At 43.0% G+C, this 134,497-nt stretch overlaps 2 protein-coding genes across 2 annotated transcripts; both read left to right on the top strand.

Moving 5' to 3' along the window:
• Positions 1–25,974: 25,974 nt before the first annotated feature.
• Positions 25,975–51,110, top strand: LOC306971975 (cytosolic phospholipase A2 delta-like; the record flags this gene model as incomplete). Its single annotated transcript, XM_079568418.1, has 20 exons — positions 25,975–25,988; positions 28,282–28,318; positions 28,617–28,689; positions 28,925–29,061; positions 29,668–29,811; positions 30,075–30,115; positions 35,442–35,484; positions 36,701–36,752; positions 38,606–38,736; positions 40,426–40,460; positions 40,943–41,081; positions 41,152–41,288; positions 43,717–43,936; positions 44,103–44,220; positions 44,756–44,893; positions 44,974–45,066; positions 45,690–45,869; positions 46,140–46,312; positions 46,388–46,574; positions 50,911–51,110. 20 exons carry the CDS (start codon positions 25,975–25,977, stop codon positions 51,108–51,110), a joined length of 2,292 nt encoding a protein of 763 aa, XP_079424544.1.
• A 7,860-nt stretch (positions 51,111–58,970) lies between these two features.
• On the top strand, positions 58,971–117,792 carry slc18a2 (solute carrier family 18 member 2). Its single transcript, XM_079567117.1, has 15 exons — positions 58,971–59,102; positions 65,568–65,889; positions 75,921–75,979; positions 76,196–76,279; positions 80,231–80,323; positions 80,395–80,484; positions 82,072–82,115; positions 87,688–87,748; positions 88,775–88,870; positions 106,982–107,060; positions 109,303–109,354; positions 112,770–112,833; positions 114,222–114,341; positions 114,430–114,563; positions 117,661–117,792. Exons 1-15 carry the CDS (start codon positions 58,979–58,981, stop codon positions 117,772–117,774), a joined length of 1,536 nt encoding a protein of 511 aa, XP_079423243.1. The 5' UTR covers positions 58,971–58,978; the 3' UTR covers positions 117,775–117,792.
• Positions 117,793–134,497: the final 16,705 nt, after the last annotated feature.

The following is a 134,497-nucleotide window of genomic DNA, read 5'->3' as shown; positions in this document are numbered from 1 at the left end:
TCTTTGCGAACGATCACACAATGTGACAGAAGTTGGTGGGGACAACTTGGCCATCCTGAAATCTTGATGGGGACATGTCCACGCCAGTCCTTCAGGAAGTTACGCCCTTGCGTCCAGGGAAACCGCAGAGTCCGGTATGTTCCCGTTCTAAAGCACCTGAGTCCGCAGTCCCGATGAGCCCTCTGATGGGGGTCAGTGCGGCCAGCTCCTCGCCCTGGAGCGCACATTACCCAGGATGAGCTGCTCACGTGAATAAACAAAGGGACCCGACGCGGATCCCAAAAGTGCCGAAGGCATCGTAAATAAAAGGGAAAGCGCAGCAGTTTCCCATGTGCACAAATGCCCAAAGTATAGACTACTTGAAAGAAAATTAAAATAAACACGTCTATAAGTAAGATAAGAGCAAAAAGTAGGAAAGAGGAGCCGAAGTAACAGCTCAGCAGGGCTTTGAAAGTCTCATAACGCACCTTTAAAATGTTGCCTTTAATTTGTGGTGTTCAAAGAAAATGATATTTTCTTACCCGAACAGATCCATGTCGCTGTGAAGAGTCTCTCCTGAGTCTGGACCGCTTCAGGAGCCGCCGGGAGTCTTGTAGCCAGGGGGCGTCAGGGGGGGTCAGGGGGGGTCAGGGGGGTCAGGGGGGCAGGGCCACTTCACAGGGATCCACTCGCCTTCATCACAAGACGACAAACGGACACAGAGGCCGTTTCCCAATGGTTAGTGCTAGATCGTCTGCTGTGATTTTGTATAGATCTATGTGTTGGTTTGTCTAAAAATACAAATAATCCTAATCCTTAAGGTTAACCCCTTAACTCCCACCTGAACCGAGCACAGTTTCTCCAATCCAAAAGCTTCTGGAAAAAAGCTGTGAAAATAGCAACAAAACTGAGACGAAAACAATGATGGAAATGTGACAAAAAAGTGACGAAAAATTGATGAAAAAGTGGCAAAAAATGTCACAAAAATGGATAAATAATTGACCAAAAAATGACCAAAAAAAATGATTAAAAAATTTCAAAATGTGACAAAAAAATGACAAAAATGTGACAAAAATGTGACAAAAAATTGATTCAAAATTGACGAAAAATTGACAAATATGTGACAAATTGTGACAAAAAAAATGACAAAAATGAGTTGAATAGCCAACAAAAATGTGATGACGTGAGGAAAAAGATCCTCTCGGTTCAGTCGGGAGTTAAGAGGTTAACCATTTCCCTGGCCCTCACCTTCATTTGTGTCATGATATCTCACGTTTTCACAGCAGACCGTCCCTCCGGAGCAGACGATCCAGCACTAACCTTTCCCAATTGCGAGGATCCTCGGCGTCTCGACCACATCACGGCGCGCCAAGTGGTGTTTCCATTTCCCCTGGACCCCTCGCCCCCCCGCAGCTCGAAGGACGCACCTGTGGATCCTCCGCTGCCTCGGGAGCATAAAAAGCTCCCACAATGCACCGCAATCAAACCCACGGAAAAAAACAGCAACATGACAACACACGGAAAAGAGCGCGGAGCGGAGGGCGGCCAAACCACAAAGTGCGCGATATCACCACTCAGTTTTGATATGTTTCAATAAAGTTCCAGTCTTCGTCTAAAAAACACTTTAGCCTCTGTTGAAGGACAGTTATAATGTATATGATTATTAGGCGGTGAATATAACTTATATGAGGCCAAACTCCAAACTTTGAACATTGAAAGTTCTTATGTAAGTAGCCCCTTCCTGTCAGTGATTGAAGTTAGTCGCGCACACGAGCACTTGGACATTTATTATTAGACATAACTCAATAAAATCATTACTTATACTAAATTATAACTAAATATTTAAATCAAAAACATGAACTCATCACCACTCCTCGCATATCCATCACAACACCTTGAAAACAATACAACATTGGACCATCAGCACTGTTAATCACAGTGCAACATATATACAGGTCTGACATCCAAACTTCAAATCCAAAATTGTCCATATCAATACGGCACACTCATGAAACACATATTAATTATTAACACAAATATACAAATAAGCACATATACCATATACCAGTGCAGTTAAGTAGGCTCTGTAGTACTGTTATGGAAATTATGGAAATCCAACTGTATATTATTATATGTTTATTGTAATCACATTACTTATGTTTTATGAGCGACTGACAAGTATGCATTGTAACCTGTTTACAGCTAAAGGACACCTGCTCGGACACCTGCTCGGACACCTGCTCGGACACCTGCTCGGACACCTGCTCGGCCGGGGTCAGGACATCTTATCTAGAATTGGAGACGGGGTGTTTGTGTTCTTGTGTGGCGACGTTTGTCTTATACATGTCGTCAGTGTCTCTGAATGTCTTAGGTCAATCTGACCCATTACACCATTGGGGAATTCCATAATCGTGTGATCATTGTGCTCTTTGTGTATAAATACTGTGAGCTGGGAACTGTGCTTCAGAGCATCTTGTATCTCGGTACTTGATGTGTCTCCATGTGCACATGTCCAATAAACCTGCACGCTTGATTCAGGACAACTTCTCTCCGGTTTTTATTTAATATGGTCTCAATATTTACCATAACAGTACTCTGCACATATTTTACATTTACAACTATTGTCTCTCGCTGCAGGGAGCCACTCACAGACTGAGGCCTTCATAAAGCTGAGGAGCTCATCGAAGGCGTTCACAGGGTGCAGGGACTCTGGCACCAAGAGCTACAGGTAAACCACAGTCATGGAAATGCAGGTCATGTTGACAAAAAGTCTGCCTTTTATCCCTCACAATCAGCTTTGTAGCACATATCACAGGGCCGTACTGGGGACGATGGGCCTGGGGGCCAGTGTAACGCCCGACCAGGCCAAAGAAAATGGGACAATCTCAAAAGAAAGTACAAGGTTAGTAACTTATAGAAATGGCACAACTTTGACACCACTAAATGGATTATTAGCCAATAAACAAACCAATCAGCAGAACAAATATTACATCACGTATAATAGGCACCGATGCCACTTTACTACCACAATACTACTTGGATTGAAGTACTCGCCGATCCCGAATACCGACACGAGTACAAGGCATTTTCTTCAACGTTCTTACTTTTTTCACAGCAGATTGTTTTGTAATTAGTTAATTTACTCATGTACATTTCCTGAGTTCGTCGACTAAAATATTTAGTCTTAATTTTAGTCAAAGTGATATTTTTGTGACTAAAATTGGACTAAAACTAAATTATAAGTTTCTCATGAGACTAAAACTGTAACTAAAATGTCCAGATGTTTGAGTCGACTAAAATCAGACTAAATAAAAATGAAAAGGAGAGACTGAAATCATCCAAACTTGTATTGAGCGTCTGAAAGAGCCTCAGATCATGTAAAGTCTCTGTTAAAGGATCAGCTCTGAGCTTTGTTCATGAGGAGCAGAAACATGAAGCAGAAGAGCTTTACTAAATATGATTGTAATACATATTATAAAAGCAAAAAAGTCTTAATTTTAATCGACTAAAACTAGACTAAAATTGAAAAGATTTATTTGACTAAATCTCGACTAAAATTAAAGTACATTTTAGTCAAAAGACTAAAACTAAAGCACTGGTTGCTGTTGTAGATGCCTGTTCTGTTGTTCTCTTTGGGGCATGGGGGGGGCACAGTGGGACTATGTTTGTGGTGTGAAGAAACAGTGCAGGACTGCATTCCTTCTGACAAATACTTTCATTGCATTTCACTAGTTTGTGTTTGCTGAGTCGGTGTCATGTGAGGACGGGCTCCTCAGTGGTGAGAGGGATTGTTCATTATAGTAACATATGTTTTTGTTTCTTGTTTACATGTGCTACAGTTGGACATCTTCCTCATGATGCGATGTGTCTGAGTGGTTGTGCAGAATAACACATGCGCACTGTGGCTCTGTGAGGGTTTATTATGGGCTAAGTGGAGTGTGTAGTTTAGCGCAATGTTACTGATTTTATTGATATGTGCTAAACAGTTCCTGCGTAGCCGCTCCCGTCCACAGCGCAGTAGAATGGCCAACCAGCGCTGTCCTCTGCGGCCTGGGGCGGCGGCCCAGCCTGGTCCAGCCGAGCACAGCTGCTCGCGCTGCCACCGTCCGGTAATGTAGGAAACAGAAGGAAAACTGGTGTGCTTATTGTTTTTGCAAAAATCGTGATTCAATTATACGCTTCTGATAATGCTAAAATATTGAATTCATCACACTGTGCTAAGGCGCAAGCTTTAGAGAATGGACAAGTCTGGTTTATATAGGATGTGGTCAATTAGTGGATAATGTACATGTAACCCGGGTTAAAAATCTGTCAGTATACAAAACAATTGTGTATACTGGTTCTGCCCCCTTTAAATTTTCCGTGCGTAGTGCGTGCCCTTCGACCTCACGTAGCCAATCACGTGACGGTGCTCAGCCAATAGCGCAGTGGAGCACTAGTGTTTAACCTGGTTGCGGCGTCTTCCTCATTCAGAGGTGTGGGGAAGCCGACCGACAGCTGCGGACAGGTTCGTGTCTTACAAACTATTCACTCGTGTGCTCGATTCGATTCATGCCTGTTAAGTTAAGCTTATTATTGTAACTTATAGAACAACCTACTGGGCTGCAGGGTATCCGTCGCCGCCATCGTGTTGCGTTGCATAGAGGAACTGGTGAGTAAGTTGAATGAATGAATGAGCTACATGCTACATGCTAAATGCTAAGCTAGCGGCGCCGAGCGTTAGCATTGGCAGTGGCATTGGCTGTTTAAAGTGTATTTAATACATGTCACGAAAGTAATTTTCTGTGAACAAATTGTGCACACAGATCTAAGTGTGTTTACATGCATTGAGATAATTGGATTATGCAGTACTGTTGGATTTCTATGAGCTTTGTGCAGCTAATGCAAAGCTAGTATGGCACTTTTTGATTGTTTTGTCAATCTCTTCATGTTGTTGTTTATACATTTGTTTATTTTGTGTACACTTTGACATTGATATGAACATTAGCTACAGTTAGATCAACTTAGTAACCTTAGCCCTATTATTTATTGGTCTGTTGTGGTGTTACAGGCCAGGTTCTCTCAGTCTCTTGGGAGACAATTGATGGCGAGCTGAACTAAGGCTGGGAGCCGACCATCTGAGCTGCATCCACTGAACAGCCACCCTGCTGGTCTGGTAGGAGGGTTGTTCGCAGCCTGTCCTCCACACACTCTCAATCAACCGACGTTTCACCTCACTTGCACATCCCCTTTCCCCACGATAAAACATGGACTTGCAACTTTGAACTCTCACAAACCCTCGTGGGTTGTTGCGTTGGTTGTTTTGAACGAAACCAATTGTTTTTGGACAATTCTTTTTGTTTGGTTTGTGTGTGTGTATATTTGCTAAGCTTTATTGTCATATTCCTCCAGCTAATAATAATACAGTGCACTTAACTATCAATTACCGGTTCAACTGCAGTGTGTAAATATTCGGGGGTTTTTCTATTTTTTTCCCTTGGTTCTGTTATGTAAATATTTTGTTTCCCAATCACTATTCAATATATGGTGCCTGCACCAAATTGAAATGAAATGTGTCGTGTTGTTCCTGACCATTAGCTCCTGTAGACGGACTTAGTCTTTTGTGACTCAACTAGCCTATATATTATTCTTTAACTAGTAGTATTAATAATACTTTAATATTCATCAGTGAAAGCAAATACCCGCTACATCTTGGCGAGCTAGCCAGGAGCTAGTTTGTACAGTGAGCAACACGATATAATAACAAACAATTCATTCATACTCACCAGTCCGGTTTTTGCAATGGAAGTTTTTGACACCCTGGGGATAAAAATTCCTAATGCCGTCTTAGTGGATGGGCCGGTTAAAGAGAGTTCTGCCAAAGTTATAGATTTTCTCGATCAGTACGGCGACATTAATCGCGATGTCATTATCGATGATAGCGAGTCCGAATTTCATCATATGCTCGTGGTCGAATTTGTGTCCGGAGCGTCAGTCGCAAAACTGTCTCCACGACTGCCGTATTTATTTATTTCTGACGAAAGTAACGAATTTAATATTAGGAATCTATCCCAAATTTACACCTCAAAGTTGGGTGGTTCAAAGACTGACACTTATTTAGCAGACCTGAAGGACATTGCTAAATTGTCCGGAAAAGAGTACTCAATTGTTCTTGGTGAAATGATGTCCCAGATCCAACAAGCAATAGCACAACTGCATCCTACTGCGGGAAATGTCCCTAAAATAGAACAAAAGCAAGCTGACCAATCAAGAAAGCTGACAGAGCCACCTGTACCTCCTCCAGTGCCAAGTAGAACCTTTGGACAAGTGTATGCTCCTTTACAATCCTCTTTCACCCCACCTGTTTCTGCTCCTAACAGTGCCAGTATAAACAGCACGGGAAGACGATCGATTGCACCTGGTGATCTCAACCCTCCTGAGGTGCAGCGCTACGTTGTGGAGCATGTGGTCCGGAGCAGTGATACGTCCATGCATGCCACCCACCGGCTGAGACCGTTCTCTGGTAAAGTGTCCAGGCCGAACAATGAAATGGACTATGACACCTGGCGGTCTGGCGTCGAGTTGGTGCTGCGGGATCCAGCCATCTCGGATCTCCAACGCACCAGACTAATTCGAGACAGCCTGCTGCCCCCTGCCTGTGACATGGTGAAACATCTAAGCCATGATGCGCCGCCTGATGTGTATCTGCAGCAGCTGGAGTCGGCGTACGGTACTGTCCAGGACGGAGAAGAACTTTACGCTGCATTCATGGACACTTACCAAAATCACGGGGAGAAGCCGTCTGAGTACCTGCAGAGACTCCAGGTGGCACTGCAACGTGCTGTGAGGAGAGGCGGAGTATCCGAGAGGGATATGGACAAACGCTTATTGGCTCAATTCTGCCGAGGATGTTGGGACAATGGATTAATTTCAGAACTTCAGCTTAAACAAAGGAAATCAAGTCCCCCGTCTTTTGCTGAACTTTTACTACTTCTACGAACAGAGGAGGACCGAGAAGCCGCAAAGGAGCAAAGAATGAAGCAGCACTTGGGAGCAACTAAACACAAAGTAACTACGCATGCTCAACTTGTTAACAGTGCGGACGATGAAACAAATTTGTGTACTGTAATAACAAATTTCACCAAGGAGCTTTCGCAACAGATGACCGCCATTCAACAACAGCTTTCCGCTCTCAACGCCGGGCAGACCAGTGGACATCAGGCCACAGCTACATACTCTGCCTCAAAGCAGTTTGAAACCGGAAAGACAGGAAGAAACGCCAAACCAACTTCTTCCAATCCGAAACCTGGATATTGCTTCCGCTGTGGGGAGGATGGTCATATTAAGCCTCAATGTGACTCTGAGCCGAACCCAGCGCTGGTCAGTGCCAAGCGGAAGCAGTTTGAAGACAAGCAGCAGAAGGGGAAGGGACAAAATCGATCTGGAACGAAGCATTTAAACTAGCTCCAGTTCCTGGTGTGGGACACCCAGGGGCTGAGCAGGACCAACTTTGTCCCGCCCGGAGTAAGCTTCCTGTGACCTGTTCTGAGCTGCTGTCCACATCAAGGAGAGTGCCAAAAGGACTTATAGGATCCAGATGTACGGCCGATGTCAAAGTCGCTGGTCAACAAGGGTCCTGTCTGCTGGATACCGGGTCCCAGGTTACGACCATTCCAGTTTCCTTCTACAACGAGCATCTCTCCGATCAACCAGTTCAATCCCGGAACGAGCTACTCCACGTCGAAGGAGCAGCAGGCCAAAATGTTCCATATCTTGGCTACATCGAAACCACAGTGACTTTTCCCAAAGACTTTGTTGGAAGTATCATTACCGTTCCAACTCTTGCACTCATCGTTCCTGATGTCAGACCAGGGTTTCCCACCTCAATCCTGATTGGCATGAACACTCTCGAAACACTCTACGATCAGTTTCGGCAAAGCGACCATTTCTCCTTCCAACCAAATGCATCTGGATACCGAGCTGTACTGCAAACTCTCCAAGTGACTTACCAACAAAGCTGCAGTGACCACCTTGGAGTTGTTACGCTGCTCAGTAAATCCGCTGTGCTCGTTCCTGCTGGCCACACCGTGCTGCTGAAGGGCTCCGCTAAAATCTCTGCTCCAGCAAGTCAGTATGCTGTCGTCCAACACCCGGATTCAGGCCTGCCGGGTGGTCTGTGCGTTAGTAGCTGTCTTGTCGCTATGCCAACGCGTTCACCTCACCAAGTACCTGTCATGGTGAGAAATGAATCGGAGCAAGACATTTACGTACCACCTTCGACCATCATAGCAGAGCTGGGAGCGGATGAATGCATCGTCTCAGAGCAGCATGTGACCAGTGCCTCAGCACAGGGGCCCAACGGCACCCCAGTAGTTTTCAACTTTGGGGAATCGCCAGTGCCCCCGGAATGGAAGGAAAGGATTTCCACCAAGTTGAATGCAATGTCCAACGTCTTCTCCCATCATGACATGGATGTTGGTTGCGCTAGTCATGTGAAACATCATATTAATCTCCACGACAACACTCCGTTCAAACACCGAGCAAGACCAATTCATCCTCAGGATATAGAAGCTGTTCGCAAACATCTGAGAGAGCTTCTGGAGGCCGGTGTTATCAGAGAATCCGAGTCACCATTCTCGTCACCTATAGTAGTTGTCAAGAAGAAAAATGGAGATATTCGACTATGTATTGACTATCGCAAGCTCAATCTACAGACTGTAAAGGACGCATATGCATTGCCAAACTTGGAGGAATCGTTTTCTGCGCTCACTGGATCTAAGTGGTTCTCTGTGCTAGACCTCAAGTCTGGTTATTACCAAATTGAAATGAATGAAGCAGACAAACCAAAAACAGCCTTCGTTACGCCTCTTGGATTCTGGGAATTTAACAGAATGCCCCAGGGAGTAACTAACGCACCCTCAACCTTCCAAAGGTTAATGGAAAAGTGTATGGGTGATCTCCACCTGAAAGAGGTTCTGGTGTTTTTGGATGACCTGATCATTTTTTCCAACACACTTGAGGAACACGAGAGTCGTCTGCTTGGAGTGCTGAGCCGTCTACGAGAGTACGGATTGAAACTATCGCCTGAAAAGTGCAAATTCTTTCAGACATCAGTCAAATATCTAGGACACATCGTTTCTGAAAATGGTGTTGAGACCGACCCAGGGAAGGTATCTGCACTAAAATCCTGGCCAGTTCCCACTAATCTCAAGACCTTAAGATCCTTCCTGGGATTCGCAGGCTATTACCGCCGTTTCATTAAGGGGTATTCAGCCATTGCAAAGCCTCTCAACGACCTGACCCGTGGATATTCTCCCACAAGAAAGAACTCGAACCCTATTGACTCAAAGGTCCACCAGTTCGATCCAAAGCAACCCTTCGGTTCCCGGTGGAGTCCTCAATGTCAACTCGCTTTCATGACCTTGATTGAGAAACTTACCAGTGCACCAGTCCTGGGGTTCGCTGATCCAAAACGCCCTTACATTCTACACACGGATGCCAGCACCGTTGGACTGGGTGCAGCGCTCTATCAAGAGCAGGACGGAAATCTGCGGGCGATTGCTTTTGCAAGCCGAGGACTCTCATCAAGCGAAAGTCGTTATCCAGCTCATAAACTTGAGTTTTTAGCGCTAAAGTGGAAGCAAAACAGAAAACAAAATGGAAAGATTTCGTCAAACCCTTGGTACACGCCTACAATTGTACAAGGAATGAGACCACAGGATACACACCGTACGAACTGATGTTTGGACGTTCCCCTCGTCTTCCGGTCGACCTGGCTTTTGGGTTACCGCTGAGTGGGGAGACACACCAACCTCATTCGCAGTATGTCCAAAGTCTGAAGTCCCGATTGAAAGAAAGCTACGACATTGCCTCAAAGAACGCCACCAAAGCATCTGAGAAGAACAAGGTCCGCTTTGATCAAAGAGTCGTTCCGTCAAAGTTGGAGCCTGGAGACAGAGTGCTTGTGCGCAGTGTTCGGTTGAGAGGTAAACACAAGCTCAGTGACAAGTGGGAGCAGGACATTTACGTTGTGGTGGATCAAGCTGGAGACCTACCAGTCTATACAGTGAAACCAGAGCGTCATAATGGTCCTAAACGTACTCTTCACAGAGATTTACTCTTACCGTGTGGGTTCCTCCCTGCTGTTGAAGAGCCATCCATTGAGGCCAGTCCAGTCTCAAGGCCAAGAACTCGGCGGCAGTGCGAGATTCCTCCTGACTCTGAGGTCTCTGAAGAGGATGATCCTCCACCTGAATCAACAGCTCTGGGCCTGGATCCAAGTCCAATGAAGTTCACTGTGGAGAAGGTTTACAGAAAGGCTTCATCCCCTAGTGTTGCCAATGACTATCTTCCTCCACCAATGTCACCTGTGAGTGAACCAGCTGTTGCCGATGAAGGATCGGAGAGAGAGTACTTACCTGAAGAGACTTTACCTGTAACACCTAACCACTTACCTGAAGCTGAAGAATCTGTAGCACCTGCTGAAATCGATTTACCTGAACACCTACCTGAGTCTGATGCCGAGGAAGAAGAATCTGTCGAACTACCTGTGAAAAGAAACTTACCTGACTACTCAGTTCTTCCAATCAGTCCTGAATTCGTTGAAATTCCACTCACTGAAGATGCTGAAGAGTCTGTCGATCCTGAGACGTCAGTCCCTGGTGTCTCTGAGCCCTTAAACTTTGATTTAACCCCTGATTCAGTAGAACCAGAACTCGTTCCAAAACGTTCTGTGCGTCAACGATTACCGCCTAAAAGGTTACAGTACAGTTCGCTTGGTAATCCCCTGATATCTGTGGTTCAAACGTTATTACACAGTATATCAGACGCTTTAACCCCTGCGTCTACCACCAGTTCAGTTATTCACGTGGTTTAACATGCAACGGGACGTGCATGGGTTTAAGGGGGGAGGGTGTAACCCGGGTTAAAAATCTGTCAGTATACAAAACAATTGTGTATACTGGTTCTGCCCCTTTAAATTTTCCGTGCGTAGTGTGTGCCCTTCGACCTCACGTAGCCAATCACGTGACGGTGCTCAGCCAATAGCGCAGTGGAGCACTAGTGTTTAACCTGGTTGCGGCGTCTTCCTCATTCAGAGGTGTGGGGAAGCCGACCGACAGCTGCGGACAGGTTCGTGTCTTACAAACTATTCACTCGTGTGCTCGATTCGATTCATGCCTGTTAAGTTAAGCTTATTATTGTAACTTATAGAACAACCTACTGGGCTGCAGGGTATCCGTCGCCGCCATCGTGTTGCGTTGCATAGAGGAACTGGTGAGTAAGTTGAATGAATGAATGAGCTACATGCTACATGCTAAATGCTAAGCTAGCGGCGCCGAGCGTTAGCATTGGCAGTGGCATTGGCTGTTTAAAGTGTATTTAATACATGTCACGAAAGTAATTTTCTGTGAACAAATTGTGCACACAGATCTAAGTGTGTTTACATGCATTGAGATAATTGGATTATGCAGTACTGTTGGATTTCTATGAGCTTTGTGCAGCTAATGCAAAGCTAGTATGGCACTTTTTGATTGTTTTGTCAATCTCTTCATGTTGTTGTTTATACATTTGTTTATTTTGTGTACACTTTGACATTGATATGAACATTAGCTACAGTTAGATCAACTTAGTAACCTTAGCCCTATTATTTATTGGTCTGTTGTGGTGTTACAGGCCAGGTTCTCTCAGTCTCTTGGGAGACAATTGATGGCGAGCTGAACTAAGGCTGGGAGCCGACCATCTGAGCTGCATCCACTGAACAGCCACCCTGCTGGTCTGGTAGGAGGGTTGTTCGCAGCCTGTCCTCCACACACTCTCAATCAACCGACGTTTCACCTCACTTGCACATCCCCTTTCCCCACGATAAAACATGGACTTGCAACTTTGAACTCTCACAAACCCTCGTGGGTTGTTGCGTTGGTTGTTTTGAACGAAACCAATTGTTTTTGGACAATTCTTTTTGTTTGGTTTGTGTGTGTGTATATTTGCTAAGCTTTATTGTCATATTCCTCCAGCTAATAATAATACAGTGCACTTAACTATCAATTACCGGTTCAACTGCAGTGTGTAAATATTCGGGGGTTTTTCTATTTTTTTCCCTTGGTTCTGTTATGTAAATATTTTGTTTCCCAATCACTATTCAATATATGGTGCCTGCACCAAATTGAAATGAAATGTGTCGTGTTGTTCCTGACCATTAGCTCCTGTAGACGGACTTAGTCTTTTGTGACTCAACTAGCCTATATATTATTCTTTAACTAGTAGTATTAATAATACTTTAATATTCATCAGTGAAAGCAAATACCCGCTACATACAGTAGTAACTTTTGACATGTGTATGAAATGTTACAAGGCAATGTCAGTTTGTATGATTTAGCGTTTGAGAAGGTGCAGGCCACACCGAGCTCAGCCGCTCAACTTTTTAAAGCCACTATTTTTGTTTTGCCCAGGTGTGACCGTTAGTTTCATTTTCGCTTTTCTTTTGTTTTGGGCTTAGTTGTGGGATTTTTTGGCCATTAGTTTGGCTGGCACATCTGGGCCATCTTTAATTTGATACTTTGTTACTATTTTTCTTTTCACTTTTTTGACCATGGGAAATTTGTATTGAATTTTTATGCTAAACTATTGGTTACTAATTACATGTAAGATCTAAAAAGAAGAAGAAGAAATTAGTACTAATGAATAAGAAACTTTTTGATCTTTTAATTTGGAAAATCCCACTGAAATGAAACATGTTGCTCATGTTTTGACATAAGCCTAAATAGTCGCATAAACATAGACTGTGTTGTTATATTGATTCACCTGATAATTGTGTCGTGCATTAACCTCTGTTTATTTTTGAGTTCAGTAACTGTCCGACTCAACTGGATGAGATGAAGAGAAAAAACTAACCAAATGCATTTTAGATAAACTGCAGGACGAACGACAACAATGTCCCAATTCACCATTAAAACATAGAAGAGAGTTTTTGTAGAAAGTCTGTACCTGCACCTCAAGAAAGAATGGAAGAAAAACATGGACTATCACTAAGGGCAGGTCATGTATAAAACCTCTGTTTTGACTGCCTGGAAGAAAACAAAAACTATCATAAATAATTGGAGAATGTGAACATGTCCGGTGTACTAGTTGCACAGTTGCTTGAAAGGAACCATATGCAAATGACAAAGCCTTGATGACATCCCTGACAAATCTCCTTAACACCAGGGAGTTCCTGTCTTACCCCCTGGATCTTGAGTATCCTCTCCTAGACCATCCTCAGGTGACACCCAGAGCGGCAGTAACAACAATAAAGTCACACTCCAAGATGGGGGAGGGTAAGAGCAACAAGGACTAGGCACTGCATCTGGCATTCCAGCCATTCACTCTTGAGGAAGTGGAGTTCTTGGGGAGTCTCACTATTACAACAGAAGACTGAAACTAAATGTGAGAACAGACTTGCTGACGACGCTTTTTACAGATCCAGATATGACTTTATTCTGTGACGGCTGCTCTTACTGAGCACAGGATGGAGATACCATCTGGTCCAGCCTCTCCTTCATGAGGAGCACAGTTGCTCGCGTTGCCACCGTCCGGTCCACGTCCATTATTTCATAGGAACCGGCAACCCGAAAGTGGCGGAGTTTTTATACGTAGTCGGACTGTTGTGGATTTTCTTACTTAATAAAGCTTAAGAGAAGTTTGTCTAGTCAACATGTGAAGTTTATTACGCATGCGCAGATTTACGCACAGCAGAATCTGGTTTCGTCGCTGGTTTTATACGGACACATCAGAAGGCGGTTCACAGAACAAAGACATGGGGACGAAATCCGGCGGGGGTGGAGGGAGAGAGAGAGCTTTTGTCATGCTTTACAAGATCGTCTATTGTCGTTTAGGTTCGAAACGACCATGTCCAGGAGCTTTTGTGATGCTGAAAAAAATGTGTGTGGGAGGAATTCGAAAAAAATCAGGGGGAAATGAGGAAAAAGAAAAGGGGAAAACATGTGTCAGTTCAGGTGTTTTGTATCTGTCGACTCTGCAGTAAAAGTCTCAGGGGGACGTCGTTATTTTCAGAGATATTTAGATTTAAAACCGTGTCATTCATTTAAAAACTTTCCACATGACGCTGACTCTGAGGGAACAATAAGAGTCAAATTAAAAAGTAAGAGGAGATGAAATACTGTGATCCCAGTGAGGAGCTGATTATATGTAACTCAACACTGCCCCCGTCTGGCCGCGCACAGACACCACACGGAGAAACAGAACTCATTATTTATATCCAACAGTTCAAGACTTGATGCTGTGACTTTGAGATGATTATTTAGACCAGTGGTTCTCAACCTTTTAGAGCCGCGACCCCCATTATAACAGTTAATTAGGATCGTGACCCCAACCCGGGCCAGACCATGGGAAAAACAGGGACGTTAACCCCTTAACTCCCACCTGAACCGAGCACATTTTCTCCAGTTTGGCTTTACCCCAATCCAAAAGCTTCTGGAAAAAAGGTGTGAAAATAGCAACAGAACTGAGACGAAAACAGTGATGGAAATGTGACAAAAAAGTGAGAAAACATTGACGAAAAAGTGACGACAAATGGATGAAAAAGTGGCAAAAATGTCACAAGAAAATGACAAAAATGTGATAAAAAAAAATGACAAAAATGTCATAAAAAATGATAAAAATGTGACTTTTTTTTTTTACAAAAATGTGAAAATTTACAAAAATGTGACAAAAATGTGATAAAAAATGACAAAAATGTGACAAAAAAATGACAAAAATGTGACAAAAAAATGACAAAAATGTGACAAAAAAATGACAAAAATGTGACTAAAAAATGACAAAAATGTGACAAAAAATGCGTGGCAGCCATTTTAAACATAAAAGGACAATTTACATCTTTGTTCTGAGCCAAAACAGTCCACAGGAGCAGGGGATTGAACAAAGCCATATCATTCTGGTTTACTTTTAAACTTTGTTTATGTATTTAACTTCTCATTAACCTCTTAACTCCCGCCTGAACCGAGAGGATCTTTTTCTCACGTCATCAGATTTTTTTTCCATCACTTTTTTTGTTGGGTATTCAACTCATTTTGTAACTTTTTTGTCATTTTTTTGTATTTTTTTCGTCCATTTTTTCTTCAATTTTGTATCAATTTTTTTGTCTTTTTTGTCACATTTTTGACTTTTTTTTTCTTCATTTTGTTGTCACATTTTTGACTTTTTTTTTCTTCATTTTTTCTTCAATTTTGTATCAATTTTTTGTCATTTTTTTGTCACATTTTTGTCAGTTTCTTGTAACATTTTTGTGATATTTTTGCCACTTTTTCATAAATTTTTCGTCACTTTTTCGTCAATGTTTTCTCGCTTTTTTTGTCACATTTCCATCATTGTTTTCGTCTCAGTTTTGTCGCTATTTTCTCACTTTTTTTCCAGAAGCTTTTGGATTGGGGTAAAGCCAAACTGGAGAAAATGTGCTCGGTTCAGGCGGGAGTTAAGGGGTTAACATAATGGACCAGTTAAAGTAATACCATTTTAATGTACCTATTAATTATATAAAATAACCAGTTATAGAAATGTATATTGATTGAAATACATTCATTCACATAAAAATGATCGGTATCGGTATCGGTATCGAGAAAAATGGCCCCAAAAGCATCGGTGTCGTATCGGTTCCAAAAAATGTGGTATCGCCCATCAACGGCCCTGGACTCTGGCCCACGCCTGGCCCCAGTGAGTGTGAATGCAGCACATTTTAACCTCTCACCTCCCGTCTTAACGGAGCGCCTTTTCTCGAGTTCAGCTTTACCCAAATCTAAAAGCTTCTCAACTGGAAAGCAACGGTGTAACGCTTAATTTGAAAGCTAAGCCTACAAAAGTGATCGCTGCATTTTTGTCACATTTTATGTTGCTTTTTATTCCTTTTCCATCGCTTTTTTTCATTGCTATGTCGTCATGTTTTCGTCACTATTTCAATGCTTCTCTTTTAAGCTTTTAGATTTGGGTAAAGCTCGGTTAAGGTGGGGGGTAAGAGGTTAAGGAGAAAATTGAGAGGCCAGAGCGGTGGCCCGAGAGCCAGTGGCCCCTCTGTGCTCTTCCAGAATGGACATATGGCCTGTTCTTCCCACAGGTTGAAGACGTCCTGTAGGTGTTGAGGATCTCTGCTTTACTCGAGTAGTTTTTGCGTCGAGATAAATATAAAGATACATAAATATACGCCTTCGGGTTGGGGACAGGTCTCTCACCGTTGTCTCGGCCTACGGGCCCAACATCGGTGCAGAGTACCCGGCCTTCTTGGAGTCCCTGGGAGGGGTACTAGATAGTGCTCCGACTGGGGACTCCATGGTTCTGCTGGGGGACTTCAACGCCCACGTGGGTAACGACAGTGAGACCTGGGAGGGGGTGATTGGGAGGAACGGCCTCCCCGATCTGAACCCGAGTGGTGTTCTGTTATTGGACTTCTGTGCTAGTCACAGTTTGCCCATAACGAACACCATGTTCGAGCACAAGGGTGTCCATAAGTGCACGTGGCACCAGGACACCCTAGGCAGGAGGTCGATGATCGACTTTGTAGTTGTGTCGTCTGACCTCCGGCCGCGTGTCTCGGACACTCGGGTGAAGAGGGGGCTGAGCTGGTGGTGAGCTGGATCCGCTGGCAGGGGAGGAAGCCGGTCAGACCTGGCAGGCCCAAGCGTGTTGTGAGGGTCTGCTGGGAACGTCTGGCGGATCCCTCTGTCAGTGGGGTCTTCAACTCCCACCTCCGGAAGAGCTTCACCCAGATTCCGAGGGAGGCGGGGGACATGGAGTCCGAGTGCACTCTCTTGTGCCTGTCGCGGCGGCAATACCCGAACCCGGTGGTGGCGCCCGGAAGTAAGGGATGCCGTCAAGCTGAAGAACAGTACGTGAAACTAAAGTATAGATACTCACAAACTGAAGTACAGATACTCACAAACTGAGGTACAGATACTCACAAACTGAAGTACAGATACTCACAAACTGAGGTACAGATACTCACAAACTGAAGTACAGATACTCACAAACTGAAGTACAGATACTCACAAACTAAAGTACAGATACTCACAAACTGAAGTACTGGAGTGGATTTACTTTATTACTGACACACAAAACAAAACAGGAAACTTATCACAGTCTGGATAAACTTACAGCTCCAGAGTTTCTCTCAAGAAAAAGAAGAAACAAAACTGTAAAAGAGGAAAATAAAAGCATAAACAAAGAGTTTTAACCTCTTGACCCCCACCTGAACCCGGGGCATTTTCTCCACTTCAGCTTTACCCAAATCTAAAACCTTTCATTAAAAGAAGCTGCATTTAAAGATTCAGTTTAAAGTTTTTTAACGTCCACGTCCAAGTCCACGTCTACGTCTACATCTACGTCTACGTCTACGTCCAGTGTTGGGAAAGTTCATTTTCTACATGAACTAGTTCAAAGTTCAGTTCACAAATTTCAAAAGGAACTAGTTCGTTCATATGCTCTGGCGACCCCCCAAATTTGTCTCGCGACCCCTAGTGGGTCCCGACTTCCAGGTTGAGAAGCCCTGCTCTAAAGTCTGGTTTATTATTAGGTCCATGGTCAATGGTCTATCAGTGCCCTTTTGTCTTGGTTGAGCACCTGCCCCTCACAATGTCTGTGCACGCCACTGGGGTCCTCGCACCTCCACATTTGAGCCCAGTTGGGACACGCTACGTCCTCCGCCACTACGTCCTGTCACGTGGTCCTATTGTGACAAGTTTAGTTAAAGTTAAGCTGGTATCCAGGCCTGCGGCATTCGGCCTAGCTCCCTGCCGTGTGGTCAGACCGGTCCTTCCTGTTCCCCGGACGGACAATGGACAAGGTGGACCATCTCCTTCAGTATCACAAAAGATCCTGGACATGGTCGTTTCCAACCTAAAAGACAATAGACGATCTTATAAAGCATGATGTGGATGTTGTGGCTAACAAAAATGCTAAGAAAAATTCTAAAAGCAAAGTAGTTCTTAGAGCCTTTATTAGCACAAGATGGCAGAGTGAGGACAGTCGCAGAGAGTCTGCAGGTTTAACAAAACACCGAGCTTATATACCAAAGGGGCTGATCTATAAGATCTACATCAAAGCATTTTTACTAAACTGATAACAAATGGGCATCCTGCTTTACGACAAGTTCACGACCTCAATTTCCCCAAAAGCGATGGTCAACACAGGGCAGCAAGTAGGTCGCATACCTAATTTTATAGCTTTGTAAACCATACAGTTACTCTCACACTTTAAGCTAAGAACATATTATATTATTTAGAAAACAAGAAGACACATATTTCCACAATTCCTCCCTTTGATCACATTTAAACACATGTGATCACACAAAGCAAAACATTGTCAAAAACACAAAACTACTTATATAGGGACAAAGATCAATACAATACATTGAATATGACACCATTGTGACACCATTGAACACCTTTTGAAATCCAACACTGAACACAGAACAAGCTAAAGCCACAATATTCAGATGAGTGATATTCATGTCTTAGACCTAAATCACACCACTCAACTTTTATAACTTCTACAGAGAAAAAATGAACTCTCATTTTTGGCCTCTCCTTTTCAACAATTGCAACCGATTCCGTGTGCACCCAGAATGGCAGCAAATGTGGAAAATTGGGCAATATAAATGTATTTGCATCTGTACAAGTGGGCAAGTTTAACCATTAATTGGTGTATGTTGAAAATTATATCTGTTCCACTGTACGATACACCTGAAAATGGCAGTGTGTAATAACTTTGGACTTAATTTTTAGGGAGTGTCTTAAATTCCACTCAAGGAGTTTCATGTGAATTAGTCAAATTTAAGTGTCATTATCATAATATTTTTAGATTTTCTAGAGTATTCATTACAGAGTCACAACTATGACTTGAGGTCTGTTTAACAATGATGATAAATAATCAAATTTACTTTATTACAGTAGGTATTTTGTTTCTCAGATGAGTACAAACCTATATGCTTCTTCTTGCTCTGTGTTCCAAACCTGTTAAATTATTTGAGCTTAAAGAAAAGCAAGGACAGTAGCATTTTGTGAGCTTTGTTCGGAGTCCTTTCTTGTTAGTTAATGGTGTCCAATGGGTCCAATGAATTTCAAAATTCCATAGGGCTAAAAACACAAAAATAGAACACATCGTGAGTACATATACACTTAACCAAAATTTGAAAAAATAATTGACCAAAATTAACATTACACCCCCTTTTTCTTTTGGGTCCTCCCTTCGAGTCACAGATGTGGGTTGTGTTGACCAGCCTCCTTCTCAGAGTGAGGGTGGGATAGAGGCATGTGAGTTAGGTCAGGGAGTTCAGCTTCCCTATGGCCTTGTGTATGAAACTGTTCTTCAGACGGCTGGACCTGGCACGTAGATTCCTTCGCCTCCTCCCTGAAGGCATTACCTTTAAGAGACTGCATGATGGTTGCCTATGGTCCCTGACAATTTTTACAGCTGTACGGGTGAGACACGTGGAGTACATGTCCTAATTATCGGGGCGAGGGGCTCTACAGATCTTCTTTGCTGCTTTTGCGATGCACTTGAGGCTCCTTCGGCAAGAGGTAGTACTGGTGCCGTTAGTTCTTTGTTTCAATGTGAGTGAGGGCTGTATGAAGAGCAGTGTAAGACTGAAAATGCTATATCTTCAGTTGAGCGATTGGACAGATAAGCAAACTGGTCTGGGTCCAGTGTGTCAGGAAGATCAGACTTAATGTGGTCCATGACGAGCCACTCAAAGCACTTCATAAGCACTGGAGTGAGTGCTACTGTGCGGTAGTCCTTAAGGCAGGAGGGTGGTGACTTCTTTGGCACTGGAATCATGGTCGTTGCTTTAAGACCCCTTGGGACCACAACCTGCTGCAGAGATGTGTTAAGAATGTCTGTGAAGACTTCAGTGAGTTTGTTGACTACTCACATAGGCATGGTTATCATGGTGCCATTTCTGAGTCTCCATCTACAAAGTAATTCCTTTGAGACACAGAATTGAACTTCTTGACAGCTGACCTAGATGACAGGACAACCTCAATAAGTTGTCTGCTCAGTTCTTCATGCTTGATTGAAGATCTATCTCCAAGTTTAAAGTCATTTCTCATCCAGCCGGCGATGACCAGTATAACAGTAGTACACTGAATCAGAGTGGCTTCATAAAGTTGTAAAGCAGCTGTTATTGCAGCAAACTGAGCCGATACATGAGTCAGTTGTTGAGCTTCCAGCACTTGAAGTTGATCAAGAAATAACTGTTGAACCACTGCATATAAGGATATTATGGTATCTCCAATAAAGTCATATCTGGATCTGTAAAAAGCGTTGTCTGCAAGTCTGTTCTCACATTTAGTTTCAGTCTTCTGTTGTAATAGTAAGACTCCCCAAGAACTCCACTTCCTCAAGAGTGAATGGCTGGTATGCCAGATGTAGTGCTTAGTCCTTGTTGCTCTTGCCCTCCCCTATCTTGGAGTGTGACTTTATTGTTGTTACTGCTGCTCTGGGTGTCACCTGAGGATGGTCTAGGAGAGGAAACTCAAGATCCAGGGGGTAAGACAGGAACTCCCTGATGTTAAGGAGATTTGTCAGGGCTGTCATCAAGGCTTTGTCATTTGCTTATGGTTCCTTTCAAGCAACTGTGCAACTAGTACACCGGACATGTTCACATTCTCCAATTATTTATGATAGTTTTAATTTTCTTCCAGTCAGTCAAAACAGAGGTTTTATACATGACCTGCCCTTAGTGATAGTCCATGTTTTTCTTCCATTCTTTCTTGAGGTGTAGGTACAGACTTTCTACAAAAACTCTCTTCTATGTTTTAATGGTGAACTGGGACATTGTTGTCGTTCGTCCTGCAGTTTATCTAAAATGCATTTGGTTAGTTTTTTCTCTTCATCTCATCCAGTTGAGTCGGACAGTTACTGAACTCAAAAATAAACAGAGGTTAATGCACGACACAATTATCAGGTGAATCAATATAACAACACAGTCTATGTTTATGCGACTATTTAGGCTTATGTCAAAACATGAGCAACATGTTTCATTTCAGTGGGATTTTCCAAATTAAAAGATCAAAAAGTTTCTTATTCATTAGTACTAATTTCTTCTTCTTCTTTTTAGATCTTACATGTAATTAGTAACCAATAGTTTAGCATAAAAATTCAATACAAATTTCCCATGGTCAAAAAAGTGAAAAGAAAAATAGTAACAAAGTATCAAATTAAAGATGGCCCAGATGTGCCAGCCAAACTAATGGCCAACAAATCCCACAACTAAACCCAAAACAAAAGAAAAGCGAAAATGAAACTAACGGTCACACCTGGGCAAAACAAAAATAGTGGCTTTAAAAAGTCGAGCGGCTGAGCTCGGTGTGGCCTGCACCTTCTCAAACGCTAAATCATACAAACTGACATGGCCTTGTAACATTTCATACACATGTCAAAAGTTACTACTGTACATTATCCACTAATTGACCACATCCTATATAAACCAGACTTGTCAATTCTCTAAAGCTTGTGCCTTAGCACAGTGTGATGAATTCAATATTTTAGCATTATCAGAAGCGTATCATTTAATCACGATTTTTGCAAAAACAATAAGCACACCAGTTTTCCTTCTGTTTCCTACATTACCGGACGGTGGCAGCGCGAGCAGCTGTGCTCGGCTGGACCAGGCTGGGCCGCCGCCCCAGGCCGCAGAGGACAGCGATGGTTGGCCATTCTACTGCGCTGTGGACGGGAGCGGGTAACGCAGGAACGGTTTAGCTCATATCAATATAATCAGTAACATTGCGCTAAACGACACACTCCACTTAGCCCATAATAAACCCTCACAGAGCCACAGTGCACATGTGTTATTCTGCACAACCACTCAGACACATCGCATCATGAGGAAGATGTCCAACTGTAGCACATGTAAACAAGAAACAAAAACATATGTTACTATGATGAACAATTACAATCCCTCTCACCACTGAGGAGCCCGTCCTCACATGACACCGACTCAGCAAACACAAACTAGTGAAATGCAATGAAAGTATTTGTCAGAAGGAATGCAGTCCTGCACTGTTTCTTCACACCACACATATAGTCCCACTGTGCCCCTCCATGCCCCAAAGAGAACAACAGAACAGGCATCTACAACAGCAACCAGTGCTTTAGTTTTAGTCTTTTGACTAAAATGTACTTTAATTTTAGTCGAGATTTAGTCAAATAAATCTTTTCAATTTTAGTCTAGTTTTAGTCGACTAAAATTAAGACTTTTTTGCTTTTATAATATGTATTACAATCATATTTAGTAAAGCTCTTCTGCTTCATGTTTCTGCTCCTCATGAACAAAGCTCAGAGCTGATCCTTTAACAGATAATTTACCTGATCTGAGGCTCTTTCAGACGCTCAATACAAGTTTGGATGATTTTAGTCTCTCCTTTTCATTTTTATTTAGTCTGATTTTAGTCGACTCAAACATCTGGACATTTTAGTCACAGTTTTAGTCTCATGAGAAACTTTTAATTTAGTTTTAGTCCAATTTTAGTCACAAAAATATCACTTTGACTAAAATTAAGACTAAATATTTTAGTCGACGAATTAAGGAAATGTACATGAGTAAATTAACTAATTACAAACCAATCTGCTGTGAAAAAAGTAAGAACGTTGAAGAAAATGCCTTGTACTCGTGTCGGTATTCGGGATCGGCGAGTACTTAAATCCAAGTAGTATTGTGGTAGTAAAGTGGTATCGGTGCCTATTATACGTGATGTAATATTTGTTCTGCTGATTGGTTTGTTTATTGGCTAATAATCCATTTAGTGGTGTCAAAGTTGTGCCATTTCTATAAGTTACTAACCTTGTACTTTCTTTTGAGATTGTCCCATTTTCTTTGGCCTGGTCGGGCGTTACACTGGCCCCGGGGCCCATCGTCCCCAGTACGGCTCTGTGATATGTGCTACAAAGCTGATTGTGAGGGATAAAAGGCAGACTTTCTGTCAACATGACTTGCAATTCCATGACTGTGGTTTACCTGTAGCTCTTGGTGCCAGAGTCCCTGCACCCTGTGAACGCCTTTGATGAGCTCCTCAGCTTTATGAAGGCCTCAGTCTGTGAGTGACTCCCTGCAGCAAGAGACAATATATGTGCAGAGTACTACAGAGCCTACTTAACTGCACTGGTATATGGTATATGTGCTTATTTGTATATTTGTGTTAATAATTAATATGTGTTTCATGAGTGTGCCGTATTGATATGGACAATTTTGGATTTGAAGTTTGGATGTCAGACCTGTATATATGTTGCACTGTGATTAACAGTGCTGATGGTCCAATGTTGTATTGTTTTCAAGGTGTTGTGATGGATATGCGAGGAGTGGTGATGAGTTCATGTTTTTGATTTAAATATTTAGTTATAATTGTTCCCGGTGCGTGTGGGTCTCCGCCAGGGCTGCCCTTTGTCACCGGTTCTGTTCATTACTTTTATGGACAGAATTTCTAGGCGCAGCCAGGGGCCGGAGGGTGTCCGGTTTGGGAGCCTCAGAGTCTCATCTCTGCTGTTTGCAGATGATGTTGTTCTGATGGCTCCAACGAACCGGGACCTTCAGCTGCTCTGGGGCGGTTTGCAGCCAAGTGTGTAGCGGTCGGGATGAGGATCAGCACCTCCAAATCTGAGGCCATGGTTCTCCTTCCCCTCTTCAGGTCGGTGGGGAGTCCTTGCCTCAAGTGGAGGAGTTCAAGTATCTCGGGGTCTTGTTCTCAGTGAGGGGCGGATGGAGCGTGAGATGGACAGACGGATCGGTGCGGCGTCAGCAGTGATGCGGTCGCTGTATCGGTCTGTCGTGGTGAAGAGGGAGCTGAGTCGGGGCAAAGCTCTCGATTTACCGATCGATCTACGTTCCCACCCTCACCTATGGTCATGAGATTTGGGTCATGACCGAAAGGACAAGATCGTGAATACAAGCGTGTCTGGGCGCACCCTCCGAGATCGGGTGAGGAGCTCAGTTACCCGGGAGGAGCTCGGAGTAGAGTCGCTGCTCCTTCACGTCGAAAGGAGCAGCTGAGGTGGCTCGGGCATCTGTTCCGGATGCCTCCTGGTCGCCTCCGGCGGGAGGGGCTCCAGGCGTGTCCTAGTGGGACAAGGCCTCGTGGACCCAGGACACGGTGGTGGGACTATGTCTCCGAGCTGGCCTGGTGTGGCCTCGGGGTCAGAACAGCTGGAGGAGGTGTGGCCTCGGGGTCAGAACAGCTGGAGGAGGTGTGGCCTCGGGGTCAGAACAGCTGGAGGAGGTGTGGCCTCGGGGTCAGAACAGCTGGAGGAGGTGTGTGTGGATCGGGAAGTTTGGGCATCTCTGCTGAGACTGCTGCCCCCGCGACCCAGCCCCGGATAAAGAGGAAGAAAATGGATGGATGGGAGGAGTTATAATTTAGTATAAGTAATGATTTTATTGAGTTATGTCTAATAATAAATGTCCAAGTGCTCGTGTGCACGACTAACTTCAATCACTGACAGGAAGGGGCTACTTACATAAGAACTTTCAATGTTCAAAGTTTGGAGTTTGGCCTCATATAAGTTATATTCACCGCCTAATAATCATATACATTTTAACTGTCCTTCAACAGAGGCTAAAGTGTTTTTTAGACGAAGACTGGAACTTTATTGAAACATATCAAAACTGAGTGGTGATATCGCGCACACATGATGGTTACAGCAGTTTGTCTGGAGGGCGAGAGTCTGGAGGGCGGCCAAACCACAAAGTGTCAGTTCAGATGTGAGTCTGGAGGGCGGCCAGTCTGCAATCCAGACTCACATCTGAACTGGCACTTTGTGGTTTGGCCGCCCTCCGCTCCGCGCTCTTTTCCGTGTGTTGTCATGTTGCTGTTTTTTTTGTGGGTTTGATTGCGGTGCATTGTGGGAGCTTTTTATGCTCCCGAGGCAGCGGAGGATCCACAGGTGCGTCCTTCGAGCTGCGGGGGGGCGAGGGGTCCAGGGGAAATGGAAACACCACTTGGCGGCGCCGTGATGTGGTCGAGACGCCGAGGATCCTCACAATTGGGAAAGGTTAGGGCTAGATCGTCTGCTCCGGAGGGACGGTCTGCTGTGAAAACGTGAGATATCATGACACAAATTAAGGTGAGGGCCAGGGAAATGGTTAACCTCTTAACTCCCGCCTGAACCCAGAGGATCTTTTTCCTCACGTCATCACATTTTTTTTCCAACATTTTTTGTTGGGTGTTCAACTCATTTTTGTCATTTTTTTTGTCACATTTTGTCACATATTTGTCAATTTTTCGTCAATTTTGAATCATTTTTTGGTCACATTTTTGTCACTTTTTTCGTCAATTTTGAATCAATTTTTTTGACATTTTTTTGTCACATTTTTGACATTTTTTAATTTTTATTTTTTTGTCAATTATTTATCAATTTTTTGTGACATTTTTGCCACATTTTCATAAATTTTTCGTCACTTTTTTGTCACATTTTTGTCACATTTTTGTCACTTTTTTATCACATTTTTTTTCATTTTTTCGTCAATTTTGAATCAATTTTTTGTCACATTTTTTTTCATTTTTTTTTTCATTTTTTTTTTCATTTTTTTTCATTTTTTAATCATTTTTTCATCAATTTTTCGTCACTTTTTTGTCACATTTCCATCATTGTTTTCGTCTCAGTTTTGTTGCTATTTTCACAGCTTTTTTCCAGAAGCTTTTGGATTGGAGAAACTGTGCTCGGTTCAGGTGGGAGTTAAGGGGTTAACCTTAAGGATTAGGATTATTTGTATTTTTAGACAAACCAGCTCATAGATCTATACAAACTCACAGCAGACCGTCCCTCCGGAGCAAACGATCTAGCACTAACCATTGGGAAACGGCCTCTGTGTCTGTTTGTCGTCTTGTGATGACGGCGAGTGGATCCCTGTAAAGTGGCACCGCCCCCTGACCCCCCCTGACCTCCCCTGACCTCCCCTGACGCCCCCTGACGCCCCCTGACTACAAGACTCCCGGCGGCTCCTGAAGCGTTCCAGACTCAGGAGAGACTCTTCACAGCGACATGGATCTGTTCGGGTAAGAAAATATTTAATATTTAAACATATTTCATTTTCTTTGAACACCACAAATTAAAGGCAACATTTTAAAGGTGCGTTATGAGACTTTCAAAGCCCCGCTGAGCTGTTACTTCGGCTCCTCTTTCCTACTTTTTGCTCTTATCTTACTTATAGACGTGTTTATTTTATTTTTCTTTCAAGTAGACTATACTTTGTGCATTGTGGGCTCATCGGGACTGCGGACTCAGGTGCTTTAGAACGAATCGGACTCTGGGGTTTCCCTGGACGGAATTAAACTCCCGCGCGCAGACCGGTGTGGGGAGGGGCGTGGAAAGAAGAAAGGCGGGGGAGCAGACTTGTGTGAAGTTAGGCCCCCCCACAGTGTCTGATTCACTCCAAACTAGTGTCATTGTTCAGCTCCTCGTTTGTGCACAGAAAAATGCACAGAAAACGCTCATTTTATGCGCACAAACGAAGCACATACAATGAGTACGGCCTGTTTCACACCGCACGCCGAGCTCAGGGCCTGGTGGCGAGCGGCGTGTTCAGACCATGGGAGCGGGGGCGAAGCGCCAGAGAAGGACTCAAAACAACGCCTCGTGGTTCTTTCTAAAGCAACACTATAATAATCATAAGACAGGAATACAGCTGATATGTCTCCTTAACGTGCACAATGTGTTTTAAGCTCAATGAAAAAGTAATTAAAAAAAAAAAGTAGGCCTGGAAAGTTATGTTATTAATACGCCTAAAGTTATATTTAAGTGTATTTCCTTATGTATTCCAAGTATACGATTGGATAGACGTGAAATTGCTTCATAAAAGTCTATTTTGCTCATTTTGGTGTTGAAAGCCGCTTCGCCGCGCGGCCCACACGCAAAAGAAATGCGCTCAGTTCCATGTTTGGTTTTGGGAGCGGAGGCGGCAGCGCCCGAGCCGCTTCCCTCGGCGCCGCCGCCGCGTGCTGTGTGAACACAAGAGCGTTCCCATCTGAACAACAGGGCGCGGCTTGAAGCGCGGCTTGAAGCGCGGCTCGCGAATGCTGGCGCTGGCTGGTTCGCTCGTTAATTTATTGACGAAACCGCGTGCGTTGTGAGGCCAATGTTACTTTTTCACGCATTTTGTTTAAACTGATGAAATAACGCGTAGCAAGAAATAATTGGATTTTTTAAGCACACATTTTTCTTATGGAAATGTTTGCAGCTTTTACATCAGACATTCCCAAAGTCTGGGGCATTACGGCCCCTTGATCAATCACAAAGTCTATTTGTGATTATTTTAATTACATACATCGCAACATCCAGCTATGAGACAAGGAACTATAATGGTTTTAACAGGTTGATTTGTCTAAATAAATACAATATGTTTCATTTCAAAGTGAATATTTTTATTTGATATACTTGGGAAACACTGACACATGGCTAGCTTGCAAATACATTATAAACACAGGCTCTGATTACGTCGCAGTAATAAAAATGATGATGATGATATATATATATATATATATATATATATATATAAATGGAGAAATGCGATCTAAAGTGTAAATCGATGGATGAGACCACCTTCTACACAGAACTGTTTGCACACCAGTGTCATGGGTTTGAGTCCTGGCTTTGAAGATTTGACCTAAAATTGGCACAAAATGACACATTTAAAATTGTATTAAGAAATACTCAAGAAGGTTGTGCAAGATCTTTCACTGCTGTCTGGCCTCAGTGCTGCCCCCTATCCACCTGCAACAGGCCAGCCACTTTCACTGCAGAAATCTGGAGTAAATTGAGTTCAAACAGGGTCATAATGGACATAAAAGGCCAATATGGACATTCTATTAAAATACGGTTTATATTTATGTCACTTTTTCGGTCACCTTTTTGTCCTTTTTGCAACTTTCTTGTCCTTTTTTGCCACTTTTTCATAATTTTTTGTCACTTTTTTGTCTATTTTTGTCACATTTTTTTTGTGTCACTTTTTGCACTTTTGTCCTTTTTGTCTTTTTTTGTCTTTTTTGTCACTTGTTTGTCACTTTTTTGTCACTTTTTTGTCTTTTTTTTTGTCTTTTTTTGTCTTTTTTGTCACTTTTTTGTCACTTTTTTGTGTTTTTTGCACTTTTGTCCTTTTTTGTCACTTTTTTGTTGTATTTTCGTCACATTCTTGTCTCATTTTTGTCACTATTTTGACGCACAGATCAAGAAGCTTTTCGATTTGGGTAAAGCCGAACCCCGATCATGGCTTATCTGCCATGTCTTGTTTTTTCTCGTGAGAGTTTGACCTTCGCCTCCTGCTCAAACATCAAACCCCTCTGTGTTTTCCAGGTTGAAAAAGAAGACTCAGCCGCCGCCTCGTTTCCAGGTGAGTCCAGTCCTGGTCCTGGTCCAGGTCCTGGTCCAGGTCCTGGTCCTGGTCCTGGTCCTGGTCCTGGTCCTGGTCCAGGTCTAGGTCCTGGTCCAGGTCCTGGTCCAGGTCCTGGTCCTGGTCCTGGTCCTGGTCCAGGTCCAGGTCCAGGTCCTGGTCCAGGTCCTGGTCCAGGACCTGGTCCAGGTCCAGGTCCTGGTCCAGGTCCTGTTTGCTTTAGGGCTGAGGCCGGGACTCGCTGAGTGATCGGTTCTCGTTTGTCAAACATATTATTGTGTTGTTTGTGGAGTTTCAGGTGGAGAACGTCACTTACTGGACTCTGAACGTCAAAGTCCTCAGAGCCAAGGTCCAAAAGAGCAAAGACCCGAGTAAGTCCAGAGAGAGAGAGATAGATACATATATAGATAGATAGATACATAGATAGATAGATACATAGATAGATAGATAGATAGATAGATAGATAGATAGATAGATAGATAGATAGATAGATAGATAGATAGATAGATAGATAGATAGATAGATAGATAGATAGATAGATAGATAGAATGGATAGAACATAAGGTGTTAATGATCGAGAAACCACAAGTTATGTCACTTCCTCAGTTTCAAAGTCGGACTTGTACGTGGCCCTGACGTTGCCGACGGCGACCGCCATCACTTGGAGAACCAAGACCGTCGACAACAACCAGAACCCGGAGTGGAACGAGACCTTCACCTTCAGAGTCCCCACCCAGACCAAGGTGAGGCCGGTCCAGGGTCCAGAGTCTCCTCTCTCTCAGCACAGATGAACTAAGGTCACATGACTGTCCCATAAAGGCGGCGTTCACAACGATGAATCCCCAAAAAGAAAACGGTTGAAACTAACATAAGTAATATGCAGCCTATATATATATATACATATATATATATAGTGGCCCCACGACGGTCTGTGTCTTGTTCAATAAAAACATTTGGTAAATACAATATTTTCTAAGATATATGACAAATTACAGTTTTACTTGGTACTAAAGTGGTCTCTGAGCCGGACCACTTGCACAAAATGGTTCTTTCTTTAGGCTACAAAGGTGAGGTTCGGCCCTCAGTGTTTTGGCCATGATGAAAATCGCGAACTTGCCGACCCCTGACATGAATAAACATGAAGTCTGAAATGGAAGAGGTGCAGTGTTGATTCAAATTAATAGAATCCTCTTTATCCTTTGAATGGATGGAAATAAACCTACGTGTTTTTACTCGTTACTAAACACCTTGTAGGGCCGAGAAACAAGAACATGTGAATGAATCGATTTCAACAAATGTCAGATAGAATTAAAAAAATCAAAGTTCTGAGCTGTGCGTGTCTCCTGCAGAACGTCCTGGAGATCAAGGTGTTTGACGAGGACCCTCTCAATAGTGATGACCTGGTCTCCACCGTCCTGCTGGACCTGGCCACTCTGGACCTGGCCCCTCTGGACCTGGACTTCCCATCGAGAAAAGCCTTCAACCTGAATGAGGTCAGACCTTCTCATATCCACAGCAAAAAAAGAGGAAAACATGTCTTAAAATCACTCGGGGATTGGTTTGGAGCAAGACGTCTCATGGAACATCCAGTTTAATCCTAATTCAGACTTATTGGAAGAGAAAATGTGTTTTCTTTGCTGTGAAAGTTCTTGTTCCATTGTCTTACCTTGAACCAAACTCACTCACAGTGTTCATGAACTCTTCCTTTTGTTCCTTTTGTTGCCGCTGCTGCTGTAACAGGATGTTTGTGTTTCAGACGGAGGACGTTCTGGAGATGGCGTTTGAGCTGAAGAACAGGTGACGTTCACCACGATGTAATGGAGTAAAAAGTAGGGATGTCCCGATCCGATCTCCATGGTTACAGACTCGATCGGAATCGGACAACACCTCCCGATCAGGACTGGGATAATTATGCGTGTCCATTCTCCTTACTTTTGATCAGATGTCGAGCTACCGCGACCCACTTTCTGTCCTCTACCCCCGGCCCAGCGCCTCTGTCACTCACCTGGCCCAGCGCCTCTGTCACTCACCTGGCCCAGCGCCTCTGTCACTCACCTGGCCCAGCGCCTCTGTGACTCACCCAGCCCAGCGCCTCTGTCACTCACCTGGCCCAGCGCCTCTGTGACTCACCCAGCTCCTCTGTCACTCACCTGGCCCAGCGCCTCTGTCACTCACCTGGCCCAGCGCCTCTGTCACCCACCTGGCCCAGCGCCTCTGTCACTCACCTGGCCCGTCGCCTCTGTCACTCACCTGGCCCAGCGCATCTGTCACTCACCCAGCGCCTCTGTCACTCCCCTGGCCCAGCGCCTCTGTCACTCACCTGGCCCAGCGCCTCTGTCACTCACCTGGCCCAGCGCCTCTGTCACTCACCTGGCCCAGCGCCTCTGTCACTCACCTGGCCCAGCGCCTCTGTGACTCACCCAGCCCAGCGCCTCTGTCACTCACCTGGCCCAGCGCCTCTGTGACTCACCCAGCTCCTCTGTCACTCACCTGGCCCAGCGCCTCTGTCACTCACCTGGCCCAGCGCCTCTGTCCCTCACCTGGCCCAGCGCATCTGTCACTCACCTGGCCCAGCGCCTCTGTCACTCACCTGGCCCAGCGCCTCTGTCACTCACCTGGCCCAGCGCCTCAGTCACTCACCCAGCGCCTCTGTCACTCACCCAGCGCCTCTGTCACTCACCTGGCCCAGCGCCTCTGTCACTCACCTGGCCCAGCGCCTCTGTCACTCACCTGGCCCAGCGCCTCTGTCACCCACCTGGCCCAGCGCCTCTGTCACTCACCTGGCCCGTCGCCTCTGTCACTCACCTGGCCCAGCGCATCTGTCACTCACCCAGCGCCTCTGTCACTCCCCTGGCCCAGCGCCTCTGTCACTCACCTGTCCCTCACCTGGCCCAGCGCCTCTGTCACTCACCTGGCCCAGCGCCTCTGTCACTCACCCAGCGCCTCTGTCACTCACCTGGCCCAGCGCCTCTGTCACTCACCTGGCCCAGTGCCTCTGTCACTCACCTGGCCCAGTGCCTCTGTCACTCACCCAGCGCCTCTGTCCCTCACCTGGCCCAGTGCCTCTGTCACTCACCTGGCCCAGCGCCTCTGTCACTCACCCAGCGCCTCTGTCACTCACCTGGCCCAGCGCCTCTGTCACTCACCTGGCCCAGCGCCTCTGACACTCACCTGGCCCAGCGCCTCTGTCACTCACCTGGCCCAGTGCCTCTGTCACTCACCTGGCCCAGTGCCTCTGTCACTCACCCAGCGCCTCTGTCCCTCACCTGGCCCAGAGCCTCTGTCACTCACCCAGCGCCTCTGTCACTCACCTGGCCCAGCGCCTCTGTCACTCACCTGGCCCAGCGCCTCTGTCACTCACCTGGCCCAGCGCCTCTGTCACTCACCTGGCCCAGCGCCTCTGTCACTCACCCAGCGCCTCTGTCACTCACCTGGCCCAGCGCCTCTGTCACTCACCTGGCCCAGCGCATCTGTCACTCACCTGGCCCAGCGCCTCTGTCACTCACCCAGCGCCTCTGTCACTCACCTGGCCCAGCGCATCTGTCACTCACCCAGCGCCTCTGTCACTCACCTGGCCCAGCGCCTCTGTCACTCACCTGGCCCAGCGCCTCTGTCACTCACCTGGCCCAGCGCCTCTGTCACTCACCTGGCCCAGCGCCTCTGTCACTCACCTGGCCCAGCGCCTCTGTCACTCACCCAGCGCCTCTGTCACTCACCTGGCCCAGCGCCTCTGTCACTCACCCAGCGCCTCAGTCACTCACCTGGCCCAGCGCCTCTGTCACTCACCTGGCCCAGCGTCTCTGTCACTCACCTGGCCCAGCGCCTCTGTCACTCACCTGGCCCAGCGCCTCTGTCACTCACCCAGCGCCTCTGTCACTCACCTGGCCCAGCGCCTCTGTTACTCACCTGGCCCAGCGCCTCTGTCACTCACCTGGCCCAGCGTCTCTGTCACTCCCCTGGCCCAGCGTCTCTGTCACTCCCCTGGCCCAGCGCCTCTGTCACTCACCCAGCGCCTCAGTCACTCACCTGGCCCAGCGCCTCTGTCACTCACCTGGCCCAGCGCCTCTGTCACTCACCCAGCGCCTCTGTCACTCACCTGGCCCAGCGTCTCTGTCACTCCCCTGGCCCAGCGCATCTGTCACTCACCTGGTCCAGCGCCTCTGTCACTCACCCAGCGCCTCTGTCACTCACCCAGCGCCTCTGTCACTCACCTGGCCCAGCGCCTCTGTCACTCACCCAGCGCATCTGTCACTCACCTGGCCCAGCGCATCTGTCACTCACCTGGCCCAGCTCCTCTGTCACTCACCTGGCCCAGCGTCTCTGTCACTCACCTGGCCCAGCGCCTCTGTCACTCACCTGGCCCAGCGCCTCTGTCACTCACCCAGCGCCTCTGTCACTCACCTGGCCCAGCGCCTCTGTTACTCACCTGGCCCAGCGCCTCTGTCACTCACCTGGCCCAGCGCCTCTGTCACTCACCTGGCCCAGCGCCTCTGTTACTCACCTGACCCAGCGCCTCTGTTACTCACCTGACCCAGCGCCTCTGTTACTCACCTGGCCCAGCGCCTCTGTTACTCACCTGGCCCAGCGCCTCTGTCACTCACCTGGCCCAGCTCCTCTGTCACTCCCCTGGCCCAGCGCCTCTGTCACTCCCCTGGCCCAGCGCCTCTGTCACTCCCCTGGCCCAGCGCCTCTGTCACTCACCTGGCCCAGCTCCTCTGTCACTCACCTGACCCAGCGCCTCTGTTACTCACCTGACCCAGCGCCTCTGTTACTCACCTGGCCCAGCGCCTCTGTCACTCACCTGGCCCAGCGCCTCTGTCACTCACCTGGCCCAGCGCCTCTGTCACTCACCTGGCCCAGCGCCTCTGTTACTCACCTGGCCCAGCGCCTCTGTTACTCACCTGGCCCAGCGCCTCTGTTACTCACCTGACCCAGCGCCTCTGTTACTCACCTGGCCCAGCGCCTCTGTCACTCACCTGGCCCAGCGCCTCTGTCACTCACCTGGCCCAGCGCCTCTGTTACTCACCTGACCCAGCGCCTCTGTTACTCACCTGGCCCAGCGCCTCTGTTACTCACCTGACCCAGCGCCTCTGTTACTCACCTGGCCCAGCGCCTCTGTTACTCACCTGGCCTCAGCTCCTCTGTCACTCACCTGGCCTCAGCTCCTCTGTCACTCCCCTGGCCCAGCGCCTCTGTCCCTCACCTGGCCCAGCGCCTCTGTCACTCACCTGGCCCAGCGCCTCTGTCACTCACCCAGCGCCTCTGTCACTCACCTGGCCCAGCGCCTCTGTCACTCCCCTGGCCCAGCGCCTCTGTCACTCACCTGGCCCAGCGCCTCTGTCACTCACCTGGCCCAGCGCCTCTGTCACTCACCTGGCCCAGCGCCTCTGTCACTCACCTGGCCCAGCGCCTCTGTCACTCACCTGGCCCAGCGCCTCTGTCACTCACCTGGCCCAGCGCCTCTGTCACTCACCTGGCCCAGCGTCTCTGTCACTCACCTGGCCCAGCGCCTCTGTCACTCACCTGGCCCAGCGTCTCTGTTACTCACCTGGCCCAGCGCCTCTGTCACTCACCTGGCCCAGCGCCTCTGTCCCTCACCTGGCCCAGCGCCTCTGTCACTCACCTGGCCCAGCGCCTCTGTCCCTCACCTGGCCCAGCGCCTCTGTCACTCACCTGGCCCAGCGTCTCTGTCACTCACCTGGCCCAGCGCCTCTGTCACTCACCTGGCCCAGCGTCTCTGTTACTCACCTGGCCCAGCGCCTCTGTCACTCACCTGGCCCAGCGCCTCTGTCACTCACCTGGCCCAGCGCCTCTGTCACTCACCTGGCCCAGCGCCTCTGTCCCTCACCTGGCCCAGCGTCTCTGTCACTCACCTGGCCCAGCGCCTCTGTCACTCACCTGGCCCAGCGCCTCTGTCACTCACCTGGCCCAGCGCCTCTGTCACTCACCTGGCCCAGCGCCTCTGTCACTCACCCAGCGCCTCTGTCACTCCCCTGGCCCAGCGCCTCTGTCACTCACCCAGCGCCTCTGTCCCTCACCTGGCCCAGCGCCTCTGTCACTCACCCAGCGCCTCTGTCACTCACCTGGCCCAGCGCCTCTGTCACTCACCTGGCCCAGCGCCTCTGTCACTCACCTGGCCCAGCGCCTCTGTGACTCACCCAGCGCCTCTGTCACTCACCTGGCCCAGCGCCTCTGTCACTCACCTGGCCCAGCGCCTCTGTCACTCACCTGGCCCAGCGCCTCTGTCACTCACCTGGCCCAGCGCCTCTGTCACCCACCTGGCCCAGCGCCTCTGTCACTCACCTGGCCCAGCGCCTCTGTCACTCACCCAGCGCCTCTGTCACTCACCTGGCCCAGCGCCTCTGTCACTCATAAAATATATATTTTAATATTATTATGATGGTGTCGTAGCAAACATGCTGTTTTACCAGGGGGCCATTATTTGTTCTAAATTTGATTCATTTTTGTTTCAGCCATTGTTTTTTCTTTGTTTTTTAAGAGTTGTATAGTTTAACCTCTTAACTCCCGCCTGAACCGAGAGGATCTTTTTCCTCACGTCATCACATTTTTTTTCCATAATTTTTTTGTGCAGTATTCAACTCATTTTTGTAACTTTTTCATCATTTTTTGTCACATTTTTTGTCACATTTTTTGTAATTTTTTAGTCAATTTTTTGTCACTTTTTGTCATTTTTTTATCAGATAATTTTTCATTTTTTCGTTAATTTTTTATCATTTTTTCATCAATGTTTTCGTCACTTTTTTGTCACATTTCCATCATTGTTTTCGTCTCATTTCTGTTGCTATTTTCACACCTTTTTTCCAGGAGCTTTTGGATTGGGGTAAAGCCAAACTGGAGAAAATGTGCTCGGTTCAGGTGGGAGTTAAGGGGTTAATGTCCCTGTTTTTCCCATGGTCTGACCCGGGTGGGGGTCACGATCCTAATCAACTGTTATAATTGGAGTCGCGGCTCCAAAAGGTTGAGAACCACTGGATTAGGCGTCGGATCGGGACTCGGTATCGGGCAATTCTCAAAATCAAATGACTCGGACTCGGGGGCAAAAAAACCTGATCGGGACATCCCCAGTAAAAAGTCAAACAAAAGACTCTTGTTTTTGTTGCAGGAAGGACAAACCTCAGGAGTACCGGACCAACGGGATCCTGATGGTGAGATGTTCTGCGAGTTTCCTCCCGTAAACATTTTAGTTTTCATGTCAAAGAGACAAAACATATAATATAGAAACTGCAGTTACGCGTGAGACCTGAGGTGACAGTAGAGAGCATAAAAATGACAACTTCCCTTTAGTGATGAACTTATCCAAAAACTAGACAAGATCCAAGAGCCTATAGGCCAGTGTAACACCTCATTTGAAAGCTAAGACCGGATTCAAACAGATCTTTTTCCTCGTTGTTGTCATCACTTTTTAAACATTTTTTTTCTTTCATCATTTTTGTCACATTTGTCACTTTTTTGTCACATTTTGTCAATTTTTTGTCCACTTTTTTCCCCACATTTTTGTTACTTTTTTGTCACTGTTTTGTTGCATTTTTTGTTTTTTTTGCCACTTTTTTGCCACTTTTTGGTCACTTTTCTGTCTTTTTTGTCACTTTTTTGTTTGTTAATTTTCCTAATTTTTTGGTCATTTTTTGTCTTTTTTTTTTCCATTTTTGTTGCATTTTTGTTGCATTTTTTGTTATTTTTGGTCACTTTTTTGTCAATGTTTTTCCTAATGTTTTGGTCATTTTTTGTCACTTTTTTGTCGTATTTTTATCACTTTTTGCAATTTTTTCATAATTTTTTGTCGCATTTTTGTAACTTTTTTGTAACTTTTTTGTCCTTTTTGTCACTTTTTCGTCTTTTTTTTCTCGCATTTTTGTCACTTCTTTGTTACTTTTTTGTCACCGGTGATTAGGATCTACTATATGCGTGTGTGTGACAATAGTCTGTTACCTTTTGATTCAGATTCAGATTTTATTTATTCAGACATTTTATTCAAAATTCCTCTGAAAATAATCTTTACATACAACACATTTGGGTCTATCTGAAATTGGCAGAGTCTCGCCTTCAGATGAAAGAGATAAAACCTGGAATATTTTCTTCAATTGCAAAAGTAAAATGTTTGGATCTACAACTGCAGGACTCTTAAAGATCCTCCGTGTGAAGAGAGAGTTTTATAATCTGTCACTGTCGGATTTTACGGCTCAAACACCTAAAAAAAAATGTGAATAAAAGTGGGCCTATGCAGCAGCCTTGTTGTGTCCCTCTAAAAAAAGACTTTGGGACAAGAATAAACCATTTCTACACAAAACTGACTCTGGACAATAAACAAAATCAATGAAAATGTGCTTTGTAAAAGTAATGACAGAACTTTGTGTTTTCCAGGCACCTCCTATGTCCGTCATAAACGTCTGCGTCAAGGATCTGCATCAAAAAAGTAAGTGGCAGAGTTAAGACCAGACGCTGAACGTCGATCCTCTATCATCCTTTTTAGTTTTAATGTCAGAGTAGCGACCAAACTCTCGTTTACGATGTTTATTTTATGACTTTTTCTCAACTCGGCCACCGTAGGTTTTCAGGAAATCACTTCAGCATCGCGGCGCTTTCATAAATTAAACCACTGGATCCATTATTTAGATTTTGTCGCTACAAATATAGGCAATTTTGGCCGAAAGCTTTATGCTGCGTCCACACCAAACGCGCCTCAAGCCCGTAGTTGGACGCTTGTGCTTTACTAAAGTCAGACGCTCTGGCTGCACGTCAGCTCAGAGTCTGTTCGTAGCATCTTGGAAGTATCTCTTGCCTGAAATACACTTGCTACATCTCATTGTTGATTAAAAGTCTGCAATAAACCACAGATGTGTGAAGGCGGCTCAGTGTGTGAGCGTCATAAAGCTGCTCTATATCGTTAGTGCATAATGCTGGTTTTCATGGGAGAAAACCGGAGCTCAATGCAAGCTAACTGAGCTAACTGAGCTAACTGAGCTAACTGAGCTAACTGAGCTAACTGGGCTAACTTAGCTAACTGAGTTAACTGAGCTAACTGGGCTAACTGGGCTAACTGAGCTAACTGAGCTAACTGAGCTAGCTGAGCTAACTGAGCTAACTGAGCTAACTGAGCTAACCGAGCTAACCGAGCTAACCGGGCTAACCGGGCTAACCGAGCTAACAGAGCTAACTGAGCTAGCTGAGCTAACTGAGCTAACTGAGCTAACTGAGCTAACCGAGCTAACCGAGCTAACCGGGCTAACCGGGCTAACTGAGCTAACAGAGCTAACTGGGCTAACTTAGCTAACTGAGCTAACTTAGCTAACTGAGCTAACTTAGCTAACTGAGCTAACTGTGCTAACTGAGCTAACTGGGCTAACTGAGCTAACTGAGCTAACTGAGCTAACTGGGCTAACTTAGCTAACTGAGCTAACTGAGCTAACTGGGCTAACTGAGCTAACTGGGCTAACTGAGCTAACTGAGCTAACTGAGCTAGCTGGGCTAACTGAGCTAACTGGGCTAACTGAGCTAACTGAGCTAACTGGGCTAACTTAGCTAACTGAGCTAACTGGGCTAACTTAGCTAACTGAGCTAACAAGCTGTGGTTTTCTCCCGGAGCTAGTTCTAGATGATGTGAGTAATAAACTACAACATCAGCTCAGCTCAGTGTGTTATAATTGTTCTTTATTGACTTTATTTGTGCATATTTCTCATTTTCACGTGAGGACCGGAGGTTTAGCTTAGCATTAGCTTTCTCCGGTGCTAATGCTACATCAGGCATCCTCGAGGCCCAAACACATTCCCAGCGCAGATTCAGCCTCTGAAATAACCTTTCTTGTCGCCGCCTTTAATCCTGGTGTTTAGATAAAGAAACACTGAAGTGTCTTTGTAAAAGTCCCAGAGCTGCTGTAGCTCCGGTTCACAATGAAGCTAAACCTCCGTGACTTGTGACTTGTTTACATCTGTGGGGCCGGCGTAGAATCTGCCCCGGTGGCTCAGCTACAACGTACGTCACTGTGCGAATTTCTCCAAAAAGTTCAACATTTCCCAACTCGAGCGTCGGCCGCGCTCAACGCCCTGGAGGCGTCAAAGGCGAGGCGCTGCGGGACCTCTTGACGCCCCCTCGAGGCGCGTCCTCCATGTATTTTAAATGTAAACCTGACGCTTTGGAGACGCCGGCCACGATTGTTGTGGACGCAGGATTAGTCTTTCTTTGAGGGACACGGCAAGGCTGCTGCATAGGCCCGCTTTTATTTGCAGTTTTCTAGGATTTAATGTTTTTGCATGTTTTTAATGTGGCAGATTTACTGAGCTCGACTATGAAGCTGAAGCTGCCCGGAGCGTACGAGGGAACCGTCAGCCTGCAGTCCGAACAGCAGGGGGCGCTGCAGTTCCACGTCAACCGAGAGCTGGAGACGGAGCTGAAGCTGACTGTGAGGGCCGACACTTAGAACGACTGCACAGGCGCTTTGTCTGCATTTAGGGAAGTTTCCTCTGATGAGACAAAGGCAATTTTTAAGGAAAACCTTTACTAAAACCAAAGAAAAAATGTAGTTAAACTTGGTTACTCAAATATTTGTCGTCTAGAGCCAGAAAATAGAAGAATAACGTGTGGGAAGATCTGCAAAGTAGAACACTGGGAGAAATTCTGGCTACAATCGGGAAAAAAATGGGCAGAAAATGGGGCAAAAAAGGGAAAAACATGGGGAATAAATTTGGTTTAAAAAAAATGAAGGGAAATGGGAGGAATGGGAGGTATAGAAATAACAGTAGTTAAAAAAAAATAGCAAAACTGAGGGGGAAAATTTGGAAAATGAGAAACAACTGGGGTAAAAATCATTAATTTCAGCTGAAATAACAAGTTTCTTCTTTAAATCCTGTCCCTGGACCAACAGCATCAAAGCTTCGTCCGAAACCAGTAGATAAGTAACAGGTCTTCCCCCAAACCGGATGTGCGTCAGCGTCCGCCATGATAAGAAGCGTCCGAATTGGTCTGTCAGTTAGGGAAGAGTTAGGGGGAGGAGCCTCAGTGCTAACTAGCATAGCCACTTTAGCATAGGGACGTCTGGTGCTAACTCACCGGTGATTAGGAGCTACAGTATGTGCCATCCCATAACCCAGGGGTTCTCAACCTGGGGGTCGGGACCCACTAGGGGGTCGCAAGACAAATTTGGGGGGTCGCCAGAGCATATAGATAAAATGTATATTTTAATATTATTAACCTTTATTGTTAACCTCTTAACTCCCGCCTGAACCGAGAGGATCTTTTTTCCATCGTTTTTTTTGTTGGGCATTCAACTCATTTTTGTAACTTTTTCATAATTTTTTTGTCATTTTTTGTCCAATTTTTGTCTTTTTTTTGGTCAAATTTTATCACATTTTTGTAATTTTTGTGTCACATTTTTGTCATTTTTGTGTCACATTTTTGTCATTTTTTATCACATTTTTTCGTAAATTATTTATCAAATTTTTGTAATTTTTTTAATCAGATTTTTGTCATTTTTTCGTCCATTTTTTTTAAATCAATTTTTTGTCCTTTTTTAGTCAATTTTTTATCACATTTTTGTCATTTTTTAATCCATTTTTTGTCATTTTTTCGTCAATTTTTTGTCACTTTTGTGTCATTTTTTTGGTCACATTTTTGTCAATTTCTTGTGACATTTTTGCCACTTTTTCATCCATTTTTCGTCACTTTTTTGTCAATGTTTTATCACTTTATTGTCACATTTCCATCATTGTTTTAGTTTTTTCCAGTTTTGTCGCTATTTTTTTTTCCAGAAGCTTTTGGATTGGGGTAAAGCCAAACTGGAGAAAACGTGCTCGGTTCAGGCGGGAGTTAAGGGGTTAATGTCCCTGTTTTTCCCATGGTCTGACCCGGGTGGGGGTCACAGAACCAAAAATGGCAGAATCATCAGGATTGTTTTTCAGGAGCTGGAAGAGGAAGGTGAAACTGTGGAGAAACAGGAAGTGCTTCTGTCGTCTGTTGAGCTGGGGCCCCTCCCCCCTCAGCACTCTGCAAATGTCTCTCTCACCGTGAAGAAGGTACAGCTGCAGGAACACGGGCTTCGAGCTCAGAAATGTTGGAGATGGTGGTTCGTAAATGCTCCGATGTGTGATTTCAGGCTTCGGTGAATCTGCGGCTGGATTCACGAGAGAAGTGAGAGTCCAACCTGTGACTGTGGCAGAGTGGTTATCCTCCTGTGGCAGAGTGGTTATCCTCCTGTGGCAGAGTGGTTATCCTCCTGTGGCAGAGTGGTTATCCTCCTGTGGCAGAGTGGTTATCCTCCTGTGGCAGAGTGGTTATCCTCCTGTAGCAGAGTGGTTATCCTCCTGTGACTGTAGCAGAGTGGTTATCCTCCTGTGGCAGAGTGGTTATCCTCCTGTGGCAGAGTGGTTATCCTCCTGTGGCAGAGTGGTTATCCTCCTGTGGAAGAGTGGTTATCCTCCTGTAGCAGAGTGGTTATCCTCCTGTGACTGTAGCAGAGTGGTTATCCTCCTGTGGCAGAGTGGTTATCCTCCTGTGGCAGAGTGGTTATCCTCCTGTGGCAGAGTGGTTATCCTCCTGTGGCAGAGTGGTTATCCTCCTGTGGCAGAGTGGTCATCCTCTCTCTCCTCTCTCTCCTCTCTCTCCTCTGTCAGGGCGAAGGAGGACCTGGCTGTGCGTCTGGACCTGGATGTTCCTGCTCAGGAGAAGGAGTTCCTGCAGAAGAGGAGGAGGGTCGTGGCCAAAGCTCTTCAGACTCTGCTGGGTCTGACGTCTCCGCTCTCGGATGAACAGGTCCGGAACACACACCAGTTAGTTCTGCTTCCACTGGAGGAACCTTTAACCTTCACCTTGGTGCCGGCAGGTGCCGACCATCGCGCTGGTGGCGTCCGGAGGCGGGGCCAGAGCCTGCACGGGGTTCCTGGGCTCTCTGAAGGGGCTGAAGGAGATGGGAGTCCTGGACGCCGTGACCTACATGACCGGAGTGTCGGGGTCCACATGGTACGGTCCTGTTCTCCCTGTGCCTGGAAGGAGACGCTCAATCCGGTTTGGACGTTCAGTGTTGTTTTTACAGCACATGTTAGTCATAGGACTCGAACTTTCTAAATGCAGACGATAGCGTAGCATTTTGGGCTTGGTAGGAGCGCACTGCACCAGACCGAGCACATTTAAGTGGGAAGTATGTTGGTGGAGAAACAATGGCCAATGGTGATGTTGTGTAGAACAGCTTTTCTCCTCCAACCAGACTCCATGGCCGGGAGGGAGAGGGGTTGTGGAGGAGTCGAGGGGAACATGGGAGGCTGAGGAGCGTGATCCCGACCCTCCGATCCCCCTTCTTAAAGAGAGGGACCACCACCCCGGTCTGCCAATCCAGGGGCACTGTCCCGACCGCCACACGATGCTGCAGACACGTGTCAGCCAAGACAGTCCTACAACATCCAGAGACTTAAGGTCCTCAGGACGGGTCTCATCCACCCCCGGAGCCACTGAGGAGCTTTCTCACCACCTCGGTGACTTCAGCCCGGGTGATGGGCGAGTCCCCCTCCTAGTCCCCAGCCTCTGCTTCCTCATCAGAAGACGTGACGGTGGGATTGAGGAGGTCCTCGAAGTTCTCCTTCCACTGCCCGACAACATCCCCAGTCGAGTGCTTCCCCCTCCGGAGGCGCCGGACGGTTTGCCAGAATCCGACCGATACTGAATCCATGAATGAATGAATAAAATAATAATGCATTGGTTTTATATAGCGCTTTTCTGGACACTCAAAGACGCTTTACATTGCATTATTCGTTCACTCCATACTCGGTGGTGGTAAGCTACTATTGTAGCCACAGCTGCCCTGGGGTAGACTGACGGAAGCGAAGCAACCAGTCTGCGCCATCGGCCCCTCCGACCCCCACTCACTCACTCACTCACTCACTCACTACATTCGCAAGGCTTTGGTGTTACCAAACGGTCTCCCATCCAAGTCCCGACCAGGCCCTTCCCTGCTGAGCTTCAAAGGTCTGACGGGATCGGGCAGAGCAAAGACGGTGTGGCCATGAATGAATTAATGAATGATTGATTGATTGATTGATTGAATGAATGAATGAATGAATGAATGAATGAATGGTTTATTTTGGTTGATTGATACACTTAAATCAATACAATTTCCAAACAGGAACAATAACAAAATATTCAACCAAAAAAAGGAATAGGCTGAGGCTTATTTATGCCTCCCCTTGTTCATACCACAAAACTGATGCTGAAACAGCTGCGTATCACATTAATAATACACGTTATCAAATAAAAATATAATCAACTATTTGGTGACTTACAGACAGAATAATGAATGATACATATCTCCATTTTATACACGCTTAAGGTAATCACTCTATGGGCCAGATGTTGTGGCGGCGCACGGGGCGGCGCAGGCTCTTGGCGGCGCTATATGTGCCATTCACCTCCGCCACCTGCAGGGGGCGTCACAAGAGGAGGCGACTGCACTGATGGAAACACGGCTGACATTCACTTCCTGGTTTACATTGCGCTGTCTTGCGTTCTTTCTTAAGCCTTAGGCTCTCACAGGTCAAACTGAAAACTTTATTTACCCCATCGTGAGCTAAACCATCGTGAGCTAAACCATCGTGAGCTAAACCATCGTGAGCTAAACCATGTTCACGTCTCAGAGAAAAAGAGCGTGAGCGTCCGCTGTGGCGCGGATCGGCCGCGCTTGGCGTGAACGCGAAGCAAAACAAAAGCACATGTTCCCCCCCCACTCCCACACAACCACTCTCCTGGAGGCGGAGTCGATCTGGTTGGAGGAAAATGTGTGTCTCCACCCACTTAAATGTGCTAAGTCTGGAGTGAGATCACAAAGTGCTGCTACTGAGGCAAAATGTCACGCTATCGTCTCCGTTTTGATGCACAAGATCAGGCCCAATATCTTCTGCTTAATCATTCTTCTAAATCCAATGAAAGAAGTTCACCATTTAAATTCATCTTTTAGTCCATTCCATCGCTTAACACCCTCAACTGAAACACATCTGGACTTCACATTGGAGCTCACTTTAGCATTTTCAAAAATAAAAAGACCAACTTTCCCTTAATTTAAAGAACTGGCTTCTCAGAACTCCTCCCAGACCCGAGTTTTTCCCTCTGTGAGCGCCCGAGCTGCAGCACGCTTAGCCTGTCGGTTCCTCTCAGCTGCCTCCGGAGTCCCACAAGCCAACCAGGCCAGGTAGGACTCCTTCAGCTTGACGCCACCACCGGGTTCGGGGATTGTCGCCGCGACACCGGAGACTTTACGGCCACAACTACGAGCGCATCAACAATGGAAAACACCCTGCAGGGCTGAGATGTCGACCTCAATATCAATCTGATAAAAGTCAATAGAGCAGCCCTACTTTTAATCCAGCGAGTCTGAAACATCTGACCACTGATGTGTCCTCAGGGCGATGACCACGCTGTGTCAGGACGAACTCTGGTCCCAGAACCTGGAGGCCATCATCCTCCAGAACAAGGAGCAGATGACGAAGAAAGTCAGCAGCGTCTTCACCCTGGAGAAGCTCAAGTACTACCACAAAGAGATGGAGGAGAAGGAGAAACAGGGCCACCTGGTGTCCTACATCGACATGCTCGGACTCATGCTGGAGGAGCTGGTGTTTGGAGAGGTCTCGCTCTCATCACATGCTTCGTCTGCTCCGTCTGACCTTCTCCTTCTCTGCTCCGTCTGACCTTCCCCTCTGCTCTGTCTGACCTCCTCCTCTGTCTGACCTTCCCCTCTCCTCTGCCTGACCTCCTCCTCTGCTCCCGCGCTGACGGTTTCTATGTTTACAGAAGAACACCAGCTCTCTGTCGGATCAGCAGAAGACGGTGAAGGACGGGCAGAACCCTCTCCCCATCTACACCACGATCAACAGGAAGGAGGCCATCGACGGACGCCAGCCTGAGGATGGTTTGTTCCTCGCTGTCAAACTGTCAAAGCTGTGGCTCCTCTTGTTCATGTTCTGATGTCTTCTCCTCACCTTAAGCTGTGGCTCCTCTTGTTCATGTTCAGACGTCTTCTCCTCACCTTAAGCTGTGGCTCCTCTTGTTCATGTTCAGACGTCTTCTCCTCACCTTAAGCTGTGGCTCCTCTTGTTCATGTTCAGACGTCTTCTCCTCACCTAAAGCTGTGGCTCCTCTTGTTCATGTTCAGACGTCTTCTCCTCACCTTAAGCTGTGGCTCCTCTTGTTCATGTTCAGACGTCTTCTCCTCACCTAAAGCTGTGGCTCCTCTTGTTCATGTTCAGATGTCTTCTCCTCACCTTAAGCTGTGGCTCCTCTTGTTCATGCTCAGATGTCTTCTCCTCACCTAAAGCTGTGGCTCCTCTTGTTCATGTTCAGACGTCTTCTCCTCACCTAAAGCTGTGGCTCCTCTTGTTCATGTTCAGATGTCTTCTCCTCACCTTAAGCTGTGGCTCCTCTTGTTCATGTTGTCTCCTCCTCAGAGTGGGTGGAGTTCACGCCGTTCGAGGTGGGTCTGCAGAAGTACGGCGCGTACGTCCGGGCGGAGGACTTCGGCTCCGAGTTCTTCCTGGGACATTTGATCAAGAAGCTCCCGGAGATCAGGGTGCCCTTCCTCTTCGGTGAGAGCTGCTTCTGCTGCAAACCGTGTGTGGCTGCAGGCGATGGAGGTGACGGTTTCTCTGATGTTTTGTCCGAGCAGGAATCTGGGGCAGCATCATCTCTGTTAGAATCAAAGACGTGTGGAAGCTTCTGACCGGAGTGGCTCAAGAGGAGGACAACGTGGACACCATCGGTAACGGACACTGGGTCTGAGTTAAACCTCTTATAGGCCAGTGGAACACCTCATTTGAAAGCTAAGACCTGATTCAAACAGATCTTTTTCCTCGTTGTTGTCATCGCTTTTTAAACTTTTTTTCATCATTTTTGTCACTTTTGTCATTTTTATGTCACTTTTTAATTTTTTTGTCTCTTTTTTGTTATTTTTTTGTCAAGTTTTTGTCATTTTCTGGCCAAATTGTGGTACATCTTTAGTCACATTTTTGTCGTATTTTGGTTGCATTTTTGTCACTTTTTGTTTGTTTTTCTTTCACTTTGTCTTTCACTTTTTTGTAATTTTTTGTCATATTTTGGTAAAATTTTTGTCACGTTTTTGTTTTTTTTTGTCACTTTATTTTATTTTATTATTTTTTTTGCCAAATTTTTGTCAAGTTTTTGTCACTTTTTTGGTCAAATTGTGGTAAAATTTTTTGTGAGTTTTTTGTTATTTTTGTCACTTTTTTGTCGCATCTTTGTTTTTAGATTCTTTGTTTTCCAGAAGCTTTAACATTTGGCAGAAAATGTGCTCAGCTCAGGTGGGGGTTGAGAGGTTAAAACTGCTTTAATGAGACCCGGGCCTGTGGGTTTGTGTTTCTTCAGAGGAGGACAGCCATGCGTCCACTCTGGACACGCTCCTCCTCAGCCCGGAGTCCGGCCTCAGCTCCATGTTCAGCGGATTCTTCCAAAACCGACCGATCATCAACCAGACGTTCAACTTCATCCGTGGCCTCTCAATGCACCAGAACTACAGCAGCTTCAGCCACTTCCTGTCCGGGAACGGTACGACACGCCGCCTCCAAAAGTGTCTCTGAAGTGTTTCCTAAGTGTCTCCTAAGTGTCTCCTAAGTGTCTCCTAAGTGTCTCCTAAGTGTCTCCTAAGTGTCTCTTAAGTGTCTCCAAAGTGTCTCTTAAGTGTCTCCAAAGTGTCTCCTAAGTGTCTCTAAACTGTCTCTAAAGTGTGTCCAAAGTGTCTCCAAAGTTTCTCCAAAGTGTCTCCACAGTGTCTCCAAACCGTCGCCGAAGTGTCTCCAAACCGTCTGTGTGTTGCAGATTCTCACCCGGACGCCTTCCCGAACCAGCTGACCCCATCAGACCCCACTCTCCACCTCATCGACGCCGGACACTTCATAAACATCGGCTGTCCCCCGGTGCTGCGCCCGGAGAGACGTGTGGACATCATCATCGTCCTCAGCTACTCCTGGGACCCTGAGGACGTCTTCTCAGTGAGTGACCGGGGGGGGTTTGGAGTCGTCGTCTTCACCTGTTTTCCCTGAACGTGTTTCTCGTCTCCTCGTCAGGTCCTGAGGAAGACGGCGGAGTTCTGTGAGGAGCGTAAAGTCCCGTTCCCCAGAGCCGACTACGCCCAGCTCCAGCAGCAGCCGCTCAGAGAGGTCTACGTGCTGGAGGACCCCGAGACGCCCGGGGCCCCCATCGTCTTGCACCTGCCCCTGGTCAACGCCTCCTACAGGGAGCACAAGGCCCCAGGTGAGGATGATGATAATTATCCAGTCTAATCAATACAGTGTGAAAAAGCAGGAGGGAATATGTTTCTTTGGATTCATTTAAGTTTTCTACAGTGAGTGAAGAGGTGAAGATTCATAATAGACGTTTATTAAGGAAAACGTTTGAAACTCTTCCCGCTAATTGTGGGGCCGGTGTAAGATATTATGGGCCTTATTTCGGTGTGATAGGCCCATCCGGCCCAAAAGTCGGTCGGCCCACCGGGAAAACTCCCGAATCTCCCGATGGCCAGTCCAGCCCTGCGTAGACGTAGACGTGGACGCGTACGTAGACGTGAACGTAGACGTAGACGTAGACGTAGACTTGGATGTAGACGTGGACGTAGACGTAGACGTGAACGTAGACATAGACGTAGACGTGAACGTAGACGTAGACGTAGACTTGGACGTGGACGTGGACGTGGACGTGGACTTGGACGTTGACGTGGACGTGGACGTAGACGTGGACGTGGACGTAGACGTGAACGTAGACGTAGACTTGGACGTAGACGTGGACGTAGACTTGGATGTAGACGTGGACGTAGACGTAGACGTAGACGTGGACGTAGACGTAGACGTGGACGTGGACGTGGATGTGGACGTAGACGTGGACGTGGACGTGGACGTAGACGTAGACGTGGACGTGGACGTGGACTTGGACGTGGACGTGGACGTGGACGTGGACGTAGACGTAGACGTAGACGTGGACTTGGACGTAGACGTGGACGTGGACGTGGACGTGGACGTGGACTTGGACGTGGACGTAGACTTGGACGTAGACGTGGACTTGGACGTGGACCTGGACGTGGACGTGGACGTAGACGTGGACGTGGACGTGGACTTGGACGTGGACGTAGACGTGGACGTGGACGTGGACGTGGACCTGGACTTGGACGTGGACGTAGACTTGGACGTAGACGTGGACGTGGACGTGGACGTGGACGTGGACGTGGACGTGGACGTGGACCTGGACGTAGACGTAGACGTGGACGTGGACGTGGACGTGGACGTGGACCTGGACGTAGACGTAGACGTGGACGTAGACGTGGACGTGGACGTGGACGTGGACGTGGACGTAGACCTGGACGTAGACGTAGACGTAGACTTGGACGTGGACGTAGACTTGGACGTAGACGTGGACGTGGACGTGGACGTGGACGTGGACGTAGACGTAGACGTAGACGTAGACGTGGACGTGGACGTGGACGTGGACGTAGACCTGGACGTAGACGTGGACGTAGACGTAGACGTGGACGTGGACGTAGACGTAGACGTGGACGTGGACTTGGACTTGGACGTAGACGTGGACGTGGACGTGGACTTGGACGTAGACGTGGACGTGGACTTGGACGTGGACGTGGACGTAGACGTGGACTTGGACGTGGACGTGGACGTGGACGTGGACGTGGACGTGGACGTGGACGTAGACGTAGACGTGGACGTGGACGTGGACGTGGACGTGGACGTAGACCTGGACGTAGACGTAGACGTAGACGTAGACGTGGACGTAGACTTGGACGTAGACGTGGACGTGGACGTGGACGTGGACGTAGACGTAGACGTAGACGTAGACGTAGACGTGGACGTGGACGTGGACGTGGACGTGGACGTAGACGTAGACGTAGACTTGGACGTAGACGTAGACTTGGACGTGGACGTAGACGTGGACGTAGACTTAGACGTAGACGTAGACGTAGACTTGGACGTAGACGTAGACTTGGACGTGGACGTAGACGTGGACGTAGACTTAGACGTGGACGTAGACGTAGACTTGGACGTAGACGTGGACGTGGACGTGGACGTAGACGTGGACGTGGACGTAGACCTGGACGTAGACGTAGACGTAGACGTAGACGTGGACGTAGACTTGGACGTAGACGTGGACGTGGACGTGGACGTGGACGTAGACGTAGACGTAGACGTAGACGTAGACGTGGACGTGGACGTGGACGTGGACGTGGACGTAGACGTAGACGTAGACTTGGACGTAGACGTAGACTTGGACGTGGACGTAGACGTGGACGTAGACTTAGACGTAGACGTAGACGTAGACTTGGACGTAGACGTAGACTTGGACGTGGACGTAGACGTGGACGTAGACTTAGACGTGGACGTAGACGTAGACTTGGACGTAGACGTAGACTTGGACGTGGACGTAGACGTGGACGTAGACTTAGACGTGGACGTAGACGCAGACGCGGACGTAGACGTAGACGTAGACTTGGACGTGGACGTGGACGTAGACTTAGACGTGGACGTAGACGCAGACGCGGACGTAGACGTAGACCTAGACTTGGACGTAGACGTAGACGTAGACGTAGACGTAGACTTGGACGTGGACGTGGACGTAGACTTGGACGTGGACGTAGACTTGGACGTGGACGTAGACGTGGACGTAGACTTAGACGTGGACGTGGACGCGGACGCGGACGTAGACTTAGACGTAGACTTGGACGTAGACGTGGACGTAGACGTAGACTTAGACGTGGACGTAGACGCAGACGCGGACGTAGACGTAGACCTAGACTTGGACGTAGACGTAGACGTAGACGTAGACTTGGACGTGGACGTGGACGTAGACTTGGACGTGGACGTAGACTTGGACGTGGACGTAGACGTGGACGTAGACTTAGACGTGGACGTAGACGCAGACGCGGACGTAGACGCGGACGCGGACGTAGACGTAGACCTAGACTTGGACGTAGACGTAGACGTAGACGTAGACTTGGACGTGGACGTGGACGTAGACTTGGACGTGGACGTAGACTTGGACGTGGACGTAGACGTGGACGTAGACGTGGACGTAGACTTAGACGTGGACGTAGACGCGGACGCGGACGTAGACTTAGACGTAGACTTGGACGTGGACGTAGACTTAGACGTAGACGTGGACGTGGACGCGGACTTGGACGTGGACGTAGACTTGGACGTGGACGTAGACGTGGACGTAGACTTAGACGTGGACGTAGACGCGGACGCGGACGTAGACTTAGACGTAGACTTGGACGTGGACGTAGACTTAGACGTAGACGTGGACGTGGACGTGGACTTGGACGTAGACGTAGACGTAGACGTGGACGTGGACGTGGACGTAGACGTAGACGTGGACGTGGACGTGGACGTGGACGTGGACGCGACTTGGACGTGGACGTAGACGTGGACGTAGACTTAGACGTGGACGTAGACGCAGACGCGGACGCGGACGTAGACGTAGACGTAGACTTGGACGTGGACGTGGACGTAGACTTAGACGTGGACGTAGACGCAGACGCGGACGTAGACGTAGACCTAGACTTGGACGTAGACGTAGACGTAGACGTAGACTTGGACGTGGACGTGGACGTGGACGTAGACTTGGACGTGGACGTAGACTTGGACGTGGACGTAGACGTGGACGTAGACTTAGACGTGGACGTAGACGCAGACGCGGACGTAGACGTAGACGTAGACTTGGACGTGGACGTGGACGTAGACTTAGACGTGGACGTAGACGCAGACGCGGACGTAGACGTAGACGTAGACTTGGACGTAGACGTAGACGTAGACGTAGACTTGGACGTGGACGTGGACGTAGACTTGGACGTGGACGTAGACTTGGACGTGGACGTAGACGTGGACGTAGACTTAGACGTGGACGTAGACGCGGACGCGGACGTAGACTTAGACGTAGACTTGGACGTAGACGTGGACGTAGACGTAGACTTAGACGTGGACGTAGACGCAGACGCGGACGTAGACGTAGACCTAGACTTGGACGTAGACGTAGACGTAGACGTAGACTTGGACGTGGACGTGGACGTAGACTTGGACGTGGACGTAGACTTGGACGTGGACGTAGACGTGGACGTAGACTTAGACGTGGACGTAGACGCAGACGCGGACGTAGACGTAGACGTAGACTTGGACGTGGACGTAGACTTAGACGTGGACGTAGACGCAGACGCGGACGTAGACGTAGACCTAGACTTGGACGTAGACGTAGACGTAGACGTAGACTTGGACGTGGACGTGGACGTAGACTTGGACGTGGACGTAGACTTGGACGTGGACGTAGACGTGGACGTAGACTTAGACGTGGACGTAGACGCGGACGCGGACGTAGACTTAGACGTAGACTTGGACGTGGACGTAGACTTAGACGTAGACGTGGACGTGGACGCGGACTTGGACTTGGACGTGGACTTGGACGTAGACGTAGACGTAGACGTGGACGTGGACGTGGACGTTGACGTAGACGTGGACGTGGACGTGGACGTGGACGTGGACGTGGACGCGACTTGGACGTGGACGTGCTGTGATGTGATCGTGTGTCTTGGTTCCAGGCGTGCGGCGGGAGACCCCAGAGGAGCAGGCGGAGGGCGAGGTGGACGTGAGCTCTGCAGACTCGCCCTACACCACCATCCATGCCACGTACTCTCCTGAAAACTACGACGCTCTGGTCGACCTCACCTCCTACAACGCCCTGACCAGCCGGGACGCCGTCCTGAACGCCATCCGCCGCGTCCTGCACCTGAAGGACTGAGCATTAAACTTAGACTTATGTGTGGTGAAGGGTCTACGTCCAACTGTAAACCATGTTCTTGTGTTTGATCCTCGTCCCAAACACAAATCCAAAATTAAACACCTTAAATGTCGTTAGAATCCTGTTTAAACGGAACATTCTTTCCCCACACAAAAGCACGGAGAAGCCGGGCCCTATATTAACGTATGGCGAGGTATGACTTGACCTTTTCATGGTGTTTATATCATTTCTGTGGCGACTGTGTTCAAGCTGCTTCATTCAGAAAACCACAAAAGGAGAAAAGGTTTCTTCAGCCTTTGTGGAGCTCTGTATCGCCTCCTAGTGTTCAGAAGCTCAAACTGAGGGTTCAGAGGGTCGGCCTGGGTTTAATTCATCCATGAATCCATTTTCCTTTGAATTGTCCGATATTGATTAAAAAAAACCTTAAATTGAATCTTTAAATGCAGCTTCTTTTAATCAAAGCTTTTAGATTTGGGTAAAGCTGAAGTGGAGAAAATGCCCCGGGTTCAGGTGGGGGTTAAGAGGTCAAAACTCTTTGTTTATGCTTTTATTTTCCTCTTTTACAGTTTCTTCTTTTTCTTGAGAGAAACTCTGGAGCTTTAAGTTTATCCAGACTGTGATAAGTTTCCTGTTTTGTTTTGTGCGTCAGTAATAAAGTAAATCTACTCCAGTACTTCAGTTTGTGAGTATCTGTACTTCAGTTTGTGAGTATCTGTACTTCAGTTTGTGAGTATCGGTACTTCAGTTTGTGAGTATCGGTACTTCAGTTTGTGAGTATCTGTACCTCAGTTTGTGAGTATCTGTACTTTAGTTTGTGAGTATCTGTACCTCAGTTTGTGAGTATCTGTACTTCAGTTTGTGAGTATCTGTACTTCAGTTTGTGAGTATCTGTACTTTAGTTTGTGAGTATCTGTACCTCAGTTTGTGAGTATCTGTACCTCAGTTTGTGAGTATCGGTACTTCAGTTTGTGAGTATCTGTACTTCACTTTGTGAGTATCTGTACCTCAGTTTGTGAGTATCTGTACCTAAGTTTGTGAGTATCTGTACTTCAGTTTGTGAGTATCTGCACCTCAGTTTGTGAGTATCTGTACCTAAGTTTGTGAGTATCTGTACTTCAGTTTGTGAGTATCTGTACTTCAGTTTGTGAGTATCTGTACTTCAGTTTGTGAGTATCTGTACCTCAGTTTGTGAGTATCTGTACTTCAGTTTGTGAGTATCTGTACTTCAGTTTGTGAGTATCTGTACTTCAGTTTGTGAGTATCTGTACTTCAGTTTGTGAGTATCTGTACCTCAGTTTGTGAGTATCTGCACTTCAGTTTGTGAGTATCTGTACCTCAGTTTGTGAGTATCTGTACCTCAGTTTGTGAGTATCTGTACTTCAGTTTGTGAGTATCGGTACTTCAGTTTGTGAGTATCTGTACTTCAGTTTGTGAGTATCTGTACCTCAGTTTGTGAGTATCTGTACTTCAGTTTGTGAGTATCTGTACCTCAGTTTGTGAGTATCTGTACTTCAGTTTGTGAGTATCTGTACCTCAGTTTGTGAGTATCTGTACCTCAGTTTGTGAGTATATGTACTTCAGTTTGTGAGTATCTGTACTTCAGTTTGTGAGTATCGGTACTTCAGTTTGTGAGTATCGGTACTTCAGTTTGTGAGAATCTGTACTTCAGTTTGTGAGTATCGGTACTTCAGTTTGTGAGTATCTGTACCTCAGTTTGTGAGTACCAGTACTTCAGTTTGTGAGTATCGGTACTTCAGTTTGTGAGTATCTGTACTTCAGTTTGTGAGTATCTGTACTTCAGTTTGTGAGTACCAGTACTTCAGTTTGTGAGTACCAGTACTTCAGTTTGTGAGTATCTGTACCTCAGTTTGTGAGTATCGGTACTTCAGTTTGTGAGTATCTGTACTTCAGTTTGTGAGTATCGGTACCTCAGTTTGTGAGTATCGGTACTTCAGTTTGTGAGTATCTGTACTTTAGTTTGTGAGTATCTGTACCTCAGTTTGTGAGTATCTGTACTTCAGTTTGTGAGTATCTGCACCTCAGTTTGTGAGTATCTGTACTTCAGTTTGTGAGTATCTGTACTTCAGTTTGTGAGTATTTGTACCTCAGTTTGTGAGTATCTGTACTTCAGTTTGTGAGTATCTGTACTTCAGTTTGTGAGTATCGGTACCTCAGTTTGTGAGTATCTGTACTTCAGTTTGTGAGTATCTGTACTTCAGTTTGTGAGTATCTGTACTTCAGTTTGTGAGTATCTGTACTTCAGTTTGTGAGTATCGGTACTTCAGTTTGTGAGTATCTGTACTTCAGTTTGTGAGTATCTGTACTTCAGTTTGTGAGTACCAGTACTTCAGTTTGTGAGTATCGGTACTTCAGTTTGTGAGTATCTGTACTTCAGTTTGTGAGTATCTGTACTTTAGTTTGTGAGTATCTGTACTTTAGTTTGTGAGTATCTACTTCAGTTTGTGAGTATCTGTACCTCAGTTTGTGAGTATCTGTACTTCAGTTTGTGAGTATCTGTACTTTAGTTTGTGAGTATCTACTTCAGTTTGTGAGTATCTGTACTTCAGTTTGTGAGTATCTGTACTTCAGTTTGTGAGTATCTGTACTTTAGTTTGTGAGTATCTACTTCAGTTTGTGAGTATCTGTACCTCAGTTTGTGAGTATCTGTACTTCAGTTTGTGAGTATCTGTACTTCAGTTTGTGAGTATCTGTACTTCAGTTTGTGAGTATCTGTACTTCAGTTTGTGAGTATCGGTACTTCAGTTTGTGAGTATCTGTACTTCAGTTTGTGAGTATCTGTACTTCAGTTTGTGAGTACCAGTACTTCAGTTTGTGAGTATCGGTACTTCAGTTTGTGAGTATCTGTACTTCAGTTTGTGAGTATCTGTACTTCAGTTTGTGAGTACCAGTACTTCAGTTTGTGAGTACCAGTACTTCAGTTTGTGAGTATCTGTACCTCAGTTTGTGAGTATCGGTACTTCAGTTTGTGAGTATCTGTACTTCAGTTTGTGAGTATCGGTACCTCAGTTTGTGAGTATCGGTACTTCAGTTTGTGAGTATCTGTACTTTAGTTTGTGAGTATCTGTACCTCAGTTTGTGAGTATCTGTACTTCAGTTTGTGAGTATCTGCACCTCAGTTTGTGAGTATCTGTACTTCAGTTTGTGAGTATCTGTACTTCAGTTTGTGAGTATCTGTACTTCAGTTTGTGAGTATCTGTACCTCAGTTTGTGAGTATCTGTACTTCAGTTTGTGAGTATCTGCACCTCAGTTTGTGAGTATCTGTACCTAAGTTTGTGAGTATCTGTACTTCAGTTTGTGAGTATCTGTACCTCAGTTTGTGAGTATCTGTACTTCAGTTTGTGAGTATCTGTACCTCAGTTTGTGAGTATCTGCACCTCAGTTTGTGAGTATCTGTACTTCACTCGAGTAGTAGTTGTAGTATTTTTGTGGATCTTCTTCCTTTCACTCCACTGCATTAGAAAGATAAATACACTGTCTTTAAAGGCTCCACAGTGAACCGTCCAGCAGAGGGCGCTGTCTGCCCGCTCTCCCGGTGAGCCGCGTGTCCCCGGTGTTTCCTCCTCCCCCCGAGCGCGAGCGGATTGTTTCAAAGAGTTTCAGCCAAAAACACGCCTCTGAGAAGAAGCTGAGGAAACTTTGTCCCACTTTCATAAACCTGTGACCGGCTCCGGGTGAACGCAGCTGCTGCACGCGGGAGGTGAGTGTCTGAGCTCGTGCTTCCGGTCAGAAACATGCGCCAAGAAAGAAACAAATAAGTGTCACGTGGGAAGAGACCCATAAAGCAAAACGAGAGGGAACGCGCTCGGTTTGGGCGGGGGTTAAGAGGTTTTAATGCCTGTTTCTCCACACTGAGATCTGTTCTTACCTGAGCTCAGACGAGTTGATGCGCACCTGTCAGGTTTTTGTGCGTGCGCTCAGTCACGCCAAAAGACCAAAGATGTTGTTAGCATTTGGCCTCTCCCTATGTTTTTATGAAAACAATGATGGAAATGTGACAAAAAAGTGAGAAAACATTGACAAATAAGTGAGGAAAAATGTATGAAAAAGTGGCAAAAATGTCACAAGAAATTGACGAAAAAATGACAAAAATGTGACAAAAAATGACCAAAAAAATGTGACAAAATGTGACAAAAAAATGACAAAAATATGATGAAAATGTGATAAAAAATGTGATAACAATTGATGAAAAAATGACAAAAATGTGACAAAAAAATAACAAAAAAATGATAAAAATGTGACAAAAAATGACCAAAAAAAAAAAAATGACAAAAAATGACACAAAAAAATTACCAAAATGTGACAAAATGTGACCAAAAAATTACAAAAATATGATAAAAAATGGACAAAAATGTGTTAAAATTGACCATAAAAACGACAAAAATGTGACAAAAAATGGACAAGAATGTGATAAAAATTGACCTTAAAAACGACAAAAATGTGACAAAAAATGGACAAAAATGTGATAAAAATTGACCAAAAAAACAACAAAAATGTGACAAAAAATTTACAAAAATATGATAAAAATGTGATAACGATTGATGAAAAAATGACAAAAATGTGACAAAAAATGACTAAAAAAATGACAAAAATGTGATAAAAAATTTGACCAAAAAAATGACAAAAATGTAACAAAAAAATAACAAAAATTTGATAAAAAAAATTGATGGAGAAAAAAAAAATGACAAAAAAGTTACAAAAATGAGTTGAATACCCAACAAAAAGATGATGGGAAAAAAAATCTGATGACGTGAGGAAAAAGATCCTCTCGGTTCAGGCGGGAGTTAAGAGGTTAAACCGAGCTCCGTTATTATCCAGGCACTTCCTCAAAAGCTTCTTGAAAAAAATCAATAATAGTGACGAATATGAGTCATTGAGATGAGAGGCCACATCCGGCCCACCACATGGATGAATCCGGCCCATGATTTGTAGGGCATAAATCCTGAGTATGTCAAATAAAAAGCCCATTCCTTTGCCAGAATGCTCACTCCAGCCACTAGGGGGCAGCTGAAATACAATTAGAATGAAATAATTCCACAGGTGTCCAGCAGAGGGCACTGACATAATGAGAGATCAGGATCATTCTTTTTTTTACTTCTTTTGTGCTTATTTTGTCACGTTTTTGTCGCTATTTTACCGCTTTTTTTGGTGCGTTTTCATCCTGGTTTAAGTCTTGAGTTTTGTTTTGCTGCTTTTTTTACAGGAGCTTTTACATTTGGGTAAAGCCGAAGTGGAGAGAATGTTCTGTCTGAACTGAAGCTAAACTGAGCGCGTTCTTTGCAAACGTCAGTGTTGTGCTTCTGGTGTAGTGTCGCTGCACAGCCACACGGGGGCAGTGTTGAGCTACACATAACCCTCTCCTCACTGTGATCTCAGCATTTCATCTCCTCTCACTTTTTTATTTGATTTGTCTCTTATTATTCCCTCGATCAGAGTCGGCGTCGTGTGGAAAGTTATTAAATGAATCACAGGGTTTAAAATCTAAAAATCTTTGAAAATAACGACGTCGTCCTGAGACTTTTACTGTAGAAATCAAACATGGACTAAAACAGATCCAGATTCTGCAGTTTCCAACCCCTGTTTTTTGCCATTTTTCCCTGATTCCTTCCCTATATTTTCTCCTTTTTTCCCCCTCAATTTCTTCCTTATTTTTTTGTCAATTTTTCATATTTTTTCCCAATTTCTGCCCATGTGTTTTTACCTTTTTTTCCTCCAAATCCCCTCCCCTTTTTAACCTTGTTTTTCTTGATTTTTCCCCTCATTTTCCCCCCGATTTTCCCCATTCCTTGCCTGTATTTTCCTCCTTTTTCCCCCCCTCAATTTCCCCCTAATCTTTCTCAGCTCCACCTTTTTTCCCCCGTATTTCTTCCTTATTTTTTGTCCTTTTTTCACAATTTTTCCCAATTTCTGTCCAAATGTTTTCACCTTTTTTTCTTCTAAATCAAATCCCCTCCCCTTTTTTAACCTTGTTTTTCTTGATTTTCCCCCCGATTTTCCCCATTTCTTCCCTATTTTTTCTCCACCCTTTTTTTCCCTCCACTTTTTCCCCCAATTTCTTCTTTATTTTTGTCCTTTTTTCACAATTTTTCCCAATTTCTGCCCATGTGTTTTTACCTTTTTTTCCTCCAAATCCCCTCCCCTTTTTTAACCTTGTCTTTCTTGATTTTCCCCCTCATTTTCCCCCCGACTTTCCCCATTCCTTCCCTATATTTTCTCCTTTTTTGCCCCTGAATTTTCCCCCTAATCTTTCTCAGCTCCACCTTTTTCCCCCACAATTTCTTCCTTATTTTTTGTCCTTTTTTCATAATTTTTCCCAATTTCTGCCCATGTGTTTTTACCTTTTTTTCCTCCAAATCCCCTCCCTTTTTTAACCTTGTCTTTCTTGATTTTTCCCCTCATTTTCCCCCCGTTTTTCCCCATTCCTTGCCTACTTTTTCTCCTTTTTCCCCCTCAATTATATAACAATTACCCCCTAATTTCTCCCTAATTTTTCCCACCTTTTCCCCCTAATTTCTTCCTTATTTTTTGTCCTTTTTCATGATTTTTCCCAATTTCTGCCCATGTGTTTTTACCTTTTTTTCCTCCAAATCCCCTCCCCTTTTTTAACCTTGTTTTTCTTGATTTTTCCCCTCATTTTCCCCCCGATTTTCCCCATTTCTTCCTTATTTTTTCTCCTTTTTCCCCCTCAATTTTATAAAAAAAATTCTTGGCTCCACCCTTTTTTTCCCTCCACTTTTCCCCCCAATTTCTCCCTTATTTTTTGTCCTTTCTTCATAATTTTTCCCAATTTCTGTCCATGTGTTTTACCTTTTTTTTCCTCCAAATCCCCTCCCCTTTTTTAACCTTGTTTTTCTTGACTTTTCCCCCGATTTTCCCCATTTCTTCCCTACTTTTTCTCCTTTTCCCCCTCAATTTTATAACAATTTTTCTCGGCTCCACCCTTTTTTTCCCTCCACTTTTTCCCCCAATTTCTCCCTCATTTTTTTTGCCCTTTTTTCATAATTCTTCCCAATTTCTGTCCATGTGTTTTACCTTTTTTTCCCTCCAAATCCCCTCCCCATTTTTAACCTTGTTTTTCTTGATTTTTCCCCAATTTTCCCCATTTCTTCCCTACTTTTTCTCCTTTTTCCCCCTCAATTTTATAACATTTTTTCTCTGCTCCACCCTTTTTTTCCCTCCACTTTTCCCCCCAATTTCTTCCTCATTTTTTTCCTAATCTTTCCCACTTTCCCTCCATTAGTTTATATGTTTTTATTAATTTTTCCTCTGCTCTTTTCCCCCTTTTTTTGTGCAAATTTCCCCCACTTTTTTCCCTTCATTTCCCCCCTTGTTTTTTCCACTCCCCCACATTTCTTCCCCCGTTTTTTCCCCTCTTCCTCTTGTGTTTCCCCCACACCTTCTCTCTCCATCTTCACCTCAGAACATTTTCTTTCCAAACCCTTTTCTGACGTTCCCGAATGACGTTCTCGCCGCCTATTTTTACTTCCCCCCAAACCCTGTGTCTGTTTCCATTCGCTCCATTGGCTCTTGCTCACTGTGGGAGGGCATCTGAGCCACAGGTCTCCTCCCCCCCCCTGGTCCCTCCCCCCTGGTCCCTCTCTGCTCAGGACTCTGCCGGAGCATCAGTCTGCTCCTGAGCGTCACCACAGAGCCTCCGAACATGGACTAAAACCCCCCGGAGCTCCCGTTTCTGCTTCCATTCTCCACGTTCCTCCCTCGTTTCTCGGGACGTTCTCGGGACCTTCTCCGTCTCCTGGACCCGGCGTCGTTGTGAAGGTTTTTCCCGGCTCTTTCTCGTGACGTTCCTGTCCCCGTTTCTCGGCGGTTGTTCCTGGCCGTTCCCGTGGCGATGGTGCTGGAGTGGCTGTACGGCTTTCGGCAGTGGCTCAGGGAGGAGCACCGGTCCCGGAAACTCATCCTCTTCATCGTCTTCGTGGCCCTGCTGCTGGACAACATGCTCATGACCGTCGTGGGTGAGTGAGGAGATCCAGACTCTCAGGAACTTCTGACCTTTAATCCACTCACTAACTCCTGCCTCATTCACTAGGATCTGTTTTTCTTTCTCGATACCAGGACTGAAACGATACTTGTCGATACCGATACTAAAATATTCAGATCATACAGAACCATGAGACAGAAGAAGAATGTGAAATTATTCCTTTTCCTTCCATTGAATTTATTTTAGTTTCATTTATTTGAGGTGAAACAACCAAGAAACGTCCTTTAACGACAAAGGGATATTTTTCCCCCTTTTTAGCATTTTTTCCCACATTTTCCCCAAATTCTTCCAAATGTTTTCATTTTTTCAGCCATTTTTTTCCACTTCAAAAAAATCTTATTTTTCCCCCTAAATTTACTACTTTTTCCCCCAATTTTTCTGCTTTTTTTTTTACGAACTTTTCCAAGTTTGCCCCAATTTGTACCAGATATTCCCAAATTTTCCCCCTTTTTTCCCCCATGCTGTTTTCACTTGTTTCACTTTATTTAGTCTCATTTATTTAGTCCCTTCTCCCCGTCCTCACCCCCATCTTTTCCTCATTTTTTCCACATTTTCCCCAAATTTCCCCAAATGTTTTTTTCCCCCATCAATTTATTATTTTTCAGCTTTTTTTTTTTACGGAAGTTTACCCCAATTTTTGCCAGATTTTTCCCCATGCTTTTTTCACGTGTGTTTTACTTTATTTCTTTATATTCTTTATTTCTTCTTCTTCTTTATTTATTTATTTGATTATTTAGTCCCTTCTCCCCCCATGCTTTTCCTCATCTCCTTCTTTTCCTCAGTTTTTTCCTTATTTTCTCCGTTCATGTCTAGTTTATTCCAAAACCCTCCACGAATAAAACAAATATTACATCCATTTAAAGCTCTGTCCGTTGTGCACATTAAAGGCACACTGTGTAACATTTATATCCTGTTGTCGTCAGTATAAAACACGCCTCTATGAGCAGCTCCACAGAAAGTACTTTTACTGCAGTGAGTAATGAAAGAATCAAACATGTTTAAATCTCACACTCTGCTGTCGTAAAAGAACTGCTTGTATTTGAATTTGATTTATTGGGTAAATTTCTACACGCTGTGGCTTTAAGGTGTGGCTTATTTTAATGTGAAAACTTACAGTGACGTTTTCCCTCATATTTCTGTCTCCGGCACAAACGTCATATTGATATAATTTAAACGTCAGGTCTTTAACCTCTTAACTCCCACCTGAACGGATCCCATTTCCTCCAGTTTGGCTTTGCCCGAATCAAAAAGAAAACAAGGATGTAAACGCAACAAAAATGTGACAAAAACTCAACAAAAATTCAACAAAAATTCAACAAAAATGTGACGAAAACTCAACAAAAATGTGAAAAAAATTCAACAAAAATGTGAAAAAAATTCAACAAAAATGTGAAAAAAACTCAACAAAAATGTGAAAAAATTCAACAAAAAAGTGACAAAAAATCAAAAAAAAAAAAAGACAAAAATTCAGCAAAAATTCAACAAAAAAATGACAAAAATTCTACAAAAATGTGACCAAAACTCCACAACAATGTGACCAAAATAAAAAAAAAAAACATACAAAAGGTGACACAACACAGCAACAACGTGAGGGAAAAAGATCAGTTTTGTGGGTCTTAGCTTTCAAATGAGGTGCTACACAGGCCTATATAACAGCCACAGAGGACAGAATGCAGTTGGTTCAGGCGGGAGTTAAGAGGTTAAATCTCACAAAAGGACTTTGTTTCTCTCAGAAAAGGGCGTTTCAAATGTTTATGTTTGAGATTAAGACCGGGATGTTGTTTCCTCTTCCACTAAAAACATGTACAACAGGGTCAGTGGCACCTTCCTGGTTTAATAAAGGACGTACAAGCATGAATCAGAACGGACCATATCGTGTAGGTTTGGTGAAATATCGCAATAATGTCGTGATTTTGTTAAACCGTATCGCAACTTACTTCAGGATCGAGTCACACGATATCGAGTATCGGCTACGAATATCCGATACTGAACCGATTTTGGCTCCGCCTTCACTCAGCTTTATCAGCCCTGAAGATTTGGAAACATCAGACTGAGGAAGGAAGTCGGATGTGGACATTTCTGGCACACGATGGATTTTAGATTAAAGGGTGAGAGTGAAATGTGAAAGTAAATAATAAAGTTCCTCCTGATTGGACGTGAGAGTCAGAGAAATCACAGAAATACCTTTAGCTCTGGGTTGGGCGATTATCTGGTAATCGATTCATCTACCAATTATTTTCTCGATTAATCTCTTGTCTGTGAGTGCTGTAGGAAAATGTTATATTTTATCACTTTAAGCTAAAGCGGCCTCACTCGAGGACGTGTCGATGGAGTAAACTTAAAGTGAACGTTTGTCTGAGGCTCTTGGCGCTAATTCTGCTTCTGATTGGACGAGACACAGACGGATTTTTATGAAATTTTCAAAGTACAAAACACTGCAGACTTTAAAACAAAGGTTTTTATCAAAAATACTATATTTTCATGTCATTTTTGCTCGATCTGAGTCTGTGTGAACCAGAAAACCAGTAATCGATTATTAGTTCAGATTCCTGATTTAAATCAGACGCTCCATGGCCCAAACAAATGAACAGTGAAGCCAGGCACAATACTAAAGCTTATTTATAATGAACGTCTTATACAGTGAAGTTTCCTCTGGACGAGAATCTGCGAAACTTAAAGCTGCAGGACCTGATTTTTCCTGTTACAAATGTGGATTTATTTATTTTTTCTCTCAATAGTTTGAGTAATTCCCATACGATGCACGAGATCTGTGTTTTACTGTAACTTACAGAAACACATTTACTCTACGACACAAACTCAGGAACTGCAGCTTTAACTGAGTTAGCATTTAGCTCTGAGACTTTTTTTCTTCAATTATATTTATTAAATTAAGTTTACAACGAAAAATTATATCAATACAGGTATTGGATATTAAAAGAAAAATAATCCCACTCTTTTGCACTTTCCAACCTACACATGCTCGCCCACACATACTCACCCTCACACTCGCTCCTGCAAGCACTCGGCCAGATGTGCACAGCAACCACTGCCTCAATGTATGTAAATTACAAAGAAAGAAAAAAGACAGACGAATCTTAGACGAATATTTTGTTGATGTAATATGGAGATAAATTCGTTAAGCCAGTTTTTGAGAATCTGTTTTTTTTTGCAATAACAGTCCCTAACGTGATAAAAGTTTGAATGTCCATAAGAATCTGTGAAGCTCCAAAAAGCGCGAAGTCTCTGTCTGGGTTAATTGTCCTTTCATATACTTTAGAAAAAAAAGAAAACACACTTAACCAAAACGTTTGTATCAAAGGGCCGCCCCCAGAACAGATGCAGCAAAGTGCCTGCATTTCATTTCATTTATTCATTTATTTGAATGGGACAGTGCATATTAATGAACAGACAACTAGTGCTGTAAATATGCCGGATTTAGCTCAAGGCTAATTTCCATCCGCAGTCCCATAAAAAACAAGACAAGAACATACAAAATATAAAACACATAAGCCACAACACACAGCAGTGCATTACAGACAAACCAGGCAAGGACAACAACTACACAAAACATAAAGTGCATCTCTTTTCGTACGCCACTCCCCATTGTTGCTCCATGTATTTATCCTATAGCCGTTAGCACACTAATGCTAACGGCTATAGGATGAATACATGGAGCAGGCTAATGCTAACGGCTATAGGATAAATACATGGAGCAGGCTAATGCTAACGGACTAGCAAAACTGTAGTTGTTAGGATCAAACGCTGCTTCTCCTTTTTACACACACGGGTTCATTTGTCTCACTCTCTCCAACACGCCCTCACTCACCCTGGCCTATTGTACATGTTTTTGGGGGACACGGGAAGAATATGCAAACTCCATAGAGAGGCCCAACCCAGGAGTCAAACCCAGGACCTTCTCGATGTGCCACTTTGCTTGTTCATCCCTTTTTATGCTTGTTTTGTTAATGTGATTTTATAATAATTATTTTTTATACATATATACACCGTTAACACATAACTAAAATACAGCCTAAACTGAGACAATGTTATTGCTCATGAAATATTTCCTGACCTATCACAGTATTGCTAACTTAAAGCCACACCGTGTAACATGCCTGAAGTGTTGCCTTGGCACATTCACGTATTTCTGATTAATCTGTAAAAACTCTGATGGCGGCCATTTTAGGGATAGGTTTGCCTGAGTCCTCCTAGGAACGCCCCCACCTCCTGGAGACGCCTCCGAGCTTTGGTCACCAGCCGAGTAACCAACCACTGCTCCTCAGCAGAACCCCCTCCCCACTGATGCCACAGACAGCGTGAGGAGGGGGCGTGTCTAAAGGCTCAGAGGTTCTTAAAGAGACAGAGGCCTATTTCAAGACATTCACTACAGCCATTTTGAGAGAGACATTTTATACAAGGCAGTTATTCTAATTTACTGCATTTACAGACCAACAGAAGGTTTGTCATCATTGTAGTGTGATATAGACTGGTGCTATGGGACTGAAAAAAGCAGAACACCCCCTCTTTAAATATGTTTGGTTCTGATCCAGATCCGTCCTTTGCTGCAGTGAAAGTATTTTCTGTGGAGCTGCTCACAGGGGCCTGTTTTATATTGATGACAACAGAATAGTCCAAAATGTTACACAGTGTGCCTTTAATAATCCATAATAATTCTTTTAAATATAATTCAAATTAGCCCACATATATATAACTGTGTGCTGTAATATTTGTTGTAAATAGTGTAAAAAGTGCTTATGAGAGAAGTTCTTATCTTGATCCAGAACATTCCCGAACATGAGCTTCTTTTAGCTTCTAAAGGTCGTTCCTCTCGACTCTCCTCCTTCTCTGTGGAGTCATGTGACTACAGTGGGAGGTGAGGGAGATCCTGTGATCATCAGAGTGTAGCAGCGAGGGACCAGCGGCTAACGCTATGCTAACGTAGTTATGGCTAATGGCTGTTCTATAAACTATAAACTGCTAACGGCTATAGGATAAATACATGGAGCAAGCTAATGCTATAGGATAAATACATGGAGCAGGCTAATGCTATAGGATAAATACATGGAGCAGGCTAATGCTATAGGATAAATACATGGAGCAGGCTAATGCTATAGGATAAATACATGGAGCAGGCTAATGCTAACGGCTATAGGATAACTACATGGAGCAGGCTAATACTGTTCTATAAACGCTGATATTTCCCTTTGTATCCAGGATCTACCTTAACGAGGCTGATGAAATAAACAAGCGCTCGCGGTGGAGCCGACGCCGCGACATTCTCCTCCCGCGGCGTCGGACACAGGGGCCAGAATCCCGGCCTCTGCGAGTCGGAAATCACGTTGTTTAATATTGTGATAAAACTGCAAATGCAATGAATGGTTTAGTCCGAGCGATCCAGCATGTTTATTTATACCGTGCATTTCACACACAAGACGCTTAGGCCAGGGGAACGCCTCATTTGAAAGCTTCTGAAAATATGTGTAAGATCAGTTTTGTAGGTCTTAGCTTTCAAATGAGGCATGACTCTGTTAGTCTCCAGTGAAGACGCTTTTAGATTTGGAGAAAATGTGCTCGATTAAAGGAATATCCCACCGTTTTTCCACACTGAGATATGTTCTTACCTGAGCTGTGACGAGTTCTTTAGGACCTGTCTGATCTTCAGTCACGTAAACACAGCGCAGACGGCGTTAGCATTTAGCCTCTCCCTCTCTCCTCTATAGCTCCAAAACAGGTCAAGATAGAAGCTACCAAGCTCTTCCACGTTTTCCCTAATCTTCACTTTACTGTGTGTCATTTTTTTGTCACATTTTTGTCGTTTTTTTGTCACATTTTTTATCTTTTTGTAATTTTTTGTCAATTTTTTATCTTTTTTTTTTGGTCAATTTTTTGTCACTTTTTTGTCATTTCTTTGTCAATTATATAACTATATTGTAAGGCGTAATAATACCAGGAGTAGTTCGAAATCCACGCAGTAATCTTCACTTTACTGTGCGGATGCCAAATTACTCCTGGTATTATTACGCCTTACAATATAGTCCCCCCTTTTATCCGCTTAGAAAATCCACATTGTTTAATTGTGTGTAATTATACTTTGTAGTGGAACACTTCACGTAACCATATTTAAATCGGGAAAACGTGGAAGAGCTTGGTAGCTTCTATCTTGACCTGTTTTGGAGCTATAGAGGAGAGAGGGAGAGGCTAAATGCTAACGCCGTCTGTGTTTACGTGACTGAAGATCAGACAGGTCCTAAAGAACTCGTCACAGCTGAGGTAAGAACATATCTCAGTATGAAAAAACGGGGGCCTATTCCTTTAAGGCGTAAGAGGTGAAAGTAGTTTTATCTGAGTCTCTTCTCTGGACTTTCTGAACGTCCTCTGGTTTGTGACAGGCTGTTAGTTTGAGACGTTAAAATGTTGTTTTTGTATCTCGTCCTCTCAGTTCCCATCATCCCCAACTACCTGTATCAGCTGGACACGCCCGAGGCCCCGCCCCCGAACCGCAGCGCCCCCGCCTCGTTCCACAGCATCGTGTCTCTGTACGACAACTCCGTGAAGACGTCGGGCACCGCGGCCTCCTCCCCGGTCACCGCGGTCTCCACGGTAACGAGTCCCGGTCCCACGGCGGGCCCCGCGAACGCGTCGGACTGTCCGACGTCCACGACCGGCCTGGTCAACGAGAACGTGAAGGTCGGGATGCTCTTCGCCTCCAAGGCCACGGTGCAGCTGCTCACCAACCCCTTCATCGGGCCCTTGACCAACAGGTGAGACCCGGGCCACTGACCACGCCCACTGACCACGCCCCCTGACCACGCCCACTGACCACGCCCACTGACCGACAGACCACACCCACTGACCACGCCCACTGACCGACAGACCACGGCCACTGACCGACAGGTGAGACCACGCCCCCTGACCAACAGGTGAGACCCGGGCCACTGACCACGCCCCCTGACCGACAGACCACGGCCACTGACCGACAGGTGAGACCACGCCCCCTGACCGACAGACCACGGCCACTGACCGACAGGTGAGACCACGCCCACTGACCGACAGACCACACCCACTGACCACGCCCACTGACCGACAGACCACGGCCACTGACCGACAGGTGAGACCACGCCCCCTGACCAACAGGTGAGACCCGGGCCACTGACCACGCCCCCTGACCGACAGACCACGGCCACTGACCGACAGGTGAGACCACGCCCCCTGACCGACAGACCACGGCCACTGACCGACAGGTGAGACCACGCCCCCTGACCTACAGACCACGCCCACTGACCACGCCCACTGACCAACAGACCACGCCCCCTGACCGACAGACCACGGCCACTGACCGACAGACCACGCCCCCGACCAACAGGTGAGACCACGCCCACTGACCACGCCCACTGACCGACAGACCACGCCCCCGACCAACAGGTGAGACCACGCCCCCTGACCACGCCCCCTGACCTACAGACCACGCCCACTGACCACGCCCACTGACCAACAGACCACGCCCACTGACCGACAGACCACGCCCCCGACCAACAGGTGAGACCACGCCCACTGACCACGCCCACTGACCGACAGGTGAGACCCCGCCCCCTGACCACGCCCACTGACCCCGCCCCCTGATCGACAGACCACGCCCACTGACCACGCCCACTGACCACGCCCCCTGACCGACAGGTGAGACCACGCCCACTGACTGACAGGTGAGACCACGCCCACTAACAGGTGAGACCACGCCCCCTGACTGAGTCCAGTACTTTGGTTTCCCCTACCACTAAAAACATGTACAATAGACTCCCCTCTGGGACCGGGACTGCCCTGAAAAAGAGATTTTTAATCTAAGATGGACTATTCTGGTTAAAAAAATGTTAATTTTATTGCTCTCAGCAAAAAAATAAACATTTCCTTGGAGCTTGTGCCGTCCTCGCACCAGGCCCGAGATCTGTAAGTTCAGACAGAAAGTGTCTCTGGAGACGCTCAGAGGGAGAGACTCGTCTCATCGCACAAAGACACTTCACACTATTGATCATTGATCACCATCCCAAACAGCCCATAGGACCGCCGCCCCCTCCATCTCGGGCCCATGGCACCGGCCTGGAGACTAGTTGGAGACTAGTTGGAGACTCGAGTGAGACTCGAGTCGCTGCTGGTCACGGAGATGTCTCTGAGACGTCGCCTGGAGATAAGGCGAGTCTCCAGGTCTCTTTGAGATGTTTCTGTGACGTCTCTGTGGGGACGATAAACAATATCGTTAATCACGATAAAAAATGCAGTAATGAATCGATCGCCACATCTCGGTCACTTTACCGGGAGCGGGTGCGTCTCCATGGAGATGTGACGAAAGTCAGCCGTGTTTAAGACTTCAGTGTTTTAGTTCCTCCTCCAGATCCTTCTCTGATCACCCACTGCAGAAACAGCATTGTCTGTGTCTGTTCTGTTTTAGTAAAGTCCAAAATGTTACACAGTGTGCCTTTAAATACTTACTTTGTCTCAATATGACATTGAAGAGGAATATTTCATAACTGCCCAGTCCCATCATGTCTGCTGTGATTTTTAAACCATAGGCAAATATCGTGGTAATATCGTTAATCGCAGTTATTATAATCGTGACCCCAGATTTCCTCATCGTCCCAGCCCTACGTCTCTGCAATGTCTCTGAGACCAAGGAGACCAAGGTTAGACTCCGTACGACTCTCTGAGGTCTAGTCTCCGACAGGTCTCAGGTCTTTGGCCCTTTAGAGATGGAGAGGTGAGGAATCCGCCCAAACAGACGTGCAGCTCCTTCAGCTCAGTAACGAGAGCTTAACACCCAGGGCCGGACTGGGACTGAAAAACAGCCCTGGACTCTGACCAGCCCGGCCCAAATGAGCGTAAATGTGACACTTCCACAAATACATGTTTTAACCTCTAACCCCCCGCCTTAACCAAATGCATTCTGCCCTCTTTTGGCTGTGGAACACCGCATTTGAAAGCTAAGCAAAGAAAGCAAAACTGACCTTTTTCCTCGCGTTGTTGCTGTGTTGTGTCACCTTTTGTATGTTTTTTTTTCTTTTCTTTTTTTTTCCATTTTTGTCACATTTTTGTTGAGTTTTTGTCACATTTTTGTTGAGTTTTTGTCACATTTTTGTTTAATTTTTATCACATTTTTGTTGAATTTTTGTCACATTTTTGTTGAATTTTTGTCACATTTTTGTTGAGTTTTTGTCACATTTTTGTCACATTTTTGTTGAGTTTTTGTCACATTTTTATTGAATTTTTGTCACATTTTTATTGAATTTTTGTCACATTTTTGTTGAATTTTTGTCACATTTTTATTGAATTTTTGTCACATTTTTGTTGAATTTTTATCACATTTTTGTTGAATTTTTGTCACATTTTTGTCACATTTTTGTCACATTTTTATTGAATTTTTGTCACATTTTTGTCACATTTTTATTGAATTTTTGTCACATTTTTGTCACATTTTTGTCACATTTTTGTCACATTTTTGTCACATTTTTGTCACATTTTTGTTGAATTTTTGTTGAATTTTTGTTGAATTTTTATCACATTTTTGTTGAATTTTTGTCACATTTTTGTTGAATTTTTGTCACATTTTTGTTGAATTTTTGTCACATTTTTGTTGAGTTTTTGTCACATTTTTGTTGAGTTTTTGTCACATTTTTGTTGAGTTTTTGTCACATTTTTATTGAATTTTTGTCACATTTTTGTCACATTTTTGTCACATTTTTGTTGAATTTTTGTCACATTTTTATTGAATTTTTGTCACATTTTTGTTGAATTTTTGTCACATTTTTATTGAATTTTTGTCACATTTTTATTGAATATTTGTCACATTTTTATTGAGTTTTTGTCACATTTTTGTCGGGTTTTTAAATCATTTTTTCTATCATTTTTTGTCGTGTTTTTCTCACGTTTTCATCCTCTTTTTCTCGCTATTTTGATGCTTTTCCTTTTAGCTTTTAGATTTGGGTAAAGCTCAGTTGAGGCGGGACCGAAATACCTGAACAAGCTCCGGCTCTTTAAACAAAACACTAAATCACTGGCCTCGGGTTCGTTTCCTCGCACCACGTTTGGATCGGCCCGGATTGTCAGTTGTGAGACCCTGGTGTTCCTTCGCTCCGTCCCGTGTTTTCCCCAGTTGTTTTGCCGTGTGTGGTTTGAGGCCGAACACGCGTGAGAATAAAGTGAGTGTGTTTTCACGGCGGAGGAAACTGCTCGGTTAATGCTCGGCTCGTCTCGTCTCGGCGAGAAGGTGACTGCACTGACGCTCTTACTTCCACTGAGCGAACACGTCGCACAAACACGGGGATCCGAGCTGTGTCTCTGTGTCTTTCCCACGCTCATTCATTCACAAATACTCACAGGTTTGGCATCCACGTGTAGCACGAAAGGCTCGGATCCAAATATGGTCGTTTCCTTTGTGGGAGACGGAAGCGGGACTACCTGACCTGCTCGGATGCAGCCGAAATGTCCGTTTAATGTTTAATAATCCAGCAAGGCCGTGGGAACCCAGGGTGCTGAGGGAGCTGCAGAACCCCCTGGTGGATAGTTTGTGAACTGCAGGCAATATTAAACCCTTAACTCCCACCTGAACCGAGCACATTTTCTCCAGCTTTACCCCCAGTCCAAAAGCTTCTGGAAAAAAGGTGTGAAAATAGCAACAAAACTGAGACGAAAACAAGGATGGAAATGTGAAAAAAGTGAGAAAACATTGAGGAAAAAGTGACAAAAATTGGACAAAAAATGACAAAAATGGACAAAAAATTGGACAAAAAATGGAGAAAAAAATGGACAAAACATGGAGAAAAAATGGACGAAAAAGTGACAATTTGAAGAAAAAAAAGTGAATAATTTGACGAAAAAAGTGACAAAAAAAAGCAAAAAATTGACAAAATTTTGACAAAAAAGTGAGAAAAAATTGACGAAAAATTTAGGGAAAAAATGGCCGAAAAAGTGATAAGAATTTTACAAAAAATGACAAAAACGGACAAAAATTTGACAAAAAAAAGTGAGAAAAATTTGACGAAAAAGTGGCACAAAAAAAATCTGATGTGAGGAAAAAGATCAATGTAGTTTTGTAGGTCTTTCAAATGAGGCGTCACACTGGCCTACAGGATTTGGGTAAAGCTGAACTGGAGAAAATGCTCTCGGTTCAGGCGGGAGTTAAGAGGTTAATAAATAGGATTTATGCACAGAGAAAGTATTTTGGGGGTACATTTTGTCCCTCAGCGCCCCCTAAACTAAAACATCTTCCCACGGCTCTGTAATCCAGTATCTACAGGAGCCTCAGCTCTTATTTTCCTGATCACAAAGCAAAGCAGCACCAGAGGAGAGGCTGAGAGGCTGAGGGGTTCAGGGGTCACGGGGAACGAAAGCTCTGAAAACCTAGTTCTAAATGGAAGTATTATGCAAACAAAGTCTCAAAATATTTACTTTGCTACAGATCTTATTTATGTGGATAAAGTAGTAGAAATTTAGAAATGTATTGTCCCCGTGGGGAAATTCATTCGCAGTGAGTGGAGATACACAAAGACAACAGTGACCATAGCAGAAGATCCAAACATGACAACAAACCACGGCCCGTCAACCTCAGTTTCAATTATGTTCAAATCGTTATTCCTTAAAACCTTCTCTGACAGACCAGCTGTGCAGAATAAGAACATCACTGTTGGTTACTTCATATTGTTGGTTTGTTTAATTGTAAAATGGCCGCCTGGTCCTGTTTTTAGTCAGGGCGGGGCTCCTGTACCTTCGACCTGAGGGGAGCAGCTCAAACTCTCTAAACAGAGGATGTTTTGATAATATTATGTCTGCTTTATCTAGAGCTCGAGCAGAATGAATCCCCCGCAGACCCTTCAGAGGAACACCTAAGATTTTGCTTGCAATATTTTCCTAAGGGAGTTCTTTTGCGCCTCAGTCATGGCCCCGAAACCAGCAGGTGATACAGAAAGTCAGAATGCTCTCCACAAAAGCAACACTTTCAACATGGTTTTATCCACCTGAAAGGACCGGTTTCTTCACTAAAAAGGGTCAACAGAGACTATATTTTATGATCTGTGTTTTTGTCACAAAAATAAATAAAAGATCCGCACAACTTAGTCGCTCCAAAGCTTATTTAATGCTCACCAGGTTAGTGACGTTTCGGGCCTTAGCCCTTCTTCAGACAATAAAAAACAGCTCTAACACACCTGTATATATGTACACAGCTTAATTGTAGGGGTCATGTGTATTGTCACATGACACATGTCACATGCTATGAGTTTCACAAGGAGACATTACATAAAATGTTGCCACGCACAGGAAAAAAAAAACTAAACAGGTTCCCGTGCAGGACAGTAGAGACAGATGAGTGTAGGCTTACTTTAACACGGCGAGTGACAACCACAGGATGATTTGTAAAAACGTATATACGCACCAGTGAATGTGCAAAATGTACAAAATGTACATTTCATATTTACATATTTTTACATTTACTTATATTTACATCAGAGTTACCCCGGGGTAGAGAGAAGCTGAACATGAACACTGTTATGATACCTTGTTAGAACGAAAAAAACAGACTGGAGTCAGAGAAAAGGTCTGAGATCAAATTCTTCATTCATGCCTTTGGGACTCATGGTGTCCAATGTGTATATCCAACAGGCCTCCCTTTTTAATAGTTGCTTGTTTATGTCACCACCTCTGTTCGGAAGTTTCACATGTTCTATGCCCACATACCTGAGTGTGCTGATATTGTGTTGTGCTTCGGCAAAGTGTGTTGCTACAGGGCTCCTAGAATCATTGTTACGAATGTTCGATCGGTGTTCCGTGATTCTTGTTTTGAGGGGTCTTGCCAATGTAGGCAAGCCCGCACGGACACTTGAGCACATAGATGACGTTGTAGGTGTTGCAGGTGATAACTCCTTTTATTTTGTATGTTCTGCCGGTTCTTGGATGATTGAAAGTCTTAGTCTTTTGTGTGAAGTTACTTTGGGTGCAATGTCCGCACCTGTAGTTGCCATGAGGGACGTCTTGTACAAAATGAGTCTTAGTGAGGGGAGGCAAATCTGCCCTCACAAGCATATTGTTCAGGTTGGGCGGTCTTTTAAAAACAACTCGAGGCGAGAGGGCAAAGTCCTTCAAGTTTGGGTCCGATTTGATGATGTGCCAGTGTTTGTTGATAACGTTTGTAAAGTCTTAAGCAAGAGGAGAATATTGTAGGACACAATGTTGTGTTTTTGTCCCACTTTAATTTGTCGTCTAAGATCACACCCAGATACTCGGAAACAGAATCAATGACTTCTCCTTTTACGATGTGTGTGGACTTATAATGAGCTTTAATTTATTCAAACTCTAATATTTGAGCAGAAAACGGTCTGGTTTAAACTGAAGCAGACCCGAGCTGGTGGGTCAGGGTTGTGATTCCCGCTGGTCGTTGCTGATGTGGTTTCAGATCTGCCGGTCGTTGTTGATGTTGATGTTGATGTGGTTTGTAAATCTGCCGCTCGTCGTTGTGGAGGAGGCGGTTTGTAAGATGTGGAGGCTGATGTTCCGGGTGACTGGCGTTCCCGGTCGTCGCTGTGGAGGAGGAGGCTGATGTTCCGGGTGACTGGCGTTCCCTGGTCGTCGCCGTGGAGGAGGAGGCGGTTTGTTCGGTGACTGGCGTCCTGTCCGTGTCTCCCCGTGTGACGTGATGCATGCAGACAGGAGCAGGAAGTGCGCCGCGCTCGCTCTAAACCGCATTAAACTCATCAGAATCGGCGTCGTCCTGAACTCTGGTCTCTGGTCTCTGCTGCTGCTGCGTCGTCTGCCCCCCCCCCCCCGCCTGCCCCCCCCCCTCCCTCGGGCTCCAACGCGATTTACGGCGCTCGCAGCGGCCTAAGTGCGGCGTCTGTCAGAGGGAATCCGCCTGGAAACTAACCATCTCCATCTGCGCCGTTTGACTTGATCACGTTAAGGCCTCGCAAAACGCTTTTTCCAGGAGGAACAATTACTGCGACTATTTCGGTCAAAGCAGAGGATGAACTTTAGAGTGTCCGGAACAACTGAGGCTCACGAGTGTTTCAGAGCGGGAATGGTCTTTCAGAGGGGAATGGTCTTTCAGAGGGGAATGGTCTTTCAGAGGTGGAATGGTCTTTCAGAGGGGAATGGTCTTTCAGAGGTGGAATGGTCTTTCAGAGCTGGAATGGTCTTTCAGAGGGGAATGGTCTTTCAGAGGGGAACGGTCTTTCAGAGGTGGAATGGTCTTTCAGAGGGGAATGGTCTTTCAGAGCACTGCAAAAAGTAATTAACTAGATCAGTATAAACATCTCAATTTGAGCTCAATAATCCAAATTTTAGTTGTTTTGACTGGTTAAGATGTTGTTGGGCATTTGTCGGGCAAAAAAGTGAGAAAACTTTGACAAAAAACGATTAAAAAATGATTAAAAAATGACCCAAAAAATGACAAAAACATTTACAAAAATGTGCCAAAAAAGTAACAAAAAAATAACAAAAAAATAACAAAAAAAAATGACAAAAAATGACAAAAACATTTACAAAAATGTGCCAAAAAATAACAACAAAATAACAAAAAAATTACAAAAAATTACAAAAAAATGATTTAAAAAATGACCAAAAAAATTACAAGAAAATGATTTTTAAAAAATTACAAAAAAGTTACTAAATGAGTTGAATACCAAATGCCCACACTGCAAAAAGTAATGAACTAGATCAGTATAAACATCTCAGTTTGAGCACAATAATCCACGTTAGTTGTTTTGACTGGTTAAGAAGTTGTTGGGCATTTGTTCTGGATTATTTCACTTGTTCTGAGATGTTTCTGACTCGTTTCGATACATTTCGTCCTTATTTCAGGTCATTTTCTTTGCCAATGGGGTAAGAACATTGGTCTCGTCTCACTGGCAATTTTACTTTCTTATTTCAAGCGAGATTTACCCTAGAACTGGTCTGAAATGTCCTCAAACAAGCAAAGGAAACTCGGTCCAATCAGGAAAAGTGTCTGAATGAGTGAAAACCGCTCAAAACACAAAACATTTCCTCAATTAAAGTCACTTAAGCCAATGCTTGATATTTAGCTGGAATGGTCTTTAGAGGAGCAGCGAGAATGGGAAGAGGAATCACCTGTAGCTGAACCTCTTAACCCCGCCTTAACAGAGCACCTCCAGTTCGGCTTTTGATGCCGTATTTGAAAGCTAAGACCTACAAAACTGTGACTTTGTCCTCGCTGTTCGTCACAGTTTTGTCGCCTTTTTGTCGCTCTTTCGTGGTTTTCCTGTTGATTTTTTTTTGTTTTTTCTTCACTCTTCAGTCGTGTGTTTTTGTCGCTCTTTTCCCACTTTCTTGCTTTTAGATTTGGGTAAAGCCAAACTGGAGAATGTGCTGTGCGTTGCTCATGTGGGGGTGAAGGGGTTAAAGGAACAGTTCACCGTTCTTCCACACTGAGACATGTTCTTCCCTGAGCTCAGACGAGTTCACGTGTACCCGTCTGGTCTTCACGCGTGCGCTCAGTCACGCACATTGACCAAAGTCGATTTTCTCGGTGAAAAAGAAAAAGAGAAAGAGAAAGAGAAAGAGAAAGAGAAAGAGAAAGAGAAAGAGAAAGAGAAAGAGAGAAAGAAGAAGCTCCGCCCTGAAGAGCTCGGGCGTTTCCTTCACCGTGAACATGATGTTTTTAACACGTCCATCAGGAACTCTGTCCTTCTCTCAGTGCTGAGCTTCTCTTCGTTTGTTTGGGACATACTCATGGTGAATGTAAACGATGCGGGACAGGAAGTCCAGCTCAGATGTTACTGTGGGGACCTCGTGTCTCACACTACAAGCTTTCCTCAGATTCATGTCCGTCTCTACAGCAGAAGGTTCCCGTCGACATCTCTACAATTAGAAAGTTTCTCTGTTCACCTGCAGCGCCCTGTGTCCCTGTGTCCTAATGTCCTTATGTCCTTGTGTCCTAATGTCCCAGTGTCCCTGTGTCCTTGGCCACACCGCCTTTGCGATGCCCAATCCCGTCAGACCTTGGAAGCTAAGCGGGGAAGGGCCTGGTCGGTACTTGGATGGGAGACCGTTTAGTAACACCAGGAAGCCTCGCGAGTGTAGTGAGTGAGTGGTTGGTGGTGGTCGGAGGGGCCGATGGCGCAGACTGGTTTCCTCGCTTCCGTCAGTCTACCCCAGGGCAGCTGTGGCTACAATAGTAGCTTACCACCACCGAGTATGGAGTGAACGAATAGTGCAATGTAAAGCGTCTTTGTGTGTCCAGAAAAGCGCTAAATAAAACCAATGCATTATTATTATTATTATAGTGCCCTCGTGTCCCAGTGTTCCTGTGTCCCTGTGTCCTAGTGTCCTTATGTCCCAATGTCCCAAAGTCCTTGTGTCCCTGTGTCCTAGTGCCCTCGTGTCCCAATGTCCCAAATTTCCCAATGTCCTTGTGTCCTTGTGTCCTTGTGTCCTTGTGTCCTAGTGTCCTAATGTCCCAGTGTCCCAATCTCCTAATGTCCTTGTGTCCTAATGTCCCAATGTCCTAATGTCCTTGTGTCCTTATGTCCCTGTGTCTTTGTGTACTTGTGTCCTCATGTCCTAATGTCCCTGTTGATGGGGAATTATAGAGTTAATTCAGCCATAGCACTGTGTCCCCGTGTCCTCGTGTCCTCATGTCCTCATGTCCCCGTGTCCTCGTGTCCTCGTGTCCTCATGTCCTCATGTCCTAATGTCCTAATGTCCTAATGTCCTAATGTCCCCGTGTCCTCGTGTCCTCATGTCCTAATGTCCTAATGTCCTTGTGTCCTCATGTCCTAATGTGGTTTGTGTGTTTCAGAATCGGGTACCAGATCCCCATCTTCGCCGGCTTCTGCATCATGTTCCTGTCCACCATCAGTCAGTGCCTCCTCTCTCTAAATCTAACTATAATGAACTGCACTTTCCCTTCAAGGCCACTGTTATTATGGCAGGTTTAGCCCCATTCCTAGAACACAATTGATTTTCTTCACTCAGTTCTGTTCTCATTAATGAAATGACTCCACTATTGCATGACTTAAAGATGATGATGTTGTTTAACTTGGAGGTGAAGGTGAAGTGTGTTCTTCTCTGCAGTGTTCGCCTTCTCCTCCAGCTACGCTCTGCTGTTCGTGGCTCGGTCTCTGCAGGGCGTCGGCTCCTCCTGCTCCTCCGTCGCAGGTAAACCGCCCTCCCTCTGCTCCTCAGCTTCACTCTGTAAGGAGAGAAGAAGAATCAGCCCAAACTCTCTCTGTACCAGGTTTATCTCTGAGATTCATCCAGGTTAGGGGAAGAAAAAAATACACAGTATGTACACGTTTACATTATGTACATGTTGAGATGTGAGGACAGTGTTTTGTTCTGTGTTAGTTAGTTAGGAGGAGCGAGAATGGGAAGAAGAATCACGTGTAGATGAACCTCTTAACCCCGCCTTAGCCGAGCACCTCCAGTTCGGCTTTTGACGCCGTATTTGAAAGCTAAGACCTACAAAACTGATTGTGACTTTGTCCTTTTTTTGTCACAGTTTTGTCGCCTTTTTGTCGCACTTTCGTGGTTTTCTTGTTGATATTTTTGTTTTTTTCTTCACTCTTCAGTCGTGTGTTTTTGACGCTCTTTTCCCACTTTCTTGCTTTTAGATTTGGGTAAAGCCAAACTGCAGAATGTGCTGTGCGTTGTTCATGTGGGGGTGAAGAGGTTAAAGAAACAGTTCACCGTTCTTCCACACTGAGACATGTTCTTCCCTGTGTCCTAATGTCCTTGTGTCCTTGTGTCCTAATGACCTAATGTCCTTGTGTCCTAATGTCCTTGTGTCCTTGTGTCCAATTGTCCTTGTGTCCTTGTGTCCTTGTGTCCTAATGTCCTAATGTCCTTGTGTCCAATTGTCCTTGTGTCCTTGTGTCCTAATGTCCTTGTGTCCTAATGTCCTAATGTCCTTGTGTCCTTGTGTCCTAATGTCCTTGTGTCCTAATGTCCTAATGTCCTTGTGTCCTTGTGTCCTAATGTCCTTTTGTTCTGTGTTAGTTTGGAAACACAACATACGTATTTAGTTTTTTATAGTTTTATAGTTTTTTTTATAGTTTGTCAGATTTTTGTCATTTTTTTGTCAATTTTGTACCAAATTTTTGTTATTTTTTTGTTACATTTTTGTCATTTTTTGTCTTTTTTTTTAACCAAATTTTTGTTATTTTTTTGTTACATTTTTGTAATTTTTTATCATATTTATATCATATTTTTGTCATTTTTTCGTCAATTTTTATCACATTTTTGTCACATTTTTTGTCAATTTTTTGTCAATTTTTTACCAAATTTTTGTTATTTTTTTGTTACATTTTGGTCATTTTTTCATCACATTTTTGTCACATTTTTTGTCTTTTTTTGGTCATTTTTTGTCCGATTTTTTTCATTTTTTCGTCAGTTTTTTATCAAATTTTGGTCATTTTTTTGTTACATTTTGGTCATTTTTTGTCAATTTTTTGTCATTTTTTTTAACCAAATTTTTGTTATTTTTTATCACATTTTTGTCACATTTTTTGTCATTTTTTTGTCAATTTTTTACCAAAGTTTTGTTATTTTTTTGTTACATTTTGGTCATTTTTTGGTCAATTATGTACATGTTATTTATATTATATACTTGTTGAGATGTGAGGACAGTGTTTTGTTCTGTGTTAGTTTGGAAACAGAACATACGTATTTAGTTTTTTATAGTTTTATACCGGTCTGAGGGGAGTCTCGTGTGTGTTTGTGTGCAGGGGGGCCTGAGCTGATCTAGGGTGGTGTAAGTGGTGTTTTGAGCGACAAACATATTATAAAACACGTATAAACAAAAGGAGGTCATTATAAAATAAATCCCACTGCAGTGACGGCGTCAGACAGAGACGCCACAGCCCTGGAGCCCAACATTCACACGATATTAAGAGTCTTATATCAAAGTCTTCACTGAGACGTCGCCTCTTCTAGAAAGTGCGATTGAACACCTGAGGGTAGATCTGACAGGCGTGTTATTTAAGTTGGGCCGAGGGGATGGATCCGAGAGCTAGATCCAAATCTAAAGGAGCTCTTGGAAATAACTGCTGAAATGTCCCACCCAGACCTTTCAAACGAGAATCTCAGAACACAGATCTAACATTCACAACACAATGTCAGTCAGTGAGAAACATGAGGACAGAGAAACATCCACATCTGGATTCACACCCAGCCCTGGGGTCTGAATGAAGACTTTGATATAAGACTCTTAAAGACTCTTAAATCACACTACAATGATGACAAACCTTCTGTTGGTCTGTAAATGCAGTAAATTAGAATAACTGCCTTGTATAAAATGTCTCTCTCAAAATGGCTGTAGTGAATGTCTTGAAATAGGCCTCTAAAAATGACAAAAAAATATAAAAAAAACTATAAAACTATTTAAAAAAAAGACTAAATACATATGTTGTGTTTCCAAACTAACACAGAACAAAACACTGTCCTCACATCTCAACATGTATATAACGTGTACATACTGTAAAAAATATTGCACTTTTTCTATACATTTTTTTTCCTTTATGGGTTCAGAGATCATGTGACTGCATCATGTGACTTTGCTAATCAAACACACCCTATAGGAGCTGTGTGTTTGTGTCCTGGTCCTAAGAAAAGATGAGACTTTACTGAGAACATTCACTTTACTGTGTGTCATTTTTTTGTCACATTTTTGTCGTTTTTTTCTCATTTTTGTCAAATTTTTTGGTAATATTTTTGTCACATTTTTGTCAATTTTTTATCTTTTTTTTTTTTTTGTCAATTTTTTATCTTTTTTTTATTTTGTTTTGGCAATTTTTGTCACTTTTTTGTCATTTTTTTGGTCAATTATATAACTATATTGTAAGGCGTAATAATACCAGGAGTAGTTCGAAATCCACGCAGTAATCTTTTTTTATTTTTTTTTATTTTTTTTTTATTTACAATTGTAAACAACAAAGAGGAAGTAGTGCCAGGGATATATTACATTTTACCAGAGGAAGATCTGTCATTAAAAGAAAAAACAACAACAACGCTCATAACAAAAAGATTAAGAGGAGCCAGGAGAAATATTGTACTTTTCTAGGATATACATTGTTTTACCTGCTTTTTTATTTTGTATTGAATTAATAGTAGAAATATATAGGTTCAAGTCTGCAAGGAATGCATAAAAATTTGTTTTTTTGTCAGCCCATTTCATTTTATGCAGGTGATACTTTCCAATTAAAATATAAAGTTGAATAACAAATCTTTGGCATTTAAAATAATTAATTGTCCAATTTTACGGGAGAGGTAGTTTTGAACATCGATCCAAAATATTTTACAGTACATACATTCAAAAAACAAATTAATAATTGTCTCCTTGTGTAAACCACAGAAAACGCATGAAAAGTCAATATTCAGTTTAAACCGTTCCAGAACATGTTTTGCAGGGTATATTCTGTGAAGAATCTTGAAAGACACTTCCTTTATCTTGTTGGTTAGGCAGTACGTATTTGTGACATTCCATGCTTTCTTCCAATTGACACTGCCATATAGAGACACCCAGACATGAGTAGTGTTTCCAACAATAATATTCCGTATGTCCTTGATCCGCGCAGTAATCTTCACCTCACTATGCGGATGCCAAACTACTCCTGGTATTATTACGCCTTACAATATAGTTCCCCCTTTTATCCGCTTAGAAAATCCACATTGTTTAATTGTGTGTAATTATACTTTGTAGTGGAACACTTCACGTAACCATATTTAAATAGGGAAAACGTGGAAGAGCTTGGTAGCTTCTATCTTGACCTGTTTTGGAGCTATAGAGGAGAGAGGGAGAGGCTAAATGCTAACGCCGTCTGCGCTGTGTTTACGTGACTGAAGATCAGACAGGTCCTAAAGAACTCGTCACAGCTCAGGTAAGAACATATCTCAGGATGGAAAAACGGTGGCCTATTCCTTTAAAGAAAGTCTCTTGTATCGGTTAATATCGGATATCGGCCGATCCTCAAACTCCGGTGGTAGAGCTGGGTGAAAAAATCGATTTGAATTAAAAATGGAAGTTTAAAAGTTAAAAACTGCGCAGTGACCTTACATTGTAAATGGCGGCGTCGTCGCCCCCTGCTGGTGAGTGCCGGTGCTGTGTTGCAGGGATGGGGATGCTGGCCAGCGTCTACACGGACGACGAGGAGCGCGGTCACGCCATCGGCATCGCGCTGGGCGGCCTGGCCATGGGCGTGCTCGGTCAGTAAGCCCCGCCCCCTCCTTTACTTCTCCTTTACCCCCCGCCTTTAACCCTCTCCGCCTCTGCTCAGTGGGGCCCCCTTTTGGCAGCGTGTTGTACGAGTTCGTGGGGAAGACGGCGCCGTTCCTGATCCTGGCCTTCCTCGCGCTCTTCGACGGAGGTAACGGCTCTTTGAACATAACATCATGTGATCTTAGAGCCTGTAGGCCTAAAGTCACGCCTCATTTGAAAGCTAAGACCTGCAAAACTGATCTGAATGTGCGTCTTTCCTCGCGTTGTCGCCTTGTTGTTCATGTTCTTTTTCATCCCAGTTTTTGTTGCACTTTTTCCAAGAAGTTTTTAGATTTGGGTAAAATCCACCGGAATAAAAAGAAACTAAACTCACTGGTGCTTTTGTGGAGAGAGGAACGATTCTGCAAAAAAGCCGACTTGTGTCCCTGGAATCCACATGTATCGATTTTCAGATTTTTTGCAGATAATGATTTGTTTTATTGTAATATTGATGCTTTTGATGACATTATGCATGTTTATGAGCAACGTCATGCATATTAAACTCTTAACTCCCGCCTGAACCGAGAGGAACTTCTTCCTCACGTCAGATTTTTATTCCATAATTTTTTTGTTGGTTATTCAACTCATTTTTGTCACTTTTTTGTCATTTTTTCATCAATTTTTATCACATTTTTATCACATTTTTTTCTTCTTTTTTTGTGGTCATTTTGTGTCAGATTTTTTTTCTTTTTCTTTTTTTTTTTTAATTTTTTTAATTTTGTGTCAGATTTTTGTCATTTTTTCATTTTTTTGTCAATATTTTATCAAATTTGTATTATTTTTTGTCACATTTTTGTCACATTTTTTGCCAATTTTTTGTCAATTTTGTATCCAATTTTTTGATTTTTTTTGTCACATTTTTTTGTAATTTTTTGTCTGATTTTTGTTTTGTAATTATTATTTTTTTTGTAATTTTTTGTCAAATTTTGTCACTTTTTTTTCATTTATTTTTTCATTTTTTCGTCAATTTTTATCACATTTTTGTCACATTTTAGTCATTTTTTTTGTAATTTTTTGTCAATTTTTAATCAAATGTTTGATATTTTTTTGTCACATTTTTGTCAATTTCTTGTGACATTTTTGCCACTTATTTGTCAAAGTTTTCTCACTTTTTTGTCACATTTCCATCATTGTTTTCGTCTCATTTCTGTCGCTTTTTTCACAGCTTTTTTCCAGAAGCTTTTGGATTGGGGTAAAGCCAAACTGGAGAAAATGTGCTCGGTTCAGGTGGGAGTTAAGGGGTTAATGATATTGCTGTTTTCACGGTTTTAAAGGAGCTTTGTCTGATTTTACTTCTAGAAATGGAATGAAATGAATGTTGTCCTCTTTTACTGTTATTCTAAACTCAAAAACAGTTTGCATCAAATTATAAAATATTTCAAAACATTTTATGAACTTTCAGGCTATTTTTCCAGCATTTTTGTGAAAGTGACCCTAAAAAGTGTCTGTAAACTTGTCCCTGTAAAGTATTTTAATGCTACAAATATATTAGGAAAATCAGGTATAGGGCCTTTAAGAACTTGAACCAAACACTGTCACACAAATATATTACCCCAGAGGAAGAGCTTTACCCAAATCTAAAACAACAGCAACAGCGTAGCGCCGCATTTGAAAGCTAAGACCTACAGAAGTGATTTTTGTCGCGTTATGAAGCATTTCTGTGGTGTTTTTGATGCTTTTCCTCGTGTTCCTCCAGCCCTGCAGCTGTTCGTCCTGCAGCCGACCAAAGTGGAGCCCGAGGTGAGTCTCGTGTGTTGACCCTGAATCCTCACGATCAGACGCCGCCATGTCGGAGTCACTTCCTGGTTAAATCTCCGGCTCAAAGCGACAAATGGTCTGAGAATAAACAAAGAGAGTTTGGGTGAAAGATCTGCATTTCCTCTGCAGCGTCTCGCCTTAAATCAATCACATCAATCACATTTTATTTGTATAACAACAGCCAGAAGGTGCCCAGAGCGCTTTCCAGGTTAAAAACAAGAATCACAGTAGACAGCAAGAAATACAAAAACACAGAAAAGCAGCAGTCGAGTCGGTGGCTCTGTATCGAAAGCTTTTCTGAAAAAATGTGTCTTCAACTGTGATTTAAAAACACTCGACTCAGGACTCAGCGATGTTTGGAAGCTGGACCGGAAGTGCGTTCCACAGCGAATGACCGGCCTCCGAACCTTTTGTATTTGAACTTGGGAGTGACGAGGGAGTTCTGGCTGGTTCGTAGACCGTTACTCATTCGGCAAAACCATTGATGGCCTTGAACACAAACATCAGGACCTTGAACTCCGCCCTAAACTTGAGTGATTGGTTGAGTCCAGTGTAGAGGGCGTTACAGTCGTCTGTCCTCGAGCTGATGAAGGCATGGACGGCCTTTTCAAGGTCAGCTCGGGACAAGAAAGACTTGGGGCCAGATCTTGTGGTTCATGGCGCAGGCTGTAGAGCAGACGACTGCGCAGACGGTGGCGCTCCTTAAATCTTCAGTGTCAGACCTGGAGCAAAAAGTGGGCAGGACAGGAGGGGGGACAGACTCCATTGTGATGTTGTGGTGCCGCCCCCTCCACATGCTTTCCCCAGACCTGCGGAAGGCGGTGGGTTGCGAGGGGGGGTTCTCTTGTACATGTGCTGATGCAGCGCAATGTTTAATAAAGATGAAAGAAATAAAAGTGTCCCTCCGCTGCTGCAGATCCAGGATGAGCGGGCGGGACAGAGAGGCCTCGCGTTGGACACCATTCGACTGCGCAAAGTTACGAAATGTACAGGATTTAATTGATCAGAAACTGTTATATCGGAGTGGCAGAGTTATGCAGCAGTTGCAAGAAAACTGTAGTGTATTGGAACATTGAATTGAAAAACAAAGTTGCTCTGCGCCCTGTGAAATGTGCTTCTCTCTTTTGGACTGAGCTGTGGCTGCACAAGGAGCCTCATTAGGAGGTAAAGACTGACACACGATGGAAACGTCTCCTTAAAACTCAGATCAGACCTGGTGTTGTGGCACTTGAGGCACGTGTGGTTTATTTATGGAAAACTGTTGTTGTTTTGGTGTTAGGCGTGTGTTTGGTGTTAGGGGTGAGCACGTTGATTTACTGTATCAAAGTAAACCCGTGCGTAACCGACGCCCAAACAGTCTTTTCAAGGCAATTTCGCTTTTGTTTTCAATTTGACGTCGATTCTAAGGAAGACGAGGCAGCGCGATGGAACATAATGTGAAGGTTGCCACAGAAGAGCGGCTCCAAGTGCTGCTTGTCATGAACCAGCCTCAGTCGCCTCTTTTTCTTAAATAACGCCCTCTCCCGAGCGGCGCAGCCTTTAGCACAAACCCTGCGCCACATGCAAGATCGCGCGTGGACCACGTTGCCTTTAGAGCTGCGCACGGACTCCGCCGGTCACAAGATCTGGCCCATAATCTTACAAAGTGGCCTTAGCTGGTAAAAGCTCGCTTTCACAACTGCACCTATCTGCTTGTCAAAGATCACACCCAGGTTACGGATGGTGGGAGTAAATGAGGTGCAGGACCAAAACTGGGGGAACTGTGAGGAAACAGGATGTACTCAGTCTGTCCTTCATTCAGGTGAAGGAAATTCAGGGAGAGCCATTGTTTCATGGCTCAACCCCTTAACTCCCACCTGAACCGAGCACATTTTCTCCAGTTTGGCTTTACCCCAATCCAAAAGTTTCTGGAAAAAAGGTGTGAAAATAGCGACGAAACTGAGACGAAAACAATGATGGAAATGTGAGGAAAAAGTGAGAAAACATTGACAAAAAAAATGACAAAAATTGGACAAAAAATGAAAAAAATGTGACAAAAATGTGATAAAAATTTGACAGAAAAATGTCAAAAATGTGACAAAAAATGGACGAAAAAATTACAGAAATGTGACAAAAAAGTGACGAAAAATGTATGAAAAAGTGGCAAAAATGTCACGAAAATGTCACAAGAAATAGACAAAAAAATGGACGAAAAAATGACAAAAATGTGACAAAAAAAAATCAAAAATATGACAAAAATGTGATAAAAAATGGAAAAAAAAATGACAAAAAATTGATTAAAAAAAATTGAAGAAAAAATGACAAAAATGTGACAAAAAATTACAAAAAAAATTACAAAAACGTTACAAAAATGAGTTGAATCCCCAACAAAAAAAATTATGGAAAAAAAATCTGTTGACGTGAGGAAAAAGATCCTCTCGGTTCAGGCGGGAGTTAAGAGCTTAACCCCGTAAATCACCATGAAAGTCCTGATTGAGTTTCAGACTTCACGCCGGCCATTCTCTTAAAGGGGAAGTGGCTTTTGATAAGGACTTTTCCACAGAACTGTATTCGCTGGAGAGAAAGGGAAGTCTGTGTTTGTGTTGGAGGCGAGGGCTGGAGAACAGGAGCTTTAACAGGACGCCATGTGGGATTATACTTAACACGCTAAACTCTGAACAAACATGTCGGATTATGTGGGGGATCTTTGTATTTATGTTGCACATTTTAACAACCATCACAACCTCTCACTTTACAGTCCTGGTCTGAACATTTCCTGCCTGATCGAGTTTAGAATTCCCAAAAACAAGGCACTAAGAAACATCCATCCATCTTCTTCCACTTTTCCGTCTCCGGGTCGTGGGTGCTGCTGTTGGAGCTGCTCCGGCCCTGTGGCGCCCCCTGCAGGTGGCGGGTCCACGGGAGGACGGCCTCATGGTTCTAACAGGGCCTGTTGGTCTCTCATAAGGGGTTTCTGACCCGCTCTGTGTCTGACCCGTCACCTATAGCAGGGCTTCTCAACCTAGGGGTCGGGACCCACTAGGGGGTCGCGAGACAAATTTTGGGGGGTCGCCAGAGCTTATAGATAAAATATATATTTTAATATTATTATTATGGTGTCGTAGCAAACATGCTATTTAACCAGGAGGCCATTATTTGTTCTAAATTTAATTCATTTTTGTTTTAGCCATTGTTTTTTCTTTGTTTTTTAAGAGTTGTATAGTTTAACCTCTTAACTCCCGCCTGAACCGAGAGGATCTTTTTCCTCACGTCAGATTTTTTTTCCATCATTTTTTTGTTGGGTATTCAACTCATTTTTGTAACTTTTTCATCATTTTTTTTTTTTTTTTCATTTTTTGTCACATTTTTGTCACATATTTGTAATTTTTTTTGTACATTTTTTTTAATTTTTTCGTCATTTTTTTATCACATTTTTGTCATTTTTTTGATGCGTTTTGGTCATTTTTTGTCATATTTTTGTCAATTTTTTGGTAATTTTTGTCAATTTTTTGTCAATTCTTTTGTCATTTTTTGTCAATTTTTTGTAATTTTTTTGTCAAATTTTTATCACATTTTTGTCATTTTTTTGTTGCGTTTTGGTCATTTTTTGTCATTTTTTTGTCAATTTTTTAGTAATTTTTGTCAATTTTTTGTAATTTTTTCGTCATTTTTTTATCACATTTTTGTCATTTTTTTTATTTTTTCGTCATTTTTTGTCACATTTTTGTAATTTTTTTGTTGCGTTTTGGTCATTTTTTGTCATATTTCTGTCACATTTTTGTCAATTTTTTTGTCATTTTTTGTAATTTTTTTGTCATTTTTATTTCATTTTTTGTCAATTTTTTGTCATTTTTTTGATGCGTTTTGGTCATTTTTTGTCATATTTTTGTCAATTTTTTGGTAATTTTTGTCAATTTTTTGTCAATTCTTTTGTCATTTTTTGTCAATTTTTTGTAATTTTTTTGTCAAATTTTTATCACATTTTTGTCATTTTTTTGTTGCGTTTTGGTCATTTTTTGTCATTTTTTTGTCAATTTTTTAGTAATTTTTGTCAATTTTTTGTAATTTTTTCGTCATTTTTTTATCACATTTTTGTCATTTTTTTTATTTTTTCGTCATTTTTTGTCACATTTTTGTAATTTTTTTGTTGCGTTTTGGTCATTTTTTGTCATATTTTTGTCACATTTTTGTCAATTTTTTTGTCATTTTTTGTAATTTTTTTGTCATTTTTATTTCATTTTTTGTCAATTTTTTGTCATTTTTCGTCATTTTTTTTGTCATATTTTTGTCACTTTTTCATCAATTTTTCATCACTTTTTTGTCACATTTCCGTCATTGTTTTCATCTCAGTTTTGTCGCTATTTTCTCACCTTTTCTCCAGAAGCTTTTGGATTGGGCTAAAGCCAAACTGGAGAAAATGTGCTCGGTTCAGGCGGGAGTTAAGTGTTAAGGTGGCGGCTCCAGGAGGGGCCTAATAAACAGCGGATTTTAAAACTAAACATTAGTGATGAGCAAAAAAACTCTGCGCTCTGGAGCTTTCGTCGCTCCTCCTGAAGCTTCGAAACTCTGCGTCGGAGGTCATGTGACAACAGGCCCGGTCATGTGACAACAGGCCCGGTCATGTGACAACAGTCAAACCACAGTGATAAAGAAATGTGCTGTGTGTTTCCCCCACTGGTCCTTACAAAGTCCTGCTTTAACAGTGGCCACATGAGCTCTGACTGGATGAAATCACACTGGGGGCGGGTTTAGTGAAGTAAACATGTCGATGCTGGTTTGTTGAAGGTGCCTTACTTGAGGATGGTCCCAGTGTCTCTCCCGGTAGGTCACATGGTTCTTCAGTTTACTCTCTTCATCTTCCTCCTCCTGCTGGTAGGGGGCGCTGGGTGAACTGTCACTGCTTCTGTTTTTGCATCACTTTAAACAATGGTGTGGGAAGGTGAGGGGTGTGGGAAGGTGAGGGGTGTGTGAAGGTGAGGGGTGTGGGAAGGTGAAGGGAGTGGGAAGGTGAAGGGAGTGAGAAGGTGAGGGGAGTGAGAAGGTGAGGGGTGTGTGAAGGTGAGGGGTGTGGGAAGGTGAGGGGTGTGTGAAGGTGAGGGGTGTGTGAAGGTGAGGGGTGTGGGAAGGTGAGGGGTGTGTGAAGGTGAGGGGTGTGTGAAGGTGAGGGGAGTGTGAAGGTGAGGGGTTTGGGAAGGTGAGGGGTGTGGGAAGGTGAGGGGTGTGGGAAGGTGAGGGGTGAGGGAAGGTGAGGGGTGAGGGAAGGTGAGGGGTGTGGGAAGGTGAGGGGTGAGGGAAGGTGAGGGGTGTGGGAAGGTGAGGGGTGTGGGAAGGTGAGGGGTGTGGGAAGGTGAGGGGTGTGGGAAGGTGAGGGGTGTGGGAAGGTGAGGGGTGAGGGAAGGTGAGGGGTGAGGGAAGGTGAGGGGTGAGGGAAGGTGAGGGGTGTGGGAAGGTGAGGGGAGTGGGAAGGTGAGGGGTGTGGGAAGGTGAGGGGTGAGGGAAGGTGAGGAGGGGGAGGGTCTTAGATGAATCTTCTCCACCGTTTTCCTCACGCTGTTTTATGGTGACTGTGTTTCAGAGTCAGAAAGGGACGTCTCTGTTCACGCTGATGAAGGACCCGTACATCATCATCGCTGCAGGTGAGGCCCCGCCCCCTCTGCCCCTGAAGGACGGGTCACATGCTTTAATCCTGGGCTTCGCGAGACAAATTTGGGGGGGGGGGGGGTCGCCAGAGCATATAGATACAATATATATTTCAATATTATTATTATGGTGTCGTAGCAAACATGCTGTTTTACCAGGGTGCCATTATTTGTTCTAAATTTAATTCATTTTTGTTTTAGCCATTGTTTTTTCTTTGTTTTTTAAGAGTTATACAGGTTAACCTCTTAACTCCCGCCTGAACCGAGAGGATCTTTTTCCTCACGTCATCACATTTTTCTTCCATCATTTTTTTGTTGGGTATTCAACTCATTTTTGTAACTTTTTCATCTTTTTTTTTTGTCAAATTTTTATCACATTTTTGTCATTTTTTTGTCAATTTTTTGTAAATTTTTTGTCATTTTTTGTCAATTTCTTGTGACATTTTTGTATTTTTTTTTGTAAATTTTTTGTCCAATTTTTGTCACATTTTTGTCCCTTTTTTTGTCATTTTTTTGGCAAATTTTTGTTATTTTTTGTCAATTTCTTGTCATTATTTGGTCAAATTTTTTCACATTTTTGTCATTTTTTGTGTCAATTTTTTGTCATTTCTTGTGACATTTTTGTATTTTTTTTGTCATTTTTTTGTCATTTTTTTGTCACATTTTTTAGCAATTTTTTGTCGTTTTTTTTGTCATTTTTTGTCAATTTCTTGTGACATTTTTGCCACTTTTTCATCAATTTTTCGTCACTTTTTTGTCACATTTCCATCATTGTTTTCGTCTCAGTTCCGTCGCTATTTTCTCAGCTTTTTTCCAGAAGCTTTTGGTTTGGGGTAAAGCCAAACTGGAGAAAATGTGCTCGGTTCAGGTGGGAGTTAAGGGGTTAACGTCCCTGTTTTTCCCATGGTCTGGCCCGGGTGGGGGTCACGATCCTAATTAACTGTTCTAACGGGGGTCGCGGCTCTAAAAGGTTGAGAACCACTGCTTTAATCACATGTTTAACCCGTGTCCTGTGTGTTTCAGGCGCCATCTGCTTCGGGAACATGGGCATCGCGATGATGGAGCCCACTCTGCCCATCTGGATGATGGAGACCATGTGCGCCCGGAAATGGCAGCTCGGTATTTACCTCCACCAGGTTTCAGCCTTTTACAACCCGTGGCTTTTGTAGATGAGTTTCTCCTGCTTGTGTTGTGGAAAGCCAGTGGTTCGAGGAGCTGTGCAGATAATCGAAATTCAATTAGAAAAAACGATGGTTAAGCTCTCCCGCTTTGTGTGAGTGCGTCTGACCTGCCGCCTGATGATCCTTTTGCTGAACCCACGTTTAGAAAAGTCTTCAGCTCTTCTTCAGGAGCTCAGAGTCATGACACTGTGACGATAGTTTCTGTTCCCTTTGCATTTCACGCGCTGCAAATTCATTTGGGGTTAGTGCTAGATCGTATGCTCGGGAGGGACAGTCTGCTGTGAAAATGTGAGATATCATGACACAAATTAAGGTTAGGGCCTGGGAAATGGTTAACCTCTTAACTCCCGCCTGAACCGAGAGGATCTTTTTCCTCACGTCATCACATTTTTTTTCCCAACATTTTTTTGTTGGGTATTTAACTCATTTTTGTAACATTTTTGTCATTTTTTTGGTCACATTTTGTCACGTTTTTGTCATTTTTTCATCAATTTTTTTTTGCAATTTTTTGTAATTTTTTTGTCACATTTTGTCACATTTTTGTCATTTTTTCGTCAATTTTTTGTTACATTTTTGTCATTTTTTGTCACTTTTTTATCACATTTTTGTCAATTTTTTGTCAATTTTTTGTCACATTTTTGTCATTTTTTGTCAATTTTTTATCAATTTTTTTGTCAATTTTTTATCAATTTTTTTGTCAATTTCTTGTGACATTTTTGTGACATTTTTGCCACTTTTTCATCAATTTTTCGTCACTTTTTCGTCACATTTCCATCATTGTTTTCGTCTCAGTTTTGTTGCTATTTTCACACCTTTTTTCCAGACGCTTTTGGATTGGGGTAAAGCCAAACTGGAGAAAATGTGCTCGGTTCAGGTGGAGTTAAGGGGTTAACTTTAAGGATTAGGATTATTTGTATTTTTAGACAAACCAGCTCATAGATCTATACAAAATCACAGCAGACCGTCCCTCCGGAGCAGACGATCTAGCACTAACCTTCCTTTGGTGTCACATAAACGAACGTCGCTGTGTGATGATGTCATCAGGCCGCGCAGCTTGGTTTGCTTGGGCAGGTGTGACAGGTCTTTAATAGAGGATTAGTTTAACGGGAGCACATAATGTAGTATTTTCACTGTCACGACAAATTATAGACGCCACTTAAAGGAACAGGCCACCGTTTTTACAAACTGAGATATGTTCCTACCTGAGCTTTGACGAGTTCTTTAGGACTAATTTTCTAAAAGGGGGAACTATATTGTAAGGCGTAATAATACCAGGAGTAGTTCGAAATCCGCGCAGTAATCTTCACTTTACTGTGTGTCTTTTTTTTTGTCACATTTTTGTAATTTTTTAATCCATTTTTTGTCATTTTTTTTTATTTTTTTTCTATATTTTTTCAATTTTTCGACAATTTTTTGTTTTTTTTTGGTCAATTTTTTGTTCTTTTTTTGTCAATTATATAACTATATTGTAAGACGTAATAATACCAGGAGTAATTTGGCATCCGCGCAGTAAAGTGAAGATTACTGCGCGGATTTCGAACTACTCCTGGTATTATTACGCCTTACAATATAGTTCCCCCTTTTATCCGCTTAGAAAATCCACATTGTTTAATTGTGGAACACTTCACGTAACCATATTTAAATAGGGAAAACGTGGAAGAGCTTGGTAGCTTCTATCTTGACCTGTTTTGGAGCTATAGAGGAGAGAGGGAGAGGCTAAATGCTAACGCCGTCTGCGCTGTGTTTACGTGACTGAAGATCAGACAGGTCCTAAAGAACTCGTCACAGCTCAGGTAAGAACATATCTCAGTATGGAAAAACGGTGGCCTGTTCCTTTAACCGGTGACTCAGTTAATCGGGTAATCGGGTAACCATGGACGCCCCTATTGCATGTTAATAGTGAGGGCGGTCCTCTCTCTCGTTGGCCAATCAGAGGCCAGCGTCTGTTCACGTCACACGCACACAGAGCTCGGTCCTGAACTTACACCTGGTCAGGATCTGCCCTTTGTCTCCCCCCCTCCCCCACAGAGCAAACATTTACTGATATATTTATAATTAAAGTCAACATTTGTCGAGGGCTTTTGTAAGTGGCTGTTGGACTCGAGCCGTGTGCTTCAGTGAATCATCATGCGTGTTCTTAAACACGCCTGTTTCCGATGCTCAGTGGAAGAACATGTTTTATGACATGTTTGTTGTTGTGTTTGCTGTGGGCGTTTCCTCACACATGACTGACGTCTCCAGCTCGTCTCCATGGAGATGTTTCATTTCATTTATTATATTTTTGCCCTTCACCATATATGCTGTATGGAGCACAAACAGCTTTACCCAAATCCTGTAGGCGAGTGTAACACCTCATTTGAAAGCTAAGATCTACAAAACTCCTCTAAATGGATCTTTTTCCTCACGTCATCACATTTTTTCCATCTTTTTTGGGGGGGTTTCAACTCATTTTGTAGCTTTTTTGTCTTTTTTTTAAATCAATTTTTTGTCATTTTTTGTCACATTTTTATTCATTTTTTAATAAATTTTTGGTCGTTTTTTTAATCATTTTTTGTCACATTTTTTTCAATCTTTTTGTATTTTTTGTCACATTTTTGTCAAATTTAGCTTAGTTCAGCTTTACCCAAATCCTGTAGGCCAGTGTAGCGCCTCATTTGAAAGCTAAGATCTACAAAACTCATCCAAATGGATCTTTTTCCTCACGTCATCAATTTTTTTTCCATCTTTTTTTTTAATTATTTTTTTATTCAACTCATTTTGTAACTTTTTTGCCTTTTTTTTAAATCAATTATTTGGTCATTTTTTTGTCACATTTTTTGTTATTTTTTTTTCTTTTTTATGTCATTTTTTTGTCATTTTTTTGTCACATTTTTCGAATTGTTTCGTCACTTTTTCGTCAATGTTTTCTCACATTTTTGTCACATTTTCATCATTGTTTTCGTCTCAGTTCTGTCGCTATTTTCGCACCTTTTTTCCAGAAGGAGGAGAGGGAGGAGAGGAGAGGGGGGGGGGAGGAGAGGGGAGGGGGGGAGGAGAGGTGAGGGGGGGAGGAGAGGGGGGAGGAGAGGGGAGGGGGAGGAGAGGAGAGGGGGAGGAGAGGAGAGGGGGGGGGGGTGACATGTGCTTTTGTTTGTTTTCTCGCTCCGGGACCAGCTGTACCATCAGGGTGCTTGACTCACAGTGGATAAATAGAATGTTTAGTCTGATAAAGAACATAAAAGCCAGTGTTTGTTTTGCCAACCACAGTATTTCGTCATTATTAGTTTAGTCAAACTTATATTTTTGCTTGAATAAAACCAAAACTTAATTGAAAGTTGTTTGAGAATCATCTGCAATTCTAAAAAAGAGGATTTTCGAATCTATTTGATTTGAAGGGTTTTTTATTGATGTATTTTTGGCTAATGGTAGTATTTAAAGAAAAAGAGGAGCTACAGGAGCTACGTTTGGGTAAAGCCGTCGTTATTGTGTTGTTGTTTCCAAGTCTCTGCTGCAGAAACACAGACTTCACTTGTGTCGTCTTGAAACAGAAGCTTAAGAAAAGAACTATTGAGAATGACTGACCTTGTTTTATGAGAACATAGAGCTGAGATACTGAGATACTGTGACTGTGATACTGTGACTGAGATACTGAGATACTGAGATACTGTGATGCTGTGACTGAGATACTGTGACTGAGATACTGAAATACTGTGATACTGTGACTGAGATACTGTGACTGAGATACTGTGACTGAGATACTGAAATACTGTGATACTGTGACTGAGATACTGTGACTGAGATACTGTGACTGAGATACTGTGACTGAGATACTGTGACTGTGATACTGTGATACTGTGACTGAGATACTGTGACTGAGATACTTTGACTGTGATACTGTGACTGTGATACTGTGACTGTGATACTGTGATACTGTGACTGAGATACTGTGACTGTGATACTGTGACTGAGATACTGAGATACTGAGATACTGTGATGCTGTGACTGAGATACTGTGACTGAGATACTGAAATACTGTGATACTGTGACTGAGATACTGTGACTGAGATACTGTGACTGAGATACTGAAATACTGTGATACTGTGACTGAGATACTGTGACTGAGATACTGTGACTGAGATACTGTGACTGAGATACTGTGACTGTGATACTGTGATACTGTGACTGAGATACTGTGACTGAGATACTTTGACTGTGATACTGTGACTGTGATACTGTGACTGTGATACTGTGATACTGTGACTGAGATACTGTGACTGTGATACTGTGACTGAGATACTGAGATACTGAGATACTGTGATGCTGTGACTGAGATACTGTGACTGAGATACTGAAATACTGTGATACTGTGACTGAGATACTGTGACTGAGATACTGTGACTGAGATACTGAAATACTGTGATACTGTGACTGAGATACTGTGACTGAGATACTGTGACTGAGATACTGTGACTGAGATACTGTGACTGTGATACTGTGATACTGTGACTGAGATACTGTGACTGAGATACTTTGACTGTGATACTGTGACTGTGATACTGTGACTGTGATACTGTGATACTGTGACTGAGATACTGTGACTGTGATACTGTGACTGAGATACTGTGACTGAGATACTGTGACTGAGATACTTTGACTGTGATACTGTGACTGAGATACTGTGATACTGTGATACTGTGATACTGTGACTGAGATACTGAGATACTGTGATACTGTGATACTGTGATACTGTGACTGTGATACTGTGACTGTGATACTGTGGCTGAGATACTGTGATACTGTGACTGTGATACTGTGATACTGTGATACTGTGACTGTGATACTGTGACTGAGATACTGTGACTGTGATACTGTGACTGTGATACTGTGACCGAGATACTGTGACTGAGATACTGTGACTGAGATACTGTGACTGTGATACTGTGACTGTGATACTGTGACTGAGATACTGTGACTGTGATACTGTGACTGTGATACTGTGATACTGTGATACTGTGATACTGTGACTGTGATACTGTGACTGTGATACTGTGACTGTGATACTGTGATACTGTGACTGTGATACTGTGACTGAGATACTGTGACTGTGATACTGTGACTGAGATACTGTGACTGTGATACTGTGACTGTGATACTGTGATACTGTGACTGAGATACTGTGATACTGTGACTGTGATACTGTGACTCTGATACTGTGACTGAGATACTGTGACTGAGATACTGTGACTGTGATACTGTGACTGAGATACTGTGACTGTGATACTGTGACTGTGATACTGTGACTGAGATACTGTGACTGTGATACTGTGACTGAGATACTGTGACTGAGATACTGTGACTGAGATACTGTGACTGTGATACTGTGACTGAGATACTGTGATACTGTGACTGTGATACTGTGACTCTGATACTGTGACTGAGATACTGTGACTGAGATACTGTGACTGTGATACTGTGACTGAGATACTGTGACTGTGATACTGTGACTGTGATACTGTGACTGAGATACTGTGACTGTGATACTGTGACTGAGATACTGAGATACTGAGATACTGTGATACTGTGACTGAGATACTGTGACTGAGATACTGAAATACTGTGATACTGTGACTGAGATACTGTGACTGAGATACTGTGACTGAGATACTGAAATACTGTGATACTGTGACTGAGATACTGTGACTGAGATACTGTGACTGAGATACTGTGACTGAGATACTGTGACTGTGATACTGTGATACTGTGACTGAGATACTGTGACTGAGATACTTTGACTGTGATACTGTGACTGTGATACTGTGACTGTGATACTGTGATACTGTGACTGAGATACTGTGACTGTGATACTGTGACTGAGATACTGTGACTGAGATACTGTGACTGAGATACTTTGACTGTGATACTGTGACTGAGATACTGTGATACTGTGATACTGTGATACTGTGACTGAGATACTGAGATACTGTGACTGTGATACTGTGACTGAGATACTGAGATACTGAGATACTGTGATACTGTGACTGAGATACTGTGACTGAGATACTGAAATACTGTGATACTGTGACTGAGATACTGTGACTGAGATACTGTGACTGAGATACTGAAATACTGTGATACTGTGACTGAGATACTGTGACTGAGATACTGTGACTGAGATACTGTGACTGAGATACTGTGACTGAGATACTGTGACTGTGATACTGTGATACTGTGACTGAGATACTGTGACTGAGATACTTTGACTGTGATACTGTGACTGTGATACTGTGACTGTGATACTGTGATACTGTGACTGAGATACTGTGACTGTGATACTGTGACTGAGATACTGTGACTGAGATACTGTGACTGAGATACTTTGACTGTGATACTGTGACTGAGATACTGTGATACTGTGATACTGTGATACTGTGACTGTGATACTGTGATACTGTGATACTGTGATACTGTGATACTGTGACTGTGATACTGTGACTGTGATACTGTGACTGTGATACTGTGGCTGAGATACTGTGATACTGTGACTGTGATACTGTGATACTGTGATACTGTGACTGTGATACTGTGACTGAGATACTGTGACTGTGATACTGTGACTGTGATACTGTGACCGAGATACTGTGACTGAGATACTGTGACTGAGATACTGTGACTGTGATACTGTGACTGTGATACTGTGACTGAGATACTGTGACTGTGATACTGTGACTGTGATACTGTGATACTGTGATACTGTGATACTGTGACTGTGATACTGTGACTGTGATACTGTGACTGTGATACTGTGATACTGTGACTGTGATACTGTGACTGAGATACTGTGACTGTGATACTGTGACTGAGATACTGTGACTGTGATACTGTGACTGTGATACTGTGATACTGTGACTGAGATACTGTGATACTGTGACTGTGATACTGTGACTCTGATACTGTGACTGAGATACTGTGACTGAGATACTGTGACTGTGATACTGTGACTGAGATACTGTGACTGTGATACTGTGACTGTGATACTGTGACTGAGATACTGTGACTGTGATACTGTGACTGAGATACTGTGACTGAGATACTGTGACTGAGATACTGTGACTGTGATACTGTGACTGAGATACTGTGATACTGTGACTGTGATACTGTGACTCTGATACTGTGACTGAGATACTGTGACTGAGATACTGTGACTGTGATACTGTGACTGAGATACTGTGACTGTGATACTGTGACTGTGATACTGTGACTGAGATACTGTGACTGTGATACTGTGACTGAGATACTGTGACTGTGATACTGAGATACTGTGACTGTGATACTGTGACTCTGATACTGTGACTGAGATACTGTGACTGAGATACTGTGACTGTGATACTGTGACTGAGATACTGTGACTGAGATACTGTGACTGAGATACTGAGATACTGTGACTGAGATACTGTGACTGAGATACTGTGACTTTGATACTGTGACTGTGATACTGTGACTGAGATACTGTGACTGTGATACTGTGATACTGTGATACTGTGACTGTGATACTGTGACTGAGATACTGTGACTGAGATACTGTGACTGTGATACTGTGACTGTGATACTGTGATACTGTTACTGAGATACTGTGATACTGTGACTGTGATACTGTGACTGAGATACTGTGACTGAGATACTGTGACTGTGATACTGTGATACTGTGATACTGTGACTGAGATACTGTGACTGAGATACTGTGACTGTGATACTGTGACTGTGATACTGTGACTGAGATACTGTGACTGAGATACTGTGACTGAGATGCTGTGACTGTGATACTGTGATACTGTGATACTGTGACTGAGATACTGTGACTGAGATACTGTGACTGTGATACTGTGACTGTGATACTGTGACTGTGATACTGTGACTGAGATACTGTGACTGTGATACTGTGACTGTGACTGTGATACTGTGACTGTGACTGTGACTGTGATACTGTGATACTGTGACTGAGATACTGTGACTGAGATACTGTGACTGAGATACTGTGATACTGTGACTGAGATACTGTGACTGAGATACTGTGACTGTGATACTGTGATACTGTGACTGTGATACTGTGATACTGTGACTGAGATACTGTGATACTGTGACTGTGATACTGTGACTGAGATACTGTGACTGTGATACTGTGACTGTGATACTGTGACTGTGATACTGTGACTGAGATACTGTGACTGTGATACTGTGACTGAGATACTGTGACTGTGATACTGTGATACTGTGACTGAGATACTGTGACTGTGATACTGTGACTGTGATACTGTGACTGAGATACTGTGACTGTGATACTGTGACTGTGATACTGTGATACTGTGACTGTGATACTGTGACTGAGATACTGTGACTGTGATACTGTGACTGTGATACTGTGATACTGTGACTGAGATACTGTGACTGTGATACTGTGACTGTGATACTGTGGCTGAGATACTGTGACTGAGATACTGTGACTGTGATACTGTGATACTGTGATACTGTGACTGAGATACTGTGACTGTGATACTGTGACTGTGATACTGTGACTGTGACTGTGATACTGTGACTGTGACTGTGATACTGTGACTGTGATACTGTGATACTGTGACTGAGATACTGTGACTGAGATACTGTGACTGAGATACTGTGACTGTGATACTGTGATACTGTGACTGAGATACTGTGATACTGTGACTGTGATACTGTGACTGAGATACTGTGACTGTGATACTGTGACTGAGATACTGTGACTGTGATACTGTGATACTGTGACTGAGATACTGTGATACTGTGACTGTGATACTGTGACTGAGATACTGTGACTGTGATACTGTGACTGTGATACTGTGACTGTGATACTGTGACTGAGATACTGTGACTGTGATACTGTGATACTGTGACTGAGATACTGTGACTGTGATACTGTGATACTGTGACTGAGATACTGTGACTGAGATACTGTGACTGAGATACTGTGATACTGAGATACTGTGACTGTGATACTGTGATACTGTGATACTGTGACTGATATACTGAGACTGTGATACTGTGACTGAGATACTGTGATTGTGATACTGTGACTGAGATACTGTGATACTGTGACTGTGATACTGTGACTGTGATACTGTGACTGAGATACTGTGATACTGTGACTGAGATACTGTGACTGAGATACTGTGATACTGTGACTGTGATACTGTGATACTGAGATACTGTGATACTGAGATACTGTGACTGTGATACTGTGACTGAGATACTGTGACTGTGATACTGTGACTGTGATACTGTGATACTGAGATACTGTGACTGAGATACTGTGACTGAGATACTGTGACTGATATACTGTGACTGAGATACTGTGACTGTGATACTGTGACTGAGATACTGTGACTGAGATACTGTGACTGAGATACTGTGACTGAGATACTGTGACTGTGATACTGTGACTGAGATACTGTGACTGAGATACTGTGACTGAGATACTGTGACTGAGATACTGTGACTGTGATACTGTGACTGAGATACTGTGATACTGAGATACTGTGATACTGAGATACTGTGATACTGTGACTGAGATACTGTGACTGAGATACTGTGACTGTGATACTGTGACTGAGATACTGTGACTGTGATACTGTGACTGTGATACTGTGATACTGAGATACTGTGACTGAGATACTGTGACTGAGATACTGTGACTGAGATACTGTGATACTGTGACTGAGATACTGTGACTGTGATACTGTGACTGTGATACTGTGACTGAGATACTGTGACTGAGATACTGTGATACTGTGACTGAGATACTGTGACTGAGATACTGTGACTGAGATACTGTGACTGAGACACTGTGATACTGAGATACTGTGATAGTGAGATACTGTGATACTGTGACTGAGATACTGTGACTGAGATACTGTGACTGAGATACTGTGACTGAGATACTGTGATACTGTGACTGAGATACTGTGACTGAGATACTGTGACTGAGATACTGTGACTGTGATACTGTGACTGAGATACTGTGACTGTGATACTGTGACTGAGATACTGTGATACTGTGATACTGTGACTGTGATACTGTGACTGTGATACTGAGACTGTGATACTGTGACTGAGATACTGTGACTGTGATACTGTGACTGAGATACTGTGACTGAGATACTGTGACTGAGATACTGTGATACTGTGATACTGTGACTGATATACTGAGACTGTGATACTGTGACTGAGATGCTGTGATACTGAGATACTGTGACTGAGATACTGTGATACTGAGATACTGTGACTGTGATACTGTGACTGTGATACTGTGACTGATATACTGAGACTGTGATACTGTGACTGAGATACTGTGACTGAGATACTGTGATACTGTGACTGAGATACTGTGACTGAGATACTGTGAGACTGTGATACTGTGACTGAGATACTGTGACTGTGATACTGTGACTGAGATACTGTGATACTGAGATACTGTGACTGTGATACTGTGACTGTGATACTGTGACTGATATACTGTGACTGAGATACTGTGACTGAGATACTGTGATACTGAGATACTGTGACTGTGATACTGTGATACTGTGACTGAGATACTGTGACTGAGATACTGTGACTGAGATACTGTGATACTGTGATACTGTGACTGATATACTGAGACTGTGATACTGTGACTGAGATGCTGTGATACTGAGATACTGTGACTGAGATACTGTGACTGTGATACTGTGACTGTGATACTGTGACTGTGATACTGTGACTGTGATACTGTGACTGAGATACTGTGACTGTGATACTGTGACTGTGATACTGTGACTGTGATACTGCGACTGAGATACTGTGACTCAGATACTGTGACTGAGATACTGTGATACTGTGACTGTGATACTGTGACTGTGATACTGTGACTGTGATACTGTGACTGTGATACTGTGACTGAGATACTGTGACTGTGATACTGCGACTGTGATACTGTGACTGTGATACTGCGACTGAGATACTGTGACTCAGATACTGTGACTGAGATACTGTGATACTGTGACTGTGATACTGTGACTGTGATACTGTGACTGTGATACTGTGACTGTGATACTGTGACTGAGATACTGTGACTGAGATACTGTGACTGTGATACTGTGATACTGAGACTGAGATACTGTGACTGAGATACTGTGATACTGAGACTGAGATACTGTGACTGAGATACTGTGACTGAGATACTGTGACTGTGATACTGTGATACTGAGACTGAGATACTGAGACTGAGATACTGTGATACTGCGACTGAGATACTGTGACTCAGATACTGTGACTGAGATACTGTGATACTCTGACTGTGATACTGTGGCTGTGATACTGTGACTGTGATACTGTGATACTGTGACTGTGATACTGTGACTGAGATACTGTGACTGTGATACTGTGACTGTGATACTGTGATACTGAGACTGAGATACTGTGACTGAGATACTGTGATACTGAGACTGAGATACTGTGACTGAGATACTGTGACTGAGATACTGTGACTGTGATACTGTGACTGTGATACTGTGACTGTGATACTGTGACTGTGATACTGTGATACTGTGACTGAGATACTGTGACTGAGATACTGTGACTGTGATACTGTGACTGAGATACTGTGACTGAGATACTGAGATACTGTGACTGAGATACTGTGACTGAGATACTTTGACTGAGATACTGTGACTGAGATACTGTGACTGAGATACTGTGACTGAGATACTTTGACTGAGATACTGTGACTGTGATACTGTGACTGTGATACTGTGACTGTGATACTGTGACTGTGATACTGTGATACTGAGACTGAGATACTGTGACTGAGATAGTGTGATACTGAGACTGAGATACTGTGACTGAGATACTGTGACTGTGATACTGTGACTGTGATACTGTGACTGTGATACTGTGACTGTGATACTGTGACTGTGATACTGTGATACTGTGACTGAGATACTGTGATACTGTGACTGAGATACTGTGACTGAGATACTGTGACTGTGATACTGTGACTGAGATACTGTGACTGAGATACTGTGACTGAGATACTGTGACTGAGATACTGTGACTGAGATACTGTGACTGAGATACTGTGACTGAGATACTGTGATACTGTGACTGTGATACTGTGACTGTGATACTGTGACTGAGATACTGTGACTGAGATACTGTGACTGAGATACTGTGATACTGTGACTGTGATACTGTGATACTGTGACTGTGATACTGTGACTGAGATACTGTGATACTGTGACTGTGATACTGTGACTGAGATACTGTGACTGTGATACTGTGATACTGTGACTGAGATACTGTGACTGAGATACTGTGACTGAGATACTGTGATACTGTGACTGTGATACTATGACTGAGATACTGTGACTGTGATACTGTGACTGAGATACTGTGACTGTGATACTGTGATACTGAGATACTGTGATACTGTGACTGAGATACTGTGACTGTGATACTGTGACTGAGATACTGTGACTGTGATACTGTGATACTGAGATACTGTGATACTGTGACTGAGATACTGTGACTGTGATACTGAGATACTGTGATACTGTGACTGAGATACTGTGACTGTGATACTGTGACTGAGATACTGTGACTGAGATACTGTGACTGTGATACTGTGACTGAGATACTGTGACTGTGATACTGTGACTGTGATACTGTGACTGAGATACTGTGACTGAGATACTGTGACTGAGATACTGTGACTGAGATACTGTGACTGTGATACTGTGACTGAAATACTGTGACTGAGATACTGTGTTACTGTGACTGAGATACTGTGACTGTGATACTGTGACTGAGATACTGTGTTACTGTGACTGTGATACTGTGATACTGTGACTTAGATACTGTGATACTGTGACTGAGATACTGTGATACTCTGATACTGTGATACTGTGATACTGTGACTGAGATACTGTGATACTGTGATACTGTGATACTGTGATACTGTGATACTGTGACTGTGATACTGTGACTGAGATACTGTGACTGTGATACTGTGACTGAGATACTGTGACTGAGATACTGTGACTGTGATACTGTGACTGTGATACTGAGATACTGTGATACTGTGACTGTGATACTGAGATACTGTGATACTGTGACTGTGATACTGAGATACTGAGATACTGTGACTGAGATACTGTGACTGAGATACTGTGACTGTGATACTGTGATACTGTGACTGAGATACTGTGACTGTGATACTGTGATACTGTGATACTGTGATACTGTGACTGAGATACTGTGACTGTGATACTGTGATACTGTGATACTGTGATACTGTGATACTGAGATACTGTGATACTTTGATACTGTGATACTGTGATACTGTGATACTGAGATACTTTGACTGTGATACTGTGACTGTGATACTGTGATACTGTGACTGAGATACTGTGATACTGTGACTGTGATACTGTGGCTGTGTTACTGTGACTGAGATACTATGTTACTGTGACTGAGATACTGTGACTGAGATACTGTGACTGAGATACTGTGACTGTGATACTGTGACTGAGATACTGTGACTGAGATACTATGTTACTGTGACTGAGATACTGTGACTGTGATACTGAGATACTGAGATGCTGTGATACTGTGACTGAGATACTGTGACTGAGATACTGTGACTGAGATACTGTGACTGAGATACTGTGACTGAGATACTGTGACTGAGATACTGTGATACTGAGACTGAGATACTGTGACTGAGATACTGTGACTGAGATACTGTGACTGAGATACTGTGACTGAGATACTGTGATACTGAGACTGAGATACTGTGACTGTGATACTGTGATACTGTGACTGAGATACTGTGATACTGAGACTGAGATACTGTGACTGAGATACTGTGACTGTGATACTGTGACTGTGATACTGTGACTGTGATACTGTGACTGTGATACTGTGACTGTGATACTGTGACTGAGATACTGTGACTGTGATACTGTGATTGAGATACTGTGACTGTGATACTGTGACTGTGATACTGTGACTGTGATAGTGTGACTGAGATACTGTGACTGAGATACTGTGATACTGTGACTGAGATACTGTGATACTGTGGCTGAGATACTGTGATACTGTGACTGAGATACTGTGACTGAGATACTGTGACTGAGATACTGTGACTGAGATACTGTGACTGAGATACTGTGATACTGTGACTCTGATACTGTGACATACGTGGTGAGGATGTGGCGAGGATGTGGTGAGGATGTGGTGAGGATGTGGCGAGGATGTGGTGAGGATGTGGTGAGGATGTGGTGAGGATGTGGTGAGGATGTGGTGAGGATCCGTCCCTCACGCCCTGGTCTCCTCGTTAGTCCGGGATCACGAGGTCGATCGATAAGAATGAAAGCGTGTTTTGAAGCACACAGGTCGTTGTTCCTTTTCTCTCTCTGATCCGGGGCCGCGGGCAGCGCTTTGAAAACCCTTTACTAATGAGCGACATGTTCATTCTGACTGGACTGATTCAAACAAGCTGAGGAACAACGGTGACGTCCACGGGGAAGCTTTGAATACACAGAGTATACAACAAATCAATACAAAAGTATGGAGAGAAAACGGCACTGGGGGCAGGAGGATCCACAATGTTCCAGAGGCCGATATTCTTTAAGTAGAGGCTGATATTCTTTAAGTAGAGCTGATATTCTTTAAGTAGAGGCTGATATTCTTTAAGTAGAGGCTGATATTCTTTAAGTAGAGGCTGATATTCTTTAAGTAGAGGCTGATATTCTTTAAGTAGAGGCTGATATTCTTTAAGTAGAGGCTGATATTCTTTAAGCAGAGGCTGATATTCTTTAAGTAGAGGCTGATATTCTTTAACTAGAGGCTGATATTCTTTAAGCAGAGGCTGATATTCTTTAAGTAGAGGCTGATATTCTTTAAGCAGAGGCTGATATTCTTTAAGTAGAGGCTGATATTCTTTAACTAGAGGCTGATATTCTTTAAGCAGAGGCTGATATTCTTTAAGTAGAGGCTGATATTCTTTAAGCAGAGGCTGATATTCTTTAAGTAGAGGCTGATATTCTTTAAGTAGAGGCTGATATTCTTTAAGTAGAGGCTGATATTCTTTAAGTAGAGGCTGATATTCTTTAAGCAGAGGCTGATATTCTTTAAGTAGAGGCTGATATTCTTTAAGTAGAGGCTGATATTCTTTAAGTAGAGGCTGATATTCTTTAAGTAGAGGCTGATATTCTTTAAACAGAGGCTGATATTCTTTAAGCAGAGGCTGATATTCTTTAAGTAGAGGCTGATATTCTTTAAGTAGAGCCTGATATTCTTTAAGTAGAGGCTGATATTCTTTAAGTAGAGGCTGATATTCTTTAAGTAGAGGCTGATATTCTTTAAGCAGAGGCTGATATTCTTCTCCGAGGGCTGATATTCTTTAAGTAGAGGCTGATATTCTTTAAGTAGAGGCTGATATTCTTTAAACAGAGGCTGATATTCTTTAAGTAGAGGCTGATATTCTTTAAGCAGAGGCTGATATTCTTTAAGTAGAGGCTGATATTCTTTAAACAGAGGCTGATATTCTTTAAGTAGAGGCTGATATTCTTTAAGTAGAGGCTGATATTCTTTAAGCAGAGGCTGATATTCTTTAAGCAGAGGCTGATATTCTTTAAGCAGAGGCTGATATTCTTTAAGTAGAGGCTGATATTCTTTAAGCAGAGGCTGATATTCTTTAAGCAGAGGCTGATATTCTTTAAGTAGAGGCTGATATTCTTTAAGTAGAGACTGATATTCTTTAAGCAGAGGCTGATATTCTTTAAGTAGAGGCTGATATTCTTTAAGTAGAGGCTGATATTCTTTAAGTAGAGGCTGATATTCTTTAAGTAGAGGCTGATATTCTTTAAGTAGAGGCTGATATTCTTTAAGTAGAGGCTGATATTCTTTAAGTAGAGGCTGATATTCTTTAAGTAGAGGCTGATATTCTTTAAGCAGAGGCTGATATTCTTCTCTGAGGCTGATATTCTTTAAGTAGAGGCTGATATTCTTTAAGTAGAGGCTGATATTCTTTAAGCAGAGGCTGATATTCTTTAAGTAGAGGCTGATATTCTTTAAGTAGAGGCTGATATTCTTTAAGTAGAGGCTGATATTCTTTAAGTAGAGGCTGATATTCTTTAAGCAGAGGCTGATATTCTTCTCTGAGGCTGATATTCTTTAAGCAGAGGCTGATATTCTTCTCTGAGGCTGATATTCTTCTCCGAGGGCTGATATTCTTCTCCGAGGGCTGATATTTGCGTAATCTCCGCGGCGGCGCCTCCGATCCGCAGATACGCCGCTTTATAAGGCGCGCCGGTGATAAGGCCTCGGTGGCGCGGCAGGAAATTGCACCTTCGCCTCGGAGCCAGGTGCTCGGCCCGGGATAAGATCAGCTTTTAATGACGGCGCCGTGTTTGCGAGCAGAGACATATTAGACCGAGGGAAATCAGATCTGCAGCATCAGCGTCAGTCTGGACACGCTCACGTTCAGCCGTTCTCCACACGGGAGGGTTTAGTTTGAAGCAGGGGGGCACAAACTTTATGTCTCCGAGGTCAAAGTGAAAAAGTGCCCGGGGGTCGCGGGTCAAACACGGCGATGTTAGTGTGAAACATATAACTGCAAATAATCAATTTACTTTATTTTCTTTTTTGGTTTAGCTTTGCATTTAATTCAATCTATGCAATTAACCTCTTAACTCCCGCCTAAACCGAGAGGAGCTTTTTCCCCACGTCATCACATTTTTTTCCATCATTTTTTTGTTGGGTATTCAACTCATTTTTGTAACTTTTTCATCATTTTTTTGTCATTTTTTGTAATTTTTTTGTCAAATGTTTATCATATTTTTATCACATTTTAGTCATTTTTTTGTCACATTTTTGTCACAGTTTTGTCATTTTTTCGTCCATTTTTTATCACATTTTTGTGATTATTTTTGTCACATTTTTCATCCAATTTTTTATTTTTTTGTCACATTTTGTAACATCTTAGGCAAGGCAAGTTTATTTGTAGAGCACAATTCATACACAAGGCAATTCAAAGTGCTTCACAGTTGCATAAATACAAGAAAACAAATAGAATCAATAAAAACATCAACATAAAATTAATCAATTACAGTTAATTTTATGCATCTTAGTCACAGTTTTGTCATTTTTTTGTCAATTTTTTAATCACATTTTTGTAAAAAAAAATTCACATTTTTGTCACATTTTTGCCATTTTTTGTCCATTTTTCATCCAATTTTTTTAATTTTTTTGTCACATTTTGTAACATTTTGGTCATTGTTTTGGTCATTTTTTGTCAATTTCTTGTGACATTTTTGCCACTTTTTCATCCATTTTCCGTCACTTTTTTGTCACTTTTCCATCATTGTTTTCATCTCAGTTCTGTTGCTTTTTCACAGCTTTTTTCCAGAAGCTTTTGGATTGGGGTAAAGCCAAACTGGAGAAAAATGTGCTCGGTTCAGGTGGGAGTTAAGGGGTTAAACATGCTACAAAAGCCTAGTTTTAGTCGAACAAAATCAAGTATTGTAGCAATATAGAGCAAAATGGAAACAACAGCACCACCTGTACCTGCAGCACCTACAGTGACTTTAGCTCATTCATGTCTTTAAGTCAAACAAAATGCCACATTATATCATTTTGAAAGTGTCGGTTCAGCATAAATTCTTTTATAAATCATAGATGTCAACGATTTTTGCAAAAACAAGTTGGAAAAATGGGGAAGTTGATGCTACGACGCTCTGATAAACACCAAGACACCAGAACAGTGTTTCCTTAACTATGTGAAAGGAGTGAAACAGCGCCCCCAATTTGACGCTGGTGGACAAAAAGTGAACTGCATCCATATTTGCCATTGAGAATGAACGGGAGAGAGAGTTATTAACCGGATGCTCACCCTCTGGCGGGCCAACATTTGGGCACCCCTGGTTTAAAGCATGTTTTAAATGTTTGTCTTTAGCTTTTCTTTGCCTACAGTTTGAGTCTGATCTTGACCTGTCGTCTCCAGGCGTGGCGTTCCTCCCGGCCTCCATCTCGTACCTCATCGGGACCAACATCTTCGGGACGCTGGCTCACCGCATGGGCAGGTCAGACTCCGCCTTCACAACCAAATTACACGAGGGAGAGGTTTTTCTTCACTCTGACTCGGCTGTAAACGCTGCTAAAGTGGTGCTAGCCCGCAGTTAGCTTTGCCCGTTAGCCCGTTAGCTTCTTCTGTTCGTGATAAACCTAATAACAACGTTCTGCAAAATCATCTACAAAACGAAAGCTGTCGACACAATAGAGTCAGGACTGACCTCAGACATGTGAGCCAAAAGTGGACGACTGAGAGCACATTAGTGTGTATTGGGGCTCCGGGTCGGAGGCAGGGAAAGACCCTCCAATCATCCCATTTTAATACCTTATTGAGTGACAGTTCAGGATTTTAGAGGCAGTTGTGGTGAACAGGTCTGTGCTCATTCTACACATTAGGATATTGCTGGAGCAAGTAGGGGAGGATAATACATACTTATAACACTTGTATGACCCCCAGAGGGACTACGGAAAGGATTTATTAAGGTAAACAAGTTAGTTTAGTTTATTTCGAACAATTTAATAATACAAGTAATGGATATCAATACGACAATTGTTCAAAAAGGAGTGGGTTGAAGTGTGACCTTATTTAGTCCCGCCCCCTTTTCTACTTGATATTTTTACAGGAGCAAAAGAAGCTCATATCGTTCTTCTTTTACAACAACCTGCACAATATTTACAACAATTGTTTTACAAACTATGAATGTCTTTCCACAATATACACATCACGGCCATAGAAATCCAGCGACAATAATGTTACTGATTGTTTAAATTGTTGTTTAAATTATAATTAATATCCAGCTCTATAGTTTGTGAAGACCATGTTTTTATACGTAGATTTAAATTGGCAAAACTGTGGTACATTTCTTGAGTGACACATTCAAGCTGTTCCATAGTTTTACGCCGCAAACAGCAAGAAACTCCTCCTGGTGGATCGGACAACTGGAGTTTTGAAATTCATGTGACCCTTTAATTAGTCCATGGGCCAGACCAAATATCGGTACCGAAAAGGTGGCAAAGGCTATCGTTGATTTTTAAGCAGGTCCATGTCTGAGGTTTATATTTTTGTATGATAGCCTTTTCAGAGTTACAGCTTTATCAGAGTTTTCAGCTGTTGAAGTGAACCACCCCCATGTCAAAAAAGTCGCTTTTGACACTGGTCCATATTTTGGTTGAGGCCATTTCCAGCCCATTAGATACTGATTTACACATTGTATTTGGTATCATTGTAAAGAAGACATTTTCATGTTTCATTTGAGCCCAAATGTACTACTCTGTGACTATTACCATGGTAACCAAAGCTCCTCAAACACAAACCTGAGGACATTTTTTCACCATTTTCACAAAAACAGCACAAACTATGTTTAACGCTGTTTCTTCAAATAACATCACTAAGACAAATGTTTGATACTGGGCAACTCTCTAGACTCTGAGGATTCAGGAAATGTATAACATGTCAGTACTTTCTCAACTTAAGGCCTCACAGTGAGCCCCGAAGTAAAAGAATGTCCACCTCACATGAGCCTCTCCCATTGAAATAAGCCTATATCTGCCATTCTAAGGTTGGAACAGCTGGTGAGACTTTCTGTCCAGGACAGGCCAATGCAACTTGAAATTACATTTGTGGAGAAGAACAGTTCTGTATTTTCAGCAAAAAGTTGTTCATATATTTTATATATTATAGCTATTTATCATATACTATGCCATACACACAATGGCATTCTGTTTCTTTCACTACTATACATAGTCCTGTAAACATTTGTCTAAAATGTCTCAATAATCTAAGATAATTCCAAAGGTTTGTCTTTGTAGACACCACATGGTTATGCCAAAAATTAAATCTATACCCTTCCTCCTGTTGTCGAAAGAAATCCTGAATGCTGAATACTCACCTTTTTTCCAGAAGCTTTTGGATTGGGGTAAAGCCAAACTGGAGAGAATGTGCTCGGTTCAGGTGGGGGTTAAGGGGTTAAAGGGGCTAGATGCGAGTTTGCCATTTTACACTCACTACTGCCTCCTCAGGCCATACGTGTAACTGCACTTTCTACATTAAGCTCGTGCATGACGGCGCTTCAGACCCGAATCAACAGGTCTGAGCTCATTCTACACATGAGGACACGGAGGAACATGTAGGGGGAGGAAAATGCTTTGTTTTAACATGTTTAAACTCCGTATTTAAGAAACGGCCCCTGGCGGATCCAGCCCTGGGCTTCACAGCTGGACAGATGTGAGGTTAAAGCTCTCCGTGTGTTGCAGGTGGCTGTGTGCTCTGATCGGGATGGTCCTGGTGGGATTCAGCGTCATCTGTGTGAGTCACTGTTTGTGTCTTTTACAATTGTTAAGTGAACAAAGTAGTTTTCCTCTAAATCAACAATGTAATATCAGAACGAAACAAAGACAGTGAGTATTTAAAGGAGTGAAAATTACTCACCAGTACTAACGACTTTATCTGCCAGTGGTTTTTCCAGACGCTGAGGGTGAAAAGGGGAAAGTTTAGTTTAGTTTAGTTTATTAGTTTATTCGAGCAGTTGGAATTCTGCTCAAAAGGAGTGGGCCGAAGCAAAAGCTTATAAACGCCCACCCCAAAATCATTACAATAAAAATGTATATTACAACAATAGTACAAAAGAACATATTACAAAGTGAGCCTTGGAGCAACGTACCCGTTTGTGATTTAACCTTACACATTATCAATCATACATTCAGCAACATCATACTTGGATTTTGTTAGATATGTTCTTACCTGAGCTGTGACGAGTTCTTTAGGACCTGTCTGATCTTCAGTCACGTAAACACAGCGCAGACGGCGTTAGCATTTAGCCTCTCCCTCTCTCCTCTATATCTCCAAAACAGGTCAAGATAGAAGCTACCGAGCTCTTCCACGTTTTCCCTATTTAAATATGGTTACGTGAAGTGTTCCACTACAAAGTATAATTACACACAATTAAACAATGTGGATTTTCTAAGCGGATAAAAGGGGGGACTATATTGTAAGGCGTAATAATACCAGGAGTAGTTTGGCATCCGCACAGTAAAGTGAAGATTACTGCGCGGATTTCGAACTACTCCTGGTATTATTACGCCTTACAATATAGTTCCCCCTTTAATGAGCAGAAACAGATAATTTAATGCACCTCACATTCATCTCGAACCATTATTCGAGATGAATGATGGTTTTTTGTCACTGTTTTGTCACTGTCTCTGATGATGCTTTTTTTGCTGCGTTTTCATCGAATTTTTGTTGATATTTTGACGTTTTTTTTCTAGAAGCTTTTAGATTTGGGTAAAGCAAGTTTGTGGTGAAAAAAATCTAATTATTCCAATACGGTGAATGTGAAATTTGTCTCTGCATTCGTCCCATCCTGAGGGTCAGAATCACCTGTTGTACATGTTGTTGATGTAAAGTTCAGGCGAATTAACCTCTTAACAAAACGCATTTCCTCCAGTTCGGCTTTACCCAAATCTAAAAGCTTCCCGGTGCTTATAGGCCACTTGTGTAAAGTCAGCCCCCCCATAATAGGTCCACTGTCGAGGTAACAGGACGACATGGAACTGAATATACTTTCTATTGTTCTATTGTCTTAACTCCCGCCTGAACCGAGAGCATTTTCTCCAGTTCAGCTTTACCCAAATCCTGTAGGCCAGTGTAACGCCTCATTTGAAAGCTAAGATCTACAAAACTCAATTGATCTTTTTCCTCACATCATCAGATTTTTTTTCATCACTTTTTTTCTTGGGCAGTCGTCTCACTTTTGTCAAATGAGTTTTTTGTCACTTTTTCATCCAATTTTTCAATTTTTTTTTTGTCCATTTTTTGTCAAATTTTTATCAATTTCTGTCATTTTTTGTACATTTTTCGTGACTTTTTTCTCACTTTTTTGTCAATTTTGTTTTATTTTTTCATCAATTTTTTCTCAATTTTTTGTCAATTTTTTCTCAATTTTTTGTCTAAATTTTATCAATTTCTGTCATTTTTTGTACATTTTTCGTGACTTTTTTCTCACTTTTTTGTCAATTTTTTCGATTTTTTTTTGTCAATTTTTCTTAATTTTTTTGTCACTTTTTCGTCCATTTTTTCTCAATTTTTCGTCATATTATTCTCACTCTTGTGAAATTTTTATCCATTTCTGTCATTTTTTGCTGCTATTTTCAAACCTTTTTTCCAGAAGCTTTTGGATTGGGGTAAAGCTGGAGAAAATGTGCTCGGTTCAGGTGGGAGTTAAGGGGTTAAGCATCCAGACATGAGAGGAGGCCTTGACGTTGTGAAGATGAGCTTTTTAAGGTTCCTTCAGTGTCGTGTTGAAGATATAACGTTTTAAAATCCCAGGTTTTTGCTCCTGCCGTGTCTGTGTCAGAGTTCGCACGTGCTCAGGATTCAGTGTTTACATGAACCCGTTAATAACCAGGATGTTTAACTGAGCGACTCCGTGCTGTGTGAGCAGGAGGCGCTGGAGGCTGGGAGGGCATCAGGGTGAGGGCTGTGTGGCACAGAGCGACAGGCTGATGAGATTAGAGCCGTGTTAATGTGATCTGTGACTCTGAGAGGTTTGACTTCAGACCTCGCACGAGCCGGGGGTTTATGGGAGACGGTCACCTGACCCTCAGATGCTTCTTAACCCCTTAACTCCCACCTGAGCCGAGCACGTTTTCTCCAGTTTGGCTTTACCCCAATCCAAAAGCTTCTGGAAAAAAGGTGAGAAAATAGTGACAGAACTGAGATGAAAACAATGATGGAAATGTGACAAAAAAGTGACGAAAAATTTATGAAAAGGTGGCAAAAATGTCACAAAAATGTTACAAGAAATTGACAAAAAAATGACAAAAATGTGACAAAAAAATGACAAAAATGTGACAAAAATATGACAAAAAATGACAAAACTGTGACAAAAATGTGACAAAAGTGTGACAAAAAAATGACAAAAAATGTGACAAAAATGTGACAAAAAATGACAAAACTGTGACAAAATGTGACCCAAAAAATGACAAAAATGTGACAAAAATGTGATAAAAAATTGACCAAAAAAAATGACAAAATGTGACAAAAAATGGACGAAAAAATGACAAAACTGTGACAAAATGTGACAAAAAAATGACAAAAAATGTGACAAAAATGTGACAAAATGTGACCCAAAAAATGACAAAAATGTGACAAAAAATGACAAAAAATGTGACAAAATGTGACAAAAAAAATGACAAAAAATGTGACAAAACTGTGACAAAAAATGACAAAAAATGACAAAAAATGACAAAAAATGACAAAAAATGACAAAACTGTGACAAAATGTGACAAAAAAATGACAAAAAAATGACAAAAAAATGACAAAAATTTGATAAAAATTTGACAAAAAAATTACAAAAATGTGACGGAAAAATTACCCAAAAAATGACAAAAAATGACAAAAAATGACAAAAATGTGATAAAAATTTGACCAAAAAATGACAAAAAAATGACAAAAATGTGACAAAAATGTGACAAAAAAATGACAAAAAATGACAAAAATGTGACAAAAGTGTGATAAAAATTTGACCAAAAAAATGACAAAAATGTGACTAAAAAGTTACAAAAATGAGTTAAATACCAAAAAAAAAAAAGATGGAAAAAAATGTGATGACGTGAGGAAGAAGATCCTCTCGGTTCAGGCGGGAGTTAAGAGGTTAACCCTGACCTGAGTCTTGTCCTGTAAACAAAGCTGTGAACCTAAACGTCTCCGTGTGTTTTCCAGGTGCCTTTCGCCAGAGACATCTACGGCCTCATCCTGCCCAACTTCGGCGTGGGATTCGCCATCGGTCAGTTCTTTCTTTCTTTCACAAGTCTGGGGACGGAAACCGGGTCAGGCGTTAGCTTTACCGCTCAGAGGTCGAAGGTTAAGGGAATCTGAACCTTTAAACCGCTCAGCTATTTCCTCATGTTATTGACATCGTGCTTCTACTGCAGCGAGGTCATTTATCCTCATAAACTCAAACCCAGCTGATGAAGATGATCACTCAGTCTCTTCTTTTCTAGAGCCCCCGAAATGAAAAACAAATGCCATGTTTAACAGCCTATAAATCTAAACTGTACAATCTAGAACATGTTTGATGATTTTTCCCGGAGCTGTTTTATGGAGGACCATGGCTGCCAAAACAATGAATAAATAAATAAATATAGAAAGAAGAAGAAAGAAATGCATTTGTTATAAGTGCATTCATTTATTTATGTATTTAATTATTTATGTATTTATGTATGTATGTATGTATGTATTCATTTATTTATATATTTATTTATTTATTTTCTTATATTTATGTATGTATTTATTTATATATTTATTTATTTTTCTTTTATTTATTTAATTATTTATTTTCTTTTATTTATTTATTTATTTTCATTTATTTATTTATTTATTTATTTATTTATTTATTTATTTTTCATTTATTTATTTATTTATATATGTATTTTCTTTTATTTATATATTTATTTTCTTTTATTTATTTATATATTTATTTATTTATTTATTTTCTTTTATTTATTTATGTATTTATTTATTTATATATATATTTATTTATTTTTCTTTTATTTATTTATTTATTCATATATTTATTTTCTTATATTTATTTATTTATATATTTATTTATTTATTTTCTTATATTTATTTATTTATTTTCTTTTATTTATTTATATATTTATTTATTTATTTATTTTCTTTTATTTATTGATTTATTTTCTTTTATTTATTTATTTATTTATATATTTATTTATTTTTCTTTTATTTATTTATGTATGTATTTATTCATATATTTATTTTCTTATATTTGTTTATTTATAAATGTATTTATTCATTTATTTATTTATGTATTTCTTTTTTGTATTTATTTCATTATTTATGTATTTATTTATATAATGACTATCAGGTATGGTGGACTCCTCAATGGTAGTTTATTAAATATACTGACAGTTTCTCGTGTTTCAGGTATGGTGGACTCCTCGATGGTAGTTTATTAAATGTAATGACTGTTGCTCGTGTTTCAGGTATGGTGGACTCCTCGATGGTAGTTTATTAAATGTAATGACTCTCGTGTTTCAGGTATGGTGGACTCCTCGATGGTAGTTTATTAAATGTAATGACTCTCGTGTTTCAGGTATGGTGGACTCCTCGATGGTAGTTTATTAAATATAATGACTGTTACTCGTGTTTCAGGTATGGTGGACTCCTCGATGATGCCCATCATGGGTTACCTGGTGGACCTGCGGCACGTGTCGGTTTACGGGAGCGTTTACGCCATCGCTGACGTGGCGTTCTGCATGGGCTTCGCTCTCGGTGAGAAAACTCTGAAACCCCTGGAGATCCTGTGGCCCAGCTCGACCATGAAGCACCTTTGAAGTTCTTTCTCTCTCTCTGTCCTCAGGTCCGTCCATCGGAGGCTCCGTCGCCGAGAGCATCGGGTTCCCGTGGCTCATGACCATCATCGGCCTCGTGGACGTGCTGTTCGCGCCGCTCTGTATTTTCCTCAGGAATCCTCCGGGCAGCGAGGAGAAGATCGTAAGACTCACACGCTGCAGATCTTTACACGCTCCACACGCTCCACACCCTCACAAACTCCACACGCTCCAGACCTTCACACGCTCCACATGCTCCAGACCTTCACACGCTCCACACGCTCCAGACCCTCACAAACTCCACACACTCCAGACCTTCACACGCTCCACACGCTCCAGACCATCACACGCTCCCGACCTTCACACGCTCCACACACTCCAGACCTTCACACGCTCCCGACCTTCACACGCTCCACACACTCCAGACCTTCACACGCTCCAGACCATCACACGCTCCAGACCTTCACACGCTCCACACGCTCCAGACCATCACACGCTCCCGACCTTCACACGCTCCACACACTCCAGACCTTCACACGCTCCAGACCTTCACACACTCCACACACTCCAGACCTTCACACGCTCCACACACTCCAGACCTTCACACGCTCCCGACCTTCACACGCTCCACACACTCCAGACCATCACACACTCCAGACCATCACACGCTCCAGACCTTCACACGCTCCACACGCTCCAGACCATCACACGCTCCCGACCTTCACACGCTCCACACACTCCAGACCTTCACACGCTCCAGACCATCACACGCTCCCGACCTTCACACGCTCCACACACTCCAGACCTTCACACGCTCCAGACCATCACACGCTCCAGACCTTCACACGCTCCACACGCTCCAGACCATCACACGCTCCAGACCATCACACGCTCCAGACCATCACACGCTCCAGACCATCACACGCTCCAGACCCTCACATGCTCCAGACCTTCACACGCTCCACACGCTCCAGACCATCACACGCTCCAGACCTTCACACGCTCCACACGCTCCAGACCATCACACGCTCCAGACCCTCACATGCTCCAGACCTTCACACGCTCCACACGCTCCAGACCATCACACGCTCCAGACCTTCACACGCTCCACACGCTCCAGACCATCACACGCTCCAGACCTTCACACGCTCCAGACCTTCACACACTCCAGACCATCACACGCTCCAGACCTTCACACGCTCCACACGCTCCAGACCTTCACACGCTCCAGACCCTCACATGCTCCAGACCTTCACACGCTCCAGACCATCACACGCTCCAGACCTTCACACGCTCCACACGCTCCAGACCATCACACGCTCCAGACCTTCACACGCTCCACACGCTCCAGACCATCACACGCTCCAGACCTTCACACGCTCCAGACCTTCACACGCTCCAGACCCTCACACGCTCCAGACCTTCACACGCTCCAGACCTTCACACGCTCCAGACCTTTAAGATTGTTCTTAAACCGATGTGACCAGTGTGGGAGATTGTTCTTAAAGTGCAACTAAACGGGCGTGGCAGAGCCTTTCCCCACCCACAAACACAAGTCAAAAATTGCTGAGAAAGGGGTGGTGTCGGAGGCTTTGGGGGAGACGAGGGGGGTGAGTGTGTGGGCGGGGTCTGCTCTGTTGACAGTCTCAGACCAGGCCCCTCGATCTGACAGGACTGACAGACAGCTGTTACACGACTGTGCGCAAGGTTTATTTTTTCGTAGAGAGTTGGTACAGTCTCATGACTTGTGATTGCTTGATGTAGCAACTAGTGATGCGGGTCAGGGTTTTTTTCAACCCGCGGTCCCGCATTTGGAGCAGGTTCTAACCCGACGTTGTTCTATTTTTACAACCCGCCCCACACTCGCAACCATTAAATATTACGCGTTACAAATATGATCCGTATGAACAGCACCGGCGTGTCATCGCGCTCTCTCTCTCTCCCTCTGAAGAGCGCTGGGCAAGAGGGAGAGAGGAAGAGCAGAGGTCGGCCTAACGCGAAGTCACACACAGTCGCACATATGCTGGACAACAGGAGACATGAGCTCCACAAAAGCGTTCTCTGGATCACAAGCTGCAAAACGCTGCTTGTTTCATGAAAATCCGACGTATATTTACGCCAAAAACCTGCTGTAAAGACGACGGTGGAACCCGCAACACTAGTAGCAACTATCCTACGAAAAAAAAAAAAAAAAGATGGCCGCTGGTAGACGACTCGCTCGCTGTCAGTGACTGCGAACAGAGAGAGAGCATCGCACAGGAGCTTTTCTAAGGGATTTATTCCTCTACACCAGCGTTTTTCAACCTTTGTTGAGCCAGGGCACATTTTTTTCATTGAAATAATCACGAGGCGCCACCAGCAGAAAATGTTCTCATCAAAGTGTCTTGGCTAGGAACGCCGTATAGCAGTGTTTTTCAACCACTGTGCCGTGGCACACTCGTGTGCCGTGAGATTTTGTCTGGTGTGCCTTGGGAAATTATCCAATCTCACCAAGTTTTTTTTTTTTTAAACAAATGCATCATTATCCACAAAACCGTTTTCGAGTGTCGATGCTGTCTCGTGATCGGCAGAGTAACCATATTATACTCTTCCATAGAGTATAATATGGTTACTCTGCCGGCACACCAGACAATATCTCACGGCACACTAGTGTGCCACGGCACAGTGGTTGAAAAACACTGCTCTGCACCACCTCAGCCGAAGTGTGAGCATCGCAGAGGCGCCATCTACTGGTTTGACTCATGAGCTCAGGCGGTGTGTGCACGACGCGTGTCCTGGTTGCTACGTGACGGAGGCGTGAGTGGGCAGGGCCACAGAGGCGTGTGTGGGCGGGGCCACAGAGGCGTGTGTGGGCGGGGCCACAGAGGCGTGTGTGGGCGGGGCCACAGAGGCAGAACCACGGGCAGAACTGATGACGTTTTGTGGACGCCGTGGACACACTCTCTTCCAACCGCAAAAAATCTAATGTAGTTGCTGCGTGAAACCATTAGAGGCGCTAACCCTGCGGTTTTAGACACAAAAGTGAGATTTTGAACAAGTTTGCACCAAATGTCAACATATTGACTGGGACATGTAGCTAACTCTATTCAACAACCATTTAGACCGTTTATCAGCAAAAAAAAGTGGATTTGGTGTTTAGTTACTCTTTAAACCAAAGTGACCAGTGTGAAAGATTGTTCTTTAACATATGTGACCAGTGTGGGGGATCCTCCTCCTCGTTCCTCCTCTTTGCTGAAGCCACACTCGTCCTTCTCTTCCAGGCGATCCTGATGGACTCCAACTGCTCCATGAAGACCCGGACGTACTCCACGCAGGACCCGTATCAGGGCCACGACCCGGACCTGGACGAGGACTACGACGAGGACTACGATTAACGCCACCAGATCCTCCGCAGAGATCTATTTTGTCGTAAAAAACTGAACAAAGATGGAAAAAAGACAAAAAAATCGTTGGGGAAAAAAAAAATGAAGAAAAAAAAACGAGTCTGGATTTCTCTGGTGAATGTTGTCCGTTGTGTGTGTAGCCGCAGAGAGGGGGAACAGCGCCGCCTTGTGTCCGTTTGGTTCGTGCTTGAACTTCGATGATGATAGAACAGGCGTGAATAAACAGGTTAAAAATGTTAAAGCTAAGTCTGTTCCTTCATGTTCCTCCATGTCCTAATGTGGAGGAACTACTGACAGAAGCTGACAAAGATATTTTAGATTTATCTTTCAGACTTTAGGGAAAAGCAACTCGTGTTTAACCTCTTAACTCCCGCCTGAACCGAGAGCTTTTTCTCCCAAATCCTGTAGGCCAGTGTAACACCTCATTTGAAAGCTAAGATCTACAAAACTCATCTAAATGGATCTTTTTCCTCACGTCATCAGATTTTTTCCATCTTTTTTTTTTGGGGGGGGGGGGTTATTCAACTCATTTTTGTAACTTTTATGTCATTTTTTTTTGTCGCATTTTTTGTAATTTTTTGTATTTTTTTTTGTATTTTTTGGTCATTTTGGGGGGTTTTTTGTCAAATTTTTAGCATTTTTTGTCACTTTTTTGTCATTTCTCGTCACTTTTTTGTCACATTTGTTGTAATTTTTTTGTCACTTTTTTGTCACATTTATTGTAATTTTTTTGTCTTTTTTGACACATTTTTTGTAATTTTTTTGTCACATTTTTGTCATTTTTTCGTCACTTTTTTGTCACATTTATTGTCATTTTTTTGTCACTTTTTTGTCACTTTTTTGTCACTTTTTTGTTATTTTTTCGTCATTTTTTCGTCACTTTTTTGTCACTTTTTTGTCACATTTATTGTCATTTTTGTCATTTTTTTGTCACTTTTTTGTCACTTTTTTGTCACTTTTTTGTCATTTTTTTGTCACTTTTTTGTCACATTTTTGTCATTTTTTCGTCATTTTTTTGTCACATTTATTGTCATTTTTCTCACTTTTTTGTCACACTTTTTGTCATTTTTTCGTCACATTTTTGTCAAAGTTCTCTCACTTTTTTGTCACATCATCATTGTTTTCGTCTCAGTTCTGTCGCTATTTTCTCACCTTTTTTCCAGAAGCTTTTGGATTGGGGTAAAGCCAAACTGTAGAAAGTTTGCTTTTTTGTTGTTTTTATGACCAAAACCTACAAAAATCGAGGAAAGCGCTTAGATCCGTATTGTAGGTCTTAGCTTTCAAATGAGATGTCACCCTGGCCTACAGGCTGTAAGCTGCAGTCAAGGAGCTTTTAGATTTTGGGGAATCTGGAGAAAATGTGCTCGGTTCAGGTGGGGGTTAAGGGGTTAAAGGGGTTAAAGTGTCCCTGTGGTCTCCGAGAGGTCTCTGCGTGGTCTCCGAGAGGTCTCCGCGTGGTCTCCGAGAGGTCTCCGCGAGGTCTCAGGCAGCTGTGGCGACACTAGGTTGTCTCTGTGACGTCCCTGAAATGTCTCTGAGACCTTGACTCTCACAGGTCGAGGAGAACAATTATTATTCACAACACAACCTCCTGAGACCACGCCCACATGGAGACCAGGTGGAGACTCGCCTCATCTCCAGGGGACGACTCGAGTCTCCAGCCTCGTCTCCAGGCCGGTGAGACGGGCCCTTTAGTGGAGTGACCTAAGATGGCCGCCAGGTTAGCAAAACCACAAAGAAAGGAGGACGTTGCCAAAGTAAAACCATGTCTGTATCCGAATGTCCACCCTCGTCCCTAACCCCTCATTCACTACATAGGCCGCACTGTATAGTCGACTATATCATCACAAAAAAAGGAAGAAAAAAAAAGTCACTCCAGCGTGAGCTCAGAGACGCCGAGAGTCGGTCAGAGCCCGGTGTCCGAACACCAGCAGATTGAGCGACTACATCTGATAAATGTTCAATAAACTCCGGGAATAAAGTATTTCTGTGATAAAAACCAAACTCAGAGACAGTGGAATATTTATGGATAAATACGAGTCAGATACGCTTTATTTCACATGGATTTTACATGAATGACTTGGATTATTCAAGAGGGCACTGTCGGTCATTTAACAGCTCCAGCTAAAGGTTAGCAGCTAACGTTAGCATGAAGCTGTCGGTCATTTAACAGCTCCAGCTAAAGGTTAGCAGCTAACGTTAGCATGAAGCTGTCGGTCATTTAACAGCTCCAGCTAAAGGTTAGCAGCTAACGTTAGCATGAAGCTGTCGGTCATTTAACAGCTCCAGCTAAAGGTTAGCAGCTAACGTTAGCATGAAGCTATCGGTCATTTAACAGCTCCAGCTAAAGGTTAGCAGCTAACGTTAGAATGAAGCTATCGGTCATTTAACCGCTCCAGCTAAAGGTTAGCAGCTAACGTTAGCATGAAGCTATCGGCCATTTAACAGCTCAAGCTAAAGGTTAGCAGCTAACGTTAGAATGAAGCTATCGGTCATTTAACAGCTCCAGCTAAAGGTTAGCAGCTAACGTTAGCATCTTGTCACCGTAGCCGTTCATATTTAGGTCGTTTATTCCTGAGAAACACAAACACTCGACTGAAACAGCTGATTTACTTCAGTCGTGTTTAGTTCACAGACCTGTCTCTGTCAGGCTCTTCTCCCACTCTCGCAATGCATTGTGGTCTATATTGACCCGTTTAGTGACCATCGATGCTCACTACTTTTCCAGATGCATTGTGGGAAATTTCGAGTGCACTACTTTTTTCTCTCTGGACATTCGGACACAGCCCATGTCTTCAGACAAGATGGCCGCCACGTTCGGTTGGAGCATCCTGTCAGGTGTCTCGTCCCGTCAGGCATCTCGTCCCGTGAGGCGCCCCGTCCCGTCAGGCGTCTCGTCCCGTCCGGCGTCTCGTACCGTCCGGCGTCTCGTCCCGTCAGGCGTCCCGTCCGGCGTCCCGTCCGGCGTCCCGTCCGGCGTCCCGTTCCCCCTCTCTCTCTGTTTGTCCGTGTGCGTTCCGGAGCCGAGAGCCTTACGAGCGTGGACCTCTTTTATTCTGAAACTTGTGTCTTCTCTGTCGTTTTATTTTGAAAAACCCTGTAAGTGTCGCGCCTGTTTGAGACGTCCTGTGTCCGAAATGTGGTGAGCTGCCTCTGTCCCGAACAGAGTCTTATTTAAAAATCTGTCAGTGCCTTAAACCCGACTGCGCCTCTTTGTCTTCATTTATCCTCAGGGGTTGGGTGTCCACGTGTAGCACGGAAGGCTGCGATCCAAATATGGTCATTTCCTTTGTGGGAGACCGGGAGGTGCATGTGCAACGGAACTAAACTTTAGGATCTTCTATCCATCCTTTATTACTTTCTTTCTTTCTTTCCTTCTTTCCTTCTTTCTTTCCTTCTTTCTTTCTTTCTTCTTTCCTTCCTTCTTTCTTTCTTCTTTCTTTCTTCTTTCCTTCTTTCTTTCCTTCTTTCTTTCTTTCTTTCTTTCTTTCCTTCTTTCTTCTTTCCTTCTTTCCTTCTTCTTTCCTTCTTTCTTTCTTTCCTTCTTTCTTTCCTTCTTTCTTTCTTCTTTCCTTCTTTCTTTCCTTCTTTCTTCTTTCCTTCTTTCTTTCCTTCTTTCTTTCTTCTTTCCTTCTTTCTTTTCTTTCTTCTTTCCTTCTTTCCTTCTTCTTTCCTTCTTCTTTCCTTCTTTCTTTCTTTCCTTCTTTCCTCTTTCCTTCTTTCCTTCTTTCCCCTTTCCTTCTTTCCCCTTTCCTTCTTTCCTCTTTCCTTCTTTCCTCTTTTCTTTCTTCTTTCCTCCTTTCTTTCCTTCTTTTTTATCATTAGCTAAAATGGTTTATTGAGTCATGATCAAAAGTTTAAGACAAAAACTCACATTTCTCGTGGCTGGATCTTGAGGTTCGATCTGCAACAACAAGAAAAAGGAGAGAGAGAAAAAACTGAAAAATAAACTGAGCTGATGTCTGTGTGTCTGTGTGTGTGTCTGTGTGTTTGTGTTTGTGTTGTTTCACTTTAATTCTTGTTTTCTTCTGAAGTTCTGCTTGGAACCTCATTAAGAGACAACCGTGAGAAATGTGATGATTTTTTTTTCATTCATTTATTTTTCAGCTTTACCCAAATCCTATAGGCCAGTGTAAGCTAAGATCTACAAAACTAAATTGATCTTTTTCCTCACATCATCAGATTTTTTTTCATCACTTTTTTTGTTGGGCAGTCGTCTCATTTTTGTCAAATTTTCGTGACTTTTTTGTCACTTTTTTGTCAAATTTTTGTCTATTTTTGTCATTTTTTTTGTAATTGTTTTGTAAATTTTTTGTCCGTTTTTCGTCAAATTTTTCGGGGTTTTTTTTTTGTCCATTTTTTCTCCATTTTTCGTCAAATTATTCTCACTTTTTTGTCCAATTTGTGTCCATTTTTGCAAATTTTTTTGTCATTTTTTTGTCACTTTTTCGTCAAATTATTCGCATTTGTTGGTCAAATTCTTATCACTTTTTCATCCATTTTTTCTCCATTTTTTGTCGATTTTTGGTCATTTTTTGGTACATTTTTTGTCACTTTTTCGTCATTTTTTTCTCACTGTTTTCACCTTTTCATCCTTGTTTTCGTCTCAGTTTTGTCGCTATTTTCACACCTTTTTTCCAGAAGCTTTTGGATTGGGGTAAAGCTGGAGAGAATGTGCTCGGTTCAGGTGGGGGTTAAGGGGTTAATTAATAGAAGCAAAAAGTCCTTTTATTACTTTCATTATGTCTCGTTTCAACACATGTCTCTGAGGTTCTTCTCGACCAGGGAAACAAACTGCCCGACCTCGGCTTTACAGGCTCGGACTCAGCCACATCTGGAAGGTTTTTCTCTCATTCCAGACAGATTCATTGAGCTTTGAACCTCCTAAAAAAAGGACATTTTCATCCACAAATGAGTCTTTTTCAGATCCAAAAAACCCTCTGAGCAAAGGTCTGGTACAGAAATGAACCCCCCCCCCCCGAGTGAAACCCGGCTCTGAGGTTCTGTGGAAGGAAGATCCGGCCCTGGTTTTCTGAGTCTCCGAGCTCCTCTCGCTGCTGTAATGAAGGAGACGCCGCGCAGATGGACATTTAGATTACAGACTGTCTCTGCTCGGGGCTGGAGGGGGAGGGAGGGAGGACGGTGGGAGGAGGGGGAGGGAGGCAGGAAAACGAATATACCTGAGAGAGAGAGACGCACGAGGGAAATGGAGCTGAAACGACGTCCGGCTCCGGCGTCTGACAGCGGCTCCAACGTCTCAGGAAACTCCGGGTTTGATCTGGAGGATTTTTCAGCCTCACATCCATCGAAGACATATTGTTCCTTTACTATTATTAAAAAAGACTTCGTTCAGTGATTTGTCGTCCAGAGCCAGAAAACAGAACAATATTCATTTTACTCCATAAGAAAAACGCTTCTTTTACATTTGTGTCTTTACTGAAGCTGAAACAGTCTCTTCCTTCCCTGCAAAAAGTCAATATCAAGCATTGCCTTAAATGACTTGAATTGATGAAATGTATCATGTTTTTGAGCGGTTTTCACTCATTTAGACACTTTTCCTGATGTTTGCTTTGCTCGTTTGAGGACATTTCAGACCAGTTCTAGGGTAAATCTCGCTTGAAATAAGAAAGTAAAATTGCCAATGAGATAAGACCCATTTTCTTTCCCCATTGGCAAAGAAAATGAGCTGAAACGAGGACGAAATGTGTCGAAACGAGTCAGAAACATCTCAGAACAAGTGAAATAATCTGGGACAAATGCCCACACGTCAAAAAGTAATGAACTAGATCAGTATAAACATCTCAGTTTGAGCACAATAATCCACATGTTAGTTGTTTTGACCAGTTAAGAAGTTGTTGGGCGTTTTTCGGGCAAAAAAGTGAGAAAACTTTGACAAAAAAATGATTAAAAAATGATTAAAAAATGATTAAAAAATGACAAAAAAAATGACAAAAACATTTACAAAAAAGTAACAAAAAAATAACAAAAAAGTAACAAAAAAATGACAAAAAAATTATTAAAAAATGACACAAAATAACAAAAAAATGACAAAAAAATTATTAAAAAATAACAAAAAATAACAAAAAAATAACAAAAAAATGACAAAAAATAACAAAAAAATGATTTAAAAAAAATGACAAGAAAATGATTTTTTAAAAATTACAAAAAAGTTACAAAATGAGTTGAATACCAAATGCCCACACTGCAAAAAGTAATTAACTATCCATCCATCCATTTTCTTCCGCTTTATCCGGGGCCGGGTCGCGGGGGCAGCGTCTCAGCAGAGATGCCCAAACTTCCCGATCCACACACACCTCCTCCAGCTGTTCTGACCCCGAGGCCACACCAGGCCAGCTCGGAGACATAGTCCCACCAGCGTGTCCTGGATCTTCCATGAGGCCTTGTCCCACTAGGACATGCCTGGAACACCTCCCGCGGGAGGCGACCAGGAGGCATCCGGAACAGATGCCCGAGCCACCTCAGCTGGCTCCTTTCGACGTGAAGGAGCAGCGACTCTACTCCGAGCTCCTCTCGGGTAACTGAGCTCCTCACTCGATCTCGGAGGGTGCGCCCAGACACCCTGCGAAGGAAACTCATTTCGGCCGCTTGTATTCGCGATCTTGTCCTTTCGGTCATGACCCAAATCTCATGACCATAGGTGAGGGTGGGAACGTAGATCGATCGGTAAATCGAGAGCTTTGCCCCGACTCAGCTCCCTCTTCACCAGATCAGTATAAACATCTCAATTTGAGCATAATAATACACATTTTAATTGTTTTTACTGGTTAAGAAGTTCTTGGGCATCTGTCCTGGATTATTTCACTTGTTCTGAGACGTTTCTGACTCGTTTCGATACATTTCGTCCTTATTTCAGATCATTTTCTTTGCCAATGGGGAAAGAAAATTGGTCTTGTCTCATTGGCAATTTTACTTTCTATTTTCAAGCGAGATTTACCCTAGAACTGGTCTGAAATGTCCTCAAACAAGCAAAGTAGACTCGGTCCGATCAGAAAAAGTGTCTAAATGAGTGAAAACCGACAAAAACAAGAAACATTTCCTCAATTCAAGTCATTTAAGCCAATGCTTGATATTCACTTTTTGCAGTGTGACAACGAGTCAAAACAACTAAAATGTGGATATTATGCTCAAACTGAGATGTTTATACTGATCTAGTGGTTCCTGGACCTGAAGGGCCTCAGAGACCGGAGACTCTGCAGAGACTGGGACTGTGCACAAGCAGCGGGCTTCTCACCGGCCTGGAGACTGGTTGGAGTTGGGCTGGTCACCCTGGAGAGTCTCCATGTAGCCGCGGTGAAAAAGAACAGGTCTGATTCCTGCAGAGTCTCCACAGTCTCCGCTGTCGTGTCGTGGAAACTGTTGGTCCTAAACCTGTGAGACGCTTCTGTGACGTCCCTGCAAAGTCTCAGAGACCTGAGCGAGGAGATCTGAGTGAGACTCCATACGTCTCTTTGAAGGGACGTCACAGAAACGTCTCACAGGTTTAGGACCAACAGTTTCTACGACACGACTGCTGAGACTGCTGAGACTGTGGAGACTCTGCAGGGGACGTCTCAGAGACCCAGGGGCGGACCGATTTGCTTTTGAAAAATTGACATTTCTCTTCCTCAGTTTGATGGAAGTTGAATTTTAAATGGACTTTTTTTGATGAAAACTTTGACTTGTTACTTGTATGAACCAGAGGTTCTCAACCTTTCGGAGCCACAACCCCCATTATAACAGTTAATTAGGATCGTGACCCCCACCCGGGTCAGACCATGGGAAAAAAAGGGACATTAACCCCTTAACTCCCACCTGAACCGAGCACATTTTCTCCAGTTTGGCTTTACCCCAATCCAAAAGCTTCTGGAAAAAAGCTGTGGAAATAGCAACAAAACTGAGACGAAAACAATGATGAAAATGTGACAAAAAAGTGACGAAAACATTGACGAAAAATGTATGAAAAAGTGACAAAAAAGTCCCAAAAATTACCAAAATTTGATTTAAAAAATGACGGAAAAATGAAATAAAAAATGTCACACAAAAAATTGACAAAAATGTGACAAAAAATGACAAAAAAATGATGAAAAAGTTACAAAAATGAGTTGAATACCCAACAAAAAAATGATGGACAAAAAATGTGATGAGGTGAGGAAAAAGATCCTCTCGGTTCAGGCGGGAGTTAAGAGGTTAAACTATGTAACTCTTAAACAAAGAAAAAACAATGGCTAAAACAAAAATGAATTAAATTTAAAACAAATAATGGCACCCTGGTAAAATAGCATGTCTGCTACGACGCCATAATAATATTAAAATATATATTTTATCTATAAGCTCTGGCGACCCCCCAAATTTGTCTCGCGACCCCCTAGTGGGTCCCGACCCCCAGGTTGAGAAGCCCTGGTGTAAATAATAACAGAAGAGGAAATGTAAAACAGCATCAGTGAGTGTTAAAAACCAGACGGAGTTTGTTTCTTTTCTCTTTATTTCCATATTTACACCAAAGGCTCAAACAGGCATTTTCCAAAAACGTTCCAGAAACTCCCAGAAAACAAAGCGACGTTTCCAAAGTGCAACTTCTCCAGACGTGAGTAACAGGTTCTTTTAGAGCTCGAAACAGCAGCAACGCCTTCCAGAAACGATTCAGTCCCAAAGAAAAGAACGGCTCACGAAACAAAGATAAAACAAAGACGAAACAAAGACCAAACAAAGACAAAACAAAGACCAAACCAAGAAGAAACAAAGAAGAAATGAAGACCATAGAGAGATGAAGCATCGCTCTGGTTTCACCGAGCGGCTCCAGGACGGCGTTCAGATCAGGAGGAAACACTTCAGGGTCAGACCAGTTTCCTTCACCGGGGAAAACGACCTCTTATCTTTAGAGCCTGAAAAGAGCTGGATCAGATTCAGTCACATCTGGACTCAGCGCTGAACTTTCTAACCTTTGACTCTGTTTTAGGTGAATTTTTGTCAATTTTTTGTCACATTTTTGTAATTTTTTGGTCAATTTTTTATCACATTTTTGACATTTTTTCATCTATTTTTTGTCAATTTCTTGTGACATTTTTGCCACTTTTTCGTCCATTTTTTGTCACTTTTTCGTCCATTTTTTCTAAATTTTTCGACAATTTTTTCTCACTTTTTTGTCAATTTTTTGTACATTTTTTGTCAATTTTTCGTCAAATTATTCACATTTTTTGTCAAATTCGCATCACTTTTGTGTCCATTTTTACTCCATTTTTCGTCAAATCTTTCTCGCTTTGTCAATTTTTTGTCCATTTTTATCATTTTTTCGTACATTTTTTGTCACTTTTTCGTCAAATTATTCGCATTTTTTTGTCAAATTCTTATCACTCTTTCGTCCGTTTTTTCTCAATTTTTCGTCCATTTTTTCTAAATTTTTCGACAATTTTTTCTCACTTTTTTGTCAATTTTTTGTACATTTTTTGTCACTTTTTCGTCAAATTATTCGCATTTTTTTGTCAAATTCTTATCACTCTTTCGTCCGTTTTTTCTCCATTTTTCGTCAATTTTTTGTCTCTTTTTCGTCCATTTTTCCCTCACTTTTTTCACATTTCCATCCTCGTTTTCGTCTCAGTTTTGTCTCCATTTTCACACCTTTCTTCCAGAAGCTTTTGGATTGGGGTAAAGCTGGAGAAAAGGTGCTGGGTTCAGGTGGGAGTTAAGGGATTAAACATGTTTTAACTGAGATAAGAGGTCGTTTCCTCAGGTTTATGATGAAAGTTATTATTAAAGAAACACGTGTTCCTCCTCCTCCTCCTCCTCCTCCTCCTCCTCCTCCTCCTCCTCCTCCTCCTCCTCCTCCTCCTCCTCCTCCTCCTCCTCCTCCTCCTCCTCCTCCTCCTCCTCCTCCTCCTCCTCCTCCTCCTCCTCCTCCTCCTCCTCCTCCTCCTCCTCCTCCTCCTCCTCCTCCTCCTCCTCCTCCTCCTCCTCCTCCTCCTCCTCCTCCTCCTCCTCCTCCTCCGCCGCTCGCTGAAACGACCCGCTGATGCAGAGGCAGATAAAGCCGCCTCGGCCGCCGCACTAAATCACTGCTCTGAGGCTCCGCGCACGACTCCGCTCTGTAATAAACCTCTGGAGAGGAAATGGCAGCCGTCGCCATGGCGAACGCCGCCGCCATCTTGTGATTGTCAGATTAGTTCTTCCTTTAAGCACAAAGACACGGCTCGGATCAAAGACACACTCGGGAGTTTAAAGGTTCAGATGGAGCTGAGGTTTGAGAGTTTATGTTTCTGGATCTAAATAACGTCTGAATAAAGGATCGAGACACTTTTAAATGTCTTTATTTAATGTGAGACGAGGATCAGACTGAGGAGGATTTAACCTTTATCCATCTTTATTTTCTTTTTCTTTATCCACACTGCAAAAAGCACCCTTCTAAAAACAAGGGAAAAGATCTTCAAATAAGACGTTTTTTCTTGTTTGAAGGAAAAAGTTCTGCCAATGGGGTCAGAGTTTTTTTCTTGCTAAGAATTCTTATTTCTAGAATATTTTTCTCATCATAAAACAAGAAAGAAACACTAAATTTAAGCAAATAAATGACTAGAATTAAGCAAAATGTCGCCAGGAAATGGAATAATTTAGGGAAAACATTCTTATTCAGTGAAAAATTGAGGGATATTTGACTTAAATGTTGCTTGATTTAAAATGTTGTTAATAAATACTAATATTTAAGGAAAGTATTTCCCGCGCCCGGAGACCCGTCTCCATGATGTGGAGCCAGGCTGATGGTCAGAATCACCTGCTGGAGGATTCACCTATTGTACATGTTTTAGTGGCAGACACGGGGAGAACATGCTCCACACAGAAAGGCCCCGTCCTGGTGGGAATCGAACCCGGGACCTTCGAGCTGTGAAGCTGAAATGTTTTATCTCTCTGTGAGAAGCAGTTCTTACATTAAGAGCTGTTGATCTTAGTTTTTCTTACAATAAGAAAAAATATTCTTTGTCTAAAACTGAAGAAGATTCAAAACGTTTTTCTTTCTTGTTACAAGAAAAATTGTCATGATTTTTAGCAAATTTATCTGAAAAAGAAATGAATAGATTTTATTTCTTAAAATAAGTTTTTTTTTCTCAAGAAAACTTTGCTCAGTGAGACATTATTACTTTTTAGGGAAAAAATAAGAACTTATTTCTTAAAGTAAGACATTTTTTACTTGCTTAGAATCCACTTTTTGCAGTGCACAGTCTGTCTAAAAGCATCAATTCATCTTTCCTTTGTTTTATCTCCTGGTTGTGACGTGTTCAGTGTTGGGAAAGTTAATAACTGTGATATATTCTGTATATCAGTGATTCAGCTCCAAACATGTATGTTTATGTTACACGTGACTGTTTCAAACATGTATGTTTATGTTACACGTGACTGTTTCAAACATGTATGTTTATGTTACACGTGACTGTTTCAAACATGTATGTTTATGTTACACGTGACTGTTTCAAACATGTATGTTTGTGTTACACGTGACTGTTTCAAACATGTATGTTTGTGTTACACGTGACTGTTTCAAACATGTATGCGTTACACTAAGTTACTTTGAGTTACTTTTGGATAAGTATAAGTACTAATACAGCACTACTGCAGTCTCTGTGTTCAGTTTAGAGTCCACACATGACGCAGGTCTGACCCAGAGTCGGTTCTTTGGGAGCTTCTCGTTCCTACATTGAAAAGTTACTTCAATTGTAACGACTAATACACGCCTTTCAGTCATGTGACGTGTTGTTATGGGCGGCCATTTTGAATAGCGAAGTAGAATTATGCAGTACTACAACATGTAACAATATCTCTACTCAGGATATAAATGAAAGACAACTGACTGACAGAGGCATTTTTATGACTCGTAATCATTGCTCAAGAAGAAAACGGTAAAAACTCAACCCCAGAGACGCACGTTTAAGTGAGGAAACCAGTGAGTCAGTGTTGAAGCTGCTAGCATGCTACCGGCTAGCATTTAGCTTCAGCAGCTCAGCTCTGACGTCTCCATAGAAAGCCCTGAACCACAAACATCTGGCCTCGGATACAACATGTGCCAGAGGTCAGAGGTCAGAGCTGTTACTGTAGGGTTTCCTCAGTGTTCATACATGTGAGCCACACATCGTGTTGAAGCTAAATGCTAACCGGTAGCATGCTAACGTCTTGAGCAGCTTAAATCCTGCTGTCGCTCCACAGAAACGTGTTTTCTTCTTGAGCAATGATTACGAGTCATAAAAATGCCTCTGTCAGTCAGTGTCTTTCCTTTTCATGCTGAGTAGAGATATTGTCACATGTTGTAGTACTGCAGAATTGTACTTCGGTATTCAAAATGGCCGCCGGAACTATGCGTGATGTCATTGGAAACTCGTGTATATATTACTAAAAAAGTCATGTATTTTGTATCTCATTAAATCTGTCAAACTGATTCAAAGCGTTTATTGTGGAGTTTTGTTTGGTGTGGACTAAAGAAGAGAAACTCCTCCTCTTCCTCCTCCAGCCGCCGCCGCCTCTTCAAAATGAGAACGAGACTGAGGACGAGGCGGAGCGGTGAGATGAGGAGGCGCCGACATCAACCCGACCGAAATGTATCACAAGGTTTATGTCGTTTTATATAAAAATACTGAGTTTTATGTTTACAGATGTGTTCATGGATCAGGTTTAAATGTTTTATGTTGATATAAAGACCCTTTAACCTCTTAACTCCCACCTGAACCGAGAGCATTTTCTCCAGTTCAGCTTTACCTAAATCCTGTAGGTCAGTGTAACGCCTCATTTGAAAGCTAAGACCTACAAAACTAAATTGATCTTTTTACTCACATCATCAGATCTTTTTTCATCACTTTTTTTGTTGGGCGGTCGTCTCATTTTTGTCAAATTTTTGTGACTTTTTTTTCACTTTTTCGTCAATTTAAAAAAAAAAAATTGTCCATTTTTTTTTCACTTTTTCGTCCATTGTTTCTAAATTTTTCGTCAATTTTTTTCTCAATTTTTTGTCATTTTTTTGTCACTTTTCCGTCAAATTATTTGCATTTTTTTGTCAAATTCGTATCACTTTTTCGTCCATTTTGTTTCACTTTTTCGTCCATTTTTTCTAAATTTTTCGTCCATTTTTTCTCACTTTTTTGTCAAATTTTTGTCCATTTTAGTCATTTTTTTTCGTCACTTTTTTGTCACTTTTTTGTCACATTTCCATCCTTGTTTTCGTCTCAGTTTTGTCGCTATTTTCACACCTTTTTTCCGGAAGCTTTTTGGATTGGGGTAAAGCTGGAGAAAATGTGCTCGGTTCAGGCGGGAGTTAAGGGGTTAAACTGCTGACATCATCAGTGACATCATCAGTGACATCATCAGTGACATCATCAGCTGGAGGCAGGAAGTGATGAAGAGGAACGAGATTAAACTAAAACTAGTGACAATAAATGTAAAGCACGAGGTCCTGCTGTGGCTCAAGAGGAAATCAAATAAATAAGGTTTATCTGATCAACGACATTTGTTTATCGTTACTATGACGACGGCCACAATGGAAACAGACGGCACAGTATGAATGGATAAGTGCGGGGAAAGAGTCACTTCCTGGACAAGAATAAACCCGGTAAAGGGAGAGTTTAGTCTGTTTGTTTTTTTACTCTGACATTAAAACCGTTTCTCGTCTTTAAACCTGAACTCCGAGTCTTTGATTTTCTGCGACGGCCGAGTCCAAAGAAACAACGGAAAGACGTCGCGCGGTAAAAGGTACATTCACTTTAGCCAGAGAGAAACGATAAAACATACAAATGCCTCAACACACGAAGAAACAGAAGGAAACAGAAACAGTTAAATTCCCCTAACAACAAAGAAAACAAAGAAAACAAAGAAGAAAAAGAACAAACACGTAACGTCACATCAGGAAACGGAACTAAAGAAACAGAAAGATTAAATCACAGACCGAGCGACGGGAGCCTCGAAGGGACAAACCGGACCAGCACAAACCTTTAGCCTCGTTTTGTTTCCTTTAAAACTGTGGATGTTTATTAAACCTGGGACAGAAAACAAAAGTCTAACGTGTGTCTGATGTGGATCATTATTAAACGTCACATTTACTCTGGATTTCCTCCACTGATGCTTTTCTCACTGATTCAAGTGCACGTCACAGGTTTTAATGCTTTTAACCGCTTAACTCCCGCCTGAACCGAGAGCAGTTCAGTCCAGTTCAGCTTTACCCAAATCCTGTAGGCCAGTGGAACGCCTGATTTGAAAGCTAAGATCTACAAAACTCATCTAAATGGATCTTTTTCCTCACGTCATCAGATTTTTTTTTTGTCACTTTTTCGTCAAATTTTTCGATTTTTTTGGTCCATTTTTTTGTCACTTTTTCATCAAATTATTCTCAATTTTTCGTCAAATTTTTCTCACTTTTTTGTCAAATTTTTGTCAATTTTTGTCATTTTTTTGTACATTTTTTTTTTTACTTTTTCATACATTTTTTGTCACTTTTTTGTCACTTTTTTGGCAAATTATTCACATGTTTTTTGTCAAATTCTTATCATTTTTTCTCAATTTTTCATCAAATTTTTCTCACTTTTGTGTCAAATTTTTGTCCATTTTCGTCATTTTTTTGGTACATTTTTTGTAAATTTTTTGTCATTTTTTCGTCCATTTTTTCTCACTTTCTTGTCACATTTCCATCCTTGTTTTCGTCTCAGTTCTGTCGCTATTTTCACACCTTTTTCCCAGAAGCTTTTGGATTGGGGTAAAGCTGGAGAAAATGTGCTCGGTTCAGGTGGGAGTTAAGAGGTTAAAATGTGACTTATTTAGATGAAAAACATAAGGTGCAAATTTAATAAAGAAATGTCGGGCAGAAAAGTGACACAGATAAAGGTAAAGTTCAGAACATTTTGACTCAGTAATTTCCCATTGACTTAACACGGTCGGCACGGCAACAGTTCAAAACGGTTTACCTTCCTCTATGTCACTTCCTGTCTGGGACTAATCAGGAAGTGAAACTATAAACATCAACTAAAGAAAACTGGGAACAATCTTTAGCAAAATCTTAAAGAGACTAGATGCAAGTTGGTCATTTTGTGCTCACTACTGCCATCTCAGGTCATACGTGTAACTGCAGATTCTATTTTAACCTCTTAACTCCCGCCTGAACCGAGAGGATCTTTTTCCTCACGTCAGATTTTTTTTTCACATCATTTTTTTGTTGGCTATTCAACTCATATTGTAACTTTTTTGTCATTTTTTCGTCCATTTTTTGTCACATTTTTGTCATTTTTTTCTTCATTTTTTATCAATTTTTTCTTCATTTTTTATCAATTTTTTGTCACATTTTTCGGCAATTTTTTAATCTATTTTTTGTCTCATTTTTGTCATTTTTTCGTCAATTTTTTTTGTCAATTTCTTGAAAAAAATGATGAAAAAGTGGCGAAAATTTGAAATTTTTGTGACATTTTTGCCACTTTTTCATAATTTTTTCAAGAAATTGACAAAAAAAATTGACAAAAAAATGACAAAAATGAGACAAAAAATAGATTAAAAAATTGACGAAAAAATAACGACAAATTTATGAAAAAATGACAAAAATGTGACAAAAAATTGATAAAAACTGAAGAAATAAAATACGATAAAATGACAAAAAGGAAGAAAAAATGGATAAAAAATGAAGAAAAAATTGATAAAAAATGAAGAAAAAATTGATAAAAAATGACGTAAAAATTGACGAAAAATGTGTCAATGTTTTCTCACTTTTTTGTCACATTTCCATCATTGTTTTCGTCTCAGTTTTGTTGCTATTTTCACACCTTTTTTTCCAGAAGCTTTTGGATTGGGGTAAAGCCAAACCAGTTCAGGCGGGAGTTAAGGGGTTAAAGCTCGTGCATGGCCTGAATTACCTCCTTTTTGAGAGAAAGTGCAGGATTTCAGAGACATTCGGCCTCGGCTGGAACACGTACGAGTAAAGAAGAACAACTTCTGTGTGTCCGGGTCTGAATTCCCTTCGACGCCTCCTCGACGCTCGACGTAAAAACGAGACACAAACACTTTTAAAGAACAATAAACCAACATTTTAATCCTTCATCAAACCCCGAATAAATGCGTGTGGTAAAAAAGTGCAGAACGGACGATATGTTTTCAAAGCTGCAGGTTTTTTTCCCCCGATAAGTCTCGTTGTTTTGTTTTTTTTTCTTCTTCTTTCTTTTTTTTGAACGATTGCCACAGAGGAGGACGTTAGCGACATTAGCGCAGCCAGCTGTGTTTGGAAGATTCGATCTTTTCTTTTTTTTTTTTTTTTAATTCTTGTTTTGTTTTTAAAGCCACGAAAAACAGCTGTGGAGACAAACGTGCAGCAGAGCGAAGGGCCAAGACTTCACAGTTCCCTTAAAAAAAACACAAAAGACCGAGGAGAGGTCGAGAAGAGGAAGCTTCAGGACGAGGCACGGCACAGGTCGGACGGAAATCTGTCTCTGAGCGATACTTTAACGATACTCTGATACCAATACTCTGACACCGATACTCTGACACCGATAGTCTGATACGATACTCTGATACCGATACTGAAGAAAACAGGTGCACAGTTGTGATATCGGGTTCAGCTCCAATGTCAAGGAATGAGGGAAATGGGGAGGAATTGGGACAAAAATTTTGAAAATTTTTTGAATGAATAGGGGAAAATATAAGGGAATAAAAGCAAAATATTCATAAAAAAAATTGGCAAAAAAATTAGAAAAAATATTAGGAAAATGAGAAAAAA

Source organism: Gobius niger, assembly GCF_951799975.1.
Source record: "Gobius niger genome assembly, chromosome: 12".
Classification (NCBI taxonomy): domain Eukaryota; kingdom Metazoa; phylum Chordata; class Actinopteri; order Gobiiformes; family Gobiidae; genus Gobius; species Gobius niger.
This window is presented reverse-complemented; position numbering and strand designations above follow the sequence as displayed.

Excerpts from the sequence above, each read along its gene's own strand:
- slc18a2 (XM_079567117.1), top strand. The coding sequence starts at position 58,979 with ATGGTGCTGGAGTGGCTGTACGGCTTTCGGCAGTGGCTCAGGGAGGAG. Across the intron at positions 75,980-76,195 it reads CATGTTCCTGTCCACCATCA|TGTTCGCCTTCTCCTCCAGC; the intron begins GTCAGTGCCTCC and ends TCTTCTCTGCAG. Across the intron at positions 80,485-82,071 it reads CCTCGCGCTCTTCGACGGAG|CCCTGCAGCTGTTCGTCCTG; the intron begins GTAACGGCTCTT and ends GTGTTCCTCCAG.